At 43.8% G+C, this 142,217-nt stretch overlaps 4 protein-coding genes across 7 annotated transcripts; all 4 read left to right on the top strand.

Annotated features, from left to right (window-relative positions):
• Window positions 1–6,823: 6,823 nt before the first annotated feature.
• Window positions 6,824–32,697, top strand: FSD1L (fibronectin type III and SPRY domain containing 1 like). 4 transcript variants are annotated; one of them, XM_069001769.1, is made up of 14 exons: window positions 6,824–6,926; window positions 11,317–11,412; window positions 12,333–12,464; window positions 12,995–13,096; window positions 15,565–15,587; window positions 18,553–18,674; window positions 21,524–21,733; window positions 22,061–22,159; window positions 23,505–23,631; window positions 25,327–25,359; window positions 28,557–28,654; window positions 29,094–29,345; window positions 29,695–29,783; window positions 31,183–32,697. In XM_069001769.1, the coding sequence occupies exons 1-14, from the start codon at window positions 6,912–6,914 to the stop codon at window positions 31,300–31,302; spliced, it is 1,518 nt and encodes a 505-aa protein (XP_068857870.1). In that variant the 5' UTR covers window positions 6,824–6,911; the 3' UTR covers window positions 31,303–32,697. The 4 variants fall into 4 exon arrangements, with proteins under 4 accessions (XP_068857870.1, XP_068857871.1, XP_068857872.1 ...); XM_069001770.1 differs by having other exon boundaries at window positions 28,560–28,654; XM_069001771.1 differs by lacking the exon at window positions 25,327–25,359.
• A 1,976-nt stretch (window positions 32,698–34,673) lies between these two features.
• FKTN (fukutin) lies at window positions 34,674–48,921 on the top strand. The gene is made up of 9 exons (XM_069001859.1): window positions 34,674–34,832; window positions 36,122–36,181; window positions 38,084–38,287; window positions 39,701–39,978; window positions 40,719–40,851; window positions 42,438–42,567; window positions 43,686–43,819; window positions 44,041–44,168; window positions 47,213–48,921. The coding sequence occupies exons 1-9, from the start codon at window positions 34,728–34,730 to the stop codon at window positions 47,424–47,426; spliced, it is 1,386 nt and encodes a 461-aa protein (XP_068857960.1). The 5' UTR covers window positions 34,674–34,727; the 3' UTR covers window positions 47,427–48,921.
• Window positions 48,922–55,274: 6,353 nt separating this feature from the next.
• TAL2 (TAL bHLH transcription factor 2) lies at window positions 55,275–76,181 on the top strand. The gene is made up of 2 exons (XM_069001650.1): window positions 55,275–55,317; window positions 73,464–76,181. Exon 2 carries the CDS (start codon window positions 73,474–73,476, stop codon window positions 73,825–73,827), a length of 354 nt encoding a protein of 117 aa, XP_068857751.1. The 5' UTR covers window positions 55,275–55,317; window positions 73,464–73,473; the 3' UTR covers window positions 73,828–76,181.
• A 13,629-nt stretch (window positions 76,182–89,810) lies between these two features.
• On the top strand, window positions 89,811–105,471 carry TMEM38B (transmembrane protein 38B). The gene is made up of 6 exons (XM_069001250.1): window positions 89,811–89,999; window positions 94,266–94,422; window positions 96,981–97,165; window positions 97,951–98,038; window positions 100,036–100,153; window positions 101,105–105,471. Exons 1-6 carry the CDS (start codon window positions 89,894–89,896, stop codon window positions 101,309–101,311), a joined length of 861 nt encoding a protein of 286 aa, XP_068857351.1. The 5' UTR covers window positions 89,811–89,893; the 3' UTR covers window positions 101,312–105,471.
• Window positions 105,472–142,217: the final 36,746 nt, after the last annotated feature.

Here is a 142,217-nt window from a genome sequence, read left to right on the forward strand (position 1 = left end):
TCTCTGTATTTATCTCATCCCATGAGTTTTCTCACTTTTACCCTTCTAATTCCCTCCCCAATCCTGTTGGAGGGACAGTGATGCACGGAGGGACAGCAGCTGCACGGGGCTCGTTGCTGGCCAGGGTTAAATTGGTGACATCAGTGGTGGCCCTAGCCCTAGAAGCAGTCTGCCATGGAGGCAAAAGCTTCTGCCACAATTTGCTTCAGGAATCTCTTCAGAAGAAATGGGCAGTCCACATGACAAGCTGGAGAAATAGCATTCCTTAATCTTTAATGGCCAGAGGAGTGCAGCTGACTGCACAGCCCAGCAAAGGGCAGGCAGCCCTGAAAACCTCATTAATTATGCTCCCTCTCTTCCAAACTGCAACTGGCCTCTCCACTGGAGTATACCAGCACATCTCTCCCGGAAGGGGAGAGCTCTTATTTTCTCTTCTCCTCTTGCCTTCTGGTCCCTGAAAAAACCAGGCAGCTGCAGACCCTTTTTCCTGGGAGCGCTTGCTGTTATGCCAGGTGAAAAAAAAATCCCTTTCTCTTCTTTTTCCCCTCTTTTTGTTACCTCTGCTCCTCCGCAGTTTATCTCCTCACTGCCTGTCTTCTTTCTGCTGCTGGCTGGCTGCAGGGCTTCTCAAACCTGGTTTTAAAATCCAAAGTGACTTTCTGGACTGCATGGCTCTGGGCCAAGCCTTCACAGGCAGTGGCTAAGAAATGTACTTATTCCCTGCTCTCTGATGTGGGTCAAAGCTTATTCCAATAGGTGCTTTGGCATGAGAGGAGCAACCTCAGAAACTGACAATGTGATGGGATTTGAAGGACTCAGGCTTCAGCTTCAGGGGTGGGTGACTCCTGAGCAATGTACATGTAGTTTTTGTTTCTGTCCAGCAGCTCTCATTAACTCCTCTGGCTCTGCTTAACTGGAGCCATGTATGTGGGTATATCCTGTTTATACAGATATATCCTGTCTCCTGAAGAGTTTCTCTCTCCGGGTTGTTGAGGGACCTTTCCAGCCTGAGCAGTCAGGAGGCTCTCTAGGAGTCACAGTCCCACTACCCAAGTCTTTAACTGATGGGACTGAAGCTGCTTCTCAGCAGACAGTGAGAGACATCAGAAAAGAAAGAAATTCACAGTAGTTAAGTGACATTGAAGGCCAAACTCGACTGAGGTGGGTCCTTTTCTTCAGTAGAAGAAAAATGCAATCCACAGCAGAGCAGTGTCCCAGCCATGGCACAAGCCTTTTGCCAAGGCACAGGGCAATGGACGGCATGAGCAGAACTGAGATTTTACTGGGCTTGGATGCTCCCTTTTATCACTCCCACAGCTCACGGAATTTGATGCCAGGACAGTTTTCTAGGATGGAGAATGGCTGTTTTCTCTCAGTTCTGGCTACCATGAGCTGTGGCACTGAAGGGTTGTTTTCTGCAGACTTGGACGTACCCAAAACATGCACCACTTATTTCCACAGGCAGTTTCTGTTTGCTCTACTGATCTGGACAAGACTGTGACCCAGGGCACAGCTGCGAGTGTCTCTGTGATACTTCTGGTGCCATGGCATGGAGTGGGAGCCGGGAAGTTCAGAAGTTTGTCTCAAGAGGAGAATACGCTCAGACAAAGGAGCTGACTTAAAATACGGGTGTGAAATGGTGTGTGGTGTACAAGGGAAAGTCGTGCATGGTAGCAATATCAACAGTATGAAACCTAGGGACATGGAAACAGGAAGTGGGAGAGAAAAGAAATGTGGGGTTTAACAGTGAAAGGTACTCTGGAGAGCACAGGGTGTCTAACTGATTAGCTTAGGTATGGTTCTCTGTCATATCTTCAGGAATTTTTTTGAGCTTTAACCTTTGTAAGAACACACGAGGAGTACCAGGAGCATGTACAGGTGTTTTCAACAAACCCACTAAATTAATCTGCATGGGGCAGGATGTTTATGTCCTCTGGAAGAGGCTGTGGTTCATCACAAGGTCAGAAATACTCTCCTCCAGGAGCTACAGGGCTCCTGTGGGGCAGCCTGCTCTCCATGCATTGCCTTCCCAGCTAGCTGTGCTCACAGGAATCAGGTTTCTACCCAGGCAAACAGCAAAACTTCCAAATCCGAGTGCTCTGACTGATAAAGGAGGTGCTCCATGCCACATTTCTTCTTTTTCTTACTTTCTCTTCCCCTCAGAAATACCCAAAGTTTGAACTCCAGGTCTGCAGGGAGCAGAGAGCCAGCACAGCCACTCTGCTACCTGGTACAGGATGTGTCCTTAATGGATTCAGACTCCAAGTTTTTCTGTCACATCGATGATGTCAAGCTGGAGTTGGGGACAAAAGTATTTCATCCCACCTATCCTGATTTATTATGTACTAAATGACAATGGTGTTTTTTACATTAATCTCACTAAACTCCTTTCCTCCCTCCTTGCAATTCAGTGCTACCAGAGAAAGATTTACCACTGACTTACAGTGCTTTAAATGATAAAAATACTATTTTTAAAGATTCAAACCCTCATTTGACACCATATTTATGGTGGGCATGAAGGCAGCACTAAGTGAAGAGCAATTAAAGTCTCAGGGTTTGGGGTTTTTTTGTCTCATCCCACAGGTTTTCTCACTTTTACTCTTCAGATTCTCTCCCCCGTCCAGCTGGTGGGGCGGTGAGTGTGTGGTTTTGTGATGGTTGGTTGCCAGCTGGGGTTAAACTACAATACATGTATAAAACCAGAATTACAGTGGATTTAAACGGGAATTCCAGGGGAGCAAAGCCAGTCGCTCAAGTTCCAGAACACATTTTACTCTCCTCCCTTTGTAAATGGAAGACTAATAAGAAAATTAATTTAAAAAATCAAAGCTCTGCTATACTAAGTATATGTACATAACACACAGTTCTTACCACAAAGCTGTGTTTGTGCGCAGATTTTAATTTTAAATAGGTGCAGAGCCTACTGTAGAAACAATAAAGCAGATTTGATAGTCACAGCCTTCTCCGCGTGCACATAAATAAAACCTTACTGTGTCTCCTCCAGCGCAATGACTGACTCAGAGAACTGAGGGAAAGCCTGTTTTCCTCTGCCCACTGTCCTCTGTTCAGCAGAACTCTCTGAGAGAGGCAGCAGAAGCTGTTACTGGGGAGAAGGGAACTTTGCAAATCTTATTTTCTCGAGTTACGACAGGAACGCCGCATGAGTTGCATTCAAAGACCACGAGCCGTCAGCAGACCGACTTCTGAGGCTCTGTTGTTCATCGAGCTAATGAAGCGATAAACAAGCATTGTCATGGTCTCTTAGCCCACCCACGGTGACTCCCTGCTGTGCAGCTCAGCCATTCTCAGGTAGTTCGATGGCAGGAAAGCCGGGGAAGTCTTTATTGTTCTCAGATCATTTCATGTCCCACACACGGAGGCTTCTCTGCCGCTCCACCGATCTTCCAGTGAGTGGCTGTTTGTGCTGGCGGCTCCCGACCATCTCAAAACAGGAGGAAAAAAATAGGGAAAAACAGGGGAAAAACAAATAAAGAATGATGCATCAAGAAAAAGCCAGCACCAGTGAAAACCCTGCTGAGGCAGTCCGTCTATGACTCACTCCTTGCTTTGTCCGCTTACAGACCCTCAGAAACACGGGAGGGCTCCAGGTCCATGGTGGGAGTGAGTGACCTCGTGGGGCTGGTCTAACCACCTCCAAAAAAGGCCTTTCCAAAGTCACAGGGACCTGGAGCTGCGCAAGGAGAGGAGTTGGTTGGTGCCAGAGCCACACTGAGTGGCACATAAGCAGCTCCAGCCCTTCTCAGAGCCAGCACAAAGGAAATTTACGGTCATAAAGACCTTCTTCCTCCCTTGTTATTTGGTTAGCTTGGTTCCTCAAACAGTTTTTGTATCATTTTTAACTACTTCCAAACCTTCTTCCATACAGAAATGTAACGACTTCTACCTTCTCCTCTCATATCCCATCGATTTATCTGGCACTGCAAATAAATAGAAGTGCTGTGGTCCAGCTATTGTTTGAAGAAAATACAACAACAGCCTTATCTTATGCCTGGAGCAGCAAGAAGTCTTGTGACTTTCAAGGTAGTAAGAGCTTTTAGGAGGCAGCCAGGTAAGGTCAAATCTTGGTTTATGCTTCAGGTGTTAAGTGTAAGGAAGCGCTATGTTTGGTGGCAGAACAAAACTGCTCTGGGGAAAAATCATTCCTGAAAATTCTAACCTTTGTTTTAAACAAAAATGTGATGAATAGATGCATCTAATTCACCATCCTGCATGGAGACAGATTAAATGCAACTTCTACTTGTATTATTCCGTGATTGCCCAAATTGGTCCATTACTGTTTTAGGGGCCTGAAGAATTTCTTCCTCCTTCAACTTCTTGCCATTGTTTCCTTTGGGTCTTCTGTCTGTGACATTTCTTTTTGGCCTAAAATACGCTAAGAATGTTAACTTTGACGATACTCTTTATCCCCTCTAGCACCACCATCTGTGCCAGGGCCTCACCACCCACAGAGGGAAGAATTTTCTTCCCAACACCTAATCTAACTAACGCTGCTCTCTGTCAGTATGAAGCCATTCCCCTTGTCCTGTCACTCTCGGTCCTTTTAAATTGTCTCTCTCCATCTTTCTTGTCGGCTCCTTCAGGTATTGGAATTGAAATTAGGTCTCCCCAGAGCCTTCTCCTCTCCAGGCTGAACAATCCCAATTCTCTCAGCTTTTTCTTGTAGCAGATGTGCCCCATCCCTCTGATCACCTTGGTGGCCGTCCTGTGAACTTACATCCACAACAGCGCTGAAGGAACCCACAAAACTGTGGAAATATTTCTCGATGGCGACACTTCCCCTGCACTTGCTGTTTCGAAAGAAAAAATCACGTAGGAAGATGTGTGGTTGAATGTTCCCACATAATCCAGACCTGGAATTAAGATATGGGCCCACAGCTTCAGAAATCAATGTAACCAGCCACCCCAATACACCGCAGAGGGTTTCAGTGTTACTGGTACCCTGAGTGTCTGACCACAGGCACTACTTCTGACCCAGCTGCCTCCCAGGCCAAGAGATGAAAAATCCCTTTGGATTTTAGTATTTTATTTCTGAACTGTTTGGGGAAACCCTTGTTTCATGGGCTCATGGTCATGGTCAGCGTCCTCGCCTCTGGTCAGCCTGAGGCGTGGCAGTCTGACCACGCATGATTTTCCTTCCTCTTCTTCCAACTGGTTTCAAATTGAGATTACCAGCCCGGGCTGTGGGTGTTAATTGGAAAAATTAAGACATCAGGTACCTGGAAGATACCAAGAATGTTCAAACCACAGCCAAGGCCCAGTCTGGTACCAGTTGATGCTTTCCCAGGAGATCTCTGGATGGAGCTGGGACGACTGGATGCTTCTGCATCCTCTTGCCCTGGATTTGTGCAGTGCTGCCAATGGGGAAGGCACAGACACAGTGGGAGAGGACTCACAGAGGCAGAGATGGCTTAAGAGAGGCATCCTTTGCCACCTTCACTGGCAGGGGGCAAAATCTCCCCACAGTGATGTATTTCCACACTGGAACTGGGCTCCTGTCACTGTGTCCATGCCAAAAGTGCTGCATTTTAATTCCAGCACAATGCTCAGAGCTGCCAGAAAACCACCACGCTGCACTTCAGCCCAGTGGCTGCATCTCTGCCAAATGCCATCACCATGAAATTACTATTCCTTTCCAACACCAGAGCACTGGAAAAAAAGCCCCTTCCTAAGATTGGATTAGTGAGCCGTGATGTAAAGCAAAGCTGCCTCACAGGACATCCAACCTCACGATACCCAGAGAAGGGAGTGGAGCTGGGAAGGGTCTGGAGCAGCAGGAGAGGCTGAGGGAGCTGGGAAAGGGGCTCAGCCTGGAGCAAAGGAGGCTCAGGGGGGACCTTGTGGCTCTGCACAAGTCCCTGACAGGAGGGGGCAGCCGGGACGGGGTCAGGCTCTGCTCATAAGTCCAACTGGACTGTCCAGTGCAGGGACACCTGGAGGAGGTGACACAGGAACATGTCCAGATGCAGTTTGAATGTCTTCAGAGAGGCAGCCCTCCACAAAAGTTTGGAAAAAGATGGCATTATAGATGTATAATATGTCAGAGGATCTCCTAGGCAACTTCCAGACTTGGTCACTTAGGGCACGAGCATTTCAAGCACTGAGCACAGGTAAGTTGTTTTGCACAGTAATTTCTTGCACAGCCTACTATCACTGTTTCCTGCGTTTAATGGTTGTCCACGAGCACAATTTTGACAGCTTTTTCTGTGCTACAATTATTATCTTCAGGTCTCTTCTTTCACCTCTAAATAATTTCCTGCACTTAAGCACCATTATTCCTCCAGTTGCACAATTATGTCGCCCCCTTAAAACCCATGCTGTATTTGGGCATGAAGAATACACTGCTGGATGCATCCATTCTTTTTTTTTTTTATTATTTCCTTTTAAACTAAAAATAACAAATAATGAAAGGAATAAACGCCCACAACTTGGTATTGTCCTGTTGCACAGCAGTCACGGAGACACCAGCTCTAAAGTAGCTTTTCCAACAAAAACGCCGGAGAAGGTTAAGAGGAATGTCGGTGGGCGAGCTGTTCAGCGCCCCGCCACCCTCGCTGGAAAAGTTGAGGCGGAACTTCTGGTGCCAAGCTGGTGTCAGTGGGCACCCCCAAGGGCAATTGGGAGGTATTTACAGGGATTGCAAGCATTTATAGGAGTTGAAGAGACGCCCTCTCAGGGCGAACAGACCAGCGCGGCCCCCTCCGCCCATCCCAGGGTGCGGCCGGGACTCGAACCCGCGGCCCGGGGGGGCGCGGCGGGCGCGCAGGCGCGCGCAGGCCCGGTGCGCGCGGGGCGGGGCGGCGCGGGCCCTTATCCCGCGGGAGCGGCGGGGCCGGGAGCGCATCCCCGCACCCGCGTCCCGCCGGCGCTGCCGCCGCGCCCTGCTCGCCGACATGGACGAGGAGAGGGTGAGTCCCCGCGGGGCAGGGGCTGCGGGCCGCCCCGGGAGCCCGGCGGGTTTTTTTTTTTCCCGGCGCTCGGCCTGGGAAGAGGGGCTGTGCGGGAGGGAGGGGGAGGGATGCTGGCGGAGTTCTGGGGGGACCCCGAGTCCGCTTCCCTCCTGGATGTGTCTCTCTCTCTTTCTGGGGACAGTCCAACCTCACCTGGCCTCGTTCCTGTGTCACCTGCGCCAGGTGAGCCTGCTTTGCCAGGAGGGTTGGGCTGGGTGATGCCCGGAGGTTCCTTCCAGCCCTGCGTATTCCGCGGTTCTGGAATGAAGTGCTCCAGGGGTTGAGGAGCTCTTTCACTCTGTGTATCCTGTCATAAATAATTATGGTGCGTGCCTAAGCCCTTCTGTTTACCGTTGATGTAATCTATTATTGAAGGGAGCTAATGCATAAAAGGGTTTTGTAGGGGATTTTTTTGTTGTTTTCTTCTTTTTTTTTTTTAAAAAATAATTTTATTTATTTGTTTTTTTTTAATTCCCTCCTTCCCTTGCTTGCCATCAGACTCCTCGGGGAACTCTCTGAAGAGCAGAGATGTGCCCACCTGAGCGTTGGGGCTTTCTAGGGCAGATACCCCCCCTGTGAAAAGTTGTGACTCAGCCTCTTGGCTTCCAGTCCATCAGTGCAAGAGGGCTCTTACTGTGTTCTGTGGACCCTGTGCTTTCCTCAGCTTGGGAACGTGTGGGGCCTGAGTAACTTAGTGCTGGATAATGGCTTGAAATTTACAGATCAGTGTAATTTTGTCGTGCTAAAGCCGAGCCTCAGCACTGTAGGAGTTAGTGGGAAATCACTGAGGAAATTAACTCTATCCCAGCCGCAAAAGAACCTGGTGTGAGTTCACAGCTGGCAGCCCAAGGCTTCAGCAAATCCAGCTCCTGATCCTAAGCAAGCAATGCTCTAAATCACAAAATATTGTAACTCTACGTAACTCATTTTACATAAAACTTATTTATGCTAAGCAGCTGCTATCTCTGGAGGTGTGCTTTGGAAGGTGAGATGTGAAATGCCATAAAAAGTGTGCTTCTGGTAGAAACTCTGTGAGTTTGGGCCTGTCTGCCTTTGCCTGCTCTGTGTGAGATTTGTCCCTCTGGGGGAGGAGTAAATGAGGGCTGCCCCTGCTGTGGGTGCTCTAGGTAGATGTTTCTGAGTGGGGTCACGGATCATACTTGAATTCCAGAGGTTCTGAATACAGCAGTAAAACTGCAGTGGATCTCGTATTTTACAGTGCTTTCTCTACCAAGGGTTAACTTGCTAATGTCACCTGTACTGTACAAAGTTCTCCTTCAAACTCTGGCAACTTCACTGTGTTGACAAGTGCAGGAGATTAAATTGATGGGGGCTAAGTAAGCATGTCCTCCTTGAAATTTGATCTGGATATGAAGGTTATAATGTCTCGTGATTTTGTCCTGGGCCCAGCACTGCTTCAGGAACTGTTCTGCTTGCAGTCAGCTCCTGAGCCTTCAGTATGATCTTGAGCAAGTTCGTAACTCGCTTCTTATACAGAACTGCTGTGATTGTTTAATTTACCAAAATTTAGTTTTTATGAGGTGCCTGTCTGCTTCAAGAGGTGCCATGTCGTGTTAGTTACTCACTATTCAAAGGAGGGTGTTTTGTTTTTATCCACCCATCAAGACTACAAACTACATGTTGTAGGGCTTCCCATCCTTTTTCCTATCCTTTTTTACTCTTTATCCTCTGCTCATCCACGCTCTTGCTTCACCAAAAGGGAAGAGCAGCATGAAGCTCACTGACAGCAGCAAAAATTACCTCTGTGATAAACATTTCATAATGCTTTGAAAATCCATTTGAAACTGATCTCACATAGAGGTCAGAGAGAAAGCTCAAAGAAAATTGCTTGTAATAGAATTCTGTGAAATACTGCATTTATCAGTGGGCAATAGAGTTAAATGTCTTTTAGTGCAGGAATACCAAGAAACTGTGCTGGGCTTAGTGCTGTTGAAATTCTTCTGTAAACTAATGTAGAATGTAGGCCTCATCTCCTGCTTACATTGGTAATTTTTCTAGAACATTTTGTTCCGTGAAATTATACTGATTTCTCAGAAATTCCCCTTAAAAGAAGAAATGGCAACATTGCAGCATGTTTTTAATTTGGCATGTATGGTATGTCTGGAAGGAAATCTATGTTCTACATATCAGTATTAGAAGATTGTGTTGGAAAATAGAGTAAGATAGTGGTTCCTAAAAGCTGCCTTTTTTGTTGTGGTGGTTTGTGCATTGGTGTTTTAGAAAAATTCTGTCTTCTCTTGGTGGGTACTTTTAAAGGGCGTTCAAACTCATTAAAATTTCACCAAACCTGGTTGAATTTCTTGACAGAGGAATTGGCAGCTTATTTAAAAAGAGCCATGCCAACCCACATTTAGTCAGTTAAATGTAACTTCAGGTAAAAATTCTTGTTTAACAGCTGGCTTGCAGTTGCTGCCCTGTGCTTGGCTGTGTAAAGGCCTTTTAAATGTTCTTCACGTGTAGTTATTTTCCTTTATTCATGATGTAGCTATAAAACCAAGCATCATTGTTCAGCAGTACACACAAGAACACTTTTCCCCCATGTGTTGCAGCTGAGTAAGCCCTAAGATCCGTGCTGAAAGAGGATTGTGAGTTTTCCGTGTTCATCCAAATTGACAGTTGCGCTCATAGGATCTAAGGCTTATCTCCAGGCTATCTGGCCTGTGAAAACAATTGCCTCTGGTCAGTAGTGAATGCAGAAGCAGCTGGCTGGACAATGGCTATTCATCTGGCATTCTGATGTGTACAAAATTGCCTTCAAACGTTCTCAGTTTTCACCAGACAGGAAAAGGTTCAGTAATGAAGTGGTCAAGGTTTTTTGTGCCTCTGTTTCTGAAAGAAGCCAAGGTCTTGTTTCTGTTCCCCCAGAGTCCAGAACTGAGTCATTGCTGTCTGACCTGTCACATCTGTATGTAACACCATCAACACCTGTGGTAAAAACACTAAAATTTGTTTTTTTCTACTCGTGGTTTAACTTCCCGAGTATGACACTATTAAACAGGAAGGGGACTGGAATACCCATAAACACCTCATTGCAGATTTGTTGGGAGCTGCCTAGGAGGGGGTCAGAAGAAAGAGGAAGGAGCACAGCTTAGGACGAGTGGAGAAGTTCCTTAAACCTGATGTAGTGTTGAGGTTCACTGTGGGTGTTGTGAAAGGATAAAATATTTTTCTTGCTTTTTAGCAAACAAATGTGATCTAGGTAGTACATGGTTATTAAGAAATTGCTTCTGGGAGGGACTTCTGCAACATCCATTTGGTGGTCTGGCTGTTTCCAGGGTGTGTTTATTATCTCTCTGTGCCTTGGTTTCCTAAATTTCATCAGGTTACAATGTTAGAATGAGCAATTGTAACTGTAGGTCAACTGATTAATAATGTATTAATTAAGACAGTGTTTACCTGTCTTTTTAGAGTTAGATTTGCTTCTAAAACTTCTTGTCAGCCAGCCTGAATTAAATTACAGAACGTTCTTAGTGAACTCCTCATCCTTTATTTTTACATAGATATGCTGATATGCTTTAACAATACAACCTGAGTTAATTTTAAGTATCAACATTGATGTGTTTTTGTCAAATTCTTGGAATATGTGGCTGGCTGCTCAACCAAATTGGACTTGGTGGTCCTATTTAATTTAAAATAAGTTTTGATGTACTTTAATAGTTTTGCTGGCTTGGTATGTGTTTTTTGTAAGCTGAATCTACTGCTTTTTGTACAGCTGGAATGCATATCACTGGAATAACCTTGATTCTCTTTCTCAGCTGTCAGTAAGCTTTCCTCTTTGAGGTCACTTTTAATTTGAATATAGAAATTACTCACCCAAAATGTTTTCCCACTTGTAGAATAAGTTTACAGATTATTCTATATACAGAATAAATCTGTAAAAGCAAACTGTGAGTGTGGTTATTTCACACTAGCTTCTTTTGACACGAGGAAATCTTGTATTTTCTTCTGGCTTTCCTTTTACCAGCTTTAAAAATTTTTTTTTATTGGGTCTCTGTTTGACTGCACAAGCACCAGCTTTGTGGTGCCAGTGGGTGTTTTGGTGCAGGTGACTTGTGTAGAAAAACACGTGAAACGGTGGGGTATCTTAAGGCAGGTTCTTGATTTCTCTTAGACTAACACCTGGAGATCTTTAGTTGGGTGGAATGCTTCCTAGAGCTTTAATATTCTTTCTCTGTACTGAGAAAATGCATTTCCTGATCCTGTCGGAACTGAATTTACTGCAGCTGGAGTGTCTGTGATGGATTTTCATGTATGTTGAAATGGTGATGAGTTTAAAAAACTGCAGGACGGTTTTAACAGCTTCTCTCGCTTGTTTTTGTAATTCTAGGAGACTCTGCAAAGGATTGTCAGTACTCTAGTGAACAAAAATGACGAAATTCACAACTTCATTGACATGCTGAACCATACAATATCAAATGTTCAGGTATTTATATTAAGGCTCATAGCTTGTATCTGAGAGGGGGCACCTTTGCACTTTCATTAGACTCAAACTGGGTAGTGTCTAAAAGATGGGCTGTAAGAGTCAAGTTCAAAATACATCTTCATGTTAGAAGTGGACAGAAAAATGTTTTATTTTTTAGGTCTGTCTCTAGATGGAAGGTGTGCTGGTCTTGCATTTTCTGTGAAAAGCTTTTGTAGAACTTAATTTGTGTGGGAGAGAGAATCTTCAATCTGATGCAAGATCTGAAACTCCCATTAATAGGAAATAGTCTGGGTTTTCAGACTTCTGCTCTGTTTGGCAGACTGAAAAATGATACTTGAGAGGAAATTCTTCACTCTTTCTCTTTTCAGCAGTTTCACATTGTTGGGCTCAAGTTTAGAGTTAGACCTAAATGTTAGAGCATCTGCATGGGTGAGGTTTAGGTTCCCTTGGCCTGTCAGTCAGCCCAAAGTTGTTTCATCCTAAAGCTGAGCCAGGTTGGCTGCAGAAATGGAAATTATCCCGCAGATCTTTAAACTGCCTTCTTGAGTGCAGTTTTTAGTATCAAATGAAATAATTTTATTTGGAACTGGGTAACTTCCTCTTTCCAAACATCTAGCAATCCATATACGATTGTGAGAGGGAAATCAAGGCTTTTGGCGTGGAACAAAGTTGCCACGTGTGCTGGTTCTGTGAAATTTTGAGTATCGTGGAATTTTCACAGATCTCAGCATTCAGTGTCCTGATGTAGAGCCTGCTTAAGAGACTGTTCCATCTTTCCTAGTTGTTTCTTACCTTTTTGATAAGATGAGAAGCAGTCACAAGGTAGCCAGTGGTCATGGCAAAACGCGTGGGGAATAATGTGACTTTCAACGCCTTTGCATTGTTTCCAGTGTTAACAGCATTTTCAATTCTCCTCTCAGGTGAACTCTTCTAATGCCATCAGCGAGCTGGATGAGGAGTTTGATGGTCTGTATTCTGTACTGCATGAGATGAAGGGGAGCATGGCGAACACTATTCAGCAAGAAGAGGCTCGTAAAATTCAAGCTCTGCAGGTAAATAAATAACTCCTTCTGAAAAATTTTGCAGCTACATAGAAGCATTTTTAAACTTCCTCTGTTCCTGTTATGCTATCCCCATTTGTTACACAGCAATATTGATTTTCAGGATTGTCTTGTGACAGTTCCAGAGCTGGTAAAGTCACTGCCTTTTTCAAGGCTGTTGTCACACTGTCATTCAGTGATGAAGTGCAGTCCTGTAAATAGAAATTGTAGTGCACATGAATGTAAGTGTTTATTTCTCTGCTTTCTGAAACCCTGATGCTTGGGGAAACTGGGCATTGAAATTAAATCTGGCTTTTAAGTTAGACTTCAGCTTTTTCCCCCTTGGAGTTGTGGGATGTGCCAAGTATCACTGTGCACTTGCCAAGCAGAGTGAAGTTAGGGCACTGTCAGAGGCCTTGGTTATATAAGGGAATAAGTTGTCGCAGATGCATAACAAATCTGTGTAGTTCCTGGGACTGGTGCTTCACAAACCACTGTTTTAATGGGAATACATCAAATTATTCTTTCTGTTTTTGCTCCAGGATCAGCTGAGCCAGTGCAGCCGTGCCCTGGAGAGCTCAGAAGAGCTGCTGGAACTTGCTGTCCAGTCGCTGGACATAAAGAACCCTGTGGAACTCTTAGAGGTAGAAAATATTGACTGGATGAGTGTGAGACAAGTGTTGGCATCTGTCTGAATTTGAAATATCCTTTGCATTACTCTCCTGGACACTGCAAACTTACCAGGTGCACTTAGAGTGAGGACAGAGAGGTATCTAAAAATACAGTTATTGTTCTGCTGAAAATGCCAAGTTAAGCACTGTAGTCCTGAATTTTTATGCAATTTCTGATATAGCAAGTTGGGTTTTTTCCTTAGTTAGGGTGGGGGGGGAGGGAATACAATGCCTTCCCCTGGACAATTGTTACGCAAACTTGCACGGATGACCCCAGAAAGTGAGGGTGAAATGACTTGTATCTAACTGGAAGAATATACTTGTCAGTTAAGGGAACAGTTCCACATATACAGTGAATCAGCACACTAATGCTTGCTACAGTAATCCTGGTGGTAGCAGTGGGATCAGCCACGCCAAATCCAAGGCCCAACTTTTTTTTCTCTCTGCATTTTAATGGGAACAAGCACACAAATCAAAGTTTAAAAGAGCGAGGGGGAAAGCTGTCTTCCTGTGTCAGTTTTACCTTTTGGCTGCATGTTTGTGTGCTGTCGTGCTTTCTGGGTGTCAGCTTTGATTTATTTGCTTTGAAGAGCAGCAATTCCTAAACACTATTTTTTTCTTTAGCTGGAGCTGTCCTTTCTGTCTTGTAGCAAAGAATTAAGCTAGCTCTTGAACTCTGTGCAAAATGCAGCTTTGACTTTCTTGGAAGTTGTTCTGTTTCAGATCTCTCTAATGCTTTTTTCCAATCAAATACACCAGGGAAAGCTGTCTGAACATTTGCTGGGGGGAAACCTGTTCAGATTTGGAATCTGAAGCTTAAGATGCTGAATCCAATTCAATGAGCTCTAATATGTAGGGTTTGATATTGGTATTACACTTGTGCATTTGGGGATGACATTTTAAGGTAATACTGCCTTGGCTATTAGGCAGCTAATTCTATTACTCTGCTGCTAGGAATAGCAAGTGTTTGTGAAGGAGCATCTCCAGCCCTGACTCCTGTATTGTCACAGATTTTCTTTGGATACTCCAGTAAATCAGTTCAGGAACAACTAGCATAAGACTATTTTTAGATTTTTTTCTATTTTTTTTTTTGGTGGCTTTACTCTCTGAGTTGATTTACCTGGAAGTCAAAAGAACATGAGTGGAAGATTGCAGGAGGGTTCAGTGGTTAGGTACGATGTGATCAGACACTGCTGAGCAGCTCCTCTGGGGTGGGCTGATCCTTCTCTGTCAGTAGCCTTGAAACAAACTAAAGTCAATGAAGTTAAGCTGGGACTGTCTTACAGAAGATGTTGAGTCCTGGCTACCACATAGGTTACAAGACATGGAGATTAAACTGAAGGATTTTGTTGGGAAGTAGCTCTGTTTTATCTACAGCTGTCGTGTAGGAAAATCAGTCAGTAGTTCCTGAAATAACTTTGTTTTGAGATAAAGTAAAGCTACCTCTTAAGCTAAAATATTTCTAAGCAGTTGCTTTTTTTATTCCTGCTTCCCACTTTAGGAATATACGATTGGTTTTGTAGCAGTGACAGCCTGATTTCCTATTTTTTTTTTCAGTGTGATTTGCATTTAGTGAAAAATTGGGAAGTTCTCCACTTTTGACTTCAGATGGGAAGCTGCCTGATGATTCTTGTCTTTTTGAAAGGGAAAATAATTCAGCTGAATGAGAAGCTAGATCAAGGAGCAATGTTAACTCCAAGCATGGATTCAACAGACACAACCAAGCCCGCACTACTTCAACAATAACCTTTTGTCTTAGGTTTGCAGCTCCTTTTGGTGAAGGAGAGGGATTTTTGTTTTTCCACATGCCGGTTGATGTTTATCTTTTAGCTGTCATCACTTCTGCATCTGTTTCAGTGTTATCATTTGAGAAGAACTGCTTGCTGTCCTTTTTGAATGCTGCCATACAGAGAGAGTCTTTTGTTATACTTTTCCAACAATACTTCCTAACTTTCAGAGGAAAAGTTAGAAAAAGTCGTATCTTTTCTTATTTATCAGGGCATGCGTGCTATGTAGTTCAGCAAGTCAGGCATGGTTACTTGACACTAATAACCACTTCTTAGTTTTAAAGAAAATACTATGGCAGTTAAATGTCTTTGACTTGGTTCTGTAGCTCTTAAAAAAGCCATGGAGAGTAACTGATTGAGAGAAGTCTGGAAATACTAGGTCACACTCAGAAAGTTGAGTAATTTGGAATTGGTTCAGTGTAGTTCTGGAAACCAGGTTTCTTTCCCCAGATGTTATGGTGTTGCTGTGCTAACCCATGCTATTAACATGCTTCATGGGACAGTTTATTTTGAGGAAAATCTTAAACTTTTTTTGAACTTCAACTCTGAGCAATGCAGCAGAGATTGTTCTTGGCCTTCTTGCATGTTACTGCCATTGATACTTGCATGGAAATACTAACTACTTTCTCTCTCTTCTCCCTGACATGCATCAAGGCTGCCAGACAGATCAAAGATAGGTACAGTACAAAATCTATCACTTTTATGTCTTTGGATTAGTCTTATCCTTGAAAATGCATTTACTTTGAAAGGGCCATAGTCAGCTTTAATCAAATTAATTGACTCTTTCCTAAGGGTTAGTTACTACAACTTTTGAGGGGGAGCTAAAAACTTCTGTGCTGCTTATGTAGTGTTTTTCTTGGCTTTTCATAACTTTAAATAAAAAGATGTTTTTGATGCAGGGAAGTAGAGCTCTGCATCAGATATTGCTGTAATTATTATGTCTTCAAATATAAATGTATATCATTAATTTTTATTGTTAATAAGCTTATTTGTTATTAATACCTCATGGCTGAAATTTAATGGTGTTTCAAGCTGACTCTGCCCCTTCAAGTGGTGGGAGAATTTTGTTGGTTTGGTTTTTTCCCCAAGTGCTTAAAGACTTTTGCTAGCTAATTTTCCTTCAAAATGTAAAAAAATGTTGCTGTTGAAGTACTTCTGGTGACACTAGTGACCGTGAAATTATTATTTCTGGTAGCTTTTCTTTGCACTATTGTTTAAAAAGCAAAACTTTGCTGTTTCAAAATCACTACTAAGGCCATTTTTCTTCACTTGGAAGAATGCTAACTCTATTCCAAGAGTATGACCTTCTGGTTCAGAAAACCTTCTATGATGTGCATAATATTTTGAGAAGCAGCTCACAGGATGTTGTTGCTCTTGTGGACAAAATAGGTTGGCTTTCAATGTGCAGGTTTTTCAGTGAAGGCTCTGACTTAGTAAATTTTCTGAACTTCTGTGTAAAATGAGTAATTGTTAGATTTTAAATTAATCTTTGCTTTTCCAAGGGTGAAGATTTAGTATCCATAACGGATCAGAGGGATAGCGGATAGTATCAGTGATGGGACTCTTAATACTTTTTATCAGTAATAAGCATCCTCTTCTGGTTTCTCAAAATTCTCACCACATCCTTTGTGGTTCTCTGTCCAAGACTGGTGTCTGAGCAGAAGTTAAAAAGATGTCTGAAGCTGACTGTTCCCTGGTGTTCTCTTGCTGCTAATCAGAGGATTATTCTTCCTTAAGGAGAGATTTACTCTACCCATCTGGCTGAGCATTAATGTGCTCGGCAGCCCATACTGAATTTCAGAACGTGAGCTCTGTCTTGGGAGATCAATTGAATTGTCTTTCATGATGTTCAGCTCAGTCTCATAATTGTCTCCTATCTCAAAATTGCAAAGCTCATCACTCCTGACTTGCATATATCTTTATTATTAAACTTGACGTTTCCTCCCCCTTCCCCATTACCAGATTTTTTGGTTTTTCAGTGTTCTGAGGTATCTGTGGTTGGTGCACAATCTCTTACATACTAGTGAAGTGCAGGAAGTGGCATGCATTAGGTGTTCTAGAGGTGCCACATATCTGTGGGTGTAAAATGGATCCATGTCTTGGCAGTTGACTTTTGTGGTATATATATTACTTGGTAGTTGAGAATCTTTTTTTTTTTTTTTTTTTTTTTAAGGAGTTGGGACCTCTGTGCTGTCTGAATCAATGTTACTCAAAATCTGCTGCATGGCCTGGTGTCTTCATAGATAGATAATAATAGGAGAGCCATTTTTTTTTTTTTTTTGGTGGTGTAGTTGGAGAACAGAAATGACTTGAGGTTGTTCAGAATAAGTACTGAGCTAAGATTTCAGGAGTGGAAATGGGAGCTGTGCTTCACAGAATCCCAGGATGGGTCAGGTTGGAAGGGACAACGGTGACTCATCTGGTCCCACCTCCCTGCTCAAGCAAGGCCATCCCAGAACACAGGGCACAGGATTGTGTCCAGAAGGTTCTGCAATGTCCCCAGTGAGGGAGATTCCACAGCCTCTGCTGGCAATCTGCTCAGTGCTTGGTCCCTGCACAGGGAAGAAGTTCTTCCTCATGTTCGGAGGGAGTTTCCCAGGCGTCAGTTCTGCCCGTTGCTCTGGTGCCATTGCTGGGCCCCACAGAGCAGAGCCTGGGCCCCGCTGGGGGCAGCCAGGGACACCCAGGGCTGAGGGCCCCTCTCAGCTGGGGCTCCTCTTGAGGCTGAGCAGCCCCAGCTCCCTCAGCCTTTCCTCAGCAGGGAGATGCTCCAGGCACTTCCTCAGCTCCACAGCCTCTGCTGGCCCCACTCCAGGAGCTCCGTGTCCCTCCTGTGCTGAGGAGCCAGAGCTGGACACAGCGCTCCAGAGCTGCCTCCCAGGGCTGGGCAGAGGGGCAGGATCCCTCCCTGCCCTGCTGGCAATGCCCTTCTGAGTGCACCCCAGGATCCCAGTGGCCTCCTTGTGCCCACAACACTCTGCTGGCTCGGGGACAGCTGTTTGTCCCCCAGGACCTCCAGGTCCTTCTCTGCAGAGCCGTGTTCCAGCAGATCACCCAGGCCTGTGCTGCTGCTTGGGGTTATTCCTGCCCACGTGCGGGACCCTGCGTTTGCCTTTGTTGAATGGAAGTTCTGGTCTGGTACTTGCATGATCCAATCTGCAGCTTGGAAAAAAACTCTTCATCCCCTGATAAGGTCATAGATAGATATAAAATCAGCATAGTCAGGTTGTTAATTGCTGTTTAGAAATGCCTAAACATGATCCTGAGTCTGCACTACTTCAGACTTTTCCTACTTGCTGAATTTATGTCAAGTGATACGAATTTTGTTTTGTTTCTTAACCAGGTTTTTTGTCACTAGTATAAAGTCTTAAACTTTTCTTTAGCCACCTCGTTAGTATTTATTTGCTTAGTAATATGGAACAGCTGGTAGCTCACACCATTATTCTGAGACAGTCACATTAGCAAAACTTTCTATTTTGAGTGTGCTGAATGGCAAACAATTATGTGTTAGAAAAATGTTCTAATCTTTGATCGGTACTTTGACGTCAGTGATACAGATTGTCCGATTGCTGTTTTGGAAAATGGGATATAGGACTTGACAATGTAAAATACATTTTGCTAATGCTGCTTTCTTGGCTTTAGTGTCACAGTGGCTTCAGCATTCCGCCTCTCTCTGAAACCAAAAGTCAGTGACAGCATGACTCATATGATGGTGGACTTCGCTCTGGAAAAGCGCATGCTCCAAGCTGTGAAGTTTTTGCCAGGTAAAATCTGTACCCAGTGAGTTTAATTTGTTCCTATGCGAACAACTTGCTGTATTTAAACCAACCGAAGACAGCCACACCTCTTGCACCCTAATAAGCAAATTTTTCAGAGTCCCTAAACTCATTCTTACTCATTGTATGTTAAATTGAGTACCTTGAGGGTGAGAGTTTTCTAGTTTTATTGAGTTACTTTCTACATAAGACAGCATTTTGAAAAATGCCATTGGTCTCAGAAATGAGAATGAATCTTCCAGACCATGTTTTTTCCTGTGTTGTCAATTCCTCTGTACTCCATGAAGTCACCTGAGGTTTCTCAGGACTGTCTCTGCCAGCTTGATGCTGAGTGACACCCCAAAGTCCTGCTCATGTGCTGGAGTGTTATGTGTGGAACTGTAAACTAATACATTGCTTACAAGAGTGGTGAAATGATCTGAAATACAGGAGATGGGGAGTCTATTAGTACAGTGATATTACCATATTACAAAATGTGTATTAATCCATCTACTACTGCTTGACAGTAAACCTAGGTGCATTAGACCAGTGTGTATCTTTCATGCCTTTTTATTCCTATTGCCTTCCCTATTTAAAACACTTTGCCCTTGGCTGTTACTGAGAGTATATTGACAAGAACACTGCTGGCAGGGGTGTAAAGTTGTTTCATCTCTAGGTCACAAATCCAAATCTTTTAAGGACTTGGCAGCATCAGTTTTCATTTCTGCCCTATGTGTTGCAGATACAGTATGGGGTAGCAGGTGTAGTAAATGACCAGTGTTATTCCTAGTGGTCAGCTGGCAGTGTCCAGGCAGAAATTCACCTTCTAGTCTTCGACTCTGAGTGTCAATCATTGCCCTGCATTTCACAGCTAAGGGAACAGTGCACATGTTTAACAGGAATGGGAGTGTAAAGATTTAACAGCAAGTTTCAACCAAATTTTGCATCTAGATAAAGATACTATTTAGTATGACCCATCTTAGACATTTTTGCTTGTCAAATACGTAGGAATTTAAATTTGGCCTCTGACTTGTAAGCAGGAAAATTGACTGTCTTGGTATCAATCTTGCTTTTTCTACTATAGTGCCAAGGGTCCAAATTACCCAGACACCAAAAGCTCAAACAGTTGCAGGCAAATTTGCACTGAGCAAATCTTCATACACAATGAAATACTATTGTCCTAGTGTGGGAAGTTGACAACAGGTTTGGTGTTGTGGTAGTTTGAATACTGCTTGCCAGAATTATGCTTAAGACTTGGTCACCCTGAGTAGGTGGAAGACTCTTTACCTGGTATCTTACACCGTGACAAAAATAATTTTGGGGTAGTTAGCTAAACTTAGAGACATATGTGCTGAAATAATTGTCCTAATCTTAATTTTTCTTTGAAGGGATCTTCTCAAATTATTATTGGATGACTTTAAAGCTTGGTCCAAATGGATGTAATTAACACTTGAGGCTTTTTTGTACTTCAGCCCCCAGCAGGCACCACACAGGCAGGATAGGGAAGAGAATAAGAAGGGTAAAAGTGAGAAAAATTGTGGATTGAGATAAACACAGTTTAAGAGGTAAAGCAAAAGCTGTGTAAGTAACTTAATTTGCTGCTTACCATGGGTAGGCAGCTGTTCATCCATCCCCAGGAAAGCTCCATTCCCTATAGCAGAGACTTTGGAAGACAAGATGCTGTCACTCTGAATATCTCCCCCCTCCCTTCCTTCCCCCCACTATTTTATACTCTGAGCATGACATCCTGTGATCTGGAATATCCTTGGGCCAGTTGGGGTCAGCTGGCATGACCATCAAGCATTTAAAACCTATACCCCCCGTTTCAGTGTAAGTTCCTTCTTGGCTTAAACTGCAGGGATGTGTGAGGGTAAAAGGGTTTGTTTTAGTAGTGCTGGGTTAAAATATTGGAACAGATCACAAAGATAAAGTGTGAAGGTAGTGTTCATAAAGCAAATTAGGCTTTCTGCTTCTGGTGGACCTGCTGTAGCTAGGAGGGGTTTGTGTCTAGATAGAGAAATTACACATCTCTAAGTGACTCAGCCATAGGTAACGTGAAGCTGATTGTCATCAGTCATTGTGAAGGGGACTTGTGGTGAATAATCTGTTCAGGAAAAAGTTGTTTCAACTTTATCAAGGTGGCCTGTGTGAAGTTAGGACTTTGTCATGGGGACCTCTGTAGAACAGCACAGTTAAGGGTTTGAGTGTTCAGAAAAGAGATGGCTTTTGACAGACAAAATCTGTAGGCCTATCAGTTCCACAGATGCATCAGTATTCTACTTTTTTGATGTTCCTGCTTGATACACTGACTTGCAGGCCACCTTTATATCTATTTCAAGCTATTGTCAATGCTGAAACAAAGGAGAAGGGTTTTGCAGACCTGTCCTCCAAAAAATGAAAACAATAAAACCTTCTTTTCAGTTTCTGCAGAAGTCTTCCTTGCATGTCCTTTAGGCACTACAAATAGTATGTATATGCCTTCTTTTTCAAAACTTTTTTCCAGAGACTTAAGTGCTCTTTGATTTCACAGAAATAGAATTCTGTTGTCTGTAAACAAAACTTCAGTCTTTAGTAGGCTTTAGGAATTGTTTCCCCTCCTTTCAAGACAAAGGGGTGAAAAAGTAAGAAAACTGGGTAACTGAAGAGAAGCTAGTGGAAAATATTAGTGTCTGTAGTGATGGAAATAAATATAAGTGGTGTTGTGTGAGGGGTGCAGCTGAACTTACTTAGACTTAGAAGTTTGCTTCCTAATGTTCTTCCTGTGTGGTATTTATTCCAAATGTAGGTTCACAATTGTAAGTCCACTCTACTTGAGCCTTCTCTTCTTTAAACTGACCTGTGTGCTTGTCTTTCTGCAGTCCCTAAAGCTCCAGAGATAGATGTAGCAGCATGTCTGGTTGCTGACAACTGCATCACAGTATCGTGGAGAATGCCTGAGGAGGACAGCAGGATTGATCATTTTGTGCTGGAATATAGGAAAACCAACTTTGATGGGCTCCCTCGACTAAAAGGTGAACAGCGCTGGGAGCTGGTCGACTACATTAAAGCTACTCAATACACATTATCAGGTAAAGGGTTTTTATACTTCAAACCCAAGCATACTGATGTAACTTTTTATGCTTGGAAGTATAGCAAAATGCCCCTTTTTCTGCATGTAATGAAACTGCCATTATATCACATTAGTCTTGGGTGCTTTGTACAATAACAGTTCTGTCTTTTGTTTTGACTTGAATGTTTTGCAAAACACTGTGTGCTAAATAAATTTCACACTGGTATTCAAGCATGATTTTTGAAAACTGAGATAAGTGCAAGACTGCTACATGGGGTAGATCTTAGTCTTGTAGGAGTTGTCAGTAATCAACATGATTTCAAGTTTCTAAACATTCACTTTGTAGGTCTGAAATTTGATACAAAATACATGAACCTTAGAGTACAAGCTTGCAACAAAGCTGTGGCAGGTGAATACTCTGACCCTGTGACTCTGGAAACCAAAGGTAAAATTTTAAAAACTCTTAAACCTTATCTGTGGTGAAAACCCTGCATTTAAACTCCTCTGCCTTTGTATATGAACCTGTATGTTCAGTCTGCTGAAACACTTCCTAAGTGCAAAGGAAAACAACTGTAAAGGATTAAGAAGCTTATTGGCACAAAGCTGCCCTTTTGGCATTCAGACCCTGAAAAAATGGGGCAGTTAATGTCACTTTCTCCAAAAGCTTGGCATTGGTTGCTTTGAACTGTGGAGTGACAGTCCCATGTGCTGCTGCATGATGCCAACATACAGCACGAAGAAGGATGAATGTTGTGGATGACTCTTAGGGCATCTAAACAGTTGGTGTGATTTTCCTGTTAATAGTGACAGACGTAGCTTTCTGTAACTAGAAGGTGTTCGAAAGGGTTTTCTTGACTTTGTAGCTGCAATTTCTAATCACTTAAAAATACTTAAAAGAGTCAGTACTTAAAAAGTTGACAGCTTCAAATTGCTGAAGGTGAATGGTCATCATGTTAGAAATCAGCTGATCTGGGAATTGTTAAGTTGGCTTCCTAACATCATTTCGTAAATAAATTGAAAGAAGAAATTTCTTGGAAGGAATGTTTTGTGACAGAACACAAATCTTAACTATTAAGGTAACAGAGTGATCCTGAGGCTTGATTTACAGCCAGGTCTGGTGTAAAGGGCAAAATCAGTTGACTGGTATCAACTATATAAATTTATATAAGTATAAATTCTGTTCCTTTTGAATGTTACTTAATAAGAATAAAGCTATATACAGTTTGAATGAGCTGAGGGGCATTCTGGTAACTTTTCTAAGATTATTTTAATACTCTTAAGCAACAGTTATTGTCAGAGACATAGTACCCATTTAATAGTCACATAATTCCCTACTCCAGTACTGGAAAAGTAATTCTGATTTTGATTGTTTGGGCAGTTACCAAGCTTCCCATATTGTTTTCATTATTCCCGGGTGAACACTTAATTCACTTTCCTTAATAATCAACCGGTAGAAAATCAGTTTCCTTGTCCATGGGCTTAAACCGACTTTTGTTTACACTTGTGCATTTTTGAGCTCTGAACTCTTTAAAATAAATCTCAAGTATATGTTCTTTCAGGGTCAGACTGTAATATCTGATGGTATTAGGACATTTATGGAACAGTCTGTAAATACATTTAGGAAATTCAGCCCGTTGTATTAGCTTTTTGATTGCAACCGTGAGACTGAAAAGATGTTTCCATAGTGTTCACTAAAACTCTGCTACAATTTTACTACTGCTTGTATCATCTTCTGTGAACAACCACCACTGGGAGAGAACGTTCACTGTTTTCTATTTTGTCTTGACCAGCATTTGTGTTCAGTTTGGACAGTACTACTTCTCACCTGAACCTGAAAGTTGAAGACACCTATGTTGAATGGGATCCTACTGGAGGCAAAGGCCAAGAAAAAATAAAAGGGAAGGAAAATAAAAACAGGTAAGAACTGTTTTGTTAGTATATGGGATTATCTCATCTGGCAATTAAAGGGAGAGGGCAAGGGGGAATTAAACCACTTGAGGAGGGTGGGACATGAAAAGAATTTTCATTCAGAAATGTTTCTCTGGAAAAAAATTTAATTTTTTAATTTTCTTTCCTCTGTCACACAGATGTAGAGGCTAGAATTGTGTCAAAATTGTTAAATAATACCTACTTATTTTAAAAATGCATTTGTTAGGGTATCATTCAGTGTGGTGAGCTAAAGTGTAGGTGTGGTGGATTGACCTTGGCTACCTGCCAGGTGCCTACCTGCCTGCTCTATGGTTTCTCCTTCTCCTGGTACCAAAACCTTGCCACATAAGTCCAGGGCAGTAGATAAGGTAAATGTGAACAGGCAGCTGTTCACAGCTGTGTTTATTAGTGTTGCAGGTTGGTTCTGGTGAATAGACAGCATTTCTACTATAAAAAAAATAAGGAAAGAGCTGCCTGCCTTGTCCTTTTGAGAAAGAAAAGGTTAAATAAAAGTGATATGGTATATAGGTGATGTGTGAATGTATCTTAAACCCTCATTGGAAGGGAAAAGGTACTGATAAAACAGCCATAAAAGGTAGTGGATAATGAAACATAATTATTGTGGAAGTGGTAGCTCTAAACATTCTGTTTTCATCCAGGAAAAACACTTAACTTCAGCAGAGCTCTTAGTAGATTGTTAGATGTCTGGTCTTCTGAGTCATGGGATAAATACTGTTGGAAGAACATTTAACTCTGTCTACTCTGGCTGAGCCTTGAATATATCCAAGGATGAAGAATGTGTGGATGAAGAATGTGTTAACTTGCTAGCCCTCTAGTCCAGGCCACTTTTATGGGTGGGGAGGAATATCCTGGTACCTGAGTGGAGTTCCCTGTGGTGCAGTGAGTCCCAGGTGCCTCTCAGCCAGCAGTGTGACCCCCTCTGAGGAAAGGCTGGCTTGATCTCCCCTGCTCCCTTTTCTCTTGCCTTGTTAAAGACAGCGATTGGTTTTTGTCTTCCTCAGGCTGAGCAAAGCCAATTGTGTTTCTGTGCTTCAGACCCTTAATTGTGGTGTTGGCTTTGCGTGGGACGTGCTCTGGTATGTCAGGGTATAAATCCAAAGAAGCCAGACCCGGACACAGGCGGGCTTCAGGGTCAGTCTGACAGCTGCCAAAAGGAGAGGAGGAGTCATTTTCCTTGGGCTCCTGGTCACTGTGTTGTGGCTACAGGCTGGATGTGGCTGACCACCTCTGCCACGAGGGTGCAGGGTGTTGTTGTCAGTTTCTGCTTCCCAAACTCTCAGTGGCTTTTCTGCAGAGCTGTTCTTCCCTCAGGTGTCCCTCAGCCTGTCCTGCTGTGTGGATTTCCCTCAGCTGGGGAGCTGTGAGCCTGTTGTTCAGCTGGATCTGTACAGAGCCTATGGCCCCACTCTCCAGTCTGTACCTCACCTCTTGGGCTTTGGGGATACTCGGTGGGAATGGGTCCACACATCTGGCTACTCCCTCAGCCACCATTTATTGGCTTTCCACATGCACAGCTTGAGATAATTTATGAACAGATACAGTCTCCATAGGCATATATTGCCAGAAGCATGACAGAATAACTTCTGTTGGGATTTTAAAAATCGGGATAATTTGCTGTAGTAATAGAACAGCTCTTTAATGACTACTTATTTCTGTCGACAGTGGCCAGAATCCTCTGCTGAAGAGCAATAGAAGGTGATAATATATGTCTTATTCCTAGGATCTAGCACCTAGTTTTGTTGGGAATCTGTGCTACTTTCCTTTGCTTGATGTCATGAGAAACAAATCTAATAGCCTTTATCAGTAACAGTGCACATGCACATTTAGAAGTTATTTTGCAATTTATTTTGGATTCACAGAGATTATGTATATATTCTCCAGTGACCGGAAGAGAGTCCTTCTGGAAGGATTCATCCTAATGTGTATGAAACCTGATTAGAAATGGTTGGAAGGGCATCATATATTTTTAATAATTGTCCAAAGATCCCTGTTATATACAGACATATTAATGCTTTCTTAACCCTTTGGCATGTTTTTTACAAATATGGTAAAGATCTCCTTTCTGGGAACTTTAAAATAATTTTTTGTTCTTATTTTTGAATCTGAAAACCTCTTTGCTTCTGAACTTGTGGTGTAGCTGTTACTAGACATCAGAGGGTAAGAAGTAAGTGTTATTACATATTTGAAGAGGATGAAGCACAATGGCATGTGTTAAAAGCTTCATGGCCATTTGAATTGCAGAACCAATTGTTCGAATGAGAAATCCTGTTTTTTTGAGATGTAAAGTTAGGTAAAATATTCTCCTATTCCTTGTGCAGTTGTGCTTTTTTAGTGTCACATTTTTTCATTGTTTTTCACCTTTTTGAGAAATTACTTCTCCTATTTTTGATCTCTTGTTCTCTCTTGTTGGTTTAGAAGTTGTGGGACCAAAAAAAATGCCCAGGATCCTAATTTCTTACAGGTTTTACTCCCCTGTATTCATCTATCAGGTGGATCTATCCCTGATTTGAAATCATGAGTAAAGAAAAGCTTATGTAAAAAGCAGAATAAGCTCTTGAAGCCATGCCGTGTCAGTAGTTCTACTACACAAAGTATAGCAATTTCTGCTAAACTTAGTTTTAAAAATGTCTTGGAGCTGTTGCTACTTGCTCAGCTCAGGGAATTTTATATTTTAATCTATCTTTGTAGCTGTCAGTAGAGAACTTCCCGAGCTCTTGGCTCTGCTTTCTTTGGTAGAAGGAGATGGTTGCATGTTTAACTTTGCATCTCAGACTGACCTTTTCTAGCAGGGGATTTAGACGAGCTTTGTTCTTGTAGAAGGCTTTTGTTTCCTCTTAAAAGCATCTGTGAGATGTCTGCATTAGAGGGGAAATTTGGAGCTGACTCCATGGGAGGTGGGGAAAAAAAATTGCAGCATAGTTACTTTAAACAACAAATGTGCAGTTTTTAAGGGTTGGAAACACATGATGGCAACAAAATTCTTAATTATCTTTAATTTATTAGACCAGAAGAAAGCCTTTCAATAATTTCTGATCTCCTTCCTTGGCATCTCTTCTCCGGAAGAGAATACGTCTTGCTTTTGGAATATGTTCTGTTTGCTGAAATGGATGAGAAAACAGGGACTAATTGCAGTGCTGTAGGCAACAATCCTAAACGATGAGACAAGGGTATCTGGCTACTGAATTGTGGAAGAAATGTGTCAGTTACTGCCTAATAAGGACTGTGCTCTACTGGAAAATGGGCATGAAGCTGACTTCCTGCTATGAAATTTGCTGCCTTCCATTGGAAGGGAGACTTAAGCACTGTGGAGGAAAAAAAAAAGCCTGAGCAACTGGTTTTTTGAAGCTTTTATGTCAAATAGTCAATGCAATTTTCTGAACTGATAAAGGCTATTAAATTTTGAGAGGACAAAGCACATGCAGTGGCCATTTACAGACTTGAACAAAATAAATGATACCAAGAAGCTTTTAATGCTTACTTAACCTTGAGAAAATTCTAGCAAAGTGCCTGCATTTTTCATACTGTGATTCTGTAAATGGCCACGCTGCTACATTGCTTTCTGCATAACCCATTTTTACTGGGTCTAATAGAAAATTTTCAGCAGCGTTTGTTGGGAATGTGAGTGGATAATGTCTGATGCAGATGAAGCAGGATGGAATCTGCAGAGTGCCTCCCTCTGAAATGATGCTTTAATTCTTGGCTTTGCTTTTTTTTTTTTGTTTGTTTTTTTTCCCATGCTATCACTTGCTAACTTTTTCCTTTGGTAAGTAAACTGCAGCATCCCCCATGTTCATAAAATCCAAAAGCACTTGATGTGGTTCACCTGCACAATATACACCTACCTCCCTTCATGTAGCTCTTGTGAGCAATTTGGAAGTGTAGTTGTCTTCTATTGCATGCTAAATGGTGATGCTCAAGTAAACAGCTTTTTCATCAGTGATTTTTTTGTAGACTTCTGTAAATGGAATGAAACAAACTTGGTCATGAACTAGATTTTAGCATACTTGCGTATGGCAGCTTAGTATCACTTAGCTTTTGATTCCCATGTGACTTTATTTTCATGACGATATTAGGCAAAAGGGACATTTCCTAACCTTTTCTGAAATGGTTTATGAGACTAATGAATGAACTGGAAAGAAAACAAGCTGAACTTCACTGTATTAATGGACATGAAAGTAGCAAGTAGCTTTACCGAATTGTAGTTGAAGAAGTTGGAGAGAAAACTCTTCTGTGGGTGGTATCTCTTCCAAAGCTAATGTGTGATATACTCCAGAGGATGAGAAACTGAAAATGACTTATCAAGTGTATTTCAGAGACTGACATTGTACTTTTTTGGGCTTCTTGTCAATGAAATTAAACTGTAAACTGCAGAGCTATTTCTGAGAAGTTAGAATTCTTTGCTACTGATTGCCTTTAAAATAGTAATCAGATGTGATTCTCTGTCTACTGCGAATATTGCAGATAGTCTTCACTTGGCTTAATGGTTAAATTATTGGTAATTCTTTCTGAGGGCCTAACCGAGGTAAAAAAAAAAAGCTTGAAAACCTCATTAGGTTAAAATTATTCTTTTATACAACTGATTGCTCATTAGAATATTCCCCATCCCAAAGTGTTTCATTCAAACCACGTGCCACACATCTGCTTTTTTTCCCCCCGTCTGTTTCCATTCTCAGCTGCCTCTGAACTTGTTTTGTACAACACTCTGTACGTTTTGTTTCTGTCTGTCACCTCTTCCCTCTCAGCCCCTCTGCATGCATGCTGTTAGAGGCATGAACTAACGTGTCATTTCAAGAGTGTTTGGGTGTGTCTCTTGCACCTGATGGACTCGGGGACACCTGAGTGTGCATTTCTGTAGCTGTGTCCAAGTTCTGAGTGGTTCATCTCTCCTTTAGAAGCAACACAGCGTCTCCGAAGAGATCCACTAACAGCCCAAGAGCCTCGGCGAGGGGCGGCCGGGATCGCTTTGCTGGTGAATCCTACACAGTGCTGGGTGAGTTGAACTTGTTTGCTCTGTTAGGAAAGGGCAGATCAGGCACGAATTAGAGGGAAAGTTTGTGATTGTTCAAGGCTGTGTACTCAGCATTGTCCTGCCCAGAGCACTTTGCCCATATGACACCAGATTTTTGCGTCTTCAACTCTGCTCTTTATTACAAAGCTCTTAGTGACTGACATTCATTGCTTTTAAGCATAAATTGGTGTTAAACATCTTGTTGTAATGAACAAGGTAAATACAGTCTCATTATTCTGTTTTATATCTATATTCTGTTGTACAATTTTCTTATTCCTTATAGTTCAGATTTTTTTATCTCTTTGCCTTAAAATAAAGTAGAAAAGGCAGCACTGGTGCCTATTTGGAAGGCAGCACTGTAATGTACACTCAAGTGTAATTAATTACACTCAGTTGTAATTAAATGTATTTCTTTTGGTAGGAGACACTGCTGTTGAAAGTGGACAGCATTACTGGGAAGTGAGAGCCCAGAAGGACTGCAAATCCTACAGCGTGGGAGTAACATACAGAAACCCTGGGAAGTTTGACCAGCTGGGAAAGACTAATTCCAGCTGGTGCATCCATATCAACAACTGGCTGCAAACCACATTCTCAGCAAAGCATAACAATAAAGCAAAGACTCTAGACATACCTGTCCCAGACAGAATAGGAGTATACTGTGACTTCGATGGAGGTAAATTACACCTTTAGGAGATACAGCAAAAAGAGTTAGCTACTATTTCTGTTGAGTTGGAGCAGTGCAAAGCTGAAGAAGTGCATTACTTCCAGACTGATCCAGTCTTGTATGACAACACAGAGCCTAAGTGCTTGTCATGTCAAACACACTGAGTTCATCTGTGTGACAGAGCTACTGAAATTCATTGAAAATAGTGAATTTCACTCTTTTGGACTGCACTTAGTGTGTCCTGGAAACGAATCTTTTTTTTTTTTTTGTATGAGTTAGACAGCAACAGCATCATAGCTTAAACTATGGTTAAGCTGAATTTCAAGTTGTTTCTTCTCTCTCTCTCTCTTTCTCTCAGGTCAGCTGTCATTTTATAATGCAAACTCAAAGGCGCTGTTACACACCTTCAGAACAAAGTTCACCCAACCATTGCTACCAGGCTTCATGGTCAGTATTTATAAAATTTTACAGTTTCTAGCACTGAATTCAGATTTAATTTTTCTTTTTAAAGAAGGAAACTGGAAGCACTTGGTTTGGCTGACTAGTAATTTTTAAAAGTGTTCAACTGTTTTCCTTTGGATTTCGTGTGGTGCTTACGGCAGAACCCCTGCAGGACTCTGCGCCTGGATGTCTCAGCTACGTAAACAGAAATCATTAAATTTGTGTATAGGAAATTAACAGTACATTGCAGTGGCTGATGAGCCTGCTGCATAATTGATCCAAAACTGATGGAGTCCAGCATGCTCTGAGCCATCAGAGCAGGTGTCACGGGACAGAACAACACCAGAAGTTTCCCAGTGGAAAAAAGTCTCCAGGTTTCACATCTTTAAAAGCTCAGTGGGATTTTCTTGCTAGTCAGTTCAGTACTCTCTTTTTTGTGGCTCTAAGCTAATTGGCAACAACTTTGGGCAGTGTTAAAGGCTCAAACCTTGCCCAAAATGCACAGGAGAAGGATTAGTTGCTGAGTATTAGATTTTCTTTAATGATTTAAGTAATTTGTTTAGCTGAATTGGGAGGCCTCAGCTGTGTTGTAAGGTGCCTTAAAGTGCATCATGCTTTTGGGTGTGTAGGCCTTGGATTTTAGCAGGCCTAAATTTTTTCATGGCTGTTTATTTGACTTTCTGATCCTTTTCAGCATGGGGGGAAGAGAACAGCTTCAGAACTGCTGGGATACATGTGTTGGCCATCCCATAGCATAGCAAAGGCTGACTCATATAAATTAATTTCCCAAGTCATATGGGGAAACAGTAGCTTGCCAAAATTCAGGCTAATCCCTCTGCACCTCACACAGCCAGCTCCTCACACGGAGTGACAGCAGCCTTATTAGCTAAAAAGGACAAGTAAAAATGACAAACTACTTAATTACACCTCTCAAACTTACTGATAAACATGAAAATACAGCATTCTTTCATGTGTAGAGTAGAAGTCACTGGCACCTGTGCCTCTGGAGCTTCTCAAACACTTTTTGTTTGTAGTGTTCAGGCTAACATAATTTTAGCATGACATGGCAGAAATAAGCACTGCTTTCAGGCACTGGAGCATAGTGAGAGTTGCTTTTCATTGTCACTCTACTTGCTGCTGGCACACTGGCCTTCAAAGAATTTTTCTAGTTAGGAGCAAGTGGTTTGAGTACTAGATCTTGAAGCATAGTTCTAGTTATGAAGCATAGCATGTGAAGCATCTTTAGACTTTATGGACTAAAAAATTAGCATGTCTGCGATTAGAATGGTTTACAGACTGCTGTGACAGAAGACAGGCAGCTGTGTTTGTGCTAGTTAAATTGTGGGATGGGAAGAGAGACATGTTTGGTTCATAATGCAGATTTTTTTTTTCTTTCCCCCTCCAGATCTGGTGTGGTGGGCTCACAGTGAGTACTGGATTGCAGGTGCCAAGTGCCGTGAAAACTCTTCAGAAGAGTGAAAATGGATTGGGTGGTTCAACAAGCAGCCTGAACAATGTTGCCTAGTAATGTCTGTTCAACACTTCTGCTGCTGAATGTTTTTGTTTTTCTGTGTAGCTACTATTCACAGAAGCTTGTGAGCATTGGATTTTGCTGGGTTTGCTACCTTCTGCTGTTTAGGGCCTGGGTGCTGACAGGACAAAGGTTTGGGACTAAAGTGTCAGGAACCAGTACTGGGAATCCAGGAAAATGTCAGAAAGCTGAACTGTTGCCTACTTTAAAAAAAAAAAAAAAAAAAAAAAAAAAGAAATCAAGAGCTGTAACTATGTACTTTTCTAATGCTGTATTCAAGCATTTTGTTATGGACTTGAATAATAGTTTTGTTACAAATACTATTTTTCTGTGAAGAATATAGCAAATACCAGTTTTTAGCTCTCCTAATGCAAATTACTTAACTATGTATTTTATTACTACTAGGCTTCCCATTAGAAGTTGTGATTTCTGAGATGCATTTTGAAAACAGACTGATTTGCTGGCCAAGCCTAGCAAAATATCACAGCAGTGTGGTTTCAGAAGGGTATTATAAGAATGTGTAGGCCTGGTATGAAGAAACAGTAAGAGCAGGCTGTGATGATTTTTCTTCCCCCCCATACAAAATCTTCCTATTTTCCATGGGTAACTCATTTTTAAAATGGTGTATATTGAGATTAGCTCCAGCTTGTCACAATTACATCAATTACATTCTAATTACATTAGAAAATTAAATATTTATAGATGTTCCATTACCTTGACTCCTATCTGCAAGCCTAGTAAAACAGTAGTCAAATGATTCATAGTAATGGGAGAGCTAAAAAAAAAAAAAATCATGTTATATTCTTCGTGGAAAATCCCAGTTTGTCAGTGGGAATTACTTGGTTATTATAGACTTTTTTAATCTGCTTTCTTCCCTCTAATCAAGCCAAGGAGCGTATAAGTAGTTTTCAGGTACACTCTTAAATCAGGTGTTTCCTAACTGAAGATTTGTTTTCTGGTATCCCCTGAAAACTGTTATAAATTCATGGTCCATAATGATTTGGCTCATTTGCTGCTGGGCCAGTATAATTTTTCCTTCCGTGTATCCTTTAGCCCATAAAACCATTAACATCTAATCATGTCAAACCTCAGTATTACCAATGGCTCCTTTCTGTCCATCACAGTTTCTCAAGAGGAGGAGAAATTCCTTGAGACACCTTCTAATAAACTGGCTATGATGTTCAGTGGAAAGATAAAATTAACAAGGAAATGTAATTACCTGTTCTCGGAAGTGTTATTTTCCTTGAGGAATCATGAAGTTGACAGGTTGGCTGAGCCCTAAATGTTTATTTTGTATCTGGAACTTGAGCATCTCTTAATTATTTGCATTGTGAACTTGTAATCTCTTTTTGCAGGGGAAAGTACAAAATAGTTCCCAGTTTAACTGTACCTTCTTCTGCCTGTTCTGTTGCTTGGGCTTTGGGACAAAGATACTCAGAAGTGACGTGGTTCTTGGTCAACAGTGTCTGCATCTGTTTCACACATTATCTGCAGATGTTATTGTTATGCAAATACTCTGTGTATAATCTTTTCTCTTTCCATTTTATTGCAATGGACACCTGACTAGGAGTTTTTTGGGGATAAACTGCTACAAACCCAGTTTTCAACCAGTTCTAGTCCAGGGCTGTGGTACTCAGACACCAGGACAGACTGGCACCTCCTTGTCACCACCCATCCACTTGTCTTGATCTTGGGTGTTCAGCTGCAGTTCCTCTTCAAATTTCCCTTTGTGGAAAGAAAGGGGATGTTTACAACCAGCTAATGTGTAGTGAGAACCATGAGTATTTTCCAGCCCTCCACAAAAGCATTTTAATTATGAAGTTGGTTTTTTTAGTTTGTTTTTTTTTTTTTTTTTTTTTTAGCAAGTTGTAGTGTAACCTGCGAGGTGAATTTGATATGCACCAATGTAAAAATGTAATTTTTCTTTAACAGTTAGTTAGAGGAAAGCTTGGAAGTGTTTCATACTGTGACTTGTGACTTGCAAGTTTTGGTTTAACTGATGTCCTAGGTGAACTTTAACATGTGACTTTTTACCCTTAAAGGATGGGTTTGTTATATAATAGTTTGCACAGATGTCAAATTTTTGCTGCTAACATCTAGTCCAATTGTTTTTAGTAACTGGGGATATGAAGAATTGCCTTAAGCACTTTAGATATTTTTTTTAGACTGTTTTTTCTGAACTAGTGTCTCTCCAGCACCCGTCATCATAGGAAGATGAGTGACACCACACTGCTCCCAGTGTTGCTTTTTGTTGCAGTTGGTGCAGGGTTTGTGCCTGCAGCTGGACAGGGATGCCTGGAGCCCGTGGAGTTACCTTTTCCTTTGTGAATCCACTTTCAGGGATTTGGAGAGGGGTGGTTCTTTGGCAGTGGATTAGACTTTTTGAAGGTCTGTAGTTTTGCCCTGTAGTTCAATCCACCAGGCACGTGCTTATTTACTGTTAATTACTCTGGAGCTGATACTGCATGGGGGCTAAAAAGGAGCTTTGTGTTCTATGACCAAAAGGAGTTGCTGATTTTTTTTTTTTTTTTTTTTTTTTGACTACTGCCTGCTGGTATTCTGAAGTTATTTTGACTCTGAAAATCTGAATTTTGAGGAACTAAAGGTTTTCCTTGAGGTTTTCATGCATCAGATGAGCGTAGCTCCCATTGTCCTGTGGAAAACTATGAGGTGAACTGCAGCTAGGGATGTCAGACAGGATAAATGAAAAAAACAAACAAAAAAACCATCCGGGGATATAAATACTTCTGCACATACCAAACAGCCAGGGCAGAAGTTAATTTCTTAGAAACGCAGGAAAAACAGAGGCCAGTGTGCAAATCCTGTTTCCTCACCCCTCCCACGTTTCAGATGGAGACGGGGGGGGGAACCAGCTGGGAGTGTGTTGGGCTTGTCCGTGTTTTTATTTTGAGGCCTGCGGGGTGTTGGATGGACGCTGACCGTGACTTGTGTTGGTGTCGTGCGCCCGCGTCGCTATTTTTTTGGGTGTCCTGTGGCAGCAGCAGCCTGGCCGTGGGTTTCCTTCGGAGCAGAGCCCGGTGCTCCCGCAATTCCCGGTGCTGCCGGTGGCCGAGCATCCCTGGGCCGCACCGCGGGGTCCCTGCCCGGAGCCCCCCGGCATGGAGTTGTGTGTGGGGGGGCCGTCCGCGTGTGACGCGATGTTTTGTACTAATACAGAAATCTGCAACCCTGCGTGTCTCTCGGTGTGTAGTTTTACCGCCGCCTTGGTTTTGGGGGGATTTGAGGAGGTTTTGGGGGTCCTGGGCTGGGTGACGGAGAGCTCCGTGAGGGGGGATTTACGACAGCGGGCGGGGGGCGTTTTACGCCGGCGGGCGGCGCTTTGCGGCGGCGCTTTCCGGCGTGAAGCCGCATCACGGTGAGGGCGGTCGGGCAGCGGCTCCCGGAGCGCCCGGGCGCTGATGCAGAAAATCAACAGGAACGTGGTCCTGGCGCTCCTGTCGCTGACCAGCCTGGTTTTCCTGCTCTTCCAGCTGTGCTATTACAAGTTCTACCTGTCGCAGAAGGTAAGAGAGGAAGCGCGCTGCCCCGCGCCTGGCTGCGTTTCCCCGCCGAGCTCTGTACGGGCGTTTGTACGTATTCCGGAATTCTGCCGCCGGAATTCCCTGGAGCCGCTGGGAATGCCGGCAGGGTGGGCGGGGGAGCCCAGGCCGGTGTCTGGTGTCACCGGTACAGTCGGGTTTGAGATCCCAGCCTGGTATCCAAGTCACTGTGTCAGCCAGGGGCATCTGATTTCTCCTGGAGGGAATGATGCCCTCGCTAGCTTTGAGCCGCCACGGCTTTTAACCCTCAGCTCTCGTTGCTCGGTGGTTTTTATTGACACCGAAGTCGAACCGAGCGCTGTCTGAGGGCTCTGCCGAAGGAAGGCAGCATCAGCTGACTGCAGGGTTTCCGACACTGGTGTCGCAGAGAGAAATCCCAACTTTTTCTTCAGTCGTCTTAGCGCTTTGTGACTCAGTGCTCCTAATGTGCCGGATGTCACAGACTAAATCCTTCTTTTAATAGCTGGAATGCTGTTTGTTCCTCTTTTTATACCTGACCTGGAATGGTCAGGCGAACGATTTTCGGTAACAGCAAAAGAGGTGAATGTTACAGTAAATTAAATCCCCTGCCGGCTTCATAGTTTACAGTTGCAACCCCGACTCAACAAAGGAACTCCCTTTATTTTTACAGAAGAACCGTGTAGGTCTCAAAGTGTCCTGCCTTGGTTTTTGGCTTTTCTTTCCTTACTAAGTGCGGGCAATGTCAGTGACAGGTGCTGCTGCAGCCTTCGACTTCCTTCTCACCGCTTCTGATTGTTAAACAACAACTGAGAAATTCTTTGTGCTTTTGAAAAGCCAGAAGCTGAGCCATGAGCTGCCTTGACTCTCACGTGAATGTGCTGTCTTTAAAATTGAATTGTCCAGGATTACACCTGGAAAGACTGAGGCATAGCCCTGCTGTCTTTGCCCCTGGGGTTATTTCCATGACAGGTTTTGTCATCCTCCTATTTTACATTTACTGGCACATTGACTTGGAAACCTGAGGCCTCGCCACAAAATCCTTGCATATCTGGAGGTCCCTGGGGCTTGTGTTGTCCTTCTAAATATACTTAAGCCAGAGCAGTTGTTTATGATTTCACATTCAGTGCTGTAGCTGAGTGACCAGGGGCCTAACCCCAGCCATAACCATAAGGTGGATAAAGCCCCCTGAATGTCATGTTAAGAAAGCAAGGATTCACCCAAAACTTTGGGTTTTTTCTCCTCTTTCTCCCTCCTCCTCCCCTTCTTTTTATTTTTATTTTTTTTTTTAATAGAATGGAGCAGCTTTTTCCAAAGTCAGAGGAAGCCAGTCGGGCCAAGACAGCACTCGATGGGTATGTACAGTGTCACGGGTTCATGCAGCTCTTCCACAAGTCTCTGAGAGAGAGAACTTGCTTGGAACTGCCAGTTCAGGGTCCAGTTCTCTTCACTCTTCCCTGGGCACCTCCTTCTTTGAAAAGCAAAGAGATACACTTCGTAACTTTGCTCGGTTAAGAGAGTATCAGAACATCAGTGTAAAGTAAACTTGAGAAACAGTTACAGCTTCACAACCTTTGCCAGTGCAGTGCTTAGTTGTGTTGTTAATGTTTCTGGAAGCAACACTTGTTCTTTCTGAGACAGAAGTGTTGATCCAGGGTTTTGTATCTTTTCAGACTGACTATGGGAAAGATTGGCTGGTTTGCCACGCAGCTTCTTTGTTAGTCTGAAACGGTCCTGGGTTGCCCAGTCCTCCTTTGCCCACTCCAGGTTTTTAATCTGCCCGCTGTTCTGTGTTGCCTGCTTGTGCTGGGTTGTAACGCTCTTCCCAAGCAGGACAAAGTCACATTTCAGCATTTCCCAGCTTCTGCATTCCAGCCCTCATGACCAGTGCTGCCCTTAGGTGCTTGAAATGGGATCTGTTTGTTGTGTCTTGCTTCCAGCTTGCAAGACTGAACGCCCACCCTGGGGAATCAGAAGCTCCGTTATCGTATTTGTAGTTAGGGCTTGTTTGGAAACAGTTTTGCAGAAGGCTTTTGTTAACTGATCTCCCAGTGGACAAACAGCACAGATGGTTAAGGAGAAGGATGTGCTGGGAGCTGACTGCCTTTCGGATTGGATGCAACATGATAATGTTGCTAATTAGCAGAATGGCCATTTAAAGGCCTGGTTTCTGCTGTGCAAGAGGGAAGGTGCTCTGGTTAAGAGCTGTTCCTGGAAATAATCCAAACTAGCTGCTCTGTGGACTGCTTGCTTATGCCAGGAATGCCTTGCTATTCTTGGAGGTGACACCCCTTGGAGGTGACACCCCTTGCAGCTGCCTACCAGGTGTGAGGTGTCATGCTCACAGGGGGCTTCCAGTCTGTGGGAAGAGTTCTCCTAAAGGTTTAAGTTGCTCTTCTGAGTTCATTAGTGACAAAGGATGCTCCATGATCCTGCCAGGGACCTAGTGCACTCCAGGCTTTCCTCAGAGTCCCTGCAGTGATGTGTCCAAAATACTAAATTTGAAGACGTTTCTCATGATGACTTGACATCAAGGTCACGTCTTTCTACCATTATTTATGTTTTTGACTTATTTAAGTTTCAACTGAAAGCATCTGCTTTCTTGGAGTATTGATGGCTTGGGGAAGGGGAAGCAGGTACTTTTGTGCCGATTTTTTTCCTGTTCATCAGTCTGGTGTGTCAGTTTTAGCCACAGAAGTAATATGAGCACATCCCTTACCTTTCAGCTGCATGTAGCTGAAATCACTGTGAGGGTGGCCTTGCTTCTGCCTGTACTACACAGGTAATGCTGCTGCCAAAACTCTGTTGTTGACCCACATCCTGCCCTCGTGTTTTCACATCTGTCTGAAGCCAGAGCCTTAAAATCATTAAATTTAAATTTTACAGTTGAATACATTTAAGTAGCAGGGTGACTGTGACTGCTGTAAGTGGCTTCTGTGTACCATGGATGTTTAAATGTGCTTGATTAATGTTCTGCACTGAACGAAGTTAATAGCTCCTTGCATCAGGCACAGAACCTTTTTGCTACAGCTTTTAACACCTTATGCAGTGTTGAGTGCCCTGGGTAGACCAGAATCCAAATTCTGTGAGGCACTTGATCCTACCTTCTCGCTCAGTCTCACAACTGTTTGTGGAAGTGAAGTATACACTCAGAGGATGTGTATTGGGAGATAAGATTTCCTTCTTTCAGCAGGCTGGGGTTTCTTTCCGTTAAAGAGTTTTAATGCAAAGATGTGTTTCTGTCCTCTGTCAAACAGCACGTGGTTAGGAAGTTCCTAGGATTAATATCCAGTCACAATATTCCAGTGTATTTGATCGATCCTTTGATTCTGGGACTGGTTGATAAAGACATTGAGCAGATCAGAAGCTCTCCTGATGGCCCCAGCCCGGAATGCAAGTACTTCTGTGCTCCAAGAGACTTCACTACCTTTGCACTACTGGACAAAACATGGAAACATGAAGTAAGTGCTTGTCTTCACATTTGTGTATTTTAATGCATTCAGCTGTTCTTTGATGTTGTGACATATTGCTTTCATGTTTGAATTCATGTGGTGGTAATATTTTAGGCAGAGGGAGCTATGTTTTGAAGTAAAAGTTACCCATTTACTAGCCTGGATACATTAAGAGTCATTTATAGCTAAAACTTTTTAGAAGCTGTCTGCAATATTCAAAAAATCACTTGCAGTAAGAGTCCATGCCAAAAGGAAAGAAAGGAAGGAGGAGAACCTTGAGCCTACATGTAATATAGGTGCAGCTGTTACAAATCTGGAGTTTGGGGACTTACGAAGCAGAAAATGCAGGTATTGATGTGACAAGTCTGGAAAAATTATCACAGCCTGCTGGTTTACATTTCTTTTAGCACATCCTTGTACTTAATGCCATTTCACTTAAGGTGTTGGTATCACTGCTGCTCTGTGGTATTAGGAGATTTTTTAATGCCTGTATTAAAAATAGAGGTGTAGCACGTGATGAAGGACAAAACTGAATCCAAGATTATTTCATCAATTGCGTGTAGTCTGGAAATATTTATTAGATTAATTTCTACAGACTAAAGATACCAGTGGCAAACAACTTTCTTCTTCTTTTTTCTTTTTTTTTTTTTTTTTTTAATTAGAAAAAGCAGGAGACATTGAAATGGTCTGTGACTATTTCACTGAAGAACTTAAGTGAAGAGGGGTGTCACTCGGGACCTGATCAGGCAGTTGTTTTGCTCATAGCTGGGAAGGAATTCAAGAAACTGAGAATAAAGTTGTGTGGCAGCACACTGAGATAAATCCATCTCCCCATTGCTTTGTGTCTCAGTGATAATTTCTGTATCATTCAGAGGAGAAGCTGATATGCTTATACAAAACATCTCAAGAGGGGAAATTGAAAGGTTCTTCAGATGCTGACTGGTTTTCTGTTTTGTTTTGTTTTTTTTTTAATCAGTCAGAATTTAATTCCCTTTATTTGTGGAAATATGAAAGCCTGTTACCTAGTGCAGCGTTCAGTGTTTAGCGAGATTTATATTTGCCCCACAAAAGAAGGTTTTGGAGTAATCATTTTTGTATAGTGGTGTTGGTATTTAAGGACTTAGGAACACCAAGTTTGGTAGAAGAATAATTGCAGAGAATAGTTTGAGAATGCAGGGTAGGGTGCAAGGAACAAACCTAATCCACGCATGGCTTACAACCTTTATTTGTTGTTTTATTGCTGTTTGGAATTGCTTGTGGCTGCTGGTCTTCAAGCTCTTAGAAATTTTTGATTCATTTGTGCTTAAGTCTGATTAAAAAGTAGAAATGGGGAATGGTGTGAGTTAATAATAAGCATTTATCATTCAATTTTGGTTTCTCTAATCCTTAGCCTGCTCTGCCTCTTGCCTCTCCCATTTTCAGGTGGGCCTTTTTAGAACTGCTGAGAAGATGGGGTTCCAGTGGCTAAAGATCATAAACAAGGACCCCCGCCTGGATGGGATGGATGACCTGTCTGGGGTGGAAATTCCCTTGCACTACATATTCAAGCTGGCATCCCATGCCATTCACCTGGTGGTCTTCTATGAGAGGAGTGGCAATTTCCTCTGGCACGGACCCCTGAGACTCAAGAAACACATGGACAGAAAGTTTGTGCCTTTCCGGAAACTCCACTTTGGTCGCTACCCTGGAGCGTACGAAAAGTGAGTTCACAACAGGGGAAGGAGAAAGTCATCGTGGCACCCCCAAAATGACTTCCTTTGCATGTAAAACTATTCTCTTTCCTTAAGTCAGGTTATAAAATTCAGCTCATGTGGGATTCAGACTCCGAAAGTGCAGGCTTTGAGAACATCGTTTCTGAGAAAATGAGAAAAGTATTGAGACATTTCACAGATCAAAATAAATCTGTTTAACTTTTTCCCTTAATTTGACCCTGTTCTTTCGTCCTTCTAAAATGTGGAATCTGTATGGGTTATTTGCCTACATGTTTGAAGTAAACTGTGTAAACTGTTAAATAATCCCACTTCAATCGTTTTGAAGGCTGAACAGCTTTTAATTTTTAAAAGCAAGTAGCCTCAAAGTACAGGGCAAAATTTGATTCTTAAGTGCATCTCAAAGAACCAAATAGGCTGAATTTTAGAAAGCACTGAACAACATCTTTGAACAAATTCAAGTTGTGAGTCAGTAAAGCGATCAATGATCTGACAGACTAACTTGGGGTTTGGAGGTGTAGGAGTTCTTTTTAAACAAAATTTTGACATGTCTAGGGAATTTGTTGAAGCTCTTGTTGCTTTTTTTGTTTATAATTGGTTTTGGCTGTATTTGGACAGTGGAATCACTGCCAGTAGTGTGCATTAGGACTATAACCCAAGTTAAGGAAAAAGTGCCATGTGGTTTGTAAAGGAATTAAATGGGGTAATGTATTATCTTTCTTTCCTTGCAGGCCAGAACTTCTGCTTGTTTCCATTGATGACTTAAAAGTTCAAATTCCAAAAAATCCATCCAGTTTTCTAGAGGAGATGTCCCACTCTAGATTTCTTGAATGTAGGTACAGAGAAGCTCGGGCTTTCTTTCAGGTTAGTGGTAACCAGGTGGTGTCTCTGAGATGAAATGTTTTCACTGATTGACCCAAACCTAAGAACAGCTCACTGGTGTTTTTTGACCTGCTTGGGACTGTTCACATGCACAAAGCTAAATACAGCCCTTGATTCTCTTCCAAAGAGTTTGCTAAGTGGTAATGAAAGCAGAACTTTACCTGGAGATCATGGCCTTTTTTTTTTTTCACTTGTGAGCACATTTTTTTCCAAGAGGGAACCAACATATCCATAGTTCTTACACACCCTTACTGTTAAATGGAGCTCATGTAAATAAAACTAAGATCTTCTGTATCTTCATGGCTGAAAAGTTTCCTTATGGCAATCCTCAAAGTTTTGAGTAGTGTTTCATTCCACATTTTTTGAGCCATGTCCTGCAGTTCCATATTCCTCGTTTGACGTATTTGAAATGGTCATATTCCAAAGTGACTTATTTAGCTGCTTTTCTGACTGTGTAAGCTAATGTTTTATTCAGAGTATTATTTTTAGAATTTTGCTACCTGATTTAGCAGGTAGAAAAGTCTCTGCTGCAGTGTGGGGAGCATTTTGTCCTAACTTGAAAAAGGCATGAGATATAAACTGACCAAGAGCTCACAGTTAAGATTGTGGAGTTAGAGTCAGGCCACTGAATCTGAGCCATCTCTGAGTTCATGGAAGGGCGAAAAGGACACTGGAGGCTCCATTCCTCAGTCTTTCAGGTGCTGGGGAAAGGGAGGACCACTCCTGTTCAGTCTAGTAGGCTGTAGATCTCTGTTTGTGTAGCAGGAGGGTCACAAGGGCATCCATGTGTTGTCCCTTCATGTGCAAAAGACAGGAAAGTATGTTCCACTTCAGTCTCCAGGCAGAAATCACCACAGGCAGAGAAAATGTGCCCATAAATGTTTTTTGAACTTTGCTGGAGCTTTAACACTGAGATAGGCAGCTGGCACCTGTTTTGAAAAGTTCATTTTGGCTGCTTGTTGCCCTAAAGCTCTTAAAGGAATCCATTACAAAGCTGCGTGGTTGTTCCTTTGTTAGAACTGGTCGTGTTTGCCCAGCCTCCCGTGATGGTTTTGGCTTTGCATGGACGGCAGACCTTGCTGCAGTTGCGTCTACAAGATTTTTGTGTTCTGTTTCTTCTCCTTGGCAGTTTTCCGTAAAACTCAACACCCAATTCTGTCACTTGGTGGCGCCAAATAAATTGATCATGGAGTTACGGAGGTTGGAAAAGCCTTGATGTGCTGGCAGGGACTGAGTCCGTCCATGTGTTCCCCTTGGACTTTGGGAGTTGACTTCAGCATATGCAGAACAAGGGCTCACCCGTGTTGCTGCCAACTGCTGAGAATCAGTGTCTGATATATATTTTCTTATTCTAGTCTACTGTTAATTTGCATTCTGATGATTTGGAAAAAAAGGAAGGTTGATGATTCAGAGTTTTGATTTTAACTTGTCATTCCTGTGCATGTTCTGAAAATGGGCTATGTATGTGAAAAAACAGGTATTAGTTAAATAAATTTTTAAAGATCCTTTTCTCCTAGGACAGTGAGAAAAATGAAGTGGCAAGTAACTTCCTTACTCTTGCCTTGCAGCTGTATCCTGATGATGCCTCTCTTGATGCAGTGGAATTCAGGAAAAAGGCAAAATCCTTGCTGCATCTGGCTGCCCTGACACTGAATAACTTGGGAGTAAAGTTCTGGCTGAGCAGTGGAACGTGTCTCGGTAAAATATTTGTGTTGTGTTGCGTTTTTAAACTCATCTGAAACTTTAAACACTTCATCCTCCGTTGCTTGTGATGTCAGCAGAGGCCAAACGTACTGGGTTGGAAGGTAATAACTGTACTGAAATAGGCCTTTTTGCTCCTGAAAAAAAGCTTTTTCTTTAGAAATCTGAGCCGTGGAGATGCTGGGCAAATTTCCAGTGGAGCATTTGGTGTTGTTAGCAATTACCTGTGTTGTATTCATCACTGCTACGAAGTAATCAACAGTTCCCTAATTTGTGTGACGTGGAATTCACTGAAGTGCCAGTTGGAAAACGCAATGATGAGCACATATTTCTGCTGTCCATGTACACTCTAACCCTGTTTTTCTTCCCATGCAATTTAATACTTATCACTGACTTCTAAAATACAGTTTACATTTATTTACTTTCTTTAAAAAACAAACTTTTCATAAAATGACAGTGCATTTGAGTAGGTAAGTTTTCAGATCTGCTGAAGGTAGAAGTAGTGTCTTATCACTGGTGAGGATTCCTTTGTTATTGAAACAGTTTGTGAAAACTCGTGTGTGCACATTTGGCTTGTGTTTATTTAATCCTAGGGAATATAATTTTCTGAATGAGCAGTTACTAAAAGCTGCCTTAATGAAACAGACAAAAGGGTGTCCCACTTCTTGTCTTTCTGCTTTGCAGTGGTGACTGAAAGATGATTACCATTTTGGATGCAGTATAAAACAATAGTTGCAAATCAGAAGCACAGCTGTGGCCCTGTAGCTGTTCATTGCTGATTAGATTTGGGCCCAGATAAAGAATTATTAATTTATTTTTTTTTAAATATAAATGCATTTAAATTAGAAAACTGAAGATATTTTATATTTTTTTTCCTCTTGCATTCCTGGCTTTCTGAGGGGAGAGAGATGACTATAAGTGCAGTAATACTTGTTTTCTTTGATGTGATTTGTTCCGTACTAAAGAAAGGCAGAAGTCTTGTTTATGACCTCAGCCAAAGTCTTCTGCCTGGTGATCTTAGGGCAGTTCATTTTTGTGTTGCTTTGGTTCTGTTGAATTCATGTTCCTGAATTAACTACTTTGGGATTTTTCTGGTTTATTTTTTCCCCCCACAGGCTGGTATAGACAGTGCAATGTCATTCCTCACAGCAAAGATGTGGATTTGGGAATCTTTATAAGGGACTACAAAGCAGATATCATTCCAGCCTTCCAGAAAGCAGGGTTGCCACTGAAGCACAAATTTGGCAAGGTACATAGATAATGAATATTTTACTCTGTGTGTCTTTCTGTAGGTTTGTAACTTTGAGTTCAGTTGCAGAAGTGTTTAAAAAGTTTAAAAATAATGCAGAATTAGTGTGTTTTCTTCCGTTAGAAGTCACCCTGTATATCTGATGAAAATAAATTTTGTTTTCTGCTGACAAATTGCTTTGTATTTTTATGTTAGATACGGTGTGTATTTTTGTCTTCCAGGTGGAAGACAGCTTGGAACTCTCCTTTCAGGGAGAAGATGATGTGAAACTTGATATTTTTTTCTTCTATGAAGAGGATGACCACATATGGAATGGAGGAACTCAGGCCAAGTCGGGCAAGAAATTTAAGTAAGCGCTGATTTGTACTGCTAATAGGAAAGAAATTGAACAGGCTAGTTTTTACTGATGGCATTTTTGTGTGCTGTTGCCTAGCAAAGTCTGTGCTCTTTGTGGAAATGTGGATGTCAGAGGGGAATCAGTGGAGATTCTGCACTCTGAGACCAGTGAAGCAGAGAGAACAGTCCTGTGCCTTACTAGAGAGTAAATGGCAGATCTCTTGTGAAATCAAAAGCAGGGCTGGTGTATCATGTATCAGGCAGATCTTATCTGACTGTGACAGGCTCCCAGTTACATAAACACCCAAGATGAGAAAAAGTCTTTAAAACAGTGTTTATTGCAAAACCTAATTTTGCAGTAGAAGATTAATCCTTCTGTTTTGATGAAGAAATATTATGGCAAAAAGCCTCAACTCTTCTTGCACAGTAAAACTCACAATTTGGGATTTTGAGGTAGCAATTTGGAATATTGGGTTGGCTGCAGTGTTGTGACAGCAAAGCAGATGATTCCTGCAGGCCTTACTGTTCGTGTTCCGAAAATGGAATTTTGAATGGGATCCCATGTTTCTTGTTTTACCCCTTTCAGTATTAAATCAGCAAACTAGCTTCCTAATCGACTCAGCAAACTGAATATACGTTTTGACAATTAGACTTATTTCCATCACCCAACTTCACTCAGAAGGAGATAGCTGCAGACTAGTTGAAAACCTTGTTGGCTTCTATAGGATTTCATAAACTTTCATATTTTGCTTGAAATGTATTTGTTCGTATATAGCTAATGGGAATTTAGTGAGCACTGTCATCCAGTTGGAGATCATGTCCAAATCCTTGTCTTCATTATCTTTGTTCTGAAGTGATAAATAAAGACTGGGAAAGATATTTTGATAACCAGATTCAAAAGGCACATTTAGAAATGGACTAAAGGAAGAGCTCTTGGAATATCCCCACAGAAAATGTGCTGTGTAGCAGAGTATTTTTTTTTTTTTTAGAATACAGCAGCGGTTCCAGTTTTCTTGTGTGATGCTTTCTGAAAAGCAATCTGACCAATAAATTCCTTTCCTTTTCTTTGTGCTTCTGTTGCATCTAAATTGCAGTTGCTGTTTCCATGCCAATGGAGTTGACATGCTCCTTCAAAATTCCACTGTAGCATCAAACCTTGAATACTTGAGAGATGTTTTTCCCCCGTTCCTTTGGTAATGCCTGGTCCAAGGCATGAGATTAGGGGGTAAATGTGACCATGTGCTGGACTCCAGCTTCTGTATCATTGGATATTACAGCTCTTTTGGAACTCCAGCTTTTACAAAACTCTCTCCTTTTCTTGTAGCTTCGTACTTATTTTTGGTGGTAGCTTTTTAAAAGTACCAAACGTGGCCTTCTAGTTCAATGAGACTCAGATAATAACTTTGCTTAGGCACACCATCATAAGGAAGCCAAGCCTGTTTTTCTGAGCTGGTGTTTCTTAGTTTAATGCATACAGAAAAGGAGCAGGAAAAACTGCTTGTTTACCACCATAAAGGCCCTGAGCCAGGACAGAATGCAGCTGTTCAGAATCCTTACCCAAGTAATGCCAAACACATCCTCAGAAAGTAGAAAAGAGATCCAGCTTTTGTTACTGTGAGATGTATTTGCCATGCTTAATCTGAATATGTGCAACACCAGAATGACCCTCAGTTTTGCTCAGTCTTCAGCCCTATTAGAATTTTGGAGGGAGGCAAAAGTGAGGAGGTCAGTCAGAAGAGAAGTGATTGTTTGGTCATGCTGAATTCTAAATCCACTCTAGGAATTTAAAAGAAATCTCACCAGCTGATTATGTAGTAGAGATGTTGATTGCTACTAGATCGTCATGGAGAAGGGTAGAAGTTCTCTTCTAAGATTAAAACTGAAAGGTAAAAGATGTTTTCTTCAGGAAGTTAAATATTTGCACAGGCGTACTTTCTATACATCTAAAAGGGTGGAGAACCAAAGCATTTCTCATAGAGTCCCTAAAATATTTCTCAGAGTTATTTTTAGCCTCTGTTTCCTTGGAGAGCTGGTGTCTAACCCTCGCAGTCTGGCTGTGTGGTTTACATTTATTTCCATGTGCACAAACACTTCCTCAGCATTCCTGACACAAGCATATGTGTCCTCCTGATATTGTCTTGGAGTTGCAACAGTTGAGGCTTCTTGTTTGCAAAATTAATACTGGACAGTTGCATTCTCCAGCAGAGAATGAGTATCTACAAAAACTGAGTCTGGGAATCAAATCCACACCGTTTGCTTTAATCCTTAAAGTGAGTTAATTCTGTAGGTTTTTAACAGAGAGGACTTTGTGTAAGAGTTTAGTTTAATCAGTAGTCTCTGGGTATATATACAAAGAATGCTTGATCACTTTGTTCTTTCCCTCCATTAAGGCATAAAGCAAAATTATTTTATTTTCTCATATTGTTTGCTCAGACCTTAGAAATAAAATTAACTTCATGCTTGTGAGAACACAGAGGGGGCAGTTCTAGTTCATCATACAAATGCACAAACCTTTTACAAAAGGACGAAGCGCTTATGGTTTCATTTTAACCTGTGAAAAGGAATTTTGGGATGACTTTTTTTTTTTTTTTTTTGTGTGGAAGTCTTCAGAACTTCAGAAGTGGGAGTGATCCTCTGCAGGAATAGTAGGTAGACTTTGGTGTTGTTTAGCACCTCGACTCTGATACTTATATAGGATGTCATTCTGGTCAAGCTGTGAAATTTACCTGTGAACTGCCACTGCTGTAAGCATGTGTCACCCTCTTGACACCTTTCTATAAAGGGTCACTATTAAATCCCGTTTGTAACTGGCAGGGCCTAACCTATAGGTGGCAGAATGATATGAGCACAAGCCACAAAAGAATTGGAAATGCTCCTTCCTAAGCACACGAGGCAAATGTTCACCAGTTACTGTTGATAACACCCTTGTCCACTGTGTAGGAGAAAAAACAGTATAAATGTAATGTGGCCACTCTCTGCAGCTGCTTGCTTTCTCCTTGAACTTAGAGGTGCATTCTAGCCTTCTGCCAGTGACCATGCCCTTTTGTTCTGGCACAGGTATCTCTTTCCCAAGTTTACTCTGTGCTGGACTGAATTTGTGGAGCTCAAGGTCCATGTGCCCTGCGAAACCCTGCAGTATGTGGAGGCCAACTACGGCCCAGAGTGGAAGGTGCCTGTGAAGATGTGGGACTGGAAGAGCTCACCCTCCAACGTGCAGGACAATGGAGTCTGGCCTGTTGATGAGTGGGATGATGTCATCCAAATCTACTGACCCCTGGCTGCTGACAGAGCCTGTCCCCAGGACTGTCACTTTGTGATTTCCCAGTGCCCAAAGGCATTGACATCTGTTCCCTTTGTAACGGCTCGTGTGTTTCCTAAGGAGACATTTACCTGCCTTTGCTTAACAGGTATTTTCTTCACCTTCATCGTGCTTTTTCCAGGTGGTTAAAGGAGAAGATGAAAAGCAACTGGAGGGAAGGGAAGCTGAAAGGAAAGCTGCTGCACAAAGGGAGTAGAGAGGACTGCAGCGGACTTACGGGCAGTTGACTGTTTAAATGTAAACAGTGGCCAGGTGGCTTCGACATTCCTGGGATCATCAAAACCTTCAGACTGTTCAATTCTCAAGCTTGAGAGAAGGTTAGGATGGGAGAATCTCAGAGAAGTTCCTCTTTTTTCAAAGGAGATTGTGTGACTGTTTAACTTCAAAACACCAGAGTTATGAGTACCTCAGATGTGCTTGATTTGAGACTGATGCATCCCTACCATGTGCAAGGGGTTGCTCTGGGGAGTGGAATGTTTCTGTTGCACAGGAGCCATGGAACCACTTGCTTTACATCTAGGAGGTATCTGGTAATGGTGTAACGCTAAATGAATGGAAGGAGAAACTATCCACACCGGACATTTTTGAATTTGCTCTTTTCTTCTCTAAGAATGTGAAGGTGCATGCTGCTGGGATGGCTTCCCCGTGAAAAAAAATAAAAGTCTGGTTTAATGTCACAGTCCTCATGTTCTCCCTGTAAAAGGTTTGACTGATTTTTAGAAAATTACAGCTATCCCTGCTTTCCTGCAAGCAGATAGAAATGGGGGTTATTCATAGTTTTCTGTTTCACAGAACAGAGGCTTCTCTCTAAGGAAAAGGAGAAATGTGTACAAATACCAACTGTTCATGAAATTTGCAGCAGCAATCCTGCCAGTCCTGTCAGTTTCAGTTTCTCCTGCCACTGAAATACTGGAGTAAATTATTCAGCTTCTGGCAACAACTTGTCAGGCTGGCTCTTGGAGTTGCATGGTAACTTTGTTAGCTCTGCCTGGTTAAGAAGAGAGAGATGTAAATTCCTGCTAACACGATTCACTTGCTAAAGTAACCACGACATCATAGGGGATAATTTCTCAGGTAGAATTTTTTGGTACTTTTTTCTTAAGATGGGAAAAAAAAAAGAGAATGTCCTTGTGGTTTCCATGTTCATAACTCTGTTGTCCTGAACTTTGCGGTGTAATAACATGTAGTAAGCCTGTGAGTTTCTCAGATGTGATAAATGTTTAAGAGTGAAAGAAGAGATGCTCTCAGAAAATTATAATCTGTCAAGTTTTGACTGTGTAGATGAAAAGACTGATGGGAAAAAAAAAAAGCATGTCCCTGAAAGGGAGGATGTCTTGAATGGGTGATTATACCTGTAAGGTATTCTTCAGGTTAAAATGTTTTCTCTTCAGAAGATTCAAGTGTGTATTTAACACTGATTAAAAGGGGAGTCCTATTTGCAACTCGAGATGCTGTTTCATCCTTTGTTTTGTCATCTTGGGCAGCATTTAACAGACTTCATTGCAGTTACCATGACATAATGCACAGAGGAAAGTCCTGAAATGTTTCTTACACTGCTTATTGACTGCTTGTCTTTGAGCTTTTATTTTTCAATAAATACTCAGAATAAAGTAGATGCCCACATATAGGGGAAAGGATCCTTCACTTGCACAAACAGATTGCATATTGCACATCTCCTGTCACTCTCTGTGCAGTGCTCTGGCCACAGATTTCCTGCTTGGACGCAGATTGGGTCCCAAGGAGTGGTGGGAACATCATAGAACTGTTGCTGTTTGAAGGCACAGCAGGAGGCTGAAGCCTCACCATTCCCACAGGAACAGACAGATTGAGGTGTGTTCCTTTTAGGTTCTCCAGAACTGCCTCACCTGAAATGGATTCTTAATTCTGTGTTACCTTCTTAACTTACTAACTGCCTTCATTTTGGAAGTGCTCTGCAGAGGAGGGCAATTCCTAAATTCTCCTAATGGTCTTAAGCGGCCATATGCGAAGTCCCTTGACTTTCCTGTAGCAAACAAGGTTTTTCACGTTATTTATGTGCAGCTGTTAAAGATGGAAAAGTGTTCAAAGCTCCAGAATAATGGCAAGGAAAGATCGAAGAAATAGCATTGCCTGAAGAGAAGGGACCATAAAAAGACCATGTTCAAAAGCCATAAAAGATGGTTATAAAAAAAGGAAGGGATGTGTGTGCTCCCTATCCGTGGGTGGTAGGAAATAGAAGTAAATGGGAGGAATGCAAATTGATCCACCTGCATAGAAACTGGAGTATTTTACATGTGGAAATGTGTAAAACCTATGACTTTGGAGGTCTCTAAGAACACATCAGGCAAATGCCAGCAAAGACTGACTGCAGTTAAGGACTGTCTAGTTAATCTTACCTTCCATCTGGAGCGAGTTCCTATTTCCCGTGATTCTGTAGCAGTTTTCCACAACTTTCTGCTTTTACAAAGTGGAAATTGGAATCATCATTTGTACACAAGCTTAAGAAAGGATCTATTTCTGCAATCAGAGACTAGAGCTCATGCTAGGAGTGATGGTAAATTGCCACTGGAAATGAGAGAAAACTGCAGCATCTTGAACACTTGAAAAAATGTGACTGTTTGCAACAAAGGGGTTGAGGCTGCTGAACAATCATGGGATGGACAATGCTTGACTGTACAGGGCAGGGAGGATCTGAAGGAGATGCTGACACCTTTCACCTGTCCAGGACCATTATTCTGACAGAAGGGCCTGTGTCTGTTCCACCACGTTGCCCTTTTAACCTCAGACACGGAAGATGGGCAAAACTGTGGTGAGGCAGGTAGGAGAGGATCCTGGAAGTATGGATGAGTCTTTCCCTGCTGTCCAGGTCAAAAAATAGTAGCTGATCTTGTTATGCCCTTGCTGTTGAAGCAGAGTCTGGGAGATGCTGGTTGCTAGTGTTGAAGAGCCTGCACCCTTTGCTGCTTTGGAATTCTCTAGAGGTCTAAAGTCTGTCAGCTTAGGAGGAAATCAGTCTCTGCTTTGCACCGTGCACTGCAACTGTGTGTTTTGCGCAGGTGAACGAGATGTGTAACAACACAGACACCTTCCGTCCAAGGACTGGCTTGTGACAGTGCAGTGGCTCCCAGGGACGTGGTTCTGTCCCTTATTACTCACCAGCAGAATTCTCCGAGTTCACACAGTGGTTCAGGAGTTCAGGCCCAGCTGCCTCACTGCTCAGACTTCCTTCCTTCCTCTTCATGTGTTTTTGTCATACTGTGAATTGCAGAACAGAATAAGGGAACTTGAGAAATGACGTGTGAGGATGTCAAAGTCTGTCCGGCGCTTGTTTTCACTGATCTACATCAGCTGTTTTGGTAAAGTGGCACCAACAGATGGTTTACACCAGCTGATAATCTTGCTTAATAGCACTGTGTTTCCTCAGCTCAGCCATTTCTGTTCCTTCCCCTTCAAAACCAGGATAAGCCAAGTGGCTCTCTTTGACATAAAGCAAATAATTACAGTGCCTTTTACCCAGCCACCTCCTGTCAGAAAAGTCAAAACTTCAAAAGCAGCTTCCACGAGGAGCTGCTGTTGAACTATGTGGCATCTCTTCTGGAGTTGATACTACCCCTTCTTTATCACTGCCATTGTCCAGAGCAGTGTCTCAGGAGCCCATTGGGACAGCAGGAGCACTTTCTGTAGAAAAATCTGTGTGTCTGCTCTTTGGGCTCCTGTAATCATCTCACATTGTCAGCATTCAGGCTTGGTCGCCTGTTGGTAACAACCTTTTCCAGCTGCACTGGAAGAGGGATTTCTGAACAAACACGGAAAGGGAGAGAAGATTAAATAGGTAACAGCTGGTAAAGACAGGAGCCAGGCCAGGCTGTTGGGCTTTGGGAGGGTTTTTTTGTGGTTTGTCTTAATTAATTATTTTATTTTGGGAAGCCAAGATACACTTGTGTCATGCAGAAAGGGGTCCCTCCGTGACTCACCAGACATCTGGTGCCTTATTCGCTGGGCAAAATTTTCTTTATTGTCATGGTTTCAGCTGGGACAGAGTTAGTGCTCTTCTCAGTAGCTGGTGTGTTGCTGTGATGTTGGATTCAGCATGAGAATAAACGTTGGTAACGTGCCTGTGTTTTAGCTGTTGCTATGTAATGCTTACCGTAAATCAAGGACTTCTCAGTTTCTCATGGGGTACCAGTGGGCAGGTGCATAAGAAGCCTGTGGGGCAGGTGAGCTGAACAATCCAAGGGTTTCAGAGAATATCAAGCTCTGTGTGTAAACCAGGGGGAGTTGGCTGGGAAGGGGCTGATCCCTGCTGGGGGTGGGATGGGCATCAATCTGTGGGTGGTGAGCAACTGTGCACCTCTTGTTTCTCTTTGGCTTTCTCACTTTCATTATTATTGCTATTACTATCAGCATTATTAGTATTTTACTTTGTTTTCAGTTATTAAACTGTTCTTATCTCAGCCCATGAGTTTTATGGGTCTTTTCCCCCTGATTCTCCTCCCCCCATCCCTCTGTTGGGGTGAGAGGTGAGCAGATTATACCCCTGTATCCCCCCAGTTAAGCGATGCAGTGGGTTCTTGTGCATTATTTGGAAGAAAAGGAGGTGTTATTTCTTGGAGCATGCCTTTTCAGCCCCAGGGTCTGACATCCCCTGCAGCAGTGCAATGTAGCCTTCACTCTTACAAAATGAGGTGTCCTTTTGGGAAGAAAAGTGCACTTCTGTGTCTGAGTCCCAGCACAGACAGGGAAAAGGATGTCAGTATGGCTTTTGGCTTGACTTGAAGTGTTCTTGGGTGGCATTGTTTTGCTCTGTGAGCCTCATAAATACATGCAAGACGATCAAGTAGGTTGGAAAAGACCTCTGAGATCATCAAGTCCAACCTGGGACTAATCACCACTCTGTCAACCAGACCAGAGCACTGAGTGCCAATTCCAGCCTTTCCTCAACACCTCCAGGGACTGTCACTTCTACCACCTCCCTGCGCAGCCCATTCCAATGTCTGATTACCTTTTCTTGAATTAATTCCTCCTAATGCCCGACCTGAATCTCCCCTGGCACAGCCTGAGGCTGTTTCCTCTTCTCCTGTCCCTGTTCCCTGGGAGCAGAGCCTGACCCCCCCTTTGCCCCCTCCTGTCAGGGAGTTGTGCAGAGCCACAAGGTCCCCCCTGAGCCTCCTTTGCTCCAGGCTGAGCCCCTTTCCCAGCTCCCTCAGCTGCTCCTGGTGCTCCAGACCCTTCCCAGCTCCGTTCCCTTCCCTGGACACACTCCAGCACCTCAATTTCTTGCCATGAGGGGCCCAGAAGTGGACACAGCACTCGAGGTGTGGCCTCAGCAGTGCCCAGCACAGGGACAGTCACTGCCCTGCTCCTGCTGCCACACCACAGCTGGGACAGCCCAGGGGCCATTGGCCTTCTTGGCCACCTGGGCACCCCTGGGCTCATGTCCAGCTGCCATCACCAGCACCCCCAGGGCCTTTTCCAGCTCTCCAGCCACTTTTTCCCCAGTCTGGAGCTGCAGGGGACTGAAGGGACCCAAGGGCAGGACCCAGCAGTTCCCCTGGTTGTACCTCACCCCACTGGCCTCATCCCATGGATGCAGCGTGTCCAGGTCCCTCTGCAGAGCCCTCCTGCCCCACAGCAGATCCACGCTCCCACCCAGTTTGGTGACATCTACAAATCTGTTAATGGTAAACTCAATCCCCGTATCTCCAACGTACCTTGAAACACAAGAACACCACCAGTGAAGGAACTTGGGACCCATCTCCATCAAAGACCCTGGCATGTGCTGCATGTAGCCACCTGTGACGACTTTGCTGCACTGCTGATGCCTTTAGCCCCTGGTTGTTTGCTGCAGCCACTTCTCTGGGTTTATGATGCCTCTGTAATGCATTTGCTGTTTGATCAGAAAAAGTGCCTGTTCTTTCCTGCTGCGATAAAGCTGTTGCTGAGGTCAATGTGCCAAGACCATCGTTAGCCTCTTCTTGCTGGTCTTTTACAGCCACTTTGCTGCAAGCAGTTAATGAAGTCAGGCAATTAATCTGCTGCCCCTCAGCCCTCCTCGGACCTGCCTTTCCCGGTAGCACAGTGGAGGTGTTCTAACCTCTGAGTAAAGGTCCACAAAGATCCTGTGAACAAGACAAGGAAAGGCCCAGAAAATACTGTTACCTGTTCTTTCTTTGACCACTAAATCTTCCAATCCCTCCCAGCACCACTTCTGGTTGTTAACCAGTCCTCACTAATGTCTCATCTGGCAGCCTGGCATGAGGCTGGTTGAAGCCTGGAGATGGGTACTTTGGATTTTGGCCAGACTGCCGCATCTCCCAGCTCATGTTTTGAGGCAAGGGGGTTTCATAAGAACTTCCACTGAAGTGATAAAAGATGTTGCCACTGGGGCCACACAAGTTCAGATTTTACCTACAAATGGCCCTGAAAAGAAGAGTCTGTTTGACATGGGGCTAATGAAACTTTTATGACGGTCACCAGTGCTCATGCTGAGGGCTGGAGTCCTTACCTGTGGCAGTAATTGTTGTGTTAACTCCACAGCGTTAGCAAGGACTAAGGTAGAAATGCAAAGCCCTACCAGGATTCTTTCTGCCTTGCTGAGGTCTTTCTGCCAAAAAAACCCTAATAAAAGTGTGGAGCAATGGCAGCTGGAAACAACAGATGATACAGATTAAGTGAGTTTGTAATTGTGCTGGCTGACAAACTGTGGAAGGCCTTGAGTTTGTTAATTGTTTTTGTGTGGCTGCCTTTCCCTGGGACTCTTCATCCAAGGGGGACTGCAAAAGGATTTTCTGAATCTGAATTAGTATGATACCTGAATAATGCCCAGGGTCTGTGTAGAAATGGGCATCCACCTCCCGGAAAGGCAGCACTGTCCAAACAGAATGGCCTTGGTGTGTTCCCTGCAGGTGCTGGGAAAAAAAGAGGGGGAAAGGGTGAGCACCAGAGGGTGTTCTAATATTTTTCTATGATTCATCAAGGCTGTTTTATAGCAAAATGCTTGACTATGGCCTTTTTGAAGAGGGAAGACTGCCAGGGACTTGGGAGTCCCTAACTTCACACGTTAGGAACTATGTTTTTTTTTATGTGAGGGAATGGGAAAACATTAAATAGAGGAAAATGTGTGTAAACTCCTTCCTCCTGTTCTGATCCTTAGCTGGTGCAAAGAGGGAAGGCTGCTTATGTCAGCCCAGCTGCTTTGGTTAGCCCTAAAGAGGGCAAATCCAAACCACCCACTAGGTGGGCACTGCTGCTCTCCCACACACTGTGGATCAGGACCACGGCTCCAACAGTGACCAGTCGCAGCTGGGAGGTTTCAGGCTGTTCTTCCTTGTCCTCCCCAGCCCTCCCCCACCGCTGCCCAGTCCGTGTTCCATCCCAGAGACCCGAGGCACAAGCAGGGACCTTAATTTATAGGGGGAAAAAAAAAATGTCAGCACTGACAGGCAGAGGGTTGCGAGTGGAAATGAGTTGTGCTGATAAGCCCGTCTGACTGTATTTTACTTTACTGAGGTTCTTAACAAACAATCTTTATGAAATGCAAACCTGGCTTATCAGGCTAATGCAGATTGTCTGAAATCCTTATCTCCGTGGGCCAGTTAGCTGGAGTGATTCCCTTTTCATAGGGAATAGAGAATCAAGAGCTGCACACAAGCCTCCCCCCCCCCCCCCTCCGCCTCCTTCCAATCACTGCCATTTACTGGCAGTGAACCGAACGGCTCTGATTTCCAAACTCATAAATAACGCAGGGCCCCCGAGCTGAGCTGTCCTGTGTTCCCAAACAGTTGCTCAGCTGCGGAGGGAGCCGGAGTCAGCCAGGAGGGGCCCGGGGGCAAGGCTGGGCAAGGGAGAAGGGGAAGAGCGCCTGGTATGTTGCACCTTTCTGAGGAGACAGTCAATGTTTAAGCGGATATCTAATGCTGGAGCAGCACAACCTCCTCACAAGATGCATCCCTCCCTCTCACCCCTGTGAGCAGACCTAGACCCTGACATTTGTATGTGTTTCCCTGGCATGATTTTTGCTCCATAACTTTGCCTGCTGTCTGCTGGGGAGGAGCTGCTGCTATTTGTATGTTGAAGATTTATCGTGAGAAATGTGCCCGCTGCTCAGGACAAGGGTTTTTTCTTCTTCATTCTGTTTATGCTGTCTGTGTATTTTCTGTGCCTCATGTGGGTCAAGTTTGTGTGCCTGGGGAATGGATGGCAGCTAAATAGCTCTGCTGCTTTTTTGGGGGTGACAGAAGTGTGGAAAAAAGGTAATAGCAGTTGTGAGGAAATGTTTTTCCTCTGGCTGCTGAGCCTCTGGGGAATATATATAAAAGTCCATCTCTGGGAACACACGATGGAGTAAACAGATGCTGCTGTTGTCCCTGCTGTGTCTGTGATCTGTGGAAATGTTCAGCTTTCCTGGGACACCATGAGGTGCCAGATGATCTGCACCAGGTCCTAGCCCTTCAATTCCAAAACACAGAACAGGACTGTACTGAAGTAACAAGACCAAGTGAAGAAGGGGCCTGACTTTTATCCACCAACATGTGCAAATTACTTTCACATCCATTTTGCCTCTTGCCATATTGAATGTTTTTCTGATCAGGAGGCAAGGGTCTAGATTCAACAGTCCTGAGGCATAAGAAGGCCTCACAGAGCTGTACAGAGGTGTACAGAGAAATAAGGCTCTGTAGGAAACAGGTTTCCCACAGCACGTGGCAAGAGAAATTCCAGTGGGGTTGCTGTCAGTTCTTCATTCTGCTTGACATCTGGGAAGATGCCAGCATGAAGGATTAGTTTAGCAACAGAGATTATCGTTCTCGAAGCAGGAGAGCTCGTGTACCCCAGGATGCAGTATTATCACTTTCTGTAGATTCTAGTTAACTCCTAAACCCAGGAATATTAATTACACCAAAGCACAGAAATATCTTGGTGACCCCTCTGCCACAGAGAGGAGTATGGAGATACCACTGCTATAGACACCTTGGACACCCTGTTGGCCATCCCACAGGTGCAACTGCTGTCCAGCCTGGCAGGTCAGCCAGCAGCTGGCAGGGGCCATTTTTTCCAGGGAGCACTGAGGGTTGAACAGCAAAAGGACATTTATTTCTCTGTGTTACAGCTCCTTGAAAAAAACAACCCTCTCAGTGGTGATGGCTGTGCACACATAACATGTCCTCTGGTGGCTTCTTCTCAGCCTTTGGTCTTGCGTTTTTTGCCCCGAAGTCAGAAGTTTTTCCTCTTCTTGCTTGAGAAGAGGAGGAGAATTTGGATGAGCAAACAGGCAGGATGACTTCAGGATGCTCTGCAACCTCCCTGTTCTACTAGGCCACTGTGTTCCATTGTTCATTCACACTGTGAGGAGGAGTAAGGAAGACACACTGAGCTGTAAATCTGTTTAGGTGTTGTCAGTGAATGGCAGCTGTCAGGCAGGTCTTCAAAAACAAATGAGCAGTCTGAGTCACAAATGAATATGTAAAGCATCTCCAGACCTCACTGTGAGGATGAAGTGTGCTCCTGGAAACAAAGACTCACAATTAGTCTTGGTGATTATATTGCAGCATTTCTACTGGGGGTGGGGATTAAATTTGGTTGTGTCTTTTTCTTCTAGAATGTCCAGTTTTAGTTTCATTGGAAGGTTCTAAAATCTTTTAAAGTTGCCTGCCTTACAGATGTCCCTTTTTATAATGGGGAAAAAAAAAATCCAAATTCTTCCTCTTCCCCTGGCTTTGATGTGAATGTGTGTGGGAGGTCCCAGGTTATGCTATCTGGTTTTTCTCCTGAGCTGGAGATCTCTGTGTCCCCAGTTCTCTCCATTCTAGAGTCCACATTCTAGAATCTAGTTTCTCAGTTTGCAGTTTCAACCCTTCATCATGGGTAGATGCTTGGGGTGCAGACCTGGTTCTGTGGAAACCAGCAGATGTTGATCTCGTCTTGTCTTGCCAGGACCTGAATTTCACCCATCTCCCATTCCTTCTGGGCGAGCTGGACAGTCAATGCCCTTATGTGGTGCTGAGTTTTGTAGTGTGCTCAAGGAGCTATGGTATTTATCTGTTCTTTCAGGTTGGTTTTTGTTGTAGCCTGCCTGCTGAATTGTTACAGGAGAGTTTGCTGCTCTCCACTACGAGAACTGGAATTATTTAGCCTGGAGAAAAGGAGGCTTGGGGTGGGAGTACCTTATTTTTCTTTCAATTACCTGGAAGGAGGTCATAGCAAGGTGGGGGTTGATCTCATCTCCCAGGTGACAGGACAAGAGGAAACAGCCTCAAGTTGTGCCAGGGGAGATTTAGATTGGATACCAGCAAAAATTCCTCCTGTGAGAGCTTTGTCAAGCACTGGAACAGGCTGCCAAGGGAAATGGTGGAACCACCATCCCTGGAGGGATATAAGAAACATGTAGATTAGGCACTTAGGGACATGGTTTATGGTGGACTTGGCAGTGTTGGGTTAATGACTAGGCTTGATGATCCTAGAGGTCTTAGAGCAAGGGTTGGGACTGGTTTGCTCCCAGCTGAGTGAGGCTCAGGGGAAATTGTGCTTTTTACATGTGCAGGCCCCTTCTACTCAGCTTCTTTCATGGCAGATCAGGATGGGCCCCACTAAACTGGCCACAGGGAAACTGGGCCCTTTGCCCTTTTCAAAGGTGATGGCTGTTCCTGATAATGCCAACTGGCTCAGCTTTCATTTCATCTTCCTGGTGACTAATGCAGACAGATCAATTAGGGGCTGCACACAAGAAGCTGCAGCTCCTCAACCCTCCCCCAGATAATAATAAAAATATGCCCCCGCTTTTCTCCTTCCTTGAAGTCCCCAGGAGAGTATTAGCTGGTGCTGCAGGTGCAGCCGCCCTGCAGGGTGGTGAGAGCAATGAATAGTAAGGTTTTTAGCTCAAGCACACTAAGGCTGTTCAGCAGCCATTGGATAATCCTCTGTTAATCAGATTATGCAAATTACTACTTCAGCATCCCTATTCCATCTCTCGTCCCCCTGCTCTCCAAGCTGGAAATAAAAGGCACTCTAAAAAGGAACATTTAAACTGCAAAAAGGCAGCAGTGCTGAAAGGGGTGGGCAGAGAGTGCTGGGATGAGGAGCAGGAGCAGGGCTTTGTTTCCATGCAGGCAGGCAGGCATTCTGCCTTGGCCAAGCACTGGGAGACACCAGCAAACCAAAGGTCAGGAGTGAGTGCTGCCTGTGCATGAACAGTGCCTTGGTGCTGGGCTGGGGAGGGCAACGCTGGTGCGTTCCTGGAGGCCAGAACTTTTCCCAAGGATGGTGTGCTGGAAGAGCCTTCCTTGGAGCACAGAGACCAGAAGTGTTAGGGCAATGCTCTCAGGCACATGGTGTGAGTCTTGGGGACAGTGTTGTGCAGGGCCAGGAGCTGGCCTGATGATCCTTGAGGGTGCCTTCCAACTCAGCTTATTCTGTGATTCCTGCCTGTTCCTTTGCATTTGTGATTTGTTATGAGTTGGTTATTCACAGTGGAAAGCCCAGCACCACAAACAAGGTTTGGTTGAGAGATGCTGCCGCCAGCCTGGGCTCAGCTCCTGAGCACGTGACCAAACTGAAGGAAGGGACAGGTTACCAAAAACAATCTGAGCCTGCAAAGCCTGGACTTGTATTGCCCAAAACCTGCTCCTGTGCTTTAGTGCAGGCAAAGTTATCACCTCTGGCTCTGGTACAGGCTTGTGTCTTCCTGAAACACTGGTCAGGAGCCCAGGCAGTCACACCAGCACCTTCCTCAAGTTTGACAGTTTCTCAGAACGTGTCTCTCACTTGGTCTCTGAGGCTGTCACATTTTTCCTCCAGGGAGAACCGATGGTATTTTTTTTGCCAACTGGAGTTGAAAGCTGGAGAAGGCAAGAGAGGTCAGTTGCAACTAAAAGAGAGGAGCTGAGAGCTTGTTAATTCTCTGTGTGCCCATCAAAAATGACCCAGAAAATCAAGCTGAGCTACATTTGTGCTAAGGTACTCCTGGATGAATGCGATTTGTTTCTGACAAGGATGGGGCTGCCTCTGCTCTGGCAGATACAACCAGGGCTTTGCACTGGGATTTGGTACTCACAGATGCCCAGGAGAATTTGCCCCCCCAGTCCTTCTCCATTGCTGAACACACATCCTGATATTTATGCCTTGTTCACTCAGGGTAGGCAAAGCTGTCTTGAGGGCTGTTTAAAATTTGTAAAAACAAGGTTCATATCCTGCAGGTTTGATGGATCCAGCAGGTCACAGGGCATGTCTTGGTTTCATGGACTCAGGTGACAGACGTGCGTGGGGTGGGGATACGTCGATGTGTACAGGAAGGACTTCACTGGTGTTAATGGAGCTGCTTCCCTGTGCTGGGGTGTGAAAGGCTGGAATATCAGCTCTGCAGGAATGATACTCATGGTCAGGTGGGGAATGGACACCCTGGTCCAAACCATTAGGAGCTTCTGCCTGACCTTGAAAAATTATTTTGAAAATGCAGGTGGTCAGATAAGCATCCTGCACAGTTCTCAGCTGGAGGAATTTTGACAAAAAGTCGTGTTCCTTTCTCTGCTGTTGGCTTTCTGTAGAGGCAGAGGAAAGTAAGGGGGTGTTTAGCACGGTCATGTGATGGAATTCAGGTGAATTAAAAGAGTAATGGAGTGATACCTGCATGCTGCAAATCAGCACTGTTCTGCAGTAACTGATGAAAGTTCATCACTTTCCACCAGCTGAGCTTCTGAAATACAGAAAGGTACTTAAAAACAATGGAAACAAGGCTGTTGAAAATGAAATTTGAAATGATACCATCTCCCCCACCATCAAGGCAGCAATATGGGCATACATTCATAATTCAGCAAAATAATAGGATGGAATAACTTTAAAAGCGAAGGAAGAAAGCTACCTTTAAGAGTCAGAACAGTGAGTACATCTGTTTTTTCTATCTGAATTGGACTGTGTGATCATAATGAGCTCCTGAAAGACTGGGTTTATTGGAGAGTCCCTTTGCACACACATGCACCGCTGGTCCTGCAAGAGGAGCAGCCTCAAGCACCAAACAAGGGACCTCTGCTTTGAGGGATTTCAACCTCAGCCATTCCCATGCAGCAACCTGCGCTAAGAGATGTTAGACAGATCAGAGCAAATTCCCTTCTTCCTTACAAGAGTTCACCTCAAACAACAAGCTGTGGGGTTCCAAAAACTTGCACATGAAGGAAGAGGACTTGCCAGACTGTGGAAAATCCTAGAGATTCCCAACACATCAAATCCAGATGGCTGGGGGTTGAGGGTTTTGCCTGAAGTCATACTGGAAATTAAACCTCTTGGTCTCTTGACAACTTTTTGTCATTAGTTTTAAGTTTGTTGTAGAAGGTGCACCTATGGCAAAGACCTTTGGGGCCTTTAGTCTGGTCAGAAAGGTTTTCTTAAATTCAACTCCATATTTCTTTGAATCTCTGTTTTGAGTGTTGCTGATGTGGTTGCCTTATTGCTGCATGCTACCTGGCTGAGCTCCACACTGTGTGTCCCTGAAAGTGGCAGCTGCTATTCTTTCAGATGCCTGCCTTGTTTTCCTCTATTTTAGGTGATTTCCAAGAACTTTTAATGTTGAGGTGCATCTGTGTCAAGTGGAAAATGAGCTGTTTGTCTCTCCCCTTGCTCCTAGTGAAAAGGTTTAGAGGCACACTAGGTTTTCAGTCTCTTTATTCTAATGTGGCTAAACATTTTCTTCAATGCTATCAGCAAGTTTCAGCATTAAAAAGGAGAAGATTTTTGGCTTCTGGAATTAAGCCAGAAAGTGTGGCCAGAATTTAAAGCACCCCCTGATGTGTTTTGTTAACGCTAATAAGAGATTCAAAATGCTACGAAAGAGCTTCAGATGATGAAAGTTTAATATTTCAAGCAGTCTGCATGCAGCTGGTATTCTGAACCTCAAGCATCCTCCTCCAGCTCAATATTCTCAAAATCCATTAATCTAAATTATGATTTTAAAGGTCAGGAGCCCAGATGTGCGTAATTGTTTCTTATTGTTCCCATATGTAGAGCACGGCTCTGAACTCACAGTGATAACACAGCTGTGTGTTTGCAGCCTCTCGCTGTCCTTTTCCTGCCCATCACTCTCTGTGAGCTGCTTTCATCAGGCTCACCTGGGTCACCTCACAAAGCAGAAAAAATGACTTGAATTCAGGCCAATCCTTTGAAATCTCTGCTCATATTTAGGCAGGATTCTCTGCTATATCCTGGTCACTTGCAAGAAAGAGTCTTGCTAGAGAAAGACAGAGTTTGAGGTCTGGGCCAGTGTGAACCATAAACATTTGTTTGCACATCTGACCATCGCTCTGTCTTGGAGAGGCTTCTCTTCGCCCTGGAAGTTGTGTAGCAGGATAAAGCCTTTCACTCCTGCTGGCATACCACACAGTCCCCTATGCCAGAAACAGCTTTTCTTCCTTTTAGGAAGAGGAACAACGAGGGTTATGCCCCTAGGATGTTTCAGGGGCTGGAATGTTAATCCTGGCATGCCGAATTTCAAAAAGAGACCCAGTTTTGAGACATTCACACTTTGCAGCCACCCACATGTTCTTGACCTCTTCAAAGTGGCCAACTCTCAAGTGTCCCACTTCACGGAGTCACATGTGGAAGTGCAGTTGCATAAGAACAGTGCAGTCAGTGCTACTTCATCCAGGTCAAGCAGTTCCTGGTGCAGAAGTGAGGTGGATGAAATAACCTGCTAATATCACACCTTACAAAATGCATTTGGCATCCCCTTCAATTTTCATGAACTGATAATGGGTGGCTGCTGACAACCAGACCTGTTGCAGGTAAAGAATTGCCCCAGACTCCAGGGAAACTGTCAGGATGTATCCCAGCAGAAATTTTTGTGAGGAGGAGCTAGCCCAGGGAGCAATGTTGCTTCCACAGCTCTTGTTCCTGGCTGAGCTGTACTATCCTGGCAACTACGGGTTGATCTGTGGAAAAGTAATGCCAGTGCTGCAGGGATGGATTGGTAATGTGTTCCCCCTGCTGCCAGGTCGCTGACAAGTATGGAGAGGGAGATGAATGAGACTGGTGTGGTTAATGGGTGCCAAGTAATCACAGCTCAATAGGAAGCTTAATAAAGACACAGTGAAGCAGACTCTGACGTATGACCCCTCCAGAGCATTTTTACAGGGTGAGAAAGACCTTGAAGTTGGTGTAAAAGTCAGCAACACTGTGCCATCTCATCAGCATTCCCAGTGCTGGCTCTGCACCTGGGACCTCCTGCCCACGCCTGGCAGTGGGTCCTGGAGTGCCCCAGCAGTGCAGGACAAAGTGCTGTTGTGTTTGCACGCTCTCCTGCGTGGATGCATGAGTGGGAATGAAAAGCAGTCCATCCTGCCCCTCTCCCTGCAAGGAAAGAAGCTTTGCTGACTGTGTTTTTTAGTGCTTTGTCTGGCCGGGTTTGGAAAGCTCTAGGCAGCAAAGTATCCAAGCAGTTAGGGATCAAGAGCTTCAGTTCCCTTCCCTTTCTGGACCTGCAAGCCCCCTTCCCTACTGCTGCCTGCTAGGCTGGAGCATCTCGGGGCAGATTTTGGGTACATAATGGGTTGGAGGAAGTAACAGAGAGGAGGGGCACTCTCCAACTCTCCAATGTAAATTACATGGAAATTAGGCTTCTGTGAGGCCAAAGGCCCCTCCGGAATAGGGCCTTTAGTTAACATAACACTTGTGCTAAATGAAGCGGTTGACACAGCTTTCAGGCTGTAGTGCCACTGTTAATTTACCGTGTGAAAGGGCTGAACCTGCAGTCGAGTTCTGCAGGGAACAGCTCTGCCCCGGCAGGGACCCGAGGCTCATTCTCTCCGGAGAGCAACCGCATCATTCCACTCCTAGCTTATTAATATTCATGGAGCAATCCTGTTAACTGAAACATTCTCAGTGCTTTAAAAACCCAGTAGGTGAGCACTGCTGAACCATCTTGCTGTTTGGGGTGATCTGGCCTGGGTACTAGCTGAGCTTTCCTGGGACATGGCAGAGGGAAGTGGTGGAGTGTGCCTAAAGCTGGCTTATCCTGGGTGCAGAGCTTTTCCTGCCCCATGAAAGCAGGGTGATGAGCTGGAGCTTCTCCTTCCCTATCCTGTGCTCCCCTTTATATCCCCAGCATACTTCCTGTTGGTCCAGGGCATAAGTACATATCTTGCTCTCGTTCTCCCTATTTGCTCTGATGTTCATCCAAAGCAAACTCCCAGCACTTAATGGAGACGTGGATGGAGGACAAAGGATTGTATGGATCCCAAAGGATCCGTATTAAACCTAAGCTGGTCCATGCCTGGGGCGATTTTGTGACTATTTTCATAGAAACAAAGACTGATTTGGGTTGGAAGAGACATTTAAAGGCCACCTTGTCCAACCTCCCTGCATTGAGCAGGGACATCTTTAATCCAACCAGGTGGCTCAGTGCCCCATCCAAAGTGACCTTGAGTGTTTCCAGGGATGGGGCATCTACCACATCTCTGGGCAGCCTGTGCCAATGTTTGACCAATGAATGCATTGTTACCCAGGGCAAGGGCGAGGCTGGATGGAGCGGTCTCTGTCATGGACACAGACACATGATGGGGATGGGGCTATTCTGCAGGTTTTGGGTTTTGCATTCAGATGTCACCTTGCTTGCCTGTTGTCCTTCAGCAGAGAAGAAGCTTTGGGGACACCCCAGCAGTAGAGAAAGAAGCCTGTGTTTCGCTGACCCTACCTTAGCCATGGGGGTGTGGAGCTGACTCATTTTTGTTGTAAAAGCATGAGTTAAACCTTCAGTGCACTGGGCCCTGAAGAGAAGGCCAGGCTGGAAGAGGTGAGAATTCACACCTGTGGCCTCCTGCTGTCATGGAGCGAGGCAGAGGGGCAGCCAGGGCTTGGGGCAGCACCGGGACAGCAGCAGCTGTTGCTGTCCTCTGGCTGCAGAAGGTGCCAGCAGTGACACCAAGTGAGAGGGAGATTCCACCAAAGCAGGGAGTGCAGGATCCACTTGCCTGCACACGGTCACCCCCCAAATGCACCTCACATCCTGTCAGTGCAGAGCAGGAGCCTCCTCCTGGTTGGGAGTGCAATAAATACTCCAGCCTGTTCCTCAGTTCTGAGTCATGCTAGAGAGGGCTTTTAAAAGAGCCAGCTCTGTCTCTGGAAACACTGACAAGCTCAGATCTGGATAAATAAGTAAAATTTAAAAAAAAGAATCTCCTCAAACAGAAGAGGAAACAGAGAGAAAAATTACATTATTGCTAATGCTGGTTCCATCCTTTCCTGCCAAAGTTCACCTGACCTAAGCCATAGTCACTTAGCTAAGTGACTAAAGCTGGTAAGGATGGTTCTAGCTACCACCCCATACCAGCCCCAGAAAAGGGCAGGAGGCATGTGGTGAGCGGAGAAAAGGCAAGACAGAGAGAGAATCTCCTGGGAGATGCAAAACAAGCTCCCTGGATTGCCAGGACTAGTGGTGACACGCGCCAGACAAAGGACCTGCTACTCTATAAATGAGGCAGCCGGGACCGGCGCTAAGCTGACTCCAGCAAGAGCAAGCTCTGTGGCCAGGCACTGGAAAAGCAGTCGGGAAAGAAACATAGGAAGCGTCTGATTTTGCTGCCTGTTCACCAGGTTTCCAGAGGCACAAGTACCAGAAAAGTAAGTGACAACGGCCTCTTCTCTTTACAGCTATCCTCCCCTCTTTCGGGCTGATCTTGCAACTTTCTTAGGAATGCCAAAGTTTCCCCTCAGAGCAGGGAATATCCTTAAAAGAAGGGATTTCTGCAGTAGCCTTTTACCAATTCGCTGGATTTTCATTTCTTATTGTGGCACCTCTGGCTCTTGTCATCAAAAATTTAAGAGTAAGGCACCTCATCTGACAAACAGCCACTCACAGCTGGCTGAACTTCATCAAGTGAAGACACAGTTTGTACCTGAACTTTCCAAATTCCCAGCATCTGCAGAGATTCAGATAGTTGGACCTTACCAGAAGAAAATATTGATTTGTTTTACTGCTTTTGAGAGAAATGTTGGTGGTGACATGTGAAGGAAACTAAAGTGATTTTAATTACGGCTCTTAACTATTCCTACTATTCCTGTTTTATTACATCATAGCTGCATAATTAAACACTAGGCAAACTCATTTATAGCACTGCAAAGTGCTGTAAATCAGAGCTATTGCACTGGTGCAAAAGGATTAAACAGAGCATCATAGACTCCCTGAGTTAAGGACTAAAACTTAACTGAATTCTCCAATGCTGTTTGTTATTTAAAACAAATTCCTTGCAAAAGTACAAATAATCATGTACTAATTAGTCTTATGCTGTATGCTTATTCACTAGACTGTGTGGAAATTCACTGACAGTGTCAACAGGTAAAGGTGTAAGGAATCAGTTTTAAATTCCAATCCCCACATATTTAAAAATATCTCCATACTTTACAGGTCAGCTGTGCTACAGCTGATGCATATGTAAAATACACAAGAATTTGAATTTTCCTTAGTTCAACAGTGCACTTAGGAGGAGAAGCTTAGCAACTGTTTTTTAATTTCACTTCTACTGTTTAATATTAGTAACTCTCAGATTTGTGACAAAGCTTTTGAAACTGACAATCTAAAACCCGTTTCTATTTCCAGGGGTAGCCTTCTGCATAAAACTATTTGCCAGAGAAAGTGAATAAACAGCAAAACATGCATGTTTCCTGAAGCAGTTGTCTCTATCCTTCCTGATTTCCTTGTAACTTTACAGGACAATATTTCATTTTCAGAATCTTTTTCCGTCATGCATTTCTATATTATTTCACACAGACACAAAAAAAACCCCAAACCAACCAAAACCAAAAACCAAAAACCAACTAAACAAACAACCACAAAGATAACCAACCAGATTAAAAAACCTAAAATAAATGCAGCTTGTTTTTACTGTCTGTTTACATAAATCTTTACGGTAGTTGTGATATGAGCTGATGATCCAAGAAATGAAGTGCTCACAGTGCTCAGTATGCCAGGCAGGAAACTTGTGGACTAAACACAGGTGGTTGAGGCAGGGATGATTTTTGTGATGCTGTTTCTCTCAGGAGCAGCCCCACAGAGATCGGTGGCAAGACATTCAGGGGAAAACAGGGTTGTGCTCCTTGTCTTGCAGTTTGCATCCCACTTTTGGAAGCTATGTTTTGCTGTGGTGGCCATGTTTTTATGCTCATGGTGACCTCTGGTCTTAGGCACAGCAGGCACTGGTGTGACCCAAGGTGGTCAGCAGCCTGGTTTGAGGTCTGGCAGGAAGACAGGGCTCTGCACCGGATGCTCTCAGACCTTCAGTCTTGCTTTGCCTGCAGTCACAGATTTGCCACCATCCTCAGAGCAGACCTGGACAGAAAGCAAAAGCAAATATTGTTTGGGGGCCACATCCAAGCATAACAAATAATCTACCTTTCCCCTGATGCAAATGTCCTCTGCAGACCTGGATCTTCTCCTCTCTGTTCCCAACTTCTCTAACAGCGTGAGCTGCTGCAGACTGCTCTCTGCTGAGCTGTAAGACATGCAGCACTTGGTCCCACTCCTCACTTACATTCTCCTTCCAGGAAGGAGGACGTGGACATAGGCAGGGCAAATGGTTTCTGCCATTCACAGCTGCCCTCCTGCCTCGTTGTGGCAGAGAGAGGGAGGCAGGAATGAGTGATGCAATGAGGTGGGAGAAATATCACTGTGGAACAGGGGGGAACAAAAAAAAGAGACCTGAAGAACTCCTGGAACAGAACCAAATTGTTTTTCTCCTCTGTGTTTACCTTAAAGCATGGGGAGAGTGTCTGTATGTAGTATTTGGGCTGTTCATTTGCAGAGACTCTTGTTAAAGGAAACCCACAGGAACTGCCATTCAGGCCAGAGAAGCAGTTTTCCAGAGAGACTCTGAGATTCTCTGGAACAGAAAATAACACAAGTCCAACTTTAGCAAATAAAGGCTAAACCTCCTGGCAGAGTGTTCCTTTCTCAGCTTAGCAAGCTGTCATGCCCCTGCTAGTGCACTGGAACTCCATTTAGCAAAAGCTGTTGCAGCCCATGAGTGGGTTCTTTATTTTTTTGGTGTAGAGCTGTGGTATAATTCGTCTTTCTGCAAAGCACCATAAAACATACTGAGCAGAAGGGAGCCACATGAAAAAATCAACAACAACAAGAAACCCCCAAATCCAAAAAAAGTCCACTCCCGTGCACAGAGTAAACCTTTTCTTGAGCTACGTCTTTAAGGCTATTGTCAAGTTCTCGACCACATACTTTGTGCTCTCCGAAATCCCATCTGGGTGGCAGCCCATTGCTTTGCAGATCTTCCTTTCCCAAGGCAGGCCTAGAGGCCATGACTCTGCACGGTGTGCAGAGTCTGCTGACAAGGCTGATTTCTCACAAAGCAGAGAGCTGCTCTCTGCCAAAGACCTGCACCCTCCAGGAGGGCAACTGGATTACAAAGCTCAGAAGCCCAGGGGCAGTTCTGGGTCAGGTGAAAGACCTTTCTCTTGAAACTGGGATCACATGCAGTATAGTAACCCCAAACATGAAAGCTGACTGAATCCTGAGACCTTCACACAGCTGCTTTTGAAGACTCCAGTGATTTCCTTTTTCTAAAGGTTCAGTGAGAGCACAAGTGTGGCTGTGAGAGTTTCTGTAAATGCTGCCCTTAGACAGGAGGGCTCCCAGAAGCAGAGATTCTACTATGTGCATTTTGTCCTAGATTTACAGGCTCTAAAAAAGGTAAATCACCGTGTCAGCGTGGGCTGGTTTTTATAGTGCTTTTGCTGCTCTGCTGTACTGCATACTGCAGTATGATTGTCGGATAACACTCCCAACAGAGGCATGAGGCAGAGATAGGAGCCCTTGTTTACTCCTGAAGTAGTTCCTCTTCCCACATCTTGTTCGAAATAAAATGAAGTTCACGGACAGTGCTAGGAATCACACTGGGAATGCAGGGAGAGGCTCTTCTCATTCATTACACCAGCACTGAAAGACTGGGCCATCCTGTGCTCATGTCTGCTCTAACACACAAATGCTCACACACACATTCAATAATTTTTTCCACGAACTTTGCAGAGGTTTAAAACCAGGAGGGACAAGGAGGTGCAGGGAAAAAAAAAACAAAGAAGGAATTTGCCTGATGCATGGCAGGGAAACATGGACAGAAGCTCAATTCCCTGGTTGCCCGCCTAGCATCCACTCCCAGATTCAGAGATCTCTCTGTGTCCTTGTCCAGCAATGCACCTGTGGGATTTCAGGTGGGAGGCACTTTGGAAAGGGTACCGAGGTACAGGGAGACAGCAATGGGGAAGAGTGAGCTGAGGAAAGCTGGGAGGGGAGAGCCTGTACCTTAGAGGTGAGCTGCTCCTCTTGCAATCCATCAGCTGGGGTGCACTGTCCCCTCTGCCCTTCCTTCCCCTCCCAACCCAAAGAAAGTCCCTGAAATCCAAGTAGCCATACAGCTAACAGTGCACGGCTAAGCTGCAAGGAGTGAGTTTGTTCCTCTTAGGGAATGGGGGAAAAAAAATAGTCACATGTTAGCCATAGGTAGTGTTTTGTCTTGTGACAGCCATGCTCAGTCTTGCCCTCTGCATGAAGCTGAGTGACATGCTCTGAGGCTTGTGTGAAAGTGTAGAGGGAAACTGTGAGTTTCCCCTTTCTCCTCTTGCCCAGATCACAGGGATGCAAAGCGAACAAAGCACAGCAGCAAGGAGTGATAGCTGGGGAACCTCTGCTCCCCACGGCAGATCATGCTCACAAGCACCTGCCTGGTAGAGGAAACAGGCACCATCTGCTCTTCTGTTGCCATTTACTTAAGGGCTGGGGGGACTTTAGAAAATCCAGTGCAATGTGTTAAATAACCAATTTTAGCAGGCACTGGGTTTCCCCTGTGGAGTGATGGTGTGGCACCACAGGTTTACTAGAAGCACTCCAATTCTAGGTGGCAGCAGGCATCTGCTGTCTGATTAAGATTTGCAGGAGTAGGTCTCCAGTGGCCAGTTTCAACATGGATTTAACTTCATCGAGGTCAGAGGTATAACTTGAGGGAGGAACTTTCTTGTCCAAGATCTTTAGTTAATAGCATCCTGCTAATTATGACTGAGTGCCGGGCTCCTGGCGAGTCCCCTGCCAGCCCTCAGACATTAACCGCTGGCTCGGGGGCCATTTGCTGGGGAATGTCTGGCAGAGATGAGCTTTGTGCCTAAGCTGCTCTGCTGCTGCTCTGCTGCTGCTGCTGCCTGAATTGCCTGAAAGGCTTTTGCATGGAGAGGCTGTGAGAACTGCTGCTATGGTAGAGATCTTCATCTCTTCTGCGGTTCAGTCTTTTGTCTGGCGACATTCGTGGCTGCACTAAAAATAGCCAGTATTCCGCCCACCACACATTTTTATATTTTTCAAGTGGGTAGGCAGGGGATGGAAGGACCTTCAGTTGTCTGTTCGGTGGGTGGTGGTGGCTTGTTTTTCCTTTGTTTTTTTCTCTTTCTGGTTGTTGGAGCAGATTCACTGGGGTTATTTCTTTGCACAATTCTCTTTACATGTTGCAGCTGTGCACCTTAGCTCATGAAATTGCATTTACCTCCTACTTCTGGACATGCCTCCTTGAGCTGAGTTAAATCCTTTCCTCAGTGCAAAATTTTGTCCTTCAAAGTAATTCCTCCAGTTAAAATGGTGTAAACTTCCAGATTTACATTGCTGAGAGCAGAATTAATCCTCTTGAATCTAAGATGCTATCTTCCTGCATTTTTAATTGTAATCTAAATGTGGTTATGGGAAGGTGAGCAGAAAGTACAGAGTCCAAACCTGCACGTTAGTGCAATAAATCTGTACATTATATGTACAATCAGGTGACTTCTGCACAGATTTAAAACAGACCAGTGGGATACAAACGGCACACAACCACTAGATGACATGTATTTTATACAGTGCATCAGAGAAAGATTAAAAATACATTGCTCAGATGTGCGAAATTAGCAAAGACCTGAAGTTGCAAATAACATATTGAAAGACAAGTTTGGTGAGAAAGGTTGGAGACAAGGAAGGAAAAGAAGGAAGGGAATGAGACAAAAGAAATGGAAATCAGATCCCTTGCCAGCAAACTGGCTGCATTTTAACTAGAAGGTGCTGTGGTTGCAGAGAACTCGAGGGATGTGTAGGTGACTAGAGGAAAAAAGCTACGGTGAAAAATTACAGTTACTGCAGGATTGGACCAGGATAACTTTTCTCCTATGTTTCTAACTGAAACTCCAAGTACAACAACAGGAAACCCACACCAGTAAAGACAAAAAGGAGAGGAATTTAAGGTGGAGAGACTTATGGAGGTGGCTTACAAAGCTCCCCATAGAGCTATCGCTGCAAGAGGAGGCACTGGGAAAGGAAAGGAGCTGCTGTTTGCAGATCTCGAATAAATGTCAGAAATACAAACACACGTTTTTGAAGTGTAAAGCAGGAGCTGTTCTCACAAAGGCATCTGTTTGCTGACAAGGCTTATGACCACAAACGTAGCATTGTCCTTTCCAGAGGCATGAGTAGAGAGACAAAGAAAGCACGGCCTGAAGGAGTAGGCTGGGTTTATTTTTCCACCAATAACACCACTAACAGGACAAGAGGGCATGTTCACAGCACCAGGGCTGGGTGTTAACCTGCTTTCCTGGAGTGCTGTGCTGGGGACTGTCTGCAGCAGGAGGATGACAAGAAACAGACTCTCTCTTGGTATTTGTAGCTGAGATGTAAACAGGTATCCAGCAAACACTGACCCACATGGCAGAATTACAGTACAGAGCTCTGAAGACCTGGCAAAATACAGTCCAGTCAACCAATTAGAAGAAAAAAGGAAGCCCAAATAACTTTCCCTATGTTACAAAAAATACAAAAAAATACACAGATAAGTATGTCTTCAGAAGAAAAAAAAAAAAAAAGAAAAAAAAAAATCAAACAACATAAACACCAAAACAGAAGACAGAAAGAAGCAGGTGGCATTGTGAATTTCACACGGATCTGAGCAGCTGCTTGGAAGAATAAATCTGTAAAGGCAAAAGTTTTGCCTTGGGCACTGAACACATTGCAGTACAGAGGAGCACTGGAAGGCTGTGTTTAAAATCTGTACCACTGATGTGGCAGTGTTCTTGCCAAAAAGGTACATGCAACATGCTTGAGGTAGGTGCAAAGCACCAAGCAGATTTGTTCCCACAGCACAAACCAAAAATGATACACAGAGTAGGAGAACAATTTTTAAAAAAAAGAATAAAAAGAGAGATACAATCCCCATTTGAATCAAGCAATGAGTCTTAATGTTAAGTCTATAAAAGACAAGAAAAACTTTCAGCAACCTGAAATAGGAGGGTTTGTTTTTTAAAAGAGCCTTTCATGAAGCAAGGCCATTTTGATGAGATAATTTTCTCATCCCCTAAAGGTATGACAGTAATTTCAATATTCTACCAAAATAATAGAAATGTGTTAGCAGTGTAAAGGCCAGGGCCAAGAGGAGCCTGTGAGGTATTGTCAGTGTGAGCAGCCATTTACAGTGTACAGGGGTGTGCCTGTACCAGCTGCATCCCTGACCAGAGGTCTCTGAACACAGCTGTGACAGGATTTATAGTGCTGCAGCTGTGTTCCCCTGGCAGCTGGTAATCCGTGCTGGACTGGAACTTGAAGGAGCTGGGCAGAAACTTCCCTGCCTTGGCTCCCTGACAGGGCATCCCAATTAAACTGTGAGTCACATTTGTGTTTCTTTATTCCCGTGGACTTTTACCGTGTATTTCGGTGAACCCCGGATGTCTTGCATGGTGTGAGGCTGCTTCAGATGGAAGCAGGATCACAGCTGGGCTGTCATCCCAAAGTTTCCTCTTCCTGTGGATGAAGGATGCTGTTCCCTCTGCTCCCCACTCCCCTTTACAGGACTACTGTAAAGAAGGGTTTGCCAATGAGTATAAAAAGCTGAGCTTTTCACATGCATTAGAGGGTAAGTGGAAACATTTGTCCTTTAGTCTCTTGGCTGTGGATAGCTGTTCCCTGCTCCAACTGTCTGTGTGCCATTGGCATAAAGAGCTGCTTCAGAAATGGAGGAATCAGTGTCTCCTCCAGGGCTGTGAGAGAGAAGGGAAGACACTTTCCCATGGTGGTGGGAGAGGGGCTGGGGCAACACAAAGAACTTTTGGCAGTCTTTCTGGTAAATGGCATTTAAAATCACTGTGCACCCCTTGCCTCAGTACTCTTCTTTGCCAGGTCTGCTCTGGGCACAAGGCTCCCTTTGCTTGGCTCTGTGAGGGTGGACAGGGAACAAGTGGGGAGAGATTTTGTCTGGAATGCCAGCATGTTTTGTAGGAATCACACTTTCCCTCATGCACTTATGACATTTGTGGCTTAGTCTTGGCATTTCCCAGAGGCTCAAGCAGAAGCCAGACTGAAAAGTCTCTGACACCAGCAGTGCGCAGCCAGTGTGGGCTGGGCACGGAACCAGACTGGTGCTTCCTTGGAGAAGGGAAATAACCTCCTGAAATAACCACAGCCACACATGTCCATGGTGTTACCTGGCTGCTCACTGAAGGCCCATGGTGAAGGTCCACCTGGCTTCATTTCAGCCAGGAATCACCAAGCTTGGGCCAGCTAGGAGCAGACTCCAGGAAGATGTGAAATGAGGTGTGGATATGTTCTGTGCTGGCTCTGCCTGCCTTCCCCCATAAAAAGGGCCTGTGTGGCTCTCACACAGCCTGGTGGGATGACAAATGCATTGTCTGTTGGGAATTCTGCTGTAGGGGAACTCTGGGGAACCTGGAGAAGCTGGACCTGTAGCAGCACCAAATGCTTGTATATGGAAATTAAACTCCTTTATTTCCTTTGTGAAGTTCTTACTGAACTCTGGCATCAGGTTGCCTCTCCAATACTTATGATGTCTTCAGAGTGACTCTGTGAAGGACACGCAGGACAAGAGTGCCAGCCACAAAGAGCAAAAATTAGAAGCCTAACACCACCACTCTGTGCTTGCCACTTGCCTGGAGGGTACAGTGCCCCTAAAAAAAGCAGCCTGTGTGAAAGCCAGGGGTATCCAGCATTCACTCACCATCTCCTTTGCTTTGCAGCACCTTAAGAATGACAAGAAAGATCTTCACCAACACCAGGGAGAGGTGGAGGCAGCAAAATGTCAACAGCGCCTTTGCCAAGCTGAGGAAACTCATTCCCACTCACCCACCAGACAAAAAACTGAGCAAGAACGAGACACTCCGGTTGGCCATGAGATACATCAACTTCCTTGTCAAGGTCCTGGGAGAGCCAGGCCTGCAGCAGACGGCAGTGGCAGCTCGGGGCAGCATCCTGGGATTCTTCCAGCAAGCTCCACACTTGCAGAGCATGGAAGAGCTGACACTGATTGAAAACTGTGGTGTCTCCTGTCCCAGCATGAGCAGCAATATAGCAGAGTGTTGGTCAGAGTCATCATCTCCCTAGCAGACAGTGAGATGTGCAGTCTTGGTGTTAGTGTGATAGTCCCTCTCTCCTGGCAGAATCTGTGGGTTGCTCCTCTGTGTATTGTGATTATTTATTTATATTTATCACTATTTTATTTGCATTTTTATTTAATAGGATAGGAAGTCCTTGGTCGTGCAAAAACCTGGAAGTCCAGACGGAGAACTTGTGGTCTCTGGGAGCTTGGAAGGACACACTGCTGTCATGGCAGAGTCCAAGCCAGCAGAGTCTTCTGCCTGGATCTCCTCCATAAATCAGGGCATAGAAATTCATTCAGTGTTTCTGACAGGGAAAGAGATTATTCTCCCATGCTATTTCAAGGAAATATTATTGAGATGAAGAATTATGACAGCACCACAAAATTTGTCCACAACAGACATCTGGCCTCAGTAGTAAAAGATTTTGAGAGATGTGACATTTGACAGAGTCCTTTACCAGTTGTTCTACGGGCTAATTGCACTCACTCTTGAACTTGTGAATCTTATTTCTAGCTTGAGTCTTTTGTTTAAAAGGTCCTAGCTGTTGAACCTGGCTACATCTTTCTTCATCAGACTGGACAGATCCCTCGTGTCAGAGGAAAGCACATTAAATAAAATTAAATGTTAGGTTAAAGCAAAAGCGCCAATTTAAAGTGACAAAATACATTGTCATAGATGAGTTTCAGTGGGTTCAATAGGCAAAGTAAATCTCCTCCATAGCAGTGACAGTGTGCATGCGAAGGAAGGTGGTCAGCTATGCCCCAGCTACCTTAAAAGCCCATCAAAGAGGTTGGTGGCTCAATGCCTTTATTCTTCTGTAGGAGCTGTAGCAATGGGTGAGGTCCTGCTTTGGGAGGGAGGTCCCAGGACAAAGGCTGCAGTGATACACTGTGAAAACCTTTGTGGACAAGCCTATGTCCATGGTTATGCCTGCCATACCTTGCTGACTGCCCTTAAACTGCCTGATTTCACCTGCTCTAGCTGAGGCTCTCCCACCTGGATACTATCCCCAAATGGCCCAACAGAGCAACCACAAAGAAACTGGTGTAAATATCTTCAATTTGTGAGTTATTTCCCTGTAGGAAAAACACCAACCACCATGCTGTAGGTGTTTAGCTGACAAGCAGGATGAAAAAAGGCTTCATGAAAGTGGCCACTGCGGGTTATTGTTGTCCACAAAGAAATCAATTTTAATTTCCTGCCTGAGTTACAACCTGTGCCTGCCAAGGCCTGGTCTGCTCCTGTGAGTTACGAGCAGCCTAGAGGAGCAGAGAAAATGTCACCAGCTTTAAGTAGAATGGCTTTCTGGTGAGATCCTGCTCCCACTGACACAACTCCCTCTTGATTTCCATGTGGACCAAGGTACATGTCAAGGTTTAGAAAAGACAGTTGTTTACAACTGGTGAAGAAATGTAGCTCCCTTAGGCCAAGGCATGTCCCTGGGCTGTTTCTGTTTGTTCATGAGACAAAGAGGTGCTTTCAGAAAGCAGAACTAGGGTTTGTGCATGCAGCATGTACGGTCCTTCTGCACGAGGAGATTTGGCACCTGAAGCTGAGCTGCCTTTCAAAGCCTCACCAAGCACCAGGTGCACCAAAGAAGCCAGGGCTGGCTCCTGCTATGGGAATGTTGAGCTGTCCTCAGCACTGACAAAAGCCAAGGTCTGACAAGAACACAGCTCATCCCATCCAGCACTGGTGCTGTAAGGTACAGGCATGCCAGTGGACAGATTCTGACCAAAAGAAAGAAAGAAAAGAAGTGGAAAGGGTTCATGTTGATTTGGTTTCTGAACACTGCTAATAGTCAGTTTGCTAATCCCTGGGTTTGTGAGCTGCCAGGACTGCCTGGGGGAGCAGCTGAGTGGAAAGGCACTGAGAGCCCTTCCCGTGGTTCGCTTCTCCCCACCTCAGCCCGCCTTAATGTGACTAAATGGAGCCACAGCCTCTTCTGCACAGCACCTCAAATGTAATGAGCCACGTCCTCCTCCCAGCTTTCCGCTGGCTTGCTGGAGTTGCAGCAGGACAGGTTAGCCCAAGTAAATCAGAGCACTTACTGCTGAGGCGTGGTGGTGCTATTGCGTCTATCAGTCCTTGCTATCCTAGGAAACACACATCACCAAGGCAAGGAAAAACATCGTGAGCAGCTGTCATACTGGGAAGGGGAAAGAAAACCTGGCAATTCTGTAACAACATGCTTGTTGTATTTTCTATGCTAAAAAACTTCCCTTCTTGTTACTGCTTTGGTTCATATCACCGCTTTCTTTGATCTCCTTTCAGTACAGGGGCTCCCTGTCACATTCAGCAAGTATTTCACTAGATCTCTCTACCAAAGATTTCTTTTTTTTGGTCAAGTTTCTTTGTGTTTTGGGGATTTCTTATCTGTGTGATCATGAACAAATATGGTGCAACTGATAACACTGTGCTATATGATGTTATTTAACACCTAATATATTCCAAATAAATTATTTAAGAAACTAATCTTTGTCTTTCTAAACTTCCCCAAAATTGCATTTTACATTTGCATACCACTTGGTAGAGAATCCCAAAAACATTAGGATGTAATTTCCAGCAGAGGATTCTTCTACTATCTCTTATGCAAGACTCTTGATGGTAGAAACAACATTATCAGATGATGAAAAATGACAGCAGTTCTTTGTTTATTACAATTTCTTGCAATTTTGGGTTGTATATGTATTTGCATCTACATGCTAGGAAGATTTTGACCAGCCCTTGAAAAAGATAGAAAACTAAAATTTCATTGTGCGACATTATTATCTCTTCCAAGCATTCACAATTCAAAAGATTTTAATCAACCTCATTTTAAAAAGCATGAGACACTCTAAAGAATTAATTTGGAGTCCATTGTTATCTGGAGGTGTTCAGATAGGCACAACATAAAGACTCAAACAGGAGTCCAGGTTCAGATATAAAAGTTAATTCAAAGTTGAGGGGAGCTTAGGATGTAAAGATGTTTTCTGACAAACATCTGATGAGAACAACCTAATCCCCAACCGAATCTGAGGCTGGGAAAGGGAGAGGAAGCAATAGGATGACAGCAGAAGTCGTGAGGAAGAGATGGCAAATCACTGGGACACAGGGCCAGTTCCAGTTTCATGCTTGACTGGATGTCTCACATCCCTGACAGTGCTCTATGATACACCAAGAGAGGAATTTCTGCACAAAATGTGTGTCAGAAAAGCATCATCTCAAGGAATCATATATAAAAGTCATGAAATCAACAAATGTGAGGTTCAAAATGTATTTATATGTGATGTCCAGTATGTATTTACACTAAGCAAGGCAATGTCACCTTAGAGAGAGCCCTCTGCTTACAGCAGGTGATGCCAAATTAGTTTGTGTGCTGAGGATCATGTGGCAATCCCTCCTCTGGAAGTGGGCATGGTACAGCCATGCCAACATAGTCCTGTGAGATAATGGGACCTGTGCCATGGAGATGGACCAAGTTATTTGGAGTTGGCTGAAAATTCTCAGATATGGGAGTGGGAAAACCTTAGTACAAGCGACAAAAATATCCCTAGTCCTAAGGACCCTATTGTCCCTTAGCTGTAACTAGCAGTGCTGAACAGAGTTGTGTGAATAGCATTTTTTTTCACTTTTGTAATTTTATTTTTCTGTGCAGCTATGGCTCTCAATATTGCAAGGAACACCAGCTAAGGTGGCATTTTCTAGAAGCATTTTTATTATCTCCTGGTACAAAAGGGAGTGCTGGAAAGTTAAAAAGAGTCATTGCTTGCTCCAACCTGCACAGAGGGTGTGAGGTGTACTCCTGTGAAATTGTGATGCAGGAATTTCAGTGAGACACTCCTTTACTTGGAATTTCTAACAGGATCAGTGGAAGAATACAGGTCCACATTTCAGATCAAATGAGGATTACTTTCTCCAGAGGCAGGAAACATGTTCTGCCACTGTTCAGCTCTTACAGAGCCTACGGGAACCGATGCCAGGAGAGGTGCAGTGTCACTGTACACTGTTCCTAATAACCAGGAACAAGCATGCAGGCTGCTGTCAGTCATGTCCACTTTCTCAATATCCCCTTGTGGCTATGGAATGTAATTGAAGTTGGATATTTGGGCTGGGTAAGGAAAGGAATAAGTTGCAAATGTATCTTGCAAGGATGCTGTAGTCTTGTGCACGAATCCCAGTGATGGCCAGCCTGTGGTTAGAGGAAGGGCAGGTCTGCAGTCTGGGTTTTGGCTTGAGATTCTGTGGATTCAAATCCTGGTGGATGTGAGCATGCTGTGCTTGGCACTAGACACTGCACAGTGAAATCCCACATCTGTGTGGTGCCTCGTGGTTTCTGGAGTATTGCCCATGCTGAGGAAGACTTTGTGGTGAGGCTTTTATGCAGTAGCCTTGTTTGCTGTACCTTCTCTAAATCAGTGGGGAGGAGAGTACAGTGAGCATCACACAGGGAGACTGACAGGATTCCTGGGACAGCCACATTAAATGGCAAAGCCGAGTTGTTTTAGGATGCTAAGATCCATCCTAGCATCTTTCTCTGAACAAGAATAAAGGTGCAGCACCAATGTGCTTCACAGGCGTTATGATTCATGAACTATTTAGCAACTCGTCTTCCAGTATCTAACCAGTTCCCACAAATTTCTTTGCTGCTAGGGAATGATATGCAGTGACCATGGCTAAAGTAGAGTGAGCAAGGCAGATCTGACTTTTGTTCTTTGAAGGCTGGGTGATGAAAGGAGGTGGAGAGAATGGGTGACTTAACTACTGACCTGTGGGGCAGGGGTCACTTGGGAGGCAGTCTTAAATCTAAAGGTCATCAACACAGTGACAGTCTAAATCCGTCACTTTTCAAGGGTGTAATTGTATTTTTGATACAGCAGGTGCTGAGAGAATCGGAAGGGAGAAGGTGGGTGGAAGAAGCAGCTCAAAAAACTACTTGGGTTACAGAAGGTAGAGATTGCCCTGTGCTCAATCAATACCTATATTTGGTTGAATTTATTCACTTTTGTTCTCTCTGTAAGCCAAGGGCAGGATTTTCTTTGCACTCTGAGTTGGTCCAACTCTTCTCTGTAAAGAATAGAGCCTCATCCCATTGTATTCTCACTCCACTCCCTTTCCATATGTGAGCACAAATGCACATCCCGTTCCTCTACAGTTTGTTTCACTGCCTTGGATTGCAAACCCAGCAGAGCACAAAAGAGGACCCTGTGATAAACTTCCTTCAGAGAAGAGACCCCTCAGCACTGAGAGCCAGAAAGAGAGGCAAGGAGAAGCCAACCATTCCCAGGTACATCTGTCCTGCTGAGTGTCAATGTCACAAAACAGCACAGAAGAGCTTAAGGATGAAGGACAGGAAGAAGTCAGTGAGGGTCCTGTGGATCTCAGCATGGACTGCACTGGGATTCAGATGAAGTCTGTGACTTTCATGCTGGCAAGCAATGCAGAGAGGTATTCACAAGCACAGGGCAGCAGAGGTTTCCCATGCACCCACCTTTCTGCAGACACCTGGGGGTACAGTATCTCAGAGCTGAGGAAGGTCCCTCACTTGCTCTGAAATTCCCCACTCTACACGTTGAAAGACAGACTCTTAGGTAGCCTAAAACCTTAATGAAAAGCTAAAGGATGACAGCCTGCAGTCGGCAAGTCTCCAGGGAGGCATTCTGCTTCCAACCCTGTCTGTAGACGTTGATTAGCATTATTTTCTCTTGGTGACTGTATTTGGCAAACCCTGGCAGACAGCAGTGCTCAGTTCTGGGGGTGAGAAAGGCCAAGAGCAGACAATATTAGCTCTGCCTTCAGACCACAACAGAATTGCCATGCTCTGATACATTGATATACAACCAACCAGAACGTAACCTATGGATTCCCTCAGCTCAAGACCTCACGCCACTAAATTCCAGCTTTAAAAAGCTTTACACTTATGGGAAAGACCTGAACTCTCAGGTGCAATGCCTAAAAGCACCTTGAGTGGAGGCAATCAGACCTAGTTAACCACAGGATCTCAGACCAGCTGACCGTGACCTGAAATGTTTTACTGCCTATAGGTTAACAGGTATTTCAGAAGGAAGAATCTGGTCCAGCTGAGAGGCTTTGCAGTGATCTCTGTGGGACTGAATGGCAAAAAGTCAGCTGCCAGTTGAGAGTTCCCTATAGAGAGAGTGAGCTTGGCAGATTGGACTTGCCAAGAGCACTTGGTGTTGGCACAGCCTGCTTGGGTGGGAAACATTCCCACCACTCGAAAGGGAACTGAAATAACTCAATACTGAAGGGAGCTGCCTGCTCTGGCTCTTCCTCCTGAGCTGTGCTGCAAACATTTTTCCCAAATTTTCAGGCACAGAAGAGCAGCCAGCTGCTGTCTGGAGAACATGCCCAGCCACTGTGCTTGGCACAGGATGGCCCAAAGGCCACTTTTCTGCACAGACATGTGGAATGCAAACTCGTGTTCCCCAGCTCTCAGGTTTAGAAGTGAGGGGAGAAAGTCACGGCAGGTAACTTCAGCAGCATAATTCTACCTGACAATTTTGAATGGAATAGCTGCACAGATACAGCAAACACAAAGAAAGCAGACATGTCTGTTTTTATATCTTTCTATCTATTATCTATTGATCTGTGTTACCCTTATCATCTCCTTGAAATCCATCTTGAAGTTCATTTAAGGTCACATACAAAAAAACCCTACAAATTTTGCCTTTATAATCAAAATGATTCTTCTTTCAGACTAAAGAATAATATAAGTGAGAAAAGTGAAACAAGACAGATTGCCAGCGAAAGCATGGAGGATGAATTAACCATGCCAGACATAACCTGGATGGACACTACACTTGTTGTAGGGGCACAGATTTCTTCTCTATGACTCCTCTATATGTCAGCTGCAGAAAACAGAGTAACACCACCTTGTTTCTCTTACATCTAACAAGTAAGTCAAGTGGCCAGTTAGGTAATTCTGAAATAGTGGCTCCTATTAATTTCAAATATTTCCCAAAAGTACAGGCTCCCGAACCAACACAGACATTATATTATGTTTCTGATTATCAAATATGTTTTCTATTTCCCTCAACAGTACACCTGTAAGTTGCTAAAGTCAAATTTTTAAATTCAAATAAGTGAAAATACTCCTAAAATAATAGTAAAAAGAAAAAGGTTTCTCTCCTATTTATCACAACTTCATCAGTTAAATATTTCCAGCAGCTCTCTGTGTGGTGCTGTTAAGATAAATCAAACCAAAGACAATACTTCCTCTTGAAAACTGCAGGTTCAAGTTAGGCAGGATTTTGTCATAAATACTGCCTCAAAGCTTGACTTACCCTGACATTTATGTTTCCTTTTATCCTGACTCTCTGAAGTACTGAAAAAGTCTAGTGCTGGGGCTGTCAGTAAGACTCTTGATCTTGAGGGCTCAACTTAAAACATTTTAGGGTTGCCATGACTGCTTTTTGGGGTGTTTTTCTTGTAATCTCTGCTCATGCATGCTTTTAAGATACATCAGAAAGATGAGGGTGAGTGGTCAGACAAGTCAGCTGGAAGAGCTGGCAGTGTAGAAGCAGCCTGAAGATATTTTTAAAAACAGGCACCTTCAAGTCATTTAACCTCATGTTCCTGAATACACAAGCATGTAGAGCCCCTAGCTGCTTTTAAAACCTGTGGCTACAGATTTGAGTCGTGAGTCCTCTGGGAGCGTTCATCTCCCAGCATGGGCAGAAAGAAGAGAATTAGGGCAGGCACTAAGGCAATCAAGCAGATCGTTTACTACTCTTAGCAAGGCAAGACCACCACAGAAAATGCCCAGGAAAACCCCACCCCCACCCCACACACATACCCTGCCCCTAGACAACTGGCTTTTTTTTCCCTACCACGTTTCTTATCAGTCTCCTGCAGAGACTCTAAAAGTCTTATCTTGATAGCCCAGATTACCAAGATGATCTCCTCTCCATGATGAATAGAAATCACTGTTTTTATCTGTCAGCAAACCATACATTCCCAGTCCAGATAATTACATTAATAGAACTCCTCTCCTCTCCTCTCCTCTCCTCTCCTCTCCTCTCCTCTCCTCTCCTCTCCTCTCCTCTCCTCTCCTCTCCTCTCCTCTCCTCTCCTCTCCTCTCCTCTCCTCTCCTCTCCTCTCCTCTCCTCTCCTCTCCTCTCCTCTCCTCTCCTCTCCTCTCCTCTCCTCTCCTCTCCTCTCCTCTCCTCTCCTCTCCTCTCCTCTCCTCTCCTCTCCTCTCCTCTCCTCTCCTCTCCTCTCCTCCCCCTCCATCCCAGCTCTCTTGCCATCCTTTCAGTCTCCTTACCCTCCCCCCAATTAATTCCTATGCTTTAATACCATCTAAGAGTCCTTAGTGAGAAGAGGATCTGCTTGCTATGCAGGTGCAAGTTTTCAGCACCACAGCACAACAGCAATGCCACCCGCTCTGCCCTCCTCAGGGCTTCTCTTTGTCAGCCACTTTTTCTTTTCTTCCTTTTCAGCTCCGTGCTGAACAACCCCATGCAGATAATCTGATTATGCTAATTTGTACTTCATGAACCCAGAGTAAGGGGATCTGCGGAGGGTGAACTGGGCTGGGGATAAGGGTGGTGAGGGCAGGAGAGAGGTTTGGGAGGGGGATGCACAGACAATGGGTTCAAGTCAGTTAACAAAAAAAGCCGTCTGTATTGCCAAACAAAGCACTCTCCGGGTAACCCCTTGCTGCTCTTGACAATTTAGAGTGTCCCAAACTGGCCTGCGCCACTGAGCAGAAAAGGGAACACGGAGAATATACAATGAAGGGGCACAATGAGAAGTCTGTTTCCTGTTGAATGTTGCTTTTTTTTTTTCTCCTTAACTAATCCTTCCCAGAATCTAGTAGTTGAAGTATGGTCCACAAATTGTTTGTCAGATGGTAGCTATGGCACTAGACAGCTTCTGAGCACACACACACCCTCATCTGTCCAATTAGATTGACGATGTACTCGAAATTTATTGAATAATGGGCAGTGACTTTGCAGACACAAGCTCACAACTCTCAGCTTGGACTCGTCCCTCTGCAGGAGCTGACAGAGTCCCAGCTTGGTTTTACATCCTCTTTGCTGTAGGCAGAATTGGTCAGGAAACAACTATAAGAAAAAACATATAAAGGGTATGGAAAAAAATATTTTCAAAATTAAAGCAATCCCAGAACTGTTTCCATTGGTAGGGACCTCCTGAGATCATCTGGTCTAAGCCTCCTGTTCAAGCCATCTCACCTAGAGTTGTTTGTCCAGGACTCTGTCAAGTATCTCCACAGATCCTTTGCTGTTGCAAGGGAAAATGGGAGACAGAAAGAAGACAGTTGCTCTGCACTCCACCCTAAATAGGACAGCTCCTCTTGTTCTCATGCATAACAGACTATTTGTTCAGTCCTGCAGCCCAAAGCAGAATACCTCTGGACACCATTTAATGAAAGCAAATGGAGGTGGAAAAATGACTGTCCTGAAGCTGTCATCTCAGGTCCAGTCCTGGGTTCAGCTGCACTTGCATTACGCTATTACATGAAGTTTACCTGATAGGGTAGAAATCAGTATCTTGCCAGCATTGCTCTTCTTTGAGATCTCATTTGCTGAATGTGTAGTGCATCACAAGGCTGATATATATCAGTATTTAACAAAATTAGCTCTAAATAACACTGTGAATGGAGCAACTAGGCAAAGGAGCAGAAAAAAAAGTATCAGAAATGTAAGATTACCAGGTTAAATTCAAATATAAAGAGTATTTTGAAATTGTCATATGTTGATGGAAGCATCTGTGTTCACAGTATGAATGGAAATGTCCCTTGCTTTCCTTCCTCTCCCTGGGAAGCAGCGAAGCTTATCAGATGTGATCCAAACTACACAGTCTTTTTATGAACTGTGTCATATTTCATATAAATAGATCGGATTAAATAGATAATTTTAAATCTGAGACAATCAGTAATCCCAGATCCCATGCTCCCTGAATGCTACATGCCTGGAGCTCTTGGAACACCTAAAATCCACGGACATCTAATGAACTTTAAAGACCTCGGCTTTTGCCCTACTGATGTATGCAACAGAGAAAAGCCAGTGAATGCACAGGACTTACTGCATGGGAGTAGTTTCAGGCCTGGTCATTTGTCCTGTTTGAGGTCTTCCTGTATCCTTTTCTTCCCTTCTACAGCAGCTCTTGGTTGAGATCAGACTGGAGAGGGTTTGGCAAAGGAGATAAACAGAGTAAGTAGCATAATCTTGAGGAGAAGGTCTTGCTCTGTTCCCTTGTGTTTCTCCTGACCTCAGGGATGACCTGCCCCAGACCCCCTTTCTTTTGTTTATAGAGATAGTGAGTCACTGTAGGCAAGGATGTTTATTTTGCTGTGTATATACAGGGAGTTTAATGCAATTCATTTAAAACTCTTAAGTAATATTGTGACATACAATGCTAATACATAACAAGAATATGTAAAGAATGTATTGCCAACCTTGATTGATTACAACCTTGAAACTACTCAGCAGTGATTATCACTGACATGTGCTTTTCCAGAAAAAGAAAACCCTGAGCAGTTGGATGAAGCAGGCCCACAGCTTTCAGACCCAGAAGAGATGCTCATGTGGGTAGAGTGGGACTGGTGAATTACCTACACTGATGAAAGGCACAGTAGGTGTATTGAGCACCCAGTCCTGAGAATCATGTACCTGCTGAGAGGACAGGGAGGCTGCTCTGTGTTTGCTGGAGCTAAATCACAAGTCAACACAACAGATAAAAGCTCACCCAGGGAACATTACAGGACAGTGACAGTAGAGCACTCCTGCATGCCATTGCTGAGGTAAAGTCACAACTGTGGGGAAAAGCATCCTTTGAATCTTGGTTGGATCAACAGGGTGGAGCTTGTCTGAGTCCTATCAACTAATCAGCAAGTGATATATCTAATGATGCAGTAGAGAGAAAAACAAAGTAATAACAGTTAAAGTCCACTCTATAAATCAGCTCCTTTCAAAAAGAATACTGTTAAGGAATAAGATGTGCTAAGGAGAGGCTTAGCAGCCAAGATCCTAACTTTTGTTAACATGAATTCAGCTCTAAGTGAAGTCATGACTGAGTTTACTATTGCAATAAAGATACAAAATACTCCAGGTATTTCTTTTTCAGACACACAAACTCTTTTTGTATACATCTACAGGCTGAAGTACACACTTTTGCCTACTTGTGTGACCATGACCTAAGATTAGACGCCAGGGAGCTCCTGGATAGAGCCAGCAGCATTGGCTACAGCTGCTACAGTCCCAGGCTTCAGCTAGGAATGAACACAGTGCTGCTGCTTCAAAGGCGGTAGAAAAGAGAAATTTTAAATGGATCCTTAAATATTTGTGAGAATCTAATCTGGCATGAGGGAGGAGGGATCTGAGGTGCATGTAAGTCAAATAACACCACTGCTCAGTTTAAAAAAACCCCATCACTTCTCCGCTTTGCAATTTAGATTGGCACTAACCAGTGCACAAGTAAAATAAACCGGAGTAAAGTTGTGTTAGGAGAAAATTGGCCATCTGAACTTCCTGTGATTTATTTTCTCAATTTTTTTTTTCAGAAAATCTGAAAGGAGACAGAACCTGACTTTCTGGAGGAAAACTGTGAAAAAAGAAGGAAGGCAACAGGAGTGAAACACGAAGAGGGAAGGTACACAAGTGTAAAGGTGGGGCCTGAGTATATGAGTATTGATTGAAGGCATACACAAGCAAGGCAACAAGAGTGGAATGAATAGCTAGATTCTCAGAGACAGACGGGAGACTGAGAGGTGTACTAAGCCACGAGTAAATGCTGATGATGGCATGGAGAAACCAAGAAAACCAGGTAAGCTGTGGGGGAATGATACTGAAAGAAATATGCAGGGTTGACGAATATATGGTGCTGGCAAGAGAGGAAACAAGGGAAAATGTACTAGAATATCAAAGTAAGCAGCTTGATGGGGATAAAAGACTGTTGGAAAACAGGGAAACAAGGCAGAAAACTGCAAGAATTCGATTTGAAGGAGACAGATAGCAGTGTGGCAGATGGCTACAAATCACAAATGTGGCAGGATGAGAGCAGACAGTGGAAATGTCTATTTCCTTATGTGACAAAGATTACTATTTTCACCTGACTTGATTTTGACACACAGACTTGAGTTTGAGAGATCTTCTTCTTAAAAGATAAATAAATTTAATCTAATAATTAATAAAAAAGAGAATACTTCTAATTTCCTGATTTTGGGAAGAACAGTAAGAGTTTTGAGACATATTGGTGAAATATACTAAAGAAGTTCTCATCCTTTGTTTCCCTAAGACACCATTTTTCAATTCCAGGCCACTGTCTGTAGGATCCCAACAGTCATTACGAAATAAAAGACTAAATAAACATATCCGACATTAAGCAGCAATTTTACCAGCTATACTTCCATGCTAAGTACACAGATCCTTTTTTTCAAGCACAAAATTAGCATAATCCTGCTGAAAAGTACTCTGGAGAATGTGCAAGTTGGGTAACTATTCAGTAGGTGTTTACAGTGAGGTTTTTTAAGGTCAGGATAACATTCCTCGGGCAAGAGAGTCAGTTTAGGCTTGTGCTTTGATTTCATACACTTATACAACACAGCAGTATACTAACCAGTCCATCTTTAAATTTCTTATGGGTATTCTGTGCTACCTTATTGTTAGCTTGCTCCCAAGAAATGAAGAAAGGGGCATCTGTTCTTCCAGTTTAAAATCAGCAGAACACAAAAATTGTGTCAATCACACAAACAGAGACAAGTGTACCTAGCTTACACACTAATACCATCAGCTCACACTGCCACATTCTCTCAGCATCTGTATAGTTGGCTCAAGGATGAACAGGATTATTTAAGAGGTTTTATCCCCTGCTATCTTTAAATTATTGCTGAAATATCCAGGACAGCTGGGAAAATTGATCAAATCTTAAGTTTTCTTGTTTGTTACTCTACTTTTGTTACAGACTGTGTTCTGTGATCTGATTTCTCTCTAGTGGCTTCCTCTGCTCTTCCTCTACTCTGCTAAGATGCCACCCTGAACACAGAGGAATCTCTCCCTGGTTACTAGCAGTCTTAAAGAAACTGCTGCTCTTAGTTCCTGCTGGAGCTGGAGGCAGAAAACGCACCAAAACTTCTTTCTTGTTTAACTGTGTCGGTTAACACACTTTCTCACCTCACTGCTGTGAGATCCACCTCCACACCAGCTACCTCTGTGTTGTCTAACCCCAACCACCAGCCCAGCCCCAAGCAGCCACTCTCTCACTCTCCCACCAGTGGGGAGAGAACTGGAAGGGTAAAAGTTCACAGGTTGGGATAAGGACAGTTTAATAAGGGAAGCAAAAGCTGGTCACACAAGCGAAGCAAAACAAGGAATGAATTCCCTGCTTCCCATGCCTGGGCAGGTGTTCAGCCATTCCCAGCAGAGCAGGGTCCCACCACACATCACGGTGATTTGGGAGGACAAATACCATCTCTCTAAATGTCCCCTCCCTTCCTTCTTCCCCCCACTTTATACACTGAGCATGATGTCCCATGGTCTGGAATGTCCCTTGGGTCAGCTGGGGTCTCCTGTCCTGGCTGGGTCTCCTCATCACGAGGAGCAGAAATGGCCTTGGCTCTGTGCAAGCCCTGCTCAGAAATAACAAAAACATCTCTGTATCATCAGCCCCGAGTTCAGCACAAATCCAAAACACAGCCCCACACCAGCCCCTGGGAAGGCAATTAACTCTAGCCCAGCCAAAAGCAGCACAACTCTGCTTTGGAGAGCAACTTTGGGTGCAGTGACAAGGCAGGATTATGTATTTGAGGACCAGACTAAAAATTGAAAGTTCAGGTAAGTATTGCTGATCTGCTGCAAAATAGCACCAGTAGAGGTATCACTGCTGGCATGTTGAAGAATTTGAGTATACGTACACAAGTTGCAGGCACAGTGGTGGCTGCAGAGCAGATGCTGCTGGCCCAAATGGCGACTTCTTTTTGTGCCATTATAGATTCTTTGTGGTCACTGCCATTTTTCTTTCTCTCCCTCTCCTTCTACGAACACATACGAGACAGCCTGAGTAGTTTTCACTGCCTAGGAATGAAACGGATGCCACTCGGTGGGGATAAACCAGTACTGCAAGGAGTGAAAACGCCTACATCGTTTAAAATCCCATCAGGAGCTCCGCGGCTGCAGCTGCACGGACACACAGCCCTGCTCAGGGGGAAACAATACGATGCTGAACCGATTTCTGCCACAGAATGCAGCTCACTAATGCATTATGTCTTATTATTATCAACTGGGGCAAGTCGATATTCTGCTCTAGAAAACAAACTCGGGTTTCTGTGTCTGCACACAAGCATGACAGAAAGTAAGAACTATATTTGTTAATGACGGGTAAGAGATCACTTTGACTAAGTTATGATCTCTTCATGTAGATGAAATGAAGATGGAAATAGACAGGAAATAGAAATGAGCTGCATGCACATGGGTCAATTGTCATGGAGCAAATGAGTCACTGGATGCACACAAAGGAAGAGACACTGAGAATAGGAACTTATTCTGTGGATATTGTACTGATAAAAGGCCAATCAATGAAAATAATAGCTTGCTATGAATAGCAAGCTGAAATTATTCTGGGAAAAGTTCAAGTGTTTGCTATGTTAACTGGCATAAATATTTTCCCCAGAACAATTCCACAATTCCAGTTATTTCCTGAAATTAGTTCTTGGTAGGCAAAGAACAAGGTTAAGAGCACCTGTGAAAGTTGCACATTTTCAGATTGCTTTGCTCAGCTTCACCCATACAGTGTGCAAAACTTAGAGCCTTTAAGAGTTCTTTTCACCAGGCTGTGGAAGTGAATGGAAAAGACAAAAATGGTGTAGAGGAAATTTAGTAGGGAAAAATCAGCCAAAAACTCACGACCACATAAATTTAACTTCCATGTCCAGAGGAGAAAAAAAGAAAAAGGTTAATATGCAGAAAAGATGAAAACAACAAACCTTAACAGTGTTCCATCAAGAACAGTGTCAAGTTAGTGTACTTTGGCTTTGGGGTGACAAAACTGTAGCTTTCCAATGCCTGAAGAGAGCCTGTCAGAAAGATGGGAGAGATGTTCACAAGGGCATGCAGTGAGAGGATAAGGTGGGGAATGGCTTCATACTGAAAGAGAATAGATTTAGATTAGATGTGAGGAACAAATTCTTCCCTGTGAGAGCGGTGAGGCCCTGGCACAGGGTGCCCAGAGAAGCTGTGGATGTCCCTGGATCCCTGCAAATGTCCAAGGCCAGGCTGGACAGAGCTGGTAGAAACCTGGGATTAGTGGAAAGTGTCCCTGCCCATGAATGAGTGTTAAGGTCCCCTGCAACTCAAACCATCCTGAGTACACAAATATCCTTCAGCTCCTTTAAGTTAGTTATTTTGGTGAACAAACAAAAAGCAATGTATCTTGGAGCTCGCAGATCTTTGAAAACGTTTCACTTGGGAAGCTCAGGAGCAAACTCGTTTTGCTGAAAATACTGTGGGATTGGTGCAATGCTCGATACAGATCTTTCAGGAGGCAAAGTTAACAATGGCCTTCACTACCAAAATATATGTAAAGATGCGTTAAAGTGTTTCTGCTGAGCTCTGACCAGGACCTGGTGTACATCAACACCCTCAGTAACTGATAAATAGATGGCATCAAACTGGGAAAGGCCACAGGTGGAACCGACAATACACGTTGGTAATGCTAAATATCCTTGATGAGCTTCAGAAATTCTCAACAGGGGAAAAAAAAAAAAAAAGAAAAATGTATCAGGGCAAGTACCCTGTGCACGAGGTGCGCGCACAGAAGCTGCACAAACGCAGGAAGGACTCCGGTGGAGGCCACAACCGATCTCAAACTGCGCATGGAGCAGGACTAGCAGCACTTTGACCAAAAAAAGGCAAACAAAGGGCACGACACGCACCCCGGGCGCTCAGAGAGCCCCGCCGCGCGGCTGAGGGAGGGGACTGGCCCGTGAGGCGCCGCGCCCGCCCCGCCCCGCCCCGCGCTGACGGCGGCCGGGAGCGGCCAAGCCTCCTCCTGAGGGCTGGCTCGCCTCTCCTGTCCCGGGCACCCGCTCCGGGAAGCTCCGTGCCCGGCCATGGAGCTGTGGCAGGTGCCGCTGAGCTTCTCCCGCCTCCGCATGTTCCCTTTCTTCGACCTGGCGCATTATGTCGCCTCCGTCCTGGCGCTGAAGGAGCAGCGGGGTGAGCGGGGCGAGACGGGACGGGGCGGACACCCCACACCCCCATCCCAATCCCGGTGTTCCTCCGTGTTCCCCCGGCCCTGCACCGTGTGCGTGTGTGTCGGCGGGGTGCCCAGCCCCGGCAGGGTGAGGATGGGGCCCTGAGGGGAGCCGCCGTCCCAGTTACCCCGTGGCCGTGTAAATGGGATTGTCTGCCGCCTGCATTAGCCCGTCTGTCCATAAGCGACGTCTTATTGCCCGCAGAAGACACCCAGCCGAGCTTTTCTCGCTTTCCCGAACTTAGGAGGCACTGGCTAATTCAGCCAGGAGTTTCGCTGAAAACATTTTAATTTTTAGTTATTTATTTATTTGTCTCAGTCTTAAAGTCTCAGGAGTGAAAGGGCTAAGGCCCCTCTAAGTTCGGTTTATGGGTGCAGAGATGGTGTGTGTAACACAGGCCCATACCTCTCTGCCCAGAATTGCATCTGAGAGCGGAGATACTGGAATTTACATCCTTCACACCCCCTGTTTGTGCAGGGGGGTGTTAAGGCAGTTCTGCTTTGTAGGAAACAGCTCAGGATTCTCATGGGTTGGTCAGTGGCTTGTCAGCGTTGTACCCCATAGATTGTAAAGTGAATTTAACAAAGCTTTCCACTTCCACGAATGAGTTTTTGTGTGAGAACACATCATGGCATTTTAGTCCCTACGTGCTCTCTTCTAGAAAATCTGCACTGTGGCTGTTAACCCCAAGCCTGATTTGGTTTTTTTGCTGTCACAAACAGAGAGACTGGCCTTGTTTCAATGTTTAGAATCAAACTACTTGTGGTGTGGGTTTGGACATATTTATAGTAACCGTGCACCCCAGGTGATAACTGTGTAGGAAACTAAGCCTTTTTTGGGGTTAAATTTTTTGGGATTAAAAAATTTGGGATAGCAAATTTGGGAGCTGCTGCTTGCCTCAGATTTCTAGGGCTCTGCAATGTTTTTGTTTAGTGAGAGCTTGTTCTTTGCTCCCTTGCTAAATGTTCTGTGGTGAATTTTGACTTTCTGCTGAGGAAATTCACCTAACAGGCTGTGAGGACTTGGTGTAAAGTGCTTAGGTATTCTAGCATCTTCACCAAACATTGTTAATACTGCTAAAATTTTTAACAGGTGCAGGCCTGTGGCATTGTGTAATGTGTCTTGTTCTATTTAAAAAGGGACTTTCTGACATTATCATGCAATACTTTTAAACTTTCCTCTGGAATGGGCACTCCTAAAGACCAGGATGAGAGGCCTCTCTGCTTTGCATCAGCATAACTTTACTGAGACAACACTTATGGAAAGCAGAATTGCTGTCAGAAGTCTGCTCAGATCCATGCTTCTGTGTTTTTTTCTTCTTGGCTTGAATGCTTGAGTATTTTCTAATACTTGGAATTAATAACTGTAATCCAGGTGACTGCCTGCTGGCCTGTTTCTCACTTCCCAAGTGGTTTGAACTGAGTATTAAATCATAAGGGAAATAGCAGTTATTTTGAATACTCAGTATGGATATATTATTGTCGATTAACACTGTCTAGGTTGTATGTTCTCTTTGGAAACTTAAAACAGTAGCTATATTTGACAGGGAAATAACGGGGTAGCCTTGAGTGCCTGGTGATGTAAGAAGTATGTGCTCAAGTTACAGCCATGTTTATTTTATCCCAGATGACTGTCTCATTAAAATACCAACCCACCCCTGCTGCTTAAAATCAGATTTGGTGTGGGCATTTGGATCATGGATGGGTGCACACTAACTGGAACTTTTCCAATCCTCCTAGCCAGGCTTTCTTGCTCATTGTGACTACTGGCAAGCTACAGCAGTGACAACCAACTTGTTGCTTTCTGCGTGTTTTAAAATAAGAGTTCTTTATTAGTGCTTTTAGGATGGCATAGGAGTTGCTTGCTTGTAACTCCAGCCAGTTGTAGAACTGGCAGTTTTCTTTTTTTGGGATGGGGGGGCTGCAAAAGGTGTTGATGGCTGAGAATGTGTCGTATTTGGTTTGTTCTTGCCATTTTTCTATGATGTGTTTCAGGTGACTTGAGGAGAAATAATTTCTTCAGCATAGTTTTGCTCTATTAAGTCTGACTCTATAAATCCTTTATCTTAACCAATGGTATTGTGTGTGGTTTAATGGGGGTACTAGAAAAACCTGTACAAATCCTCCTGGTTTGCTCCCTTAGGTGTGTGTGTAGTATGCATTCCTGATTGCCTATTTGGAACATGCTGAAAAGTTTAAGGCAGATATTATCCTATTGACAAATAGTTGGTAAGGTGGTGTTTTGATTTTTTTTTTTTAATGTTACTGATGGTCAGGAACAATATTTAAAACTGTATTCAAAATTAGTCCTTGTGTTTTGAAACCTTTCCTTAACTTTCTGAAGCGTAAGTTTGTAGGGCTAGTGGCCTTCTGGCAGATCCACCCTTGCATGGTTGTGTGATGCCTCATTAATTTTCCAGGATGCATCAGAGGACAAATATAAATGATCACTTTGTGTAAAAAACATGTGACCTACTTAAAACCGAGTTTGTCTTCTGAAAGGTTACGCCCCTGTCATAATTTAAGTTGCAATACTAAGATGATCTTTAAATTAGTATAAATGTTTTTTGCCTCATTGCCTTCTGTGTTGGGTATATTCCTTGTTAGAAAACAGGTATGAATTGTTAAATACTGGCCTTTGAGCCAATTCTAGTGTTGACCAACAGAAAAATCTTGAAGTGCAGTAGAGTTTCCAGTCTCTTGTTCGTTTACTTGTAAAATGAAGAAATTTATTTTCATTGCTGTGGAGCTTAATCATAGAGGGCAATCTGGTAATAATAGCTGTAATTCCTGTATGTGCCCTCAAAACTGAAAACCACTTGTTGCTAGCTGTGGGGAAGAGGAAGTGTGGAGAAGCTGGTGATTGCTGAAAGGCAGGAGAATGGATTTGAAGAGAGAACAGATACCTATCTAGTTTTAAATCCACTCCAAAAGTAGCAAACACAAGCCATTAATATTTTGCAGCACTTGGAGCACCAGGTACTGCAGTTTGAAAAATAAATTACAAACCAGTTATAAAAGAGATATTATGTTATATTCAGATATGTAAGGCTTAGGAGTACTTATTTTTATAAATTGTCTGTTACATGGGAATTTAGATAGTGCTGCAATACTTAATATCTATGCAAGCACTAAAACTGGAACAATCTTATTAATATATTTAGTGAATTGTATTGAGAATATTTTTATATATTTGAGCCTCTCATCTTGGGTAAGAATCTTCTTTTCCCACAGAAATGCCTGAAAAACCAAAGTTTCTACTCTGAATTGGGAACGGATGTCAAATTTCATTTTGGGGCAGACACTAGTGCTTTTGTGAACTTCAGCCTTTGGACTATGGAAAATTAAACTCGTTCAGGCAAACAGAGCTGGGCACCAGTGTAGAGGGGAAGCTTTGGCAACACTGAACTTTTAAAGTGGAAGGAAATAGTCAAGATGACTACTTGAGGATATTTCTAGCTTTGGTAAAATGTTTTTTTTCTCTGAAAATGGTTAATGCATCCCATTACCTCCAGTATAATCTTTTAATATTGAATACTTTTGTCAATATTTTTGACATAGTTCACTTGCATTTTAAAGGGATAATTCATTTTAAAGGTAATGAAATAAACAAAACTGTCAACCTTTTAATAATGAGGGAAATTTACATTTATTATTATAGTTCAAGGTAACCTTTTTTCCTCTCTTCAAGAGTGCAGGTGAAAACTATTTGATAATTATCTTGGATGCTGTTTTCATTCTGGCCAGCAATCACAGCAGGGTATTATGAGAAAAAAGGAAAACCAGTTACCTTGAATTCTTGGAACACTCTAAAGCAGAAATGGAATTCCTAGAATAACCGTCCAAATGTTAGCAATCCTGTTTAGATCAGCCACTTACGTGTTTTTAATACAAATTTGAAAGCAAGTGTGTCCCTGTGTCAGGCTATTAACAACAAGACCTTGCTGCCGTGCTCTGAAAGCTTTTTCTTCTTGGTAGCCAGATGTAACAAACTAATGCACAAAAGATGTTCAGAGAACACGTCATCAGCCTTTCACTTCTGTTTAGGAGGTGGAAGTTAAAGTCACCGTACCCTGAGGTTTGTATCTCTGGAAAATTTTCCTGTGAGAGCCTGCTGATTGCTTGAGGATTTTTCATTACCTGAAGGAGCTAAATTGAAAAATACTGACCTTCAAAACATGCTGCTATTCTCCAGTTTTCATCTCTGTTTATGCGTTTTTTTTCCACAGGAGCTGTGGAAGTGTCAGTCCGAAGTCCATTGGCCTGCTGGTTTAGTGCAATGCTTTATTGCTTTGGGGGTTCAGTTTTGTCTTCGTTGATGCTTGGTGAACCTCCAGTAGCATTTCTGGCAAAGACCATAAATATTCTACTGGCATCCTCAGTCTGGTAAGCAGCCACAATTGGGTAGGATGAGTAATACTGGCTCTAAGGAAGCTATATGCTGTAAACTGATACGATACCATCAAGGTTCCATGTAAATCAGCATTTTGACTTAAAAATGTTGTGGGTTTGGATGCTGTCTCTTTTATCCAAAGTGTCACAGCAGCTGTAAGATGCTGTTTTGTGGGAATAGAGAGCAACTCTTACAGCCTGTTGTGCAACAAAATGCTGCGTTGCTAGACTAGACTTGCCTTGGGTTTTTATAGTATTCCTGGTCAAACAGCTGAAAACATTACCTTTTAATGAAATGAATTGAGTTGCTGATTTGCTGAGCATAGGTAAGTCATAAAAGCAATCAAGTTTTTCAGAAGTAGCTCTTGAAAACCAGAGCCTGGCTGATGTAAAAATTTTGGACTTTTCCTGTAACTGGAGTTCCAAGACACATCTTTCCTCCAGTTTCTACTGCCAGACACATACTTTTTTTTCTGTATTTCATTCCTTCCCAAGTGGGTGGGTGTTGTGGTAGAAGACAGTAGTGAGCTGAATGGTATGATTGAATCAAGTATGTGGCAATTTGGCCTGCTTTGGAGTTAAAAAAAAAATGCTGGAGTTATTTTCATATAAATGTGGCCTTCCAGTGGAGTTAATTTGTTCCAGAAAGTTATCTTTGAAGAAAACATCAAACTTAACAAAAATTATGAGGAGCAGTGGGGTTTTGAATTTAGGAAGCTCAATCACAACATTTGGAGAGTCTGGCCTGCTTAAAATCCTTTAGTTCCACTAGCCCCTTAAGTTTCACAATTGCAAATTCATTAAAGTGAAAGCAAGTGTTTTTCTCTGTGTATATGTATTAGTTTTCTGGTCTTTGTGTTGCAATAGAGGATGACATATTTGATTTAGACAAATAGGTGCAATTAATAATATATATTAATTAGTGAATTATTAACAGAGCCTACAGAACCTGCCTGTGGTTCAGTTAGTTTGATGTGGGCAGACTGATTGCTTTTTTTTTGTCAAGTGACATGAGCTAGGAGTACACTTGAAGAGAATGGGATTTCTGTTTAACTCACCATGGTCAAATGTGATTTGCTGTGCAAATTAAACGAGGTTTTAGTGAGGAGCTGTGAACGTTATGAAACGTTTTAAGCTTCCAGCTTTACAAAGTTCCCTCTTCGTGAGTATAATGACCTTAATTCCTGGTCCCAGATCACGAGAAGGGAAATTCCCCAAGCCACGCTAGAAACTGCAGAGTGGGGTTGTGCTGGCCTTGAGGAATGCTCCTAAATAGTCTGTAGAGCAGCGGCATCTACTGTTAGCAGAGATTACAGGCAGAAATGCCGTGGTGGGTCTTCAGTGCCAGCTTCAGTCCTCTAACCTGTGCTTCAGGGTCCTAAACCCACATTCTACAGATGTAAATTAATTCTGGTGTGAGTTGTGTGGTGAGTAGGTGGCTTAGATGGCTGTCTGTAGTAGCCTCTGAGGTACATCCTCTCTCTACATCTTTGGCTTAGTATCAGCTGAAGCCTGGTTGCTTACAGAGGCATCTGACGTTATAGTAGGAGATAAAGGGAACGGCCTTAGAAATTCTTGGTAGGCAGGACTGAGCTCAAAAACCTTAAAGCAAATGGGCAGTGGTTTTTTTTGGTTTTGTTTTTTGGTTTTGGTTTTTTTTTTAAGAAAACAAAAAGTAATCCTTTTTTTAAAACACTTTCTCTGCTCTTATGCAACTATTACTCTCTTACTCCTGTGCTGAAATAATCTACTTGAGATAACTTAATCAAGATACTTAATCTTGATTGTTTTTTTGTGAATGTCTCAGGAAGACCTGAATTTTATTTATTATTGAAGAGATACAGTAAAACACCACATAATCTAATCTTTTAAAATGTACTGTCATTTTAGGATTTAGCTGTTAGCCATCTTTACTTGGTTTTAAAAGCAATCAATGCTTTGAATAAAGAAATGTGTTTGTAATTGGCAAGCTGGAAAAGCTAGAACTGGTGAGTACTAAGATGTTAAGTGTGTTTAAAAATAGCCATGCATTTCATCTAGCATGACACTAACTAGTGGAGGCATTCTTGCTAAAGTTATATAATTCCATGTACCTACAGTCTGGAAGCACAGAGTCAGCATTTCATTTACCACCCTGTTGTAATCCTATTAAAAAAAAAAATCCCCAAAATAAAACAACCCCCTACACTGAGCTAAACAAAAAATAACTCACAAAATAAACCGCACAAAGTCAATCGGACGCCACTTAAATAACTTGGACTATAAAAATGTGATATATAAGGTGTAGAACAATTGGAAAAATGTAAATATGTTTCCCATGGACTTTAATGGATTCTTTGGGACAATGAGGCAATAGCGTTTGGTTTTGGTGCAAGAGCTCAAGTGTGCTCAGAAGCTACTCAAATTTTTTCCAAGGTGTGTACCACAAGACTTTGAGTTGTCAGTAGTAGTTCAAGCATTGCTAGTCATATTCCAAAATTATCCTTAAAGATTATTAAAAGATAATTCCTTAGCAAAAATGTGGCTGATGGGTTTTTTCTCATAATTTTCAGGTACCTAGTGTTTTACTGCCCAGAGGACATATTCTGCCGGTGCTTTTCCTTTCTGCCTCTTCGTCTTCTGGTGGCAGGAATGAAAGAAGTGACAAGGACGTGGAAGATCACAGATGGCATTGCACATGCAGACATTGTCTACAAAGATGCCTGGCTTGTCTTGGTAGCTGTGGGCTGGGCCAGAGGTAATGTGCATAACATCTTATTCTGAGAGTTTGGGATTTTTTGGAGTGGTGTTTAAACATCTAGCCCCTCAGCAGAACTGTTGCTGTGCTGGGCATGGTTGTGCTGATGCAGTCTCATGTCCCCTCAAGGAAAAAGCCTGTGCTGCAGTTTTTCTGCCTGGATTAAGGTTGACATTGAAGGTCTTTGGGGGGAGTTCCCATCAGAAGGTCTTACGAGACCTTGTAGGATGGGCAGTTGATGACAATAAAGAAGTAAATGTACTGTGTAGCTACTGCTGAACATTCCAACAGCATTATTGCCTCGGACCTGTGTCCTTGCATGAGGCTGAAGAAGAGAGATTATCTCGGGTTTTTGGGTTGTGACCATTACCTGATTTTAAACATGGGGATGACCCTTCTTTCCTGCCTGCTGTTTGGAGTACAACTCTGGAAGCCACCTTCCTGACAGCTGTATTTGCAGCCACACCATCAGGGTCACTTCAGAAAGCAGTTGTGCAGCTCTTGATTCTGTGCCACTGTGGGAAGCAACACATGTGAATGTGATGGGTGCATGTGTTCAGATCCTGTCACTTAAAGGTAGACCTGAGGTTCTTGCTGAGTATCTCAACCTCTGAAGTTTCGTGGCCATTGTTCAAGTCTTGTTTGCATGAAAGGTTGGATTAAGGCTTTTTAAGTCTGGGCTTTGGTGCCACCTTTAGCACCTGGTGTCATGAGTTTTTCTGGGAGCAATGGCATAGTGGTGGTAGCAGCCAGTGGAAACTTACCATAAATCTCTGCAATTTCAGGTGCTGGTGGTGGCCTAATTTCCAACTTCGAGCAGCTGGTGAGAGGAGTGTGGAAACCTGAAACCAATGAGCTCCTGAAGATGTCCTAGTAAGTTTTTTTAAAAAGCTGCAACATGTTAGCTATTGTTTTGCTAACTCGTTGTGTTGATGCTCACTTTTAGTGGTTGAAGCCAAAAAAAAAAAGCAAAGCATTAGGACATATTTGCACTCTGTTTTGGTTTGTATCCTCTGAAAGATGGGATGATGGTCTTTGAGACTTTTAGCAGATGTTTTATTCATTTTATGTTCACAGCACAAGAGCAGCAAATGGGAAGACAAGTCAACAGAACTTGTCAGAAAGCAGTAAAGAGCTTGTGGGGAGTTGCTAGAAAGCAGTATTGACTCAGTTTGTCTTACAGGGACATGGTCTTCTATCCAAAATGAAAGTACAGTGGTACCAGAAATACACAAGTGAATTTTGGTGTATGTTCTGAGCATCACTAAGATGGCTTCCTTTGAACACTGTCACTCTTACTTTTGCTGCCAGTGCTATTTTCCTCCAAAGACATCAATTATTTGAGAAGGTACAAATTGGTTATTCAGTATAGCAAAAATGACCTGCAAGATGGGAAAAGTTACTTCTCTTGCAGAAGCAAAGAATAGGGAATATTACATGCCTCCTGGTTTTCTCTGTAAAATGAGAATTGAAACAGGCTGGAAAGCCACAAGCTATTATTGTAAGTCAAGATAAGGTCACTGTGATAATTTCCTAAAATTCTTTTGATCTTTCCCAGGTTACAGTCAGGTCTTTAAAAATAATAATTTTATTTTTTTAAAAAGCCATCTTGCTTTTCTGTGCAGCCACTCCTAGACACAGGAATTGAGACATTTGAAACCTTCTCTTTGGCAATATTTCAACTTTTTGTGGATTGTGTTAGTTCTTAGCTTTTTCCAAAATTCTAAGTATTTAGAATTTCACTTTCTCTTGTCAGTGCCTAAAATGGCAGTCTCGAAAGTAAACTTTCAGAAGGAGAAGTTTACTGTCAAAAATAGCACTGTAGACCAAAATAAAATTGTCTTTACAGGTGCAACACTAGAGCAGTGCTTAATGATTGGCATCACTTGCATATATTCTCCTTCACCACTGTGGGAATGGCTCAAAGTAACTCAAAAAAGATTTTAAAAGTTTTGTTTACGTATAAATTAAGAGCATTAAATTGAGCTAAGTTACAAAGTTAAAAGTACCTAACATCCTGCAAATGAACAAGATGCCTGTGTGCACAGGTCTGTTTTTTGGGCTTCTTGAGCAGGAAGTTGATGCAGTTTTTTGGTTGCTGAAAAGACAGTGAAGAACAAATCTAGAGTAGATGTTCTGTGATAACAGGAATGTCACCTGTACATGTCACATGCAGATTAAGAAATGCACATAATTCTGCCAGTCAGGCCACTGGATAAGATCTGACCAAAGATCTCTTGCTTTCTGAATGCGTACCTAGGAAGGGATTTAGTACCACAACAAAGATTGCTGTAAACTGGAAGCAGACTGGAAATCTTCTCATGTCTCAGGTCAGCACAGCTGTGCTGACAAAACCTGATAACACAGGCCTGGCTTCAGTCAGGTCTAAGCTGACACAGCCCTAGAGCTGCTGGAGTGTTACTGTGGACCAAGACTTGGACTATGTTGCTCTTCAACACCTTAAGCAGCTCCTTGGAGTAACTAACTCCTGGAGTATAGTAGAGGAACCTGTTTTTTTGTCTAGTCCAAGTAGTGTGAGCTCTGTGATTTAGCTCTTCAATAAGATACATTGGGAGAGGAAGAAGAGAAGCAAGCTGGCATACAAAGTCTGAATAGAAGCATTGATTTGAAGAGGATTTGTCAAATAGGAGGTAGCTGCACGTGCAGAGTAGTGCTGGACTTTATGCTGTCTGGACAGAAAGCATATTAATAGTATATAAAGTGAAAATATTAATTTAATTATAGCTGGATTTTGGATCTTACTTCTGTTACCACAAGTTTTCATTAGTTCCATTCAGAAATCTTTTGCACGCAGGCAGCTCCACTGTAGAGCAGAGAAGAGAAATTGATGTTCTTTGTTTGATTTCTAGCCCTGTGAAGGTAACTTTGATAGGAGCAGTTCTTTTCACCCTGCAACGCAGACAGTACTTGCCAATAGCAAGACACAACCTTGTGTTTTTATACACCATCTTTCTTGTTGTCTTCAAGGTAAGAATTGGAAAGTGTTGCTAGTAACCAAATAACAGAAAATATTTTACTTAATTTTTAGAAAGTTGTCATGTCTCTGAAAGCCATAGAAACAGTTGCAATATAAACTTGTCCAGTACCCAGATCTAAAAGACAATTTTTTCAATCTTGATTCCAAGTTATGTGTCCTGAGGGATGCCCAGCTAAATCTCTGAACTTTATGGAATGAGAATGGCTGTCTGGAATTCTAATTAAAGTCTGGTTATGCACCTGTATGTTCGGGTCCTTACACGTTCCGTTCTTTCAATTTAAATGGAAGGAAGCCACTCTCTTTGCGGTTTTTCAGTTTGAACAAGGCACAAAACTTACACATAAAAGTTGCTCTTCACCTTAGTTGGATGGCCTTAAATGTGATTTACTCTTAGGATGATTAATCTTACAGAGAAATTTTTTGTGCACATTTGTGTATAGCTCATAGAATCATAGAGTTATACAATATTAAGGGCTGGAAAGGACCTCAGAGGTCTTCCAGTTCCATCCCCCTGCCATGGGCAGAGACGTCTTCTACTAGTCCAGGTTTGTCAAGGCTTTATCCAACCTGGCCTTGAACATTGCCAGGGTTGGGGTATCTACAACATCTCAGGGCAACCTGTATCCCACCACTCTCACTCACAGTAAAGAATTTCTTCCTAGTATACAGCTTAAATTTTCCCTCTTTCAATTTGTACCCATTCCCCCTTGTCCTGTTGCTACAGTTCCTGATGAAGAATCCCCTTCATAGCTGTGTGAAGTGTTGGTCAGAAAAAAGAGCATTCTTTGGCCAGTTTCAGCTAAAGTGAGCAGGCTTCTGTTATTGGTGGCATGGCCTCATCCTTGTGTGTAAAGTTAAAAATGGCATACACCCGTTCAGCTTTGAACTTATCTGTGAAGCCATCACAACTTTTATTGTAACTTGATCCTTGTTCTTCGTAGGTAAAAATGATGTTGACAAGATGTGCAACTTCTCCACTTGCTCCCTTTGAGGCTGCATTGGGCCAAATCTTTTTTGGCTCGCGAAAGACACCTTCCAAAGTGAAGGGTGAAGGTGCCACATCTTCCAACGGCTCTTCAGTCTGTGACCAGCCTTCTGAGCAGCACCAAGAGGGTGCTAAGAAAAAACAAGCAAAGAAAACAGAATAAGTGACTTAAAATCCCTGTGATGGCCATGACCGTTGAAGATGTTTGTCTTCCAGAGTAGGCTGGCTGAGAAGTTTCTCTGAGGAAATGAGAAAAGGGCTGTGTTGTCGTTTGCCTTTTTGGAATGTGTTATGTAAGCTATGTGTAAATGCACATGTTGGATTTGTAAGTTAAAACTACAAATTTTTATCGTGGTTAAAAGTTTATTAATTTTTGTATTTATGATAACTTCAAATGCTTATACGTTAAAAAGATAGTTTCAGAAATGTGACAATCATATTTGTTACTTTTTTCCCACTATCTCACTTGTTTCACATCTTCCTATCTCCCAGTTCTGATGTTTCATTTTGAGAACACTGATTTGCACTGTCAGGTGTTCACTATAGCACGTCCCAAATAAGAAAGTCATTCAGTAAGGCTTCATCACATTGCACTGTGTAAAACCATAAAAATGTACCGAATTAATGCCTTTAACTAGAAAAATAGCTGAATTATTGTTGTAATTCACCTTGTACTGGTCTAAATTTTCTTCATTTCCTTAAGTAAATATTTTTCAATATTCTTCTATTTTTTAAAATGAAAGTAAAATATCTGACACTTAAAAAAAAATCTTTACAGTTAGCAAGTAGAAACATTTCAATATTTTTGCTGTTGGCTTACTTGGACTCTTTATTTGCAAGCATTTGAGATGTAGGTGTTTTTCATGCCACATTGGTGTTTTACAAGTGGTTTATATTTATCTTCTGGTTCATCAGGAACTAGACATTTTTGCCTGCATTTTTATCCAAGTGTATGCACTTTTTTCTTTTCAAAGACAAACTTCATTAGAAGGAGGAATACTGGACAGTACATTTACCTTGTTTAGTCAGCACCCTGAGCTGCAGGACAGGGCTGGGAGCAGAATGTTGCCACATAATCCAGGAGGGAATGGTCAGTGAGCTCCTCCACTAGCTGGACACTCCCAAGTGGTGGGATGGGATCCACCCAGGGGTGCTGAGGGAGCTGGCAGAGAGCTCGCTGAGGCACTTCCAATCATTTACCAGCAGTCCAGGCAAACTGGGGAGGTCCCAGTTAACTGGAGGCTGGCAAATGTGACATAAATCTACAGCAATGGGCAGAAGGAGGATCCAGGGAATTACAGGCCTGTCGCCTGCCCTCAGTGCCAGGGAGCTCATGGAGCAGATCACCTTGAGTGCCACCAGCAGCAGGTACAGGACAGCCAGGGGATCAGGGCCAGCCAGCCTGGGGTTAGGAGAGGTGGGTCCTGCCTGACTGACCTGATCCCTCCTGTGACCGGCTCAGGGCTGAGGGAAAGGCTGGGGATGTGTCTAGCTGCACTTCACAAAGCCTTTGACACCTTCTCGCACAGCCTCTCCTGGAGAAAGCGGCTGCTCATGGACAGGGCCCTGTTCTCTGGGGGAAGAACTGGCTGATGGCAGGGCCGGGGAGTGGGGGGGAAGGGAGGGACGTCCAGCTGGGGCTGGGCACCGGTGGGGTTCCCATGGGATCAGTACTGGGGCCAGGCCTGTTTGACATCTTCATGAGAGGCCTGGAGGAGGGGATCGAGGGCCCCTCGGTCAGTGTCTGACAGCACCGAGCTGGGCGGGAGCGTGGATCTGCTGTGGGGCAGGAGGGCTCTGCAGAGGGACCTGGACACGCTGCATCCATGGGATGAGGCCAGTGGGGTGAGGTACACCCAGGGGAACTGCTGGGCCCTGCCCTTGGGTCCCTTCAGTCCCCTGCAGCTCCAGACTGGGGAAAAGGTGGCTGGAGAGCTGGAAAAGACCCAGGGGGTGCTGGTGACAGCAGCTGGACATGAGCCCAGGGGTGCCCAGGTGGCCAAGAAGGCCAATGGCCCCTGGGCTGTCCCAGCTGTGGTGTGGCAGCAGGAGCAGGGCAGTGACTGTCCCTGTGCTGGGCACTGCTGAGGCCACACCTCAAATCCTGGGGCAGCTCTGGGCCCCTCACAACATGAAAGATCAACAAGTCCAGAGAGGGGAACAGAGCTGGGGAAGGGTCTGGAGCAGCAGGAGAGGCTGAGGGAGCTGGGAAAGGGGCTCAGCCTGGAGCAAAGGAGGCTCAGGGGGGACCTTGTGGCTCTGCACAAGTCCCTGACAGGAGGGAGCAGGCAGGGGGGATTGGTTTCTGCTCCCACAGAACAAGGGACAGGATGAGAGGAAATGGCCTCAAGCAGTGCCAGGGGAGGTTTAGGTTGGATGTGAGCAAGAATTTCCTCCCAGAAAGGGTTGAAAACCATTGGAACAGGCTGTCCAGGGAGGTGATGGAGTAAACATCCTTGGAGGGATTTAAAAGGACACGTAGATGTCACACATGGGGATATGGTTTAGTGTTGGCCTTAGCCATGCTGGGTTAATACTTGACTTGATGATCCTTAAGGTCTGTTCCAACCTGAACTATTCTTTAATGTCAGAAGCACTGGAAGTATTTATTAGCATTTGCTGAAATCTTGCTGCTTTCCACTTATTCCGTCTTTTTTTGCTCAAGATGGGAAGCAGTTTAAAGTAGCATACACTTCATAACTGAGAACTTTGGCATTTTGGAGATGTTACAATACATAAGAATAGAATCTTTTCAGAGGAGTCTTTTCATCGATGTGCCAATTTTTAGAATAAACTATTTTTACAAAATCAGACTATTTTCTTCAGAGAGTACTGCTTTGAAGAGTATTGTTCAGCAAAGAGGGGTTAGGTTAATCTTCGTGCAGGGATGCCAAAGAGAATGTGGAGGGAGATCTGATTTGAAAAGGCAAAGTTCTAGTTCCAGGTACATCTCTAAATTTGGAAAAGCTGTCACCAGTGCTGTTCTTAGAGAAAAGAAAAATAAGAGTACCAAAGAAATTTCTTGTGCCTGTCTAGTCACATTTCCATGGTGATGACCAACAGCACTGAACTCAGTTTGAAATCCAACTTCATTGCTAATGTGCTATACCTTGAAAGCTAAAATTAGTATTTTCTTTAACACTGAAAAATTAAAACAAAACACCCCAGACTCTGGACAAAGTAGTAGTCCTATTCCTTACATATTACACTGAAACTTAGTGTTCAGTTATAAATGCTTGGGGTATTCACTTTGTGTCTCATTTTTTTGTAGCTTGATGTCATGGATTAACTTGAAGCTGCCAATTAACTAGATAACAATCAGCTAGTTATCAAGCAACACCAGCACATGCTGCCTTTCCATGTTTTTTTAAAGTTTTGGATGTCTTTTTGAATAGGTGTAATTGTGTATTTTAGATCACATGAACCATACAGAATGGGATTGTGGTATGGAACTGTGTTGCACATCTGTGAAATTCTGCCTGAAAACTGGCTATTCCTAGCCAAAGTCAATGTGAAAATATGCTTAGACTAAGTTTTTAACAAGTTTACAAATAGAGGGGAAAATAAATTGTTTTGTATTCATTTTTAGAGTTAAAAATAACAGTATTAAAATTTTAAAAATGTTTTCTTGTCTGAACACCTTAAAAGTAATACACAACACACAATACACACAAAAATGTTTATTGTTGTGAAACAGAACATAAGTTATGCCAACAGAAATCCTGTTTTATGCACCATGAAAACAAAACTTTGTGTTTAAAGGTATCACAGGCTGCTGAAGAATGGGTGCTCAAAAGAGCTCCATACTGAGTATCTACGTGCAAGTATTCTGAGAACTACATTTTGTAACACAGAAGAAGATAACCAGTTGCTCAGGGTTTAACCTGTATTCTGTAGGAGACATTAATACAGTGTGTCCAGGATGCCTTAAATAAACAATTCCCAGCTTTCATGCCAATAGTTCTCTATCTCGGGTAAACTTCTTTGTGTGAGAATTCTGTTAACTTCTTATAACTGTTCTGGTAAAGTGTGTCAGATTCAGCACAGCTGCACACATGAACTAGTTGTCTGTATCTAATTTTTTTATTAACCTGGTAAAATTAGAAGAAGCTGCCTTGTGCCTGTATAAAATAAGTCGTTCAGAAGTTGCTTTATCAGCTCAATTCTTGGGCTAGAAGGGCATATTCGTGATTAATCCAATTGCTGTTCTTAGTAGTTTCTATTAAGTACAACCAGTTTCTGTAAAAAGAAAAACCTTAAAATTTGCTTCAGTATCACAACTGAAGTTTCTTTAGACAATAAATGCTATTTGCTTTCCTCTTCCGTTTTTTCTCCATTTCATTTCTTTGGAAAAAAGTGGAAATAGGAGGATGTCACACAAGCAGTACCATCATCTGAAATGTGATTCTTCAGTGTATTATTAGGCAAGACATAGTTGTTCAAGAATTCCAAACATCTGTCTTCTGTAGGAATCTGAATCTGCTCAGCATAAGGGCAGTGCTGAAATCTAACATCTTCCAACAGTCTAGACAGTGAATGCAAGATTTACTCAGAGTGAATACTCTTAATTTATAAGGTGAATCCTCATTTCTGAGGTCTAAGTGAAGTCTTAAAATGAGTAGCAACAGAGAAACAGCATTTGACACCAAGATGAGAATCAAAAATGTGTTGTAAATAGTAATTTGCATTTGTTCTGATAAAACTGCTCTGTTAAGCAATCAAAAGCCTTTTGTGAAATGCGTGAAATTGTTCAGCAAGGAATAGATAGTAATATGAAGGCTGACAGAGAAATACATTAATATTCCCAGGCAAGAACAGCCTATTACACACTGATCTGCCAGTGGGCTTTATCTACAGTCGGGAAGTAGAATATGGTGATCAAAATGACATCCCAAATAAAAACTGCTGCAATCTAGTGTGATAACAACCTGCAGCTAGGCTGCATGACCCCTGGTGTTGATAAGTGCTGGTGGGTGAGAGGCTGGACACCCCCAGCCTCCAGCCAACCGTCCTGAGCTCATCCCACAGCTCATGGGCAGCAAGGAAAGAGGGATTCTGCCCCTCTGCTGTGCTCAAGTGAGACCCCACCTGCAAAGCTGCCTCCAGCTGTGGGGTCCCCAGTGCAGGAAAGACATGGACCTGTTGGAATGAGTCCCCAAAATGATTAAAGGGCTGGAGCACCTGTCCTATGGAGACAGGCTGAGAGAATTGGAGCCTCGGGAGACCTCATAGCAGCATTGCAGTACCTAAAGGGGGCTTATAAGATGGGAACAGACATTTTAGCAGGGCTGTAGCGATAGGACAAGGGGTAATGGTTTTAAGCTGAAGAAGGGCTGAATCAGATAATATTAGGAATAAGTTATGATAAGGGTTGGTGAAACACTGAAGCAGGTTGCCTAGAGAGGTGGTAGATGTCCTATCCCTGGAAACATTCAAGATCAGGTTGGATGAGGTGCTGATCTAGTCAAAAATGTCCCTGCTTATTGCATGTGAGTTGGACTAGATGGCCTTTAAAGGTCCCTTCCAACCCAAACTGTTCTGTGATTCTTTGACTCTATGAAGAAAGGCTTCTTCAGTGTTGTTGAAGCACATTATCAGGGGGGTTGAGGCAGCCTTACAGGAAGCTGATACTGCCAGTGCCATGTAATTCTTTTGAACGGAACTAAAGGGCAAAAAAGGAAGAAACATGCATCTAAAAGAAAGAAACGTGCGTCTACTCTGTTGTCTTTGGCTGAAATTTTATCAAGCTCTCTGGCACATTTTTCCGCAATAAATTAGATAAAATTTTTTCTAGTGGTAGTCATTTCAATCAGAGTCACCTTTAGTTTGGTCAAATTTTCTCCTCCCCCTTAAAAGAAGAGTGTTATCAGACAGTTGAATGTCAAGGCTAGGTTAGATGGATTTGATTTTTAAGTTGGACTTTTTCATGGCCAAATTTGGAATAAAACTACTGGAAGATACTTTGATCTAAAGCTTTTTGGCACACATTCTGTTTTCTGAACATAATACCCATTTATGGTCGTAGGGTGTTTAGGAATTACGTGGAAGTATTTTTGAGTGTCTTTCAGTGGAATTTGAGAATACCTTTAAGGCACTTAAGTAGATTACACTGAGCAAGATGAAGATACAAACTTATTGGTTCTATTGTCGTAGCAGAAAAATCCAAGGTGAAGAAATTAGTTTTATTTTGAAGAGAGTACAGTTTCATGACCACTGCTTTGTCGCATGAGTGACTTCTGCAGCTCAAATGTTTGTGTGAAAACTTTGCTCTTTTTACTTACTTGCTATCCATCATGCACCAAAGCCTGGTTCTGACTTTCCCAAAGTGAGCTGTTTTCCTGCAAAGGGAGGCAGTTGTTCTCTGGTGTTTGCTTTCTAGCTCCAGGAGGCTTAAAACAGCAGGGGAGAGAGAGGCTGAGTGCTTTACTTGAAATTTTCAGCCTGAGACAAGGGAAAGAGCGTGGGAGTGAGACCCATCTCTTTGGGCAGCCTGGGGCATGTTCTTTGGCTGCAATCCAATTACCCAATGTATTTTTAGTTGCCTTTAGTTCAGTATACCAGGTGAATGTTAAGGAAAACTCTCCTGTCTGATCATTCAGATGCTTCTCTGGGAGTCACACTCATTCTACCCAAGACTTTTAACTGCTGGAACTGAAGCAGTGTTGGAATTTGGAATCAAGTAACTAATGTTCCAATCATTTGGGTATCTTCTCCTGCAACTAGTACACATGTGCTTTATATTTATCCTGGATGTTATGGATTAAAAAGTTCAGGATCAGGTTGGACTCTTCTGAAACCCTCTCTCCAAAGTGTGAGCCAGATGTCTTGTAGCTGGCTGGTGTTTAGAACTGTCTTGCCAAAAGACTGGTTCCTTAGAAATCAAATGTGTTGATGATTTTTTCCTTCCCTTATCATTACCTAAATCTCCTGCTTATATCAGACTGAAGTTCTGTTTGAGTACGTTTGGCAGGAGTTGGATCATAACTGAGTTTAGAAGAAGCTGGAACACAAGAGCTGTTAAAAAACCAAAGTTTCAAGGCTGGTGTCTATTAAGCAAGAAGATACAGATGCTAAAGAATTTACCAAAATCCAATAAAAAAAATAGTGCTAATACTTCAGGAAAGCAGTGAATTTTCAGAAAACAAATGCAGGCATTGGTATTGAGAGTATCCACTGTATACAGACACAGGAACCAAGTTTCCAAGTTGTGCATTGATGTGATGGTGGTCTTGTCCTCAAATGCAAACAGAATGGAGCACAAGGTTAATGAGCTTCAGACCAAGCTGAAGCAGGAACACAGGGACTCAGGACAAAGTAGAGTAACTCCTGGGAATGCTGTGCAGCATCTTATTACATATTATAGCAAGAGGAGGGAACCCAGACTGCTGTCAAAAATTAAGTGGGAATATGGTTCTAACATCAGTACAGCCTTATTGTTGCTGACCTGAGAGATGACATGCTGCATTCCTGAGTCTGTACCTGGTCCGTATGGATGTCTATGAAATCAGAGCATCAATATTGTAAGAAAAAGCAATGATTAAGAAGGTCAAGCTGGGTAAGACCCCTGGGGATACGTTTGCAGCATGAACTACAAGACTGTGATCAGACATTTCAAGTTATTAAAGAGAATGTGCTTCTGATACCTTTAAACAGTGCTGATTTTTAATTTTCTTTTTTTACCCAGGGTGAAACAATGTGAAGAAGAGTGGGGTCTGAGCACTTCATTAATGGCAGAAAAAAAAAATAAATGAGGGTGTTGAAAATTATTCTACTGGTAAAATGCATCCTGGCTTCTAGGCATGCAGTAAAATAGTCATGTCAGGCAGTGCAGAACTTAACAACCTCTAGTGTGGGCTTCTTACTGATCCAGGGGCATCAGACCAGTGAACGTACTAGATCTTCCTTATTCTGAAAGGAAAGAACAAAAAAGTTCTTTTTTGAATAAAATTTGTGGGTTGGCTTTGGCACAGAGAGTGACTGACTCAGTAGGTCAAGACTGTTGGCTGAAGACAAACAGAAGGAAGAGGAGAACGCTGCCCATCACAAAGTCTGTAAAATCAACTCGACCCTGATGCATGTGGAACGATTTTTGTGTAGTAGAGCAATTTCAAGTGAAACTGGTAAGTAATGGACCCTGAGAAAACAAACACACAAAGAAAGAAAAGCCACTTAAGTTGCACAATGTATAATTAAGCTGTGTAACTCACTGCCTGCGGTAGAAGTGCTAGAAATGGAAAGCAGTTAGATGCCAGTTCTGACTCAGGCAGGCCTCACAGAGTTTTGTCAGATGGTGGGAGAGTATTTTTAGAAAATCACAGAATGGTTGGGGCTGGAAGGGACCTCTGGACATCACCCAGTCCAACCACCTACCAAAGCAGGATCACCTAGAGCAGGTGGGGTTGGAATGTCTCTAGAGAGGGAGACTCCACAACCTCTCTGGGCAGCTGTCCCAGTGCTTTGCCACCCTCAATGGAAAGAAATCACTCCTCACATTGAGTGGAACTTCTTCTCTTTTAGTTTATGGCCATATGAATGCATTGACCTATTCTCCAATATTCTCTTGGCAGACCCTGTCACACGGGGAAAGGCGCTGACAGTCTTTTTGGGAAATTACATTTGGATCACGAAGGATTGGCTTCACCCACCTTCCATGACCATAGCATCTTCCCTACCAGGAAAACAAAAGGCTCCTGGGTTGGAGAGGCCATTGGGCTGATGCTGTATTGCAGCAGCAGTGTTTACATTTGCTTCTGAAAGGTGGGCATTTGTTTTGTTAGTGTGTCCTGTCTTATAAAACAAAAGTCCTTCTCTTGCCTCTGTGCAGTTCATTATTTGTAGAAGGGCTTTCAGGAGCCCAGATGAAAGGGTATTTTAGATGCATTAATTATTAGTGTTAAGCACAGCTGCTTTGTCTGAGGGCGTTCTTCCAGCTGAAAATGGGTTTGACTGCAAGGAAATGTATTTCCAAGAAGACTGTATTGGTTTTAAGTCTGGGAAGCAGAGAAAGCAAATAAAGCTATTTTGTTTAAAAAAAAAAAAAAAAATTCAGGGGTGAAAATTATTTCCCCCATTATTTTAATTGGATGTATTATTGCTTATGAAAAACTGTTATTTAATTCATCATGGGGAAGTGGTCAAACACTTTAACAAAATGAATAGTTATTGGAAAAAAGTAATTTCCTCAGTTACTTTCAATCCATTTGCTTAGGTATGGACATGAAATTTTCTTTGAAGCTGTCATTCAGAAAGCAGACTTTGAGTTTAATGAAGAGTTTCAGCAAATACCTGCTCTGTGTGTAAAAAGCACTCACTTTTTTTTCTGTCAAGACAATTTTTCTTTAAGGCTCATCATAGTACAGTTGGAAATTTTCTGTGATTTTGTTTGCTTTCAAAACAGGGGTTTGAAAGCTTGGATGGTGGGGAGAGAAAATCTTATCTATCAGGTTGTGATCATGTGTTAATATTACTGATGACTTGCCTTACTGTTTAGGTTGCAGACAAGAGTTTTATTTCTATACTCTGATCATAAAAGAGGTCTTAGTACTTTCTGATATCAGCCACATTAAAATAAACATTGTTCTCCTGTTGGAGTGCCTCAAAAAGCTTCAGTCTGAAAAAAAAAGAATGTTTTAATCTTATTTGCAACAGTCACGTCCTTTTTGCTTTCCAGTGTTAAGCTGATGCTAAAAGTACCTTTTTAAGCCTATCACATAAGTGCAATTAATAGGGAGAGGTTATTGATTTTTAGGAAAAACTTGTAGGAACTAGGAACTTATGCCATTGAGCTTCTCATTTTTTAAGAACAGAGCATCTCAAGCAGGTGGGGAAAGCCACTTTGTTTATCTGGCTTGTGCTCGGTGTTATGGAAACACAAACACTCTTGAAAAACAAAGCAATACAGGAAGTGTTGAAATGGGCATGGGTACAGTGCTAAGCTTCTGCTTCAGCAACCAGGGGGAACATCAGCAGGGAAATTTTTTTATTCTTTGGTCCTTGGTGCCCCACTCAAGGGTATTACCTGATGGTTCTCAGGGCTGTGACTTGTGTGACAGGAAAAGCTGTAAAACCTGGTAAATGTCTTCCTTGGAGTCATGGCTTGGGAGCTGTGTTTAGCATTAGCTGAGCATGAGATTGGCCTGGATATGGACAGTGAAAAGCCATGGGTCACTCTGCACTGCTCGCTTGGATCCAATTAGAGCACCTTACATGTTGTTATATTTGTCTTGTAATGTTTACCAAATCTGTGAAGATTGGACTATACAATTGGATCTGATGATCTTAAAGGTCTTTTCCAAACGAAATGATTCTAACAGAATAAAAAACCTCTCCTTTATTTGCTTGGTGTTACTGTGCCTCATATTATTGTGGCTGGTGGGTGGGTGTGCAGAAGTTTTCACACAGCCAATAAATGCAGGACAGTTCAGCACAAAGAGCCCTCCAAGGAAACCTGTGAAATGGCCTGAATGCTGTTGTCTGGAGAGCTTGATGTGAGCAGTTCTGCCATCTGCCAGAACTCTTTGCCAAATTAATTACAGATCAACTGTGAGAAAGTTCAAATGACCATTACCAACCATGGTGGCATTGCCCTAGCAAAAATATTGTCCCCATGTGCCCCAAAAACATTTAAGGTGTATTGTAAGTAGAAAGATTGGAAAATGCAGATCCTGTTTCCAGCTCTCTGTGTTTAGGCATAGGCAGTGCATAGATGCATCTATGCTCGTTTAAAGCTTTGGCCTGAGCACTTAACAGAGGATGCTTGGAAAGATGCTGAACACAGTTAATGTTTCATTCCCCTTGGATGTGCCAATTTCCAAAGCTGCTGTGATAATCTTGGCCTGGAGATCCAGCATGGAGCACACTGTCTGCGGGACTGTGTGCCCTTGGCTCACAGTCAGGTGAGAAGAGGTGCTGGCTTCTGGGTTTGCATGTGCCTCTGCTTTTAGAAACAGTTTGGGGAAGTGGAAGAACAGTTCTGCAGAGCCATTACAGTCTCTTCTGTACATGATGTTTGGGCACATTTTAAAGCCTTTATTTCCTCAGCCATGAAATCTTCTTTGAGCAGTTGCATTCTGTCTTGTAAGTACTCTAGTCAAGGCTTTTCCAGCATGTGTTTACAAGCCTCTGTGGGTGTGCTTGCCATAGTAATTCCTGGCTATGCTTTATTGTGAATGTCTTGATACTCATAGGGTTTGGAGAGAGAAGCAGCATTCCAAGTGGGAAATGACATCCACAGTTCCCAGTGGCATGGACCAAAGCCAAATGCCTAAGCCTTCTTTTTAGAAAGTCTTCCTCTTCGTAAGGCATGTGCATTCTTAGTATTTTCTCTGTTCGTAATAAAGTCGTGCTACTTCCATCAACATATACAACTGTTCTTATTTTACCCTTTCTCTCTTCTCCCTGTCATTACCCAAAATAGTCTTTAACTAAAAAAATAGATTAAACTAACCTCCTCTGTTTTTTATGTGCACCTTCCTAGTTAAATGTGTTTGAGCCGATGAGCTATCACTTGTTGAGTAACAGCAAACCCTTTGTCCACATTATGACTAGTAGATATTTAATTGGCTGCTGAATTAAATTGTTCTTTCCACCTTCCCATGGTTATTTTCCCTTATCTCCTTTGACATTCACATTACAAAGTAACAATGTTGTAATTATTTTGAAAAGAATGAAATTACTTTGCCTGTGAGACTTTCAATCTTGGTAGCTCTAACAAGGTAGAACTGTTGGGTGGCAGGCAAGAGTGTCACCCTGCAAAATATGAAAGAAAGACACAAAGGGAATCACACACATGATTTAAGAGGGGAGGGGTCATTTTGATGTTGACTGAGACAGGTGTTAACCTGAAGATCACTGTGTAGAGTAGGACCATATGAGTTTTGTGTGCTGTGGTCAAGATCTTGATGAAAGAGACCCAAGAGTGAGTCAATTTTACCTTCCCAGCCTGGAAGGTATTACATCAGCACACCAACACTTGGAATCCATAATTAGGACAGCATGGACCAGAGTGTGGAAAGTATTATCCACGGAGCAGTACTCAACCTGCAGTGCCCAGCTCTTGTCTTCAAGTGCTCACCCCCACAGTGGAGCATTCCCAGCATTCATGAGAAGCTGAAGTTATGAGTCCCAAGGTGTTGATTTTGCTGAGAAGCATGACAGGTCATACACATGAACTCCTTGACAAGGCCTGTGAAGGGAGATGCTGAGTTTGGGGTGGCAGAGAACACCACTAAGCTGCTGTCTTCATTCTGGGGGCCAATCTCCATTCTGGTCTCTGCAGTTCTAGTAGTCCCAGTATCCTGATGCCACAAGGGGAAGAAGACTCTTGGTTCCTTGTCTGAGCACAGTATTTCTCCTTGTGAGTTCTGCACCCCTGTGCTCTCTTGCACACACAGCCTTGGATGATGTATTTTAACTTTCATATTTGAAAATATAGTAGAAAAAACCGTACTGTTTTGGATGGGTTTTAAATTCTCACCTGTTCTGTCTTACTACTGTTTTCTGCCACCATCTGGTCTTCCTAGGGCGTTCACAGGGCTCTGAAAATACAGGTGTTGGTCCAGTCATTTCCAACCTTGACTTATGGGCAGAAGTCCTAATTAAGCAATGTACTCTGAGCAGCATCAAGGTATCCCTGTCTGCCCTGAAATCAGAGGGCTTAGTTTAGCTTTTCAACTTGCCTGTCCACAAAGCAGTGGCGGAGGGTGTTGCAAACAAGTGGTGGTGGCTGTTCACAGAGCAAGGGAACCCTCACTTTAAACCTTGACAAATATTCCAGGTTTAGTGTAGTGTGTGAGGTGCATCCCAGTAGGTTTTGCCTAGTAACTTTTAAATGCAGCAGCGCTGAAGCACGTCCATCGAACTGTCCGTGTGTCACACCCTCGGGTTTGCAGCTGCTCAGGTGTCCCTCATCTGCCACACGGCCACGCCTGCCCACCCCCGCTTCTGCACGGCCCGGGGGACATCTGGTGGCGAAAGCTGTCCTGGCATCCCGCACGGAATGCCGCGGAATTCGGGACGCAGGAAGTCCAGGCAGCACGGCAGGGATGGCAGTAACAGCTCACACGCCCACCCATCCAGCGAGCAAGAGTTCAACACAAAACTGTTCAGGTAACTGGTCCAGCTTAACCAGCTGTGTCACTGTAGGCGTGCACTTTTATCATACACAAATGCTGCTGCCCTGGTTTGAAAAGCAAAGGGGTCATGTTCAGGGACACTTACATGCAACCAAAAGGTGCTTTTTGACCGGTCTGAAACGGCCATGGGATCTATTACTACATTGTACGATTCATTATTTCTTTTAGTAAAAGTACAGACTCATTTAAAATTCATTTTCCAAAACAAATAAACAATATTTTCTTTGAAGGAGTGCTAGTCCAACTGGCTGATGACCCAGTCTGAAAGCTGACAGATTACTCTTTTCTTTTGCAAAGCTAGGAAAATATGATGACCAAACATCATGCAGGTCCTTTTTTTTGAAGAACAATAGCCTTGTATTTCACCTCTTGCATTTAAGTTGTTACATAAGTACAAAATTGTTGAAAACCATCAACAGTAATATAGGTCTAGCAGTTGATCTGCATGTTTGTTTAACTCTTGCTTTCAAAGAAGAGGTTTGCATTAGAATTGAGACTTAAATAATTTAAATTACCTGTAAATTATGTATAATTTAAGTTTCCTGCAAATCACAATTTATCTTTCACATAGCAGCTTTGATAATTGAAATACAGCCAACCTGTCTCCAGCCATATATGTATGGAAAAGTTCTGTTCTGAAATTGGGTGGAGGATAGAAATCTGCACTATCAGAACTATTTGCAGCATAGCCAGAGATCAGAGACGTTTCACAGGACAGGCATCAGGTCTTTGGAACAATCCCCCACAGCACATTTTCAGCACAAGTCTCCTCCTGACAATGAGTATCTGGGTCTGAAAATGGCCTGTCTCCAGTAACCACTGTGCATCCCTGAAACTGGCAATATTATAAAATAAACAGTCGCCTTCTCTGTGCCTGGGTGTATGTAAAATTTGCCATTGCCACTTGGCTGAAGTCTGTCTTTTGGGAAGTTCCAGAGGTAATTGTCTGGAGTTAACTTAAGGGCTCCTGTCAAAAGGAATTAGTATTTCAGCAACTCCTTGGCCAATTCCATGACAGTACTAAAATAGCTGACTGCCTTACACATCAGCTGGCCTTGCTTAGGTGGAACAACTCAAATGTTTTTAAAAGCAAAATAGTTATCGTGCTTCCATTGCTTCTTGCAGCAAAGTTCTTCTGGCCAAAAAGGTTTCAAGGGAATGAGTGTCTTTATTTTTCTCTCCATCTATCTCTATTTATAGCTTATGAACGTAGGGGAATATATGACAAGAAACTGGGAGAGGAATGGATTTTAGGACTTGAAGGTCAAATATTTTATTCAAGGGAAGCCTGAGTTGTTCATGATGGAAAGGACAGCCTGACGACAAAGCTATGTGCTGTGTTTAAGGTACACAGCTGCAAAGGAAAACTGATTAAATTCAGGGTTATATCTTCAGTGGACACAAAGGATTCTTTCTCACACACATAAAGTGCTCATCTGGAGTCCAGAGCCTCTCTTGAAACTCTTTTCGATATGAAATTCAGCAGCCTTTATGACCACATCAAGTGCTCTTTTTCCTCATTGTTCATAACAGTAGTTGCAGTATGAGAAAATAATACTCAGCATCAGTAAGACATATTCAACTAAGTACAATTAAAACTGTGTTCCATCATGAATTTCTTTCCCTACAACACACTTTCCCATGGTCATTTTATCCACTGATGACTGCATCCCAGCTGGAACAGGCTGGCAAAATTAATCCAAAGTCCTTGAATTCAAGATGATTTAAATGGACAAGGGATCTTTTTCTGAGGTTATCAGTTTAAAGATGTCTGGCACTTGGCCTTCAAACTGTGAGCTGTATAATCCTTATCTTGGTAAAGTCAGCAGCAGTGTCTTCACTGACTTCAGCAGAAGTGGAGCCTAGATCATTACTGCTCAACTATGATGCTTTGAATCATTTCACCCTCAGACAGCATACAGCTGTGTGTCAGATGTGATTATTTCATTGCTTATTCAGGTTTTCTCTCATTTCCTTCTGCTTTTCTATTGCAAATGGTATTTCACCTTCACTGTTTCATATTCTACCAGACTTAATTTGAAATGCATTGGTCTAACAATTTTTAACACTACCCATTCCTCCTGCTCCTTATAATTTTCAATTCTACAGTCTGGGTTGGGATGTTAAAACATCTTTCTTAAAAGTCGGGTAGTACTTCATCTTGGAGCTCTTTGGAGGCAGTGTCCAGTCACAAAACCTCATTCTAGGTACAAGGTTGCTCAGAAATTGTATCTGGGATCTTGATTGCTTTTAGACTTTTTTTAATAATGAAGGTAAAAAGGAGAAAAATATTTAAGCTTGCATTATGTAGTGCAAATTTTCCTGAAAACTGTTTTTCCAAGTTAGAGTTTTTGTTTTAAAATCATGCTTCTTCTCACTTCGGGGGGAGAAAAAAAAGGTGAATCTACAAACTTGAAATATATCTGTGTTACAGGGCTCACTTCTAATTCAGCTGACAGGTCTGGGTGATCCCAAAGAAAACAGAGAAGGGTAGAAGGGTGAAAGTAACCTTCTACTGCTGTTATGTCACTTTGAATTGCATGTGTTCATGAACACATTTACTTTAGGTACTGGTGATCCTTCCTTGGTAACTTAAACTTAAATTAGAGGAGGCCTTGGCTCTGTGTCCGTCTTTGAAATGCTTTTTCATGATGTATCCTGCAAGAGCAAAGTGTGTAGGTGCAATGTATAATATACATGTATGCAGCCAGTATTTGACTCAAAACCTGAAGCCCTGTAATCTTTGAATTATTTAAAATAGAGGACCAAATGATGGTTTCAGCTGCAGTCAGCTGGGCAGGTGGTGCCAGTAAGTTGATAAATTTGACCTAATGCCTGCTTATTGTGATACCTGGTATTTTTGGCAAACTACGTAAACAAATATTCTGGCATTTTTCTTGGCAAACAGCATGAATACCACTCTTGCTTTATTCTCTTTGGCTCAGCAAATACTTCATGGCAAGTATTCATCACCAAGTAAAGTGTGAGACCATGTGCAGTGCAAAAACCATTAGGTCATGTATTTTGGCATTTGGCATTCTGCTGGGCTGCAAGGTCTGCCACAAACTTGGCCAAGCTGTAAATGGTGCTGACAGTATTTTCCATGCAATAGGAATCAGATATTCTTTTCTCTTTGTGCACAGAAGTGTGTGCTTGACCTGGTGACTAGTGGTGGTGTGGTACACTACTTCTAGACTTGTTTGCCTAACCAAACTTTTTTGTGTGTAAAAATTACACATGCAAAACTGAGATGTTCAAAATATGCCCTTGTTAAGACTTTTTAAAGAGCATTTACACCCACTGTTGCATTCATGTGCTTTTTTCCCCATCCTACCTTTGCCCACCATCTCTCTACCTTTTGTAGAATATGTCTAAGACCTTCCTCTCCCACTATCTCCCCTGCCCCACTGGTGGCTTCGGTCAGCTTAAAATACCATCCATTGCCATGAGCAATGAATTCCTCTTGGAAGGTCTCCCTGGGAAATCTGAGACTTTGGCTTCTCCATCAGTATTTGCTCTGCTGCTGATGGCTCTGACATGCATCCTTCAGTTACCAGAGCAGAAGTCAAGGGGGTTTGTGCATGCTGAAGCTCCTTTTCCAGCAGTGCCCTGGAGACAAATCTAGGTCTCTTTTGAAACTCCTGCTAACTGACTGGCAAATGGAAGTCAGTCACTTCAATACATCCATGTATATGACATTTGATTTTTAGAAATTACAGTGCACTGGAATTGCAGATGGGCTGCCTGCACAAAATGCTTCTTACTCTTGGCCTTCTAAGTATCAAGCTTAATGAACCCCTGGCGCTCCTGATGGCTGTTGTAGTCCACACACATACTTTGTTGTTTTTCAGCGTTTCTCAGAACTGCATGGATGTCAGATTTACTGGAATCAGTGGAAGGACTCCATCTAGCAGCATGTACTCTAATCAGTGGTGAAGCCAGGAAGTGTTTACAGGCAACCTGATGGCCAGATCAATCCTGCAGTAGGTTACTAACATCATCTTGGGGGGGGTCTGCTAACAGGCTGAGTTATTGTTCAAAACAAGTTTAAAAAGATGCTGCCAGAAGTACTTTGATAATGTTGTCTGTTTTTAAAATATTCCTTTTCATTCACTTTTGGCTATGCTTTCCCTATTAAAAAATCAGTATTTGCATTTTTATAGCTTGGTCACTCTTCATCCATGTAAATGGTAAGTCTGAAAAAATTAACTCAGTTTAAGGTAGAACTTGCAATGTTTATGAAGGGAACCATAAGACAGTTATCTGCCTTGATATGGACTCTGCATGAGAACTGAGGGGGCCTTTTTCAGTCCTGTTTTTCCAAAACACATGCTGTAAAAATTCAAAATATACAAATCTTCTTGTACCTGCTACAGTACTTTCATGCATTTACAATTTTATTCTAGAGTAGCAACAAGACTCTTGACAAATTCTTGTTATTTATAGTGGGGTCCTGGCTGTACCTTCACCAGAAATCTTGGGAGGATGTGGAATATGGAGGACAATATTGGAATGTCTTGCCTGTGCTGCTGCTGTCCTTAGGTAATCACCTGGAACTGAGCATCAAAGGGACCCATCTGTTCTGCCGTGCCCGGAGGGGAATCGGGTACAGGTGGTTTATCGGCTCCTCCGTGCAAGTGGTGACGTGACGGAGCTGTTTACATAAATCTTTCTGCTCTGGGATGTTTCATGGCACGGTACAGCGTTATGAAAAGAAACAATGTAAGAAACATCTCAAAAGATGGACACTATCAGAAATTATTTCCCCATTACCTCTTGATATGAAGGATATGCTGCAACAGGGCAGTTGATTGCTGATGGATGCAAGTGTTGTCCTGATTTAAAACAAATGAGATTCTGGAGCATTTCTCTGTCAGTTTTCTATTTCTTCGATGGTTCTGGATTAAATCTGGCTTTGTTTAAGTCCCCCTAACAGTTGGCAATACAGTTAGTGGGAAATAACCTACTTGGCTAAGTTTCCCATGCTGTCTACTGTGGCTTCATTTTACATAATTTGTTTAGTTGGATTTTGCACACTCTCCTCCCCCCCCAAAAAAAAGTCTTTTTGGGATGGTGAATGATCTGCCACAAAATCTCCTTGTGCCCACAGATGCCTTCAGGGCTTGTAATTATTGTGAAGCTCAGAGCTGTTACTCCTGAAAGACAAGCACACAAAAAACCACACCCAAACCAAATCAAACCAAAGTGTTTGGCGTAGAACTGGTGCCACCTTGGCCTCTGGACTGATGCTGGTCTGATTGTGGGTGCTGGAATGAAGGACTCCATGTGTGAAGCTATCCTGGGCAGAGCAGAAAAGCTACAAACATTTTGATCAGCCTACGTGGCACCACACACGTTCTTTTGGATAACTGGGCTAGAGTGGGCTGACAGTGCAAAAGGGACCATGCACCCAGAGTGCCGTGTCCAGTTCTGGGCTCCTCAGGACAAGGCAAACGAGCTACTGGAGAGGGTCCAGTGGAGGGCCACAAAGATGGTTCAGAGACTGAGGGAGCTGGGCCTGTTTTAGTCTGGAGAAGACTGAGAGGGGATCTCATTAGTGCAGATAAATATCTCCAAAGGATGTGCCAAGAGGATGGTCCCAGACTGCTTTTGGTGGTTTCCAGCAACAGGACAAGGAGCAATGGCCATAAATTAAACCAACTCAAGGTGAGGAAAAACTTTCCATTGAGGGTGGCAGAGGACTGGAACAGTTGGCCAAGGGGATCACAAAGTCTCCCTCTCTGGAGAGATTCCAAGCCCACCTGGACATGTTCCCGTGTCACCTGCTCCAGGTGACCCCGTCTTGGCAGAGGGGGTTGGACTGGATGATTTCCAGAGGTCCCTTCCAACCCTTATACTTCTGTGGTTCTGTCATTTTTGACGTGAGAAGAGGCAGGTTGGAAAAATGGAAAGCCCAGCACACGTGGAAGCACATGCTGACAGGGCTGACATAGGGATGGAGAGCATGGCTTGGGTTTCAAGTCTGGGGTTGGGAACAAAAGGAAAACCTCAGGGGTGGCAGCTGGGGAGGTGGGGATGTCTCCTGGCTGTTTCTGGGGCCAGGCTGTACCCCCTGCTCCAGTGATGGGGCAGCGAGGATGCCTGAGGGGAACAGGGGAAGGGAGTTGAAGATACCTGAAGAGTAGTTTCACTGTTCTGTGTCAGAAATAGTGCTTCTTCCCCCTATGATCAGCATTGCTGAGGCCACACCTCAAGTGCTGTGTCCAGTTCTGGGCCCCTCAATTCAAATGGACATCGAGGGGCTGGAATGAGTCCAGAGAAGGGAACGGAGCTGGGGAAGGGTCTGGAGCACAAATCTGGTGAGAAGTGGCTGAGGGAGCTGGGAAAGGGGCTCAGCCTGGAGCAAAGGAGGCTCAGGGGGGACCTTGTGGCTCTGCACAAGTCCCTGACAGGAGGGGGCAGCCGGGGGGGGGGAGTCGGGCTCTGCTCCCAGGGAACAGGGACAGGATGAGATGACAAAGCTTCAAGCTGCACCAGGGAATAAGGAAGAATTTCTTCACAGAAAACGTTGTTAAAGATTGGAATGGGCCGCCAGGGAGGTGATGGAGTCACCGTCCCTGGAAGTGTTCAAGGAACAACTGGATGTGGCTCTCAGTGCTCTGGTGGGCAAGGTGGTGTCCGGTCACCGGCTGCGCTCCTCAGAGGCCTTTTCCAACATCACTGATCCTGTGGATCTGGGCGGGCGCGGGGGCGCGCAGGGGCGGGCGCGGGGGCGCGCCCCAGGCCGGGCGGCGCCACGTGGCCGCGCAGCCTCCGCGCTCCCGCCGGCAGGTGGCGCGCGCCCGCCGCTGCCGGGGCACGGCGCGCTCCCGATCCCGCTCCCGATCCCGCTCCCGATCCCGCTCCCGCTCCTGATCCCGCTCCCGACGCCGCTCCCGCTCCTGATCGCGCTCCCGATCCCGCTCTCACTCCCGCTCGCGATCCCGCTCCCGGCTCCCCTCCCACTCCTGACCCCGCTCCCGGCTCCGCTCCATCTCCATCTCCATCTCCCTCTCCCGGCTCCGCTCCCGCTCCATCTCCCGCTCCCCGTCCGCCGGCGCCCAGTGCAAGCCACTGCCCCCCCGATGCCATGCGGGAGCCGGTGCCGCTTCCCCCCCATCCCGCTGCCCCCGTCCTTCCCCTCCGTGCCTCCGCCGCCCGCCCGGGACCGTCGTGCCCCGGACACGTGCTGCGGGCAGCGGCGCGGCCACCCGGGGAGCCGCGGTCACCACGGGATCACGGCGTCAGTCAGGTTGGAAAAGAGCCCTGAGATCATCGAGTGCGCCCTGTGACTGATCCCCACCTTGTCACCCAGACCGTGGCACTCAGTGCACTTCAGCCTTTCCTTAAACACCTCCAGGGACGGTGACTCCACCACCTCCCTGGGCAGCCTAGTCCGATGTCCAGTCATCCTTTCTGTGCAGAGTTCTTCCTGATGTCCAACCTAAACCCGCCCTGGTGCAACTTGAGGCTGTTTCGCCTTGTCCTGTCCCTTGTTTCCTGGGAGCAGAGCCCAGCCCCTCCCTGGCTACACCCTCCTGTCAGGGAGTCGTGGAGAGTGAGAGGTACCCAAGCCTCTCCAGCTGCCTGAGCTGCTCCTTATCAGACTTCTTCTCCCCAGCCTTACCCAGCTCCATTGCCTTTCTCCAGACTTGCTGCAGCACCCCAATATGTTTCCTGAAGTGAGTAATGCAGTACTGGATACAGGACTCAAGGTGTGGCCTCAGCAGTGCCCAGCACAGGGACAGTCACTGCCCTGGTCCTGCTGCCACACCACAGCCGGGACAGCCCAGGGGCCATTGGGCACCCCTGGGCTCACGTTCAGCCACCGTTGACGCGGCAAACCCAGGTCATTTTCCACTGAGGCACTTCCCAGCTAATTTTTGCCCAGTCTGTAGCACTTCAGGAGTGGAAAAACCCACCTGCGACGGTCCTGTAGCTTCCTGAGTTGTTTGAGGCTCATGTAGCGTAATCTGAATTTTAGTTGCCCCCTTGTTCTTTGCATTCTAATGATTTTGTCTTGTTTTCTTTCCCCTTAAGCTTAGATTTGATTTCCTTACACTCAGTTGCTTCCATTGTTACTTCGTGCCTGCAAATACCGGTGCTTCTCCATCAAGCTGGTCACTGCTCCATGCAGTATGGTGAGGTGCTACATGTCAAATACATGTTAAAATCTTTGTTGAGAGGAGGAACAGTGCCAGCAAAACTTCAGCCCTGGTCATGAGGGGAGCAGACTTCAGGCAGATCAGGGAACTAATGAGTAAGGTTTCCCTGGTAAAACTCTTTTGAAGGTGCTGGGGTCCATCAGTGCTGGCCACTTTTTAAGCACCACCTCCCAGGAGCACAGGAGCAGACAGTTCCAGAATACTGTAAGTCAAACAGATGAAGCAGAAGGTCAGCTTGACTAAGCAAGGCTCTTCTTTGGGATCTTCAACCAAAAAAGGAGGCATTTCCCCTGTAGAAGCAAGGTTGGATGACACAGGAGAAATACAGAGATGCTGCTCGCCACTGTAGGGAGAAAATTTGTGCAGCCAAAGCCTAATTGGAGTTGTCCAGAGCTGTGGGGGACAATAAAAAGAGGTTTTTTTTAAAATATGTTAATAGCAAAAGGCAGTCCAGAAATAACATTGGCCCATTGATGAGGGTGGTCATCTCAGAAACAGGGACATAGACAAGGGAGAGGCATTCAATGCTTTCTTCTCTTACATCTTCACCACAGATGACAGGCTAAGGGGTCCCAGTGCCCTGAGCTGGAGGACCATGGATGTGAGAATGATCAGTTCCCAATTATCCCTGAACTTGTGTAGGATCTGCTGGTCCAGCTGGATCCCTGTAAGTCTGATGGAATTCTTTAAAAAGTACTCGTAGAGCTGCTGATGTCACGGCAAAGCCTCTTCCAGTTTTTGAGCGGTCTTGGGAATCTGGAGAAGTCCCAGTTGACTGGAAGCTGGTGAAAGAAAAAGAAGGGCAAGAAGGATGACCCTGCAAACAACAGGCCTGTCAGTCTCACTTGAGTGACTAGTAAAATTATGGAGAAGATTACTCTGGCAGGTATTGAAAAACACCTGGAGGAAACACTGGTCACAGCCAGCACAGGTTCATGAGGAGAAAGTCTTGCTTGCCAAATCTGATTTCCCTTTACAACAAGATAACTCACCTGGTTGATCAAGGGAAGCCAGCTAATGTAATGTTTTTGGGCTTCAGCAAAGCTTTCCATACTGTCTCTCCCAGCATCCTTCTGGACAAAATGTCCAGCCCACAGCTGGATAAACACATCATGGGATGGGTGAAAACTGGCTCACAGGTCAGGCACAAAGGATTGAGGTGACATCTGTCACTGGTGGGTTCCACAGGGCTCCATTCTCGGCCCTGTGCTCCTCAACATCCTCACAAATTACCTGGATGCAGGACTGGAAGGGATGCTGGGCAAGGTTGTCAATGATACTAAGTCGGGAGGAGGTGTTGAATCTCTCAAAAGCAGAGAAGCCCTGCAGAGAGATGTCACAAATGAGAGGGCTGGGAAATCACCAACTGTGTGGAGTTTAACAAGGGAAGGTGCTGGATTCTGCCACTGGGATGGGATAGCCGTGGATATATGGACAGACTGAGGAATGAGATGTTGGAGAATGGTGCCACTGGAAGGGACCTGGGGGCCCTGGTTGATGGCCAGCTGGACATGAGCCAGCAGTGCTCTGGAGCCAGGAGGGACATCCCTGTCCTGGGGGCACCAGGTCCAGCATGGCCAGCCAGGCCAGGGAGGGATTGTACTGCTCTGCCCTGGGCTGGGATGGCCTCACCTCGAGTCCTGGGGGAAGTTCTGGGCACCACAACATAAAAAAGATGTTAAACTACTGGAGAGTGTGCAAAGGAGGGCGGTGAGGATGGTGAAGGGCCTTGAGGAAAAGCTGTATGAGAAATGGATGAGGGCACTTGGTCTGTTCAGCTGGAGGAGAGGAGACTGAGGGCAGAGCTCACTGCAGCTCTGCAGCTTCCTCGTGAGGGGAAGAGGAGGGGCAGCTCTGATCTCTGCTCTGTGGTGACCAGGGACAGGACCCAGGGAATGGCCTGAAGTTGTGTCAGGGGAGGTTTAGGTTCGGTATCAGGAGAAGGGTCTTCCCCCAGAGGATGTTTGGGCACTGGAACAGGCTCCCCAGGGAAGCAGATGTGGCAAAAACCTGCCAGAGTTGAAGAAGCATTTGGACACCACTCTCAGGAACATGGTGTGACTCTGGAGCTGTCCTGTGCAGATGCAGGAATTGGACTCGATGGTCCTTGTGGGTCCCTTTCAACTCAGAATAATTTATGATTCTATGATCCTATATTCTGATTCTGCACTTCTTGAAATCTTCTTTCTGACGATGTCAGGGACCTTTGTCTGGTTTGCATGAGCAAGCTTGGAAACTGGGAAGAAATTGCTCACAAACACCATTATTTTTTCCATGTATATTACACACATGCACACACTCTGTGCATATCCTGGAGGGGTGTTCTTGCTGGGTTGCACTGAGTTCTTCCCCTACTAACAGATAACCAGGTGAACAGCTTTGGCCTTCTGAGATTTCTCCTCGACTGTCACAAGACAAGCCCAAACATCAGGCAGCTGTCCGGCAGTCTTCATACTTCCTTTGTTCAGGGATGTGGTGTTTTTAAATCTCTGAATTAGCAGTGTGGCTGGGTTTCAGTTCTGCAGAGGGAAGTTACATGGGTAATGCCACCTGTCACCCACACTGCAACCTGTTCAGTGGCACTGTCTAATAAAAACATACACAACAGTAGTGCTTTGCAAGTCGGCTGGGTTTTGTTTCTTGTGCACTGGCAATGTAGGATAGAGTTATTCTCCCAAAAAGCTGATTTTGTAAATAGCTCAGGTCTCACACTGAAGACTTATGGAAGGAGGTCTTCACTGCTAAGTGCATGGCAGTCTCTACTTACACTTAATGACAAATTATTAATATACTTCAGGCAAATACGTCATTCTCAGCAGCTCCTTGTTTTTTGCCTTTCTCTCTGGTCTTGTCCTTGTAAATTCAATTTCACAGGCACAATCTGTAACACAGCAGGTGCCAAGCGTAGCCTTCTTGTTTCATAGGATCCAACTAACTGTCTATGTGGGATTCATTTAGACAGTAGCATAGGCAGCAATGAAAAAAACTTGTGTTTCTGCTGCACAGAAAGAAAACAATGCTTCTCAAGGAACCTCCCCTTGTAGTTCCTTGTAGGGTTCTTAAAGACCATCTACTGCCATGCTTCTGTGCAAGCTGGTTCTGGAGAATTTATGAATTCCATGGAGAAAACAGTCGTGAGTATGGCTTTGCTTTTGCAGTTGAAGTTTTGCAGATCAGGCCCAGATAATCAACAGTGCTGAAAGCAAAGGAACCCAGGCATGTGAATACCTTTGAGGGTTTGGATTCCAGTTCTTTATGGAGGTCTGTTATTAGCGTTCCAGAGCTTGGGCTATTAAAGTTTTGCAGATTCTCTCTGACTTGTGCCAAATAAACTGACCTGTGTGCACACCTTATTCCTGCTGTAGGGAAAGGACCTCCCTAACTCATTGCCTCTACACTTCCTCCTGGTTTTTAGAGCAGATGCAGGCTCCATATCCTGAAAATTCTCGTGGAGGTTTCCCTGAGGGAAGCCTTTGTGTAGATACACGTGCACAAAACGTCTGCGTGACAGAAACTACCCCCACAGAAAATTCACTCTAATTGACACTGCAGTAGTGATCAGGAAGGGCGGGGTGATTGGTGGGGCTGAACTGCATTTTGCCAGTGGGATGGCTGTGCATCTGGAGCTCACATCTGCGGAGCTCAGATGCAGAGATCTGTGCATGGAGCTGGCAGAAGAAGGGAGGGATGAGAACAGCTGAGGGTGCCAACACAATTAAAGCCAAAGAGAGAAGTGACTGTTTCCTATCAGCACCCTGCACTCTGCACCTGAGCACCAGATGAAGCAGGATCTGAGCAGGGATTTGCACCAGGGCGGAAACCAGCAGAGAGAGCAAGGGCTGCTTTAAATTTGGTGGCAAAATTACGAGCTTCTGTGTGTCTGACTGCTCTGATTCAGGGCCTACAACCAGACCTCTTGGTTCCAGCATGTAACAAGGAATGGGCACCCTAAGGAAGTCGCATGCTGGAGGAGGAATACCCTCCAGCACCTCTCTGGAAGCTCACAAATGCAGGAGGTTGTTGCAATGTCTCCTACTCTCCGGAGTGCTGGTGATGGACTCAAGCACTTTGAAAACCCTCTACCCAAGAAGAAATGCTTGTGGTTGCTTTGAAGTGAGCAGACAGAAAGCACCCTTTTGAAGTCAGCACAGTAGCTGGACCGGGATGTTGCTTTGCTGCAGTTCAGATCCTTTTATTCAGCAGGGTAGTGGCCAGTGCACTCATCTGGGAGACCTAGGCAGGGAATGCAGAAAGTCCTTTGGCTTTGAGAAGGAGGTGTGTGCCAGCCTTACAAGCGGTTGGGTGTGCTGGTGAAGGTCACTGGTTAGGGTGACACGTTCTGGTTGAAGAGTAGTGTGGAAGACAGAAGAGACACAGTGGGACAGCCCAAACCCCAGGTTTCCTAAGGGTTAGTCTGCCAGAGTGGCTCATCTGATGCGTGAGTGAATTTCCCTGCCACTCCTGAGAGGCAAAGTGAGCAGGCTGCACTGATGGCTAGAGGATGTGGCTGTAATGGTGACAGATTGGCTGCTGGGCTTCTATTTTTCTCTAGAAAAGGTACATTTAGTGCTATAGACCACATTCCTAAGTGTCCCGGGAAGAAGCTTTGCCTTTTGCTTTTTGGGGACTCTAGCCATAATATTAGGAAACTGTGTTGGCATGTTAGCAAGTGTTCCTCTGCTAACCTTTTTCAGGAGTATTCTGGGTTCATGCCACAGATACTGATGGTGATGGGCTGCCAAGTAAGTGATAAAACATTACTTGCTTCTTACGTACCTGGTTATGTGTAAGACTTGACTATTTTAGGCTAAGTAGGAGGAAAATTGTTTTATGACCTTATAATTAGCAGTTGTGTGAGAATAACAGCAAGACTTATTGAGTCATTCTGATAGCACAGTTTCCCTTTTTTTTGCATTGCTTAATTTAAAAAAAAAACAACAACCCAAGAAAACAACACGTCAGCATGTTTTATAACACAGCTTTAAATAAGCAAACAGACAAACCTAATTTCAAGGGATGGTCCAGAGGTCTCTGCTGCTTAGATTCGTGGTGACTGAAATGTGTCTTGAGAATCTGAGGAATGCTGATGGTCTGGCAAAGAGCAGATCGGGCAAAGGACACAGAAGTGATACTCAAGGACATCTTGTGGTGATAATTATAGAAGCCTGGAAGAGGTGAGAGAGAGAGAAATGAGTGACCAAGCTGGTAATGGGTATGCTGACTTGCTTCAGTATCTCCTCGATGCCAGTGACAGTGGAAAGCAGCTCCATTCATATCTACTGAGTTCATGATGCATTTATTTACCTCCTGCATCTTCCTTACACTTCTGTTTCTCCTCCCTTAATTTCCAGCTCCTTCCATGATGTACTCATGACATGGTCATCTCTGATCACCTTCCCAAGGATTTTCAGGCAGCTCAAGGGCAGTTATTTGCCCAGAGACCAGGTGAATTTCAAAGTACATGACAATCCCACCCTCCTTTTTAGAGCGGTGGAGCTACCCCTCTCCCTGAGTGCTACTGCTGGGTTGTCAGTTTTGTTTTCAGGGTCTGTCATCACCTTCTTTCTAGTGACGTTGGTCACTGTTTGCTGTAGCAGCCCCACAGCAAAGTCTGGATGACAAGGCACATAATAGTACTGGCATTTGTGCTTACATCTGAAATTCCCAAGAGGAGGAGAGCTCAGACAGGGCCTGGAGAAACTGCTGGAGGACCTCTTGTTTGTGTTGGGTTTGAGATACAGTTTGAGAAGGTGGGAGCTGAAGAAGAATGCTTCTGTTGAGTCCTGAGCACTTCTCTGTGTGACAGAACCTGGAGGCAGTCTTCTGTCTTCCTGTTTAGTTTTTTCTCTGATAATCCCTGGCGCATCCCAGGCACCTGGTTTATTTGGTTTTCTGAGCAGAGAAACTTCTCTTTTCTTTGAGTCATATCAAGTGAATCACACTCAGCAGATGTCTGTCAGCAGTAGCTTGGGACCACAGACCTACAGGATGTTTTATGAACAACAAGGAACTTGCCCAGCACTGAGGTTGACATATTTTTCCCCAGAAACAGGGTTTTCTTATTGCCTTATTTTTTTGGTGGGAGGGAGGTGGTGGGGCAGTGGAATTGCCCTCCAGCACTCCAACACCCAGTGATCAGTTTATCTGCTGGTGTGAATCATTACCACTCCAGTCTGACCCACTCTCATTTACCATCTGTCTCCTTTGTTTTCCACTTGGGGCTCTGAGGGGGGGTGCAGGTCTGCTGAGGGAAATGAGCCTGTAATGGAAGGTGCATGAACACCTGCAGATGGTGAGTCCTCCTCTTCCTCCTGCTCCTCAGTCCTGCCTACCCTTTGCTGTCTGCCATCCCTCCTACATGGTTTGAGATTGCCCAGATGTTTTCTGGGCTTAGAGCTCCTGGAATTTTCATTACAGCTGACATTCTGGTGTGCTGTGGTATCAGGTAATCTGCACAGAATTCAGTGAAGACACATTGTTGTGACCTCTGATGCTGGAGGCTTGAGTGAGGGGAAGACCTGGGAGATGCACTGTTGTTCTGGAAATAAAGAGTCCTGCCATTCTCAATGCCTTCTCTGGCCTTTACAGTTTGTGTGCTTTATTAGATCATTAGATTATTATATTTTTGCACTTATGGAGACAAAAGAAAGAGCATATTTTAGTGGCTCACAGCATGGCTGTGCGGTAGGTGAGAAGCTCACCTCACGTGGATGCTCTGTGGGGTTGGGCTGTCACCACAGGAGGCAGGCAGAGAGCAGAGAAGCAGTTTCCCCATGAGAATGAGGGTGGGGGACTCAACACCCTTTGAGACAGGTGTACTCTGTCAGCAGCAAGCGTTGAGTAGAACGGACCTGTGCTCAAAAAACACCAAAATCCTGCGAGTGAAACCAGGCTTGAAGCCACCTGTAGGATTTTCCTATTTCCAGCCCCATGCTTGCCTACAACTAGTGGGATAGTGAACAGCCACTTGCGCCCCCAGGCCCTTTGGTCCCTCAGATTGCCCTCAGGCTTCTTGCTGGGAATTCATCGCTGCCCACCCGGAGAACCAGAAGTGGATAATAACCAGAGGACAACACCAGACCAGAGAGTTTTCTAGTAACTTCCTTTACCCAGGAAGGCAGCAGAGTTCCCAGTGTCCTGGCATGGGTCGGGCCAGCATTTTGGGCCTCCTGTTCCTCTCAGAAGGGAGGCACTGACACAGCTACCCTTCTTTTTTTCTTGACAGGGGTGGTGGTGGTGCAGGGGTAGGATGACCAGGCTGGCTCTACTTAGGTGATTCCTCCAACCTGAATGGAGATCCTGGTTGTCGTTTGCCCAGCCCTCTTTGTTCCTATTGTATGAGGGCAGCTGGGAGGGTGAGGGAGGCCAGGAGGGGATTCACTTGCTGTCTTGAGAGAAGACCTGTTTCCATTCCCCCCCATTTCCTAGGTCCCTTCCTCCTGCCTGCTGGTGAGAGAGTAGGGGATCCTCTGGTTCTTGTGGTGCAGCCAGCTGGTGTATTTGCCTCGGGGATGGTAGACAGTGGCTCCACCAAGTCAATCTCCTCCTCAGAGTCCCTGATACTTCTTTCCCTTCCTACCTCCTCCCAAAGCTCTGCCACCAGGTCAGCAGATCATCCACCTGGCCACACCTCACACTCTTGTTTCCTACTGTCATGCCATTTGTGCCAGGCTCTGGCACTCCCTGGGTGGCTGCATGTTCTCATGGCAGTTCCCTCTGTGTCACCACATCCTTTCTGGTGAGTGCAGAGGGCTCTCCACTGAGTGGATCCCACAGCTGGGCTCCTTCCCAAGCAAGGTGACCACCAGCTGAGCTCATCTCTAGCCCTCAGTGTGCAAACTGCCCCACCCTCCCTGCCTTCATTCCCTGGGGGCTGCTTTTGTAAGGGTCAGGGGATGGCTGCTGTCCCTCCCTGCGCCTCTCACACTGAGTCAGAGCTGCCTCAGAGCTTTGGCACTTCAGCACTCAGGGTCTGGGGTGTCTTGTTGAAGTCTTAGGACCAACTCTCCAGTCTAAAATTTTGGAGCTTTCCTGGAGACAAGCCCTTATATTTTCCATCTTAGATTTTTCACCGTGCTCAGAGGAAAAGCAAGGTTCTAACAGGTGAAACACATTACACTTCTTAGCATCTCCCAGCACTTTCCAAAGCTACATTTAAGCCACAGCAGCTGATTTTTGTGTATGTGCTCGGATGACATAGCTGTTCAGATTCTTGCAGTCCACTCTTATCTTAGCGATACTCCTGAGAGGTGTGTGAGCAACATTTGGGGAAGCTGCTTGATGTCATTCACAATGGTAGTCACAACAGAGATCTTAAAACAAAGGGCTCTGTGTGTTTTACCAAAAGAAGCCACAGTAACAGGTTTCAGTGTAAATGAGAGTTGTATTGCCTTCCATCAGAGATGACTTGAAAATAAAGTACTTTGATGGTAATACTGCAGATGTCTGCAGGAAACCCAGCACAGCCTTGAACACTGTAGTTAGATAGCTGCGCAAAAAAGTACATGAAGGGAAGAGCTAATGTGCAATACTTCTATTTAAGATAGAGGGAGGAAATAGAAATTGTGATAGCACGCTATTTCAAGTAATAATAGAAAGTACTTGATGTTTACATGGTGAATGGATCAATACTAATTCTGTAGTCAGGGCACATACAGTAGTTTGGATTATACAAGTGATAGATGCACTCGGTATAGCTGAAATTTCCACCCTGCAACATTTATTTCTCACTGCGTGTTAGATGGAATTTTCCACCCAACTATCTGAAAGGATTTGCATAAGAATGGTGATAGAGCAGTATTCTTTAATGATGTGCTTTTCTTTGTTAAACTTCAAAAATGTCTACGATGCATGATGAGGTTCGGATGAATTGCCAAGCTAATGCTTTTATATTTTCTTTAAAGAGCTTATCTTCACTGTGTTGTGGGAGTTACTTTATATTGTTGTCATAAAGGCAGCAGCAGTAAAGCCGACTTTGTAGCAACCCTGGTAGGTGCCCCCTCCTCCTTTACCTTCAGGTCTTTGGTGCTGCTGAAGGAGGCAGATCACAACACCTCTTACCCACCACCTGTTTGCTCTACTGTTAACTTGTTTGTGCAGCTTCTGTGCTGCTGTGCATGGCATGACTCACGGCTGGCTCTGTGTCATTTTACTTTTAAAACAATGGCCCTCTTGGCATTCAACCTAGTTCAGGCCAGGCTGCTGCACTGTTTGTAGAAACTGGGTCATAACCAGGATCTTCCCAGAATGACTTCTTGATTTAAAAGAAACTCGGGATTAAAGAAAATGTGAAAAATCTTCTGCCAGTGGCGATTTTTACAGAATGATAGAGAAGACTCTTTGTTTTGTTCTTTAGTTCCTTGGAGCTGAAGTCCAATTTTTTAAAATATGAGGGAAAAACTGCTTGAAATTGGTGAATTTTAGGAATGTAACCTGTTGAGAAGCAATATTTCCTTCCTTGGCCATTGGCCCAGTGAGTCACCTTCTAACCTGCACTGTAGTGAAGCTATTCAGAAATCTACAGCAGGAAAAATAAGCAATACAAGTGACTGCAAGGTTTGTCATCAATTCCAATTCCATGTAGGGTGCAACAATTCCACTTTCATGACAGCTATTAGACAGAGAGGGGCTAATTCTGCCCTGAGCCAAGACTTCTGTAGCACAGCATGAGTGTAACGGAGAAACGATTTGGGTTTTGTTGAGTTTGCTATTTTGTTTTATATTTGCCTTTTCTGATAATGGGAATTAATTGGGAAGAAATTTAAACAGAAGTTATAACTTTTTCCCTAACAATAACTCTGTGTAGGAAGAGAATGGCACAGGTATCTGAGATAGAGATGGGGAAGAAGATTTTTATATCAAATCTTTTTCAAAGCCAAGAAATAAGCAACTGCAAAATAAACTGAAAAAATAAACAGTACATTTAAAAATGAGCAACTAAAGCCCAAAATCTGCACAGTGACTTCCTTTGTGGTCGCTGGGGAATTGCTGCACATGCACACACCGGCACAGGTTTTTGTGTGTGCATCTACAGCTTACACAATGTGTATTTACTTTAGTGTTTGTGTTGGCATTTATAATGTCAGATAGGATAATTCAGGTGGCTCAGGAGGTCTCTTGTCCAAGCTGCTGCTGAAAGCAGGCCCAGCTGTGAGATCAGAGCATGATGCTCAGAGTTTTACGCAGTTGGGTCTTGGAAATCTCCTGGGGTGGAGGCAGTGTAACATCTCTGGGCAACCTGCCCCATCCTCAGGGGAAGAAATGGGTCCTCATCTCTGGCCTGAACCTCTCTATTTCCCACAGGTGTCAATGCCTCTTGCCCTTCCATGGGTCTCTGCTGGCAAGAGCCTGTCCCCATGTCATTGATGCTTTCCCAGGAGGCACCGTGGTGCTGCCAGATGTTCCAAAGCCACCTCTGCTCCATGCTGAGCAGCCCTGGACCCCGAGCCTGTCCTCACAGGGCAGTGCTCCAGCCCCACTGCTGAGCCTTCCCCAGTGCCACTGCTGGTGCAGGGCTGCCTGCTGGTCCTGCCCCAGCTGCGTGGGGTCTCTGTTGGCCCTTTTCTCCAGGGTGTTGGATATTTATGCACAAATATTTTGTCTAAACCGTATTTTTAAAAATGTGCTCTTGCTAATGTTTAGACCAGCGTGTTTGAGGCGTACCATTCTTAAACTCAAGCTTGTACTTTTATCATTCTGTTGAATTTTTGATGGGTGACAGATCCTGTTGCTACTCTGTCGTGTGTGTGTAGCCCCTTCACCACAACATGCCCCTTGTCTTGCCTCTGGAAATCTTTTGTGGTGATGGCACAGTGTGTTTAGACCTGGAATCCATTACATGGGTTCAGGAAGGGAGGAAGTCCTAGATGTGAAGCCTCTTGTTATTGGAACTGGCACTAGGACGTACACAGAGATGACCTAATGGAGGAGGTGACACTACAAAGGTCACTCTACTGGTGCTAGAGTAGAATGCGTGAAAAAAATGGGGGGGAAAGCAAGGTCAGCTTTAAAACACAAATGGTTCTCTTTGCTTGACTGCTATTGCACTTTCTCCCCCACCCTCTGAAAACATGCAGAGCTGGTTTCTGCAATGCTCTTCCATCCACACCACAAAATAAATGCCTCTGTGGCCTGATTCCTCCATCACTTCCCACTGCATGTGCGCCTGTCCCACAGGGCTGCTCTGTGGTGCTGGCTGGGGTGTGCAGGTACTGGGATAGCTGTGTCTGCTTGGAGTGGTGTGCTCTTGTCAGCTGTCCCATGCCTGACCAGGGTTGCTAGTTCTGTCTGCAAAAATGGCAGCATGCTTACAAAAGCCTACCCAACTTCAAAGAGTGGCCAGAGAGAGGGTGAGATGAAGCTGCATGAGCCTTTCTTGCTGCGTTTTACGCTCTGCTCTTAGTTGCTGTTCTGCTACAGCCCTGTCTGACACCTCAGCATGCCAGCTGCACTTGTTTTACACAACAACCGAATCCCCAGTTGCTGCAATTGATGTTGTGATGCCATTTATACCTGTTTTCTAGCCAGGAACTCAGAGGCATGACCTTTCCCCAGGCCTGGCGACTCCGGGCTGGAGCGCTCTGCCGTGGCTGGAGAGTCCCAGCCCCCAGTATTTGTTTTTTGCCAGTCTCCCCCTCTCATGCTGCAGGTGAGCAAATACCTGTTTTGTGGAATGTGAGAGGAAAGTGGGTCCCTGGGTGAAAGGCAGTTGTTTCGGGTTTAGCTGGCACAGTGGGGAGTGGTGTCTGTTTTTGTGGCATCGCATATGGCAGTCTCAGCTCCTTGTCTCTTTGCTTTCTGGATTTTATGTCCACTCTCTGTATTATTTTGATTTGGAGTTTGTGCTTAGTTAACAGGTGTGGTGGGACTGAGAGGTAACTGCTGCCTTTGTGTCAGCAGAAGACATGGGTTTTGTAAAGCTTTGACCATGAAGATAAAGGTTTATAACAGTGCAGGAAAAAAGTCCACAGAATTATTTGAGAAGCCGCACTATGCAGGATAGATATTACAGGAAGTATTAGCCTTCTGTAAAAATTCCTTTGCCAGTGAGGAATTTCATACACAGCCTTTGTGAGAGAAGAAATTTTACCTCAATGATGTTCTGAAATGCTCTATTTAAGAACTAGACATAAGGAAAACCTTGGCTTTCTGCAGTTTAGACTCTTTGCGTTTAGATATTTTAAACATTTTCTTTAAGCAGTGATGCTTAGTAACTCATAGATACATAAATACTGTTTATATATAAATTATATGTGCTGTATTTTATACACACGCATGATTGTTTGACTCTCTCTCTTGTCTTTCTGTGTGTACAGCAATCATCTGTGTATTTTTTTTCTCCAATAGACACTTGGAAGAGGATATGATCACAGCTGAATTGTACAAGCCTGCTTCTACCTACATGAAGTGACAATGAGGTTTTTATCATTGCAATTCAGAATCATAGTTCTTTCTAAGATGAAGGAAAAAAAAAACATAATTTTTTTTTTTTCCCCTGATGGGAGATGTTAGCTGGGCAGTGCTGGAGACTAAGGTTTCCTTTTGGATGGGTAGACCTTGATATCCATCTCAGTGGCTTCCCTTGCTGCATTCAGCTTGACTTACGGCTGCATTAGGTTTTTTTTGTGAAGCCTTCATAGAACACCAATGTGTTTTGGATTAAGACAGTTCAAAGAAAGAATTTTGTTATTTTTTTTTTCCCCCTAGTTCTCATATTTCTGAAGTCTAGAAAAACTTAAGCCTCGCTCTTACAGCCTCTTGAATGCTGTACTGTTATTTAGTTTGCACTCTTTCATCAGAGTGGTCAGACAGTCCTGCCCCATGATTTTAGACTTGGATTTGATTAAGAAATATCTGATGGAGAGTTTAGCTTTTGGAAAGACCTTCCTGTAATGACTCCCAGTGGTGGAGTCTCCTCTTGGGGGAGATTCTCACCTACTCCTTCCGCAAGCATTTCTACAGTGCACCAATTCTACCCTCCTAATTTTTCCTAAAAGATCAAATGTATTTCTCCATGATTCCCAACCGCTGTTTCATCAGAGGCTGTGTCCTCAACTGCACTTTCTGGAGGTTTCTGCCCCTTCTGATGGCAAGACAATGCTTTGGTTGGTAAATATTGAGAGCTGTCTGTCCTTGGTGTGTACTTAGAACAAACTGCAGGAAAATGCTTGCAAATAATGATCTGTCCTGGCTGTTGCATGAAGCTTTCCAAAAATAGTTGTCTATAAGCAAAAATAATCCTGAATTTTGATATTAATAGAATGATGCTTCAGGTCTTCTCCTTAATGCTGGTGCACCAGAAGACCTGAAAATGAGAGGTCTAAAGTACTTTCAGAAGAGGCTCCCCTGATGTAAGGGGACCTTAGTCGAAACATACTCAAGGTCTTTTGAGGGGACTTATGTTTTGAAAGAATGATGAGTACCCATCTTCTGAAAATTGAGTGATTTAGTGACAGTTGAAGTTTGACAGGAGTTGATACTGCCTTTTTTATTGTCTTGGTCAGTTTCTGTATTCGTGTATTATCTCACAAGCTGTCCCCCGTAACAAGACCCATCTAAATGCTTGGGGTTTTTTTCAATTCATTTTCACATTTTTAAAGTGAAGAAAGTTTGCAGTGCACGAGTTATTAACGTGAGGAACTGGATGCTTACGGTGCTTTTGAAGTATTCCCACCTGTCCCCCATGAGATTTCTGTGGAAATAATAATTGATATTTCATATATTTGTCACTTGATGTGAAATGCTTACCTTACTTGAATATCTAGAGGCTCTGACTGAAATTTAGCTCCATTGTGCAAGGTGCTGAATGGGTGGAGACCATTTGACATCCTCTGCATCTAAGAACTTGCATTTGACAGAGACAATGCAGATGAAAGGCAGGATGAAGAAGCACCAGAGAGCTTTTGGTGGGGTTTTTGTGGTTCCCTCATCACTTTGGTATCTTCCAGGAGTACATTAAGTGATTAGATTAGTACTCACCGTGTTCAGTGATCTGTCTGAGCTCTGGCCTCAGCTCTGAGGGAAGTGGTGAAAACGGGGAGGGTGGGCGCACTGTGCTTTGTGAGGGACTTCCCTGGGTGCTCTGCCCCTGCTCCTGGGGAGAAGCTGTGCCAGGAATGCTGGATTGCTGAGGGCAGGGTGTTCCACTTGTGCCAGGCTGTGGTGCCTCAGCCTCGTGGCCCTTCTGGGGCCGCCTCTTGCTGCGAAATGGTCCCGCTGCCTTTTGATGCAGCCAGCTCAGGGCACTGCTTTGTGGAGCTTGGCTCACTTTCACTAGCTTGTAGACACTATCTTTTTCCTTCTCCTTTCCTCATACAGGCAATCAATCACCTCCTTTGCTCAGATACAGCTGCCTTTGGACCAGGGCTGATATCTGGAAGCACCCACACCACTTAAGCCTGTTCTCTCCCAGGGCCCTGCCTTTACATGAGGTTTTGATTTACTGTTTACTATTTCAGGCTTGTAGCAAGTAGGCATCCCAAAGCCTTTTAGACACACTTACTGTCTGAGTCAGATAGTCCAAGAGGTCATGTACAGATTGTGACTGAACAGTGAAACATCTGCATATGCTTAACCTTGCTTCACTTCTGGCATTGCTCATGAGTGTTATTTGGGCTTTGATCAGACCTATTTATTCAGCCCAGGATCTTTCCTCTTCCTTAATATCCTTTCACATGGCTGCTTCTCCAGACTCTGGAGTCTCCTCGCATTTCTGAAATCAGGTTTTGCTTCTGCCTTTTCACTTTTAGTCCAAAATGGCCAGTGGGAACAGCATGTTTTTATAACTGTAGGTCCTCTTTGTCGAGGGGTTAGTTAACAAGACAGTACATATACCCTCAGGAGCTGATCTGTTTGTCAGACTCGAAAAACTGGTTCATCTCAACAATAGCCATTTCTTCGTTCGAGGGACTCTGTCTGAATGACATGGGTAATTATCTATTTAGACTGCAAATAACCTCCATTTTCATAACACAGTTTGCAGCAGAGCAAAACCTACCCATGGTACATAGATTCCCAAAACATGTAACCTGGCTTTTATTGCCCTATTAATTGTCTCATGAGCTATGGACGTTTCTGTCCTCTGTGTGCTGAAAAACAGCGCAAGCTTCAGGCTCCTGAGAAGTTTATAAATTGAGCATTAGATATTTTTATCAAAGACTAGAGTCAGACTTAAATCTTTCACTAGTAGACAGAAGCCTCTTAGGAGTGATATTTACAATGCCAAGATTTCTCTATATGCATATATCCCTTACTATCCTGTCCTAACTAGAAGCTGCTATAGTTCATTTTATTTCGTGGAGCTTTCTGGTGAATTATTTTCTTTCTCAGTAATTTCTCCATTTAGGAACCCTCCTGAGAAATCTTTACTGTATTAGCTTCAGCTTTGCTGCATCTTTATCTTTAAATAGCTCTTTTAAATTTGCTTAGGCAAATCTGGGGTTTCGTCTGTCTTCAGCAGTATTAAAATAGTATCTGAAGGGAGTGTTACCTGGGTAAGAAGACACACCACTAGACAATACTATAAATGAGAGACAGATGGATTGCTGCTCAGAGACAACAAGATTATGGGTAGAAACCTGTTTACCTTTTGCAATACAGCCGCTGAGCTGAACAAGTCATCAGAACAGAATGGAGCTGAATAATGCATGTCTCTAGCAGTCTCTAATTCTTTGAGCTGGAGGAGAGTTTCTTGCATCAAAACTCCTCTTGCAGAATTACCTATCCAGACCTGAGTGCTGGAAAGCACTTTTGGTGTGAGTTTTTGCTTTGTTTGCGAGTGCAGATGTGTCATTGGCTAGCTGATAGATGGACTCTGGTCTTTTGGCAAAGGCTGCTCTTTCCTGGAGTTTTCTGGGCTCTACCTGGAGCAGATTGTCTCTCCTTTCAGTGGTTCCTTTCCACAGTCTTTGTGTGCCAGGAGGACTCACAGACCTTCCAAAGAGGAAGTTAACTTGCAGGAAATTTGGTACCAAGACCTGTCAAAGCTCCTCAGTTGCAGTGGGCCACCACAGGACAAAAACCCTGGCAGGGTTGCTGTGGTGTAGGCTTTTGAGCTCTAGGGCATTCTGGACTGAATATTTGTGCATAGTTTTTGATTTCTACAGATGAGGAAAATGGAAGAGTGCAGTTGCACAGGCTGTTTTTGGGGATGGGATTTTGCCAGTCGTGCACTGAGTGATCATCTTTGTGTCCTGTGTTTTTTGCCATTTGAGTTGAAGAGGAAGAGGGAGCAAACTGTATGTCAGCTGCAGGATTTTCTGTACCTGCCCTTTGGAGAGCAGCACTGAAATCAGAGGTTCAGACCTTGGCATGACTAGCCTACAGATGCCTGTGCTACTACTGAATGAAGGGTCAGGACAGATTCCACCCTCACTCTGTGTGTCCATCTTTTCACAGGAGCTGCCAGGCCAGTGGCTCCCAGCAGGTGGGTCCTTATGAGGAGAAGGAGCATCGTGGCATGAAAATGTCTCCCGGATTTCCATCTCTTCTTCTATATAACTGAGGGAGACACACTTGGGAAGTAAACTCTGTGAGTTAATGATCAAACAGAATGGTGTTTTGCACCTCTTCAAATATGGGACTCCGTTACAGGTGGATTAAGGATGTGGGTCCTGGACCACAGAAGTGAGAAAATGCACAAGGCTTGGGCTCTCCATTCTCTGTAACTAATTTCAGTGTAATTAGTGTTAATCAGGGAAAGACAAATAATGGCATAAAATTATTAAGATGTCTTCCCTCTGTTCTGCCCACGTGTGACTCCACAGGGTTTCACCTCCAGGGACATCTCTTCAGAAATAAGTGCTGTGAGGAAATACATCTGTGTGGAAGCACATCTCAGATCTCAAGGGGACGGTGCTGGAGCTGACCCTGCACGTCGCTCCTGACACTGTCCCCCAGCAATAACCCCTTTGTTTTGGGGTGAACTTTGGTGTCTTCTGGTGTGTGGTATAACAGGGGACACCCTAAGAAATTCTTACCTGTGCACAAACTGAGCCACAGCTCAAAATGAACTGAACACTGAGCATGTGCTCCTAGTACTCTTGGAGTGGAGGAAGAGCTCAGAAAGTGGCTATGGTCATTTATATTCTCTCTCCTTCTTCATCGGGCCAAACAATTCAGACAGAACAATTTTTCTAGTTGTGGTTGAGCCAGTTCTTTCTAGTGTTCAGTGCATTGACACATCTTGGGACTGAAACCCTTCCCAGCAAACAAAACCCCACAATGCTGTGATGGCTTACATGAAGTGCCAACACACTGCTGCTGTCTCAGAAGAGCTGTAAATCCAAAGCCTACATGTCCTCTGCAATAGGTGTGGGCCCTGACCCCAACATTCCATAGCTGGGAGTATTTGTAGGGCAAAGTGGGTTCTAGAAAGTCATGTAAGACATTGTTCTCCTGATGTGATGGCAAAGTAAACTGATTCTAGCTCTTTCAGGCAAGGAGGAAAGCAGCAGCTGGGAATAATGGGATGGCCTAATAAAATGATTCTCCTTTTAATGAGGTGTTCTCCAAAGTACTGTGGGGTAGTGTGGACCTGGGGTCCCAGCCAGGGCTGTGACCCCACCATTAGGGCCAAGCTAAGCCTGTGCACCCCCTGTCAGCTGTGGGATCATCCAGGGACGGGTTTTTTGGAGAGCACATCTCCAGCTGACATCAGTGAGGGCCTTTCTCCCAAAGTGGCAGCTATCAAAGTGCCGTTTATGAGCAAGATTCACAAACTAATTAGTCACCAGGCCCATTAATCAGGAGGACTAGAAATAATTCAGCAGAATTCATGCTGTCAGCAAGGATGAGAAGAGCCCTCTCTATGACAGCTTACCTTGCATTTTGATCATTAGGCGATTCGGAGTTTAGTCCATCCGTCTTGTTTATCTGCCCTCAGGGGAAAATAATCCCTGCATCCTAGCCATCTCGACAAGTTTGAAATTCAAACATATTTTCAGTTCTGTCAGTAAAATATCAAATGGGCACATTTGGATGAGTATTGACACACAATGGCACCGGTGCCTTCCTTTTTTTTTCTTTCAAATGTATTGACAACAAATCCCTCCTTTGCCTGCTGCTCTCTGAATGCAGGAGCTCGACACCATGTTAGGGAAAGTGAAGGTTGGGGTGCATGGATGGGTCATTAAAAAGCAGCTAAACTGAAGCATTCTAATTATTCTTATCAGCCTTCCCAAACAAGCCAAAGGCATTCTCCAGTGTAACTCCACCTTCCTGTGTCTTGGGTGCGATTCATATACGTGTGCTTGAGCAAGAGATGTATCTTAAAATAATCAAGCCAGTGTTTATTTTGGCTTTCTTTGACTCTTTCCCCCCCACACCAGAAATCCACCCAGAGCCTGTGCAGTGAAATATTTCTTTAACAAATGCACACCACGCTGTTGGTACGGAGTGGATTGGTCACTCTGGAAAGCGCACGCTAACAAGGCAGGAACAGATGGTTTCGAGACTTGGTATGGATCTGTTGTGGCTACTGTTTTTTCATTAAGCATTAATTGCTGGAGGTGGAAATCATGCTTCTGAGTGTGCCAAGGAGACGGGTCTCACTGTGTAACTCGGATGCAGTGAGTGGAGCAGAGAAGGGAGAAGTCTGTCTGGAGACCTGGGATGCCACGAATTTCTGCCCTGCACCAGAAGGACTGCCTGTCATCTTCGCTCCACGAGTCACTGTCTGGGATGCAAAGGAATCTCCATGCAGACCCAGGGAGGCTCACTGGGAATGGAAGTAATCTTGGGGGATAAAATGAGTTGTCTTTCAAAAGAAGGTCTGCCTGAGAAGAACTGCTTGGCCTCCTTGACGTGCAATGAACATGCAGTTGAAACTGAGGCAAGATGATGTAATGGGAATGTGGACCAGGCCAGGAGTATGTTCTCTTTTGTTTATATAAATATATATATATATAGATATAAAATATATGTTTTGTAAACATTCTGTGTTTTGCATTTTTATTGTCACAGGGCAAAGGGCTGGATCCTGATGTTGTGGACCCCAAGTTCCACATTGCCCTGTGGGATTTTTATGTATAAATACTGGTTTTAATGCCTTTTTTTACCTCCATTGTATGTGTTCTTTTTCCATAGTACTAAACCCCCCCAAATTCTCTCTGGATTTATCAAAGAAATCTATTGTACCAAAATATTAAAAGAAGCACTGTCACTCATGAAGGAAGGGAACCATACTATTAATCCTGTACTCCAGCTACCATTTAATGGTGGGACTACAGTTTTTCTCAATGTAATTTCTGTTTCTCCTCTTTTTTTCTCTTTTTTTGTGACATCCTTTTTACTTCATTGCTTTCCACCTTCGCTCTCCCGTTCAATCTTTGTTGTCACAGAGATGTTATTTCTTACCCTAATCCTTCTGGCATAATTTAACCTGGTTCTTCATCGTGGGAGATGCAGCCTAGGAATGGCATCTCTTTGTTGCAAATGCACATCAAATACGGACTTTCATGACTGTGGTGCTGCTCCAACTTTATTATAGGTCTGCCTTGGAACTCTTCTACCTGAAAACCAACAGCTTGTGCACAATCTTCTTTACCTGTAACCTTGTTTGATTTTTCATAGGAAAACATCTGATTCCACGCAGTACGTGTAAACATAATCAGTGTGATGTATCTAATAAAGTCCAGGTTGCTTGTTAAAATGTGGAGAATCGAAAGCCAGGCTTTGGTATCCTGGCTGTGTGCCCCTGTTTCTGCTGTTACACCCTGCCTTCATCCTGCCTGCGCCATATTTTGGAGAACTTACCGTAACATCATTACGTTTT

This window comes from Aphelocoma coerulescens, assembly GCF_041296385.1.
Source record: "Aphelocoma coerulescens isolate FSJ_1873_10779 chromosome Z unlocalized genomic scaffold, UR_Acoe_1.0 ChrZ, whole genome shotgun sequence".
Lineage (NCBI taxonomy): Eukaryota > Metazoa > Chordata > Aves > Passeriformes > Corvidae > Aphelocoma > Aphelocoma coerulescens.

Coding starts and splice junctions, on each gene's coding strand:
- FKTN (XM_069001859.1), top strand. CDS start 34,728: ATGCAGAAAATCAACAGGAACGTGGTCCTGGCGCTCCTGTCGCTGACC. Junction 42,568..43,685: donor GAGCAGTGGAACGTGTCTCG/GTAAAATATTTG, acceptor TTCCCCCCACAG/GCTGGTATAGACAGTGCAAT. Junction 44,169..47,212: donor AAGTCGGGCAAGAAATTTAA/GTAAGCGCTGAT, acceptor GTTCTGGCACAG/GTATCTCTTTCCCAAGTTTA.
- TMEM38B (XM_069001250.1), top strand. CDS start 89,894: ATGGAGCTGTGGCAGGTGCCGCTGAGCTTCTCCCGCCTCCGCATGTTC. Junction 98,039..100,035: donor GAGCTCCTGAAGATGTCCTA/GTAAGTTTTTTT, acceptor TTTGATTTCTAG/CCCTGTGAAGGTAACTTTGA. Junction 100,154..101,104: donor TCTTTCTTGTTGTCTTCAAG/GTAAGAATTGGA, acceptor TGTTCTTCGTAG/GTAAAAATGATGTTGACAAG.
- FSD1L (XM_069001769.1), top strand. Junction 18,675..21,523: donor AGCTGTGAAGTTTTTGCCAG/GTAAAATCTGTA, acceptor GTCTTTCTGCAG/TCCCTAAAGCTCCAGAGATA. Junction 28,655..29,093: donor TGAATCCTACACAGTGCTGG/GTGAGTTGAACT, acceptor TTCTTTTGGTAG/GAGACACTGCTGTTGAAAGT.
- TAL2 (XM_069001650.1), top strand. CDS start 73,474: ATGACAAGAAAGATCTTCACCAACACCAGGGAGAGGTGGAGGCAGCAA.